Here is a 144179-nt window from a genome sequence, read left to right on the forward strand (position 1 = left end):
CCAGGACATTTCCACTAAATGACAGGAACAAGTAGGTTAAGGTTCTAAAATCAGCTGCTCACTATGCAGCTTTCACTGCTAAAGCTATACCTTTGCTTACCTTCCTTCTCTCCTTCAAATTGTTTTTTTGCTACCTCTATTTACATCTCCTTGGGTAAACGAATGAGAATTCTTTTGGCAATATGCTGTCAACATCGTTTTCTCAAGGTCAATGTGGAGGAGAAAATTCAAAACCCACATGGTCCATTTCTACAAAGTGCTTGGGATTAGAGGGGTTTGAAGGATGGCAAGGTTATTGTCAAAGCCTGAACTAGTAGAACTTTGAGGTTCAAACTTATTTACATAAGGAGTGAGAATAGATATAAATTTCCACGAGGTGTAGTTAGATGTTTTTGCCTGTCTCTCTGAAGCAGGAAATACAGCATCTGCCTTTCATTTTTCAAATGCTTAATACTGTGTCATATTTCTTAATTACTATTCCTCTGATAACTTTTACTACAGTAAGAATTATATACTGCACAGTATGTTGCTTTATTAACCTAGAATACTCTCTTATATATTAACCAGCAGAATGCATGATGCTTATTGCTGAAATGCATAACTTAGCATTTCAATAAGTAAATGTAAACACAGTTTTTACAGTAAACACAGTAAGATTATTACATTACAAACTACTGCTCATTGTCATGGTTTAGGAATGGTATTCCCCAATATATTGCTGATGCTGAGAGTCTCCAAACTATGCTCACTCGTTCCTTCTTCCCTTCCTCCTGTGGCAGGTTGAAGAGAAAAATTCAGCATTTGTTTCTTGGAAGAGTATTCAGGGCAATAAATCCAGTGATAAAACATGGAGGGTGACACATTCTTACAGAAGCAAACTAAATGGATTATGTGCACAAGATTTGACAGTGCTTAGTCATAATCTGAGTTTGTGCAGTCAGTTAATAAACTGATCTCTGAATTTCATTTCTGCAAATTACATATTTTTCCATGCTCCTCCACTAAATATATAAAAGTATAAATTGTATTATGTAGTGTTAGATATAGGGTTGTTTTGTAAGGTTGTACTTTAGGAATGGTACTCCCTGATTTATAGCCCCCTCTGTGACCTTCAAATCACTCTCACTTCCCACTATGGCTGGCTGGAGAGGAGAACTGGAGACACAAAAGGTCATGAGTTGAGATAAAACCAATTTACTGGAAACATGAAAGACCTGACTGACAAATGGTAAGGGAGTCGGGGATGACACACAAATCAGTCGCACTAACTGATGAGGAATGTTTATTTCAATACAATTATCTGATGAAAGGTCTTGTCAAGTGAGATAACAAGAAAAGGTGGAAAGCCATAAACAAAATATGGAGACACACACTTGACAGTCAAAGATAACAGTGACAGAGACAAGAAACAAACTGTCTCAATAAACTGCAGGCAAACTGGGACTTTGCACCTGATAAGATGCAAATGTGAGGGTCCATAATGTTGGAAATGAATCTGTGGAGCTATTCAAACTAATAAAGGAATGTGCAGGGGAAGCCCATCTGGAGGAACCGAGGAGAAAATAAAGAATGGACCATTAAATGGAGCAGTCAATGTAAAAAAGGGCAGTAGGTACACTTGTCTGTCTGAGCCCAATCTCACTCTCCCATGTGTATGTGTGTTGTAAGGATAAAGTAGCAACTACTGAGGGTCCTCCATGAGTGGATTTGCTACCAAGGTTACAGTTTGGGCATGTAAGAGGCCCACTGGTTCTGCTTGTATTGGGGTTGTCTCATTATCTGCTGCTGGAGTGGTTGGAGGTCTTAGCTGCCAGCTGCTGAGGTGGGTACAGTGAGTGCATGTCCTGAAAATCTTCTACTGGGAGGGGCTGCTGTGGGTGAGGTGAGTGAGTGGTTCAGCACCAGTGGAGCGTGACCACATCACAGCTTGCGTGTGTGGTGCTGGATGCTGAGGGTGCCATTATCTTCTCCATAGTGGGTGTGCGTTTCTCATTTCCTGGCAAACTTCAAGCTGGACTTGCCAATGAGTAGGAGACATCAGGTCATCAGACAGGCAGGGATCCATCCTGTCATCCATGGCAACCTATGAGTGTGGAGTGCCTGTGGGATATGTGAGTGCAATATGTTTGCAGTAAGCATCAAGCTGAACCAGCCTGGAAATAGACACTCCTGAGGCAGGTAAGGAGACTGGGGTCTGGCCAGGAGTACTGGGTGAATGTGCTTGGGCATGTGCTTGGGCGTCCAGGGATCTTGTGTGTGCCTGCACTAGTGACCTTTTGTGTCTGCCAGCCCAGGAGGAGGAGAGGACATGGCTGCCTGTGCTCTGTGCTGGAGTTGAGGGTGAGTCCTGCATGTAGGTGCTGTTGAAGACTGTGCACCACAAACAGGAAGGCAGCAGCGGCAGCTACGTCACTGTGCCTGGCAGGGACCCTGCATCCCCAGGCGCCAGCACGGGCTCCAATGGCAGGGCAGGACAGGAAAGGTCCTGGTGCTGCAAGAAATGATAGACCATTCTAACACCCTTAAACAATTTTCAGCCATAAAGGAACTTTTCCCTCTATGGTGGCCTATTTTATTTAAAACTTTTTTCATGAGGAGCCTTGTGGAATGTTTTCAGAAATCCAAATAACTTGAAAATCAACTGTATGCCCTCATTTTCATGTCTTCTGGCTCCTTGGGAAGTCTTCAGTAGTTCTCCAAGCCTTGACTTCTCTTTACAAAAATTATACTTCTCTAATATATCACAAAAATCTGTCTGCATTAAATCTGCATTATTGTAGTTTTCAGTATTTGCAACATTCAGAGGCAAGGTCAGCAGTTTTATGGATTTTCATCAGAAGTATTTTCAAGAAATTGTGAAAATGCTTATCACCTTTAAGTCTATATGTACATAGAAGACTTAAGGAAAATATCCTATTAACTCTACATATTCTTTTCCTCCTCTTGGCCTTTAAACAAAAGATTCTTTTTGGCATCCTTTTTTGCAAATTAATGGTCAAACTCTTTTTTGGCCTGCCTTACTGTTCTTTCACACTTAACATGCCAAATTTTGTGATCCTTTATAATTTACTCGCTTGAACACAATTGTTCCCTATTTTGATAAGTTATAGGAATATAGGAATATTACTCCTTGTTTGTAGCTATTTTCCTTTTCATTCTACCTAGTCTTGGTGACTTCCTTCTGCCATATCTCCGGCCCTTCAAAGAAACATGAATATACAAAGATGATCTGCTCTGTCTCAAAGTGGTCTCCTTACATAGCCTTCTATCTATGTGAATAGCTGTCTTGTAGTTTTTAGCACTATTATAACCATTTGAATGCTTTTTGGCAAGTTTTCTCTTTTATTTTAGAGTATTTTTAAGTTGTTCCTTGGTTCTGGTAGTCAGAACCAAGTAAAAAGTTACTTCTCCTGGAGGATATAAATACTATATTATATAACTGTATAGTATAGACACAATATAGAAATATAGACATTGTATAAGCTCTGTATTTTATATATATATATATATATATATATATATATATATATGCAATATATAATATGTGATACTTATATATCTTAGATATTTATTTGTAGAACAGGCTATACTACCTGTATTACCTATGTTTTTAATTGCTGAGATTCCAATATTCATTCTTGAAGGTAGGCTATTGCAGTGGTTTGACATGGCCCAAGGCCATGCCAAACCAATACAGCTATATATAGATACATTCCCCTGCAGAAGGGGAACAGAAGAACGCTGAAGAATAATAACTGAAGCTTCCTCAAGCATGTTACTTAAGCTCTGACTATCAAATCTGGTCATGCCCTGCTACCTTTAGGTTGCCATGCCTTATCAGAATGAGCCAGAAGACATTAATACACCTCCTTCCTTCTTAAAAAGCTGTCCTATGCCACATTTCTCCTGTTCAACTCAGTTTTTGACACAAGAAGATCTTTCTTCTGCAGGTGAGATTGTCTGAATTGTTTTCCTAGTCAACATCACTGAGATGAAATAAGACTTTCTTCTTAGCAAAGTACGTCAACCCTTTTCCACATCAGGTGTTTACTTGAGGTCCATTTCCTGGAACACAGACAGGCGTCTTGGGTAGCTAGGCTAGGTAAGTGGCCTAGTGAATAGGGAGACAAGGTTAAGAAGGAGCTCTAATTAAATTTGTAGACCACGAGCAGTGCACAGAATCATAAACCTCTGTCCAGGTTTATGATCGTAAATCAGAATCATAAACCTCTACCTAAAAGTATAAATTCTAACAATTCTATATATGGGGCGGGGGGGGCGGAGGGGAGGAGGAGTGACTCCCCCCAGTATTCCCACTACTAGCAGACAAAACTACATACGTGAAATTCACTAATTATTGGAGTGATTGGCCTGGACTGAGACCGCTAGGAGGATGGATAAGGTTGTAAATATGCCTGATTTAGTTTTCTTGAAACTAGCCAAGGCAGCTACCTCCATAAGACCTGATGATGCACAGACCATGAATGTAAGAGGCACATACCCTCACTAATGCACATATGATTGGTTAACATCTCCATTGAGGAGAGCAACAACTTCCATGATCTATGGACATTATTTACCCATCAATAAATGAGCCATGTGCTTTTGAGGTCTTAAGCCAATTTTTGAAAGGATACCTTTATTTGTGCGCCTTAGAAAGTAACTTTTCCTCCAAAGCTCATGTCTGAAAATAGAAGTAATGGCTGATAGGTGCACTTCTGTAATTTCAAAATGTTTTGTCTTATAAAACACTCTGTGTCTTGGACTTAGTGACAACAAATAACATCATGACATCTGCATATAGTGGCCTTTTGCTGTTGTGATGATTTGTGCTGTCACGACTGTAAAAGACTCTCAGCCATCAGACTAATTGCTGGTAAGTGGCCTTTGTCCCATTCAGATAAAACGCATGGAGGACAATGTCAGCTGAAAGAAAGTTTATGATCAGAAATGCGAATTTTTCAGTATTGAGGGTGTTTTTTGGCTGAATCATGAAAATGTCCCAACCCAGGACCAACACACTTCCCCCGCCGGAGACAGACGGACGGCTGTCGGTGCGCACACGTAAGAACGTTTCGCCCTCCTCCAGCCCCGGGAGCCCGTGCCGGCTGCTGGGCACGAGACTGCTGCCCGAGGGCGGCCCGGCCGGCCCGCCGCTCAGCACGGGCGGCACGGACAGCTCCGCCAAGGGAGGTGCTTCCCGGCGGGGCCCGGGCGGGCGGCGAACGGCTCCAGGGCTGGCCGGCCGCTTCCCACCAGCGGCAACACCCCCGGGCTCTGCGCAAGGGACGGGCACGGGCACGGGCACAGACACCCGGCTGCGGTCAGCAGTGGTTGGTGCGGGAGGATGGAAACCGCCCTGCCAGGTACGGCCCGCCGGGTCCGGCCCCGCTCTCCCCGGATGCCGAAGTTGCCGCCAGGCCCACGCGAAGTTGGCGACGCGCGACCTGTCCCGGCACCCCTCGCCGGCCCTCGGCGCGGCCGCTCCGCCCGCACCCCCCTCCTCGCGACCCGGGCACCGGCACCGGCACCGCCCCCGCGGGTCGGCGCAGGCGTCGCCGCGGAGCCGGCGGGACGGGAGGGTGGGCGGGCGTGGGGTGCGGGTGGTGCTGCGGGCGGCCGCGGCTGAGCGGAGCGGGAGGCTGCTCGGCCGCCGCCGCCTCCTCTCATGCCTTCACGGCAACAAAGAACGCGCTGAGCGGCGGGGGAAGGCGCCGGGCCCCTGGCTGTGCTCCGGCAGTGCCGGCGTGGAGGGCACCGAGAGACGATGGCGAGGAAGGGCGAAGCCTCCGCACATCTCTACGGTGAGCGCGGGGCACGGCGGGGCGAGCGCCGGTGATGGGGCGGGGGCGGTCGGCGCCTGTACTGCCCTCCGGCCTGTTTACAGCGTAGATCCGCCCGGCCGAACAGCGGCGGCCAGAGGCAGACGGAGTTTGTGTCCCTTGGCGAATGTGGGGGCGCAGTGGCCGCAGGGTCCCCCGTGTCGGCGGTGGACCCCGGGACGCCGGAGCGCCTGGCTCGGCCTGGAGCAAAGTAGGACGATCGGTTCAGGAAAAGAGCCGGTGGGCGCAGAGATGGGGGCGGGCAGACCTGGAGCTTCCGCCGCCGCCCTCGCCGCGGGAGCAGGTGCGTTGTGGCCGCTTTGTCCGCGTACTGGGGCAGAGAGGGGCCGGGCGGCAGGTGCACACGCCGGGCCGGGCCGAGTGTGCCCGGAGCCGACTGGAGTGTGGGATGCCCGGAGCGGTGTGCGGGGCCGTGGGATGCCCGGAGCGGTGTGCGGGGGCGGAGCCCGCTAAGCGCTGGTACCTGTGGGGTGCCGGTGTTCGCGGCGCGTGCAGCGGGAGCTTCCCGCTGGTCCTGCTAACCGGCGCCGCGGGAAGGTCACCGGGGGCAGGACTTCATCTGGGTGTTTGGGCTCTGCTTTAATTGCTCCTTGGAAGGCGATGTATTTGCGATAGGGGACACGGGGTTTGCGAAGCTGCTTAGCTGGTTTGAAGGTGTTGCTACAAAGCTGATTTCCTCTTCCAATGTGCGCGATATTTCCGTGGCAAAACAAACGTGCAGAATGAGCAAACCCCCTTAGGACTGGTCTGCTGCTCCAGGAGCCCCGAAGGCCTCCAGCAATGAGCTGAGTTACGCAAAAGCATAAACGTGGCTTGGTAAAGCAGCCTTTGCCTCGGTACCACAGGCATGCTGGTTTACACCTTGGAAAAATCTGGTTTTTAATTCACTGCCATGTTGTGAACCTTGACCTGACTAAATGAAAATCCATGGCTTGGCTTCCTTCGAAAAGGGAAATGGAAAAAAAAAGCCTTTAGGGAGGGAAGACAAGCCACAAAGCTAAGGTGAAATAAAAATTGGTGAGTCTGAAATAATTTAACTTCTGAGAGAACCTTTTTCTACTCCTATGGAATTCAAATGGTTTTGCAGATTACTGCAGAGAGAGTGTAGGCCTAGGATCATAGATACTCAGCATTGATGGCAGAAAGAGTGGAAGTATTATTCTGGAAGAAGAGCGGGAACACAGTATTCAGGAAGGGAAAAATAGCTTTTGAATAGAGTTCAATAAGTACTATGTATGCTTCCTCATTTGCTCCAAGTGTTTTACTGTCATAATACGGTAATCTTTTAAACTTCATTTTGAAAGCGTGTTACATGGGTAAGAAAGGGTGAATCTTTTTATTCACCTTTAGGGGAGAAGGCAGCTTTCTGAAGAAGTGTAGAATTTTTGCTATTTGAGCTGTTTCATCAGTGGGTTTACTTTCTTTTAGTTCATTTACCTGTATGGGTATTAATAGTGGTAATGTTTATTGTGTTACTACATTTGCAGAAATCCAGAAATTACTCTGCTCTTGTGTTGGAAAGCAAGGTTCTTTCCCTTATTAGATCCCATAATGTTCAGGACTTATAAAACAGAATGTGGAACCTTTTTAAAATTGAGCATATGTAATATAGTTTTCCTTTTAAATTAGATTGCTGTAATAGTTATTCTCTTGACTTTGTTGTCTTTGTCTGCCTCTAGTTATTTATTAGCCTGCAGGTATATTTTTCAGAGGAATAGATGTCCTAAACTTCTTTCCTTGGAATCTCAGGGATTCCTCACAGCATTTGTAAATGACAAAGGCAAATGCTTCTCAAAGTTTTTTAACTTGTGTCATCAGTCTGATTCTTTAGAAATGATTAGTCAAGTGCATGGTTTAGGAGTGGGGTTTTATATGTTAAGGGAAGCAGTACTTTTCTTTAATGTGACTGCAGTATTAAATGCTATCATGTGACTGTTGAAATGAATGTTGAAATTATTTTTTACTTCATTGTAGAATCAGTGATTGTCCCATAAACAATTTCCTGTAGCAGTGAACTGCAGTTCAGTTTTACCTTACAAATGGACACTGAAGGCCAAAGGGATGATGACATCTTTAAGAAAAACTTTTATCACTATTTTAAGAAACATTGAGAAGGCCCAATTTATTATTTCCAACTCAAATTCATCTAGCTTTTTTATATCTGTGTTTTTAGATCTTCTCTAGGAAGAACTACTTACCCATTTTTTTTTTTTTTGCTAGTAATGGATGCAACTAAAACTTGAGTTTATAATTGTGATTTCCTAGTTACTGCTGTGAAGTGATCATGTTAGGTTTCTCCTAGGAAGAATTATGTTTCCAAGCTGGGGAAGTTCTGTTTCACTTGGGACAGCTTTTGAGGAACTATGACACTATCAAGATGTTATTCTTGTCAGTTGGCCTGCATTTACCATTCTTAATTTCCTCCAGTTATGTATGTGTACTACCCAGGAAGAGCATCCTCAAACGGAGGAAAATTGGCTATTTAGCCACAGCAGTGTCGTACTATGTGGAAGCTATTGGCTGTGACACTACTGCAGGTAAAGCTTCCCTAGCTACTGCTGGTAAATCCTTGTGCATGTGTATGTAATTAAATTTGCCTTCCGAGGTTCAAATTTCATACCAGTGGGGTAGGTTCATATCAAAAATGAAACTCAATTTAACACTTTATTAATATTTTAGTATACTCAGAAGTGTTGGAATAGTGAAATGCAGATTCAGATGGCTTATAACTTTCTTCTCTGACATAAGTTTGGTCCACTTCATCTAGGCTTTGTTGTGCATGTTTTAGGTGGGATAAATAATTTACTCTTTGAGTAGATCTGCTGAACCTAGTTACAGAGCTTCAGACATACCTGATTTTGCCAGCATCCTAGTTTTACATAAAGTGATTCACTGTGGAATAAACTTGGGAGGCTGGGCAGAATTTTAAGGATTTTAAACACTTTGTAATATGTTCCCTGTTGTTTTTTACTGCAGGCAGGTCTTTCTGAGTGAAAACTTTCTCAGCATGCTGCTTAATTTTTTGTCTGTTTCTGTGGTAATATCCTCCACACCATCCTTGTCCCAAGAATTACAGTCACTAGTTCAGTATCCATGTGAGAACCAGTAATGAGTGGTGTTCCTATTGAAACCAGTGCTATTCAGTATGTACATCAGCAAAATAAATGAGGTCAAGTGCACCATCAGCACAACTGCAGATGACACCAAGGTGAGTGGTTCAGTTCATACACTAAAAGGAAGGGATACCATTTGGGGGGAGGCGGGGGGCGCATGACAAGCTTGAGAATCTGCAAGCTGCTTGAAGTCAAGCAAGGCCATGGTCCTATACCTGGGTCAGGTGATTCCCATTATCAGCACAAGTTGGGGGATGAATGATTTGAAAGCAATGCTGCAGAAGAAGGACTTGGAATACTTGTGGATGAAAAATTGGCTGTGGACTGGCAATGTACACCTGCAGCCCAGAAAGCCAGTTGTGTCCTGGGATGCATGAAGTGGTACACCAGATTGAGGGAGGTAATTCTGCCTCTCTACTCCATTCTGGTGAGACCCCACTTTCAGACCCTGAAGGTACTGCATCTGTCTCCAGCATTCTCAACACAAGCAAGGCAGGAATCTTGGAGCAGGTCCATAGGAGGGCCGCAAAGATGGTTAACAGGCTGGAGCACCTCTCCTATGAGGAAAGATAGAAGAGTTGATATTGTTCAACTTTTTGATATGCATAAAGGGGGTTTGTGAGAAAGATGGAGAAAGATTTTATTATATCTTTTTTTAACCCCTCGTTTTTTGGTTTGTTTTTTTTCCTTTTTGTTTCTCCCAAGATTTCTATTGACAGGACAAGGGGCAATGGTTCTTAACTGAACGAGGATTTTGGTTGGATGTCAGGAAGAAATTTTTTATTCCAAGGGTGATTAGGTGCTGAAACAGGTTGCTTAGAGAAGCTGTGGCTGCACGTCACTTGAAGTGTCCAAGACCAGATTGAAAGGGACTCTGACTAACCTAGTCAAGTGGAAGGTGTCCATTCCCATGACATAAGGTTGGAATGAGATGAGCTTTAAGGTCTCTTCCTACCCTAACCATTTTGTGGTTCTGTAAAAATATGAAAAGCACTCCATACCAGAGATGGTTTGGTCAGTAAGTGAATAGGCAATAAAATTGGTAGGATTTAGGTAATACAATTTTTCCTCATCTAGTGGTCTAGCACTTTTTTGTATTTCTTGAGCCAAATTAATTACTGCATTTTCAAGTCCAATTAAGATTCTAGAGTATCTGAAAGTATCCAGGTTCTATGTTTGTTATCCTTTAGCACTTGTGTGTTGTACATCTTTTAGCTTATTGACTTAAGCTGAGCCATTCTTGTTAGTAAGTTATTGGCTCAGCCGATGATACAATCAGAACACATATAATCAAGGAGATTAATGGAACTGTTATGCATAGTTATACTCTATTGAGTGGGTTATGTATAGCAGTCACTGGACATTATCTAGAAAGAGTTTAATAAGCTAGGTTTCTTGTTGACTAATTACACTTGGTTATATTTTTTAACAAGCAGGATACTAATACATAGTTGAGGGGAACTTCTCTCTACTACCATCCCAAGCCTGTATTGTGTATTATCATACACTAACATAGTGTTATGTTATAAGCAAAAATAAAAATAAATTGGCCATAATCATCTGGTCAGAAGAAAAAATGCTGTTAAACACACAGAAATGTGGAGATGCTTTAGTAAATTTGGTAACTGATCTTCACTTGGGTATAAGAAAATCTGTTTGCTCTGCATTCACTCCTGAAGTGCAAAGGCACGTCACATTCGCAGTTGCTTAACTGTGTTTATTTGAGTTTCCTGTTGCTAGTATCTGGCTCAGAGGCAGTCAGATTTACAAAATCTCCTAATGTGATTCCTTAGCATCTGGATATTATGTCAGGGAGGCTGACATAATATTATTGTCTAATAATCTAATAAAATAATACAGAAGCATCTAGGAATAGTGTAAATTACATTAACTTAGGGCTATTAAAGCACATAAACGTAAGAGCTTTCCTGTGAGGTTAGGAACAAGGTGTGTTTTATGGAATAATACTCCAATTCGTTTAATACAGGGAAGATAAATAGCCCATTTGTTAACAACCTTACTTTGTTACAGTGAAGGTAAGGAAAATGTGATGGCTGTGCACTGTACAACCTATAAGTGAACCTGGATGTTTAGATTTCCATATGTGGAACTTGTACTGAATAATTTGGGACTTTGAAGAAGGTGTTTCAGTCAGAGGTTGAGGAAAACAGTGAAGAAGTACCCAAGAAATCTTGGAAGGAGACTAACAGAAGAGTCTTTCAAAGTTCTTTTCAACTTTATTTTCTTTGAGCACTTACTTGGGAGGTGGTGTGATACACGGGACTCAAAGTCCAAGAACTTGGTGTGGGAAAGTGGTGACAAGTCTAATAAGTAACTGTGTGTGTGGGGGGGGGGAAAGTTTATGGTAAACATGTCTTTTATTTTTGCTAGGATGACAGGAAATAAACGCCTGGTGACTGTTTAAGTGGATGTCTTTGATATCAAAATATTCTTAGGAAACAGATCCGAACAGTGACTGAGTATAATTTTGGACAAAAGACTTGTGCAACTTAAACTTTATGTGAATGCTTCTGGTTTTTTTTTTTCTCCTTTTCATGTTGTCAGTCTAAATTTGTTGGTACCAATCTTTTATGATAGTGGAATTCCAGTCTCTGGAATTCACTTCTCTCCAGGTATAGATATAAATAGCTTCATACCTGCCATTCCGAATAATAGAGCTGCAATCCATATGAAGCATCAAGAGTTTTTATCACTTTAATCTGCTGCGGCACTTTGCAGCAGCTGGGATGCTATAAGCACGCAGAAGTAAAAGTAGCCAGGAGGGAATCTCTCTCTCTCGGGGCATAATCCCACACAGTCTACTGCTGATGTAGAAATTCAGTGCTGTCCACATGCCAATACAAATTATGGGCAACTTTTCATGGGCAGAGATGGAATACATCTGACTGTTATTTCTAACTAAGGGATATTTGCATTTTTCCAACCTTATTCCACATAAATGAAATCATCCTTTCCCTCCTTGATTGTGCTGAAGAGAGCTGCACAAGTGACTGTACTCTTTGAAGGTACTGTGTTGAGCAGTCACTTTGAAGTCAAAGGTCTTCTGTTTTACTAAAACCTGGAATGATGCCTTTGATTGACCTCTGACATCTGCCAAGAAAAATAAGTTTTGCCTAAAATGATCCTCTCCATAAAGAGGACCACTTAAGGTTCCCAAAAGATGTTTGGTGGGTTACTTCTTCAGCAGAAAGTCCCATGCTTGTACCTCCTTTAAACCAATAGATATCTGTTAAAATACATGATTTAGTGTGTACTTCTGATGCGGTAAGAGTGGGAACCCATTTGTAGTTTAGGAGTATGTTTCACCAGAAAGAGGAGCTCTAACATGAGTGGTCTGGGATACCACATAATTATCTCTTCTGTACAGCTGATTGTATATAGAAGAAAGTGAATATCTATTGCATGCAGATCATCTAGACTTGTACAAGCTGATGTGCTTGAAATTTGGTAGCTGAGTAAATGTCCTTTATAATCAGTGTACTTTGAAATAAATGAATATGTGGAATAATAACTCTGGTATTTATTAAATAAGATTATTTTAGTGGATATTACATTAAAATTAACTGGTGTTTTTCATCATTGATATTTTTCTATAAGAGTCATAATTTCTTGGATATGATCAGGTTGCTAAAAACCAGCTAAGTGTAGCAAAATACAGTATTTATTTTTAGATTCCCCGTACCCCCCCAGCAGAATGATTAATAATTCCTATGATGTGTTGCATTATTCTGTCAGACAAAAGGCAATAAGCTGTATCTGTGAATGCGCCTTTTGTTGATTTCACTACAATGCAATATCTGTGCTAGCATCTAAGCAACTGCTATAAACAGAGAAGTGATATGCCCCGTGACCAATACTCTTGAACTCCTTTAATATTTACCCCATAAGTAATTTAAAGGTTTGTGTAGGATTTGTGAGATAATACAGTTCTTTCACACACATATATATGTGTGTGTGTATTTAAGTAAATATGTATATAATATATACATATATATCACTAACAGATTTATTATAACTAGGAATACATAATTTCATTTGGAAAGCAAGTAGCATAATGTTACATTATATTGTATTTGTAGTTATGCTGTTCATGCCGAGCAGATCCTTTCTAATTTATGCTGTTAGACTTTTCACAAATGACTAAGTGCTATGGCAAGAGCCATGTAACACCAGTCCACAAGCTTGAGGTTAGCCACCATTTTGGTCTCCAGTCTGAGGGAAAACAACCATCTTGGCAGCTTATTCTGGAATTGTAGAGAGGATAATAAAGAGACCTCAGGTACTGGAAACTTGGCTTTTTCTTCCAATCCTTTTATAATGAAAGGTTTTCCTTTCAGCTAAGGGAATCAGAAATCTGTATGTAGTGAATGAGTGGTTTGGGATAATGACAAGCAGAATAGGAAGAGAAAGTTTCTTAACAAAGTGAAGGTAACTCCGAATCAAGTGAATTTGTAAGTGGAGACTGAAAACAAATTAACAAGTGCACTAGAATTCTGAGCCAATGACAATCAATGAAGTTGTATAGTGCACCTGGAAATGTAGCTCTGCAAGCAGAAAAAAATAAACCCCCCCACTGCCAAGAAATTTTTTCCAAGACTCTTCCCTGTTATGTACACTGTAACCACTGCCAAAATAAGATACATGAGAAATCCTACAAATGTTGTTTGTTTATATGCTGTCTCCCTCAAAAGTATAAGAAAAATATAGTAAGAAAGGATGGCACGGTAAAAGAACAGTGTGGGGAAGTGTTTCTTTTTTTTCCCCACAGAGTGATTCTTGGGTGATGTGGATGGTCAATTAATGTATTTTTGGTCCCCTGTTTTTTGACTTGTTTAAGCTGTTGGGCCAGTACAGTTAGTGGGATCAGTTAATGATAATACTGCAGTCAGTGTGGGAATTAAAGTTCATTAGATTTGACTAGTCCTAATAGGCTTGTGCTAAAATGTGTTGTCTCTAACCATTTTCTATCATACTTTGAGGCAAAGTATCATAGTTTTGTGTCTGTACCAAAGATTATCTTTAAAAGGCGTCCTGCAGTAAATTTGCTTTTAAAGTATTGAATTTGCATGTATTGATTTTGCCTTTAAAATAATAAGTTGTAGTTGCCCAACCAAACTAAGGCAGCTGAATGACCGTGGTCCTTAATACAGTCTGCTCTGCATTTGGAAAGATTCTCTTGTTTATGGGTAACATTCTGCTCGTAGCCTGCATAATAAATGAAACTGAAAGAGGAAGTAGCTTCTGTTGTCACTGTGTGACCCCAAGAGCCTTTCTGGAGCACTTGTGGAAGGGTAGGACTGTAGTCTGTATAGCTATGCCTTTTTTGACCTTTTAAACAGGCTTGCACTGTCTGCTCATCCTCTCACCCAGACCTGATGAGTGCTTGCAAACCCTTGGGAGAGTTGGGCACTGTCTTAAAACATGTTTTCCTGACACTAGGGCATTTTAACTTTGATATCAGTCATGCTTAGTGTAATAAAGGACTAAACCATATGTGTTTGCTTTCCCTTGCTATGGCTTTGTACATGATTTCCACTTACAGGGAAGTAAGTGGAGTAAGCTGGGATTGGTTTACTTTTCACCCTTGTCCCTACCTTTTCTTTTTCAAAAATAGATGAAAACTAAATATTTGATTAGAAGATTAAATTATGTGCTTATGTTTTTATGGGCTATGTTTATATTTGATGACAGCTAAGTATTATGTTGTCTTTCTCTGCTGCTTTGGCTGCACTACAGAAGCTGTGGTAAGTTATGTTGTGGTTATTCACAGCTTCCTCCTGACCATTTGATACAATCCCTCAACCAAATGCTGCTAATGTTACTAATGTAGATGGTTCTAAATAATTGTGAGGTTGCATCTCTCCAAGGGTAAAGAAAGTTTATGCAAACTATTAGTATAGATGTCAAGTTCTTGTGCTATAGTTGTTGTCATTACAGGTATCAATGCTATCAATGCTGACATCATCTGGCATCTGGAGTATCTGCTTTATCTTTCATTATTGTCTTTCTCTCTATTCTATCAATCTGTCTTCTTGTTACGAAATACAATTTAAGTTTATTGCATGCTTCTTCATTGTTGTCCTCTGTTTTAAAGGAATTTTATGGTTTTCCTATTCCCACTCTGTTGGTTTCAATTCTACATCAAAATAAATATGAGCAAAAAGCAAGGAATCTGAAGCTTTTTTCTATGTTATATTTGCAGTATATTTCACCATTGAAACTTCTTTTTTAAAGGTAATTGCAGATTGCCAAAATATAATCTTATTTAGAACACAAGATTTCTCTCAGGAGGAGTTTGTACTTGACTTGCAGCTGTGAATCCTCTGTAATGCGTAATGGACCCCTGAAGGAAACCTGCCATTTTCTTTAGCAACACCTCAGTAGTGATAAACATTGATCAAGAAGTTGTTGGAGGTGATTTTGTTCATTTGTTTTGCAGCTTTCATAGAACTAAGTAAAAAGTAGTTTGCAGCAGATTTTCTATACAGCTGAAAGTTGTTTGCAAATCTTTTCCAAATCTTCTACTGAGTTACATGCTGAATCTGTAATAAAAGAAATATTTTGGTCATAAGAAAATCTTCCATGGGAACTACTGAGTAAGAAGAATGTTGCCGTGTACTATCACATTAGAAAAAGATGAGGAAATGTTTATTTGGTAAAGGAAGCCTCTTATTTGTTTGGTTTAATACTTGTGTGTTGCTCAAGATGGGAGACTTGCAGAATGTGTGAGAAGTTGTTCATGCTTCAGGACCATTTCCCAGTAGCACTCAAAGCAATTGAAAATGGAATTGTATTGATATTGTGACAAACTGTCAGAGTATCCCAGAAATAATAGGTCTTAATACCTAATGCAATAATGTAAGCTCTGGTTGGCTTGATGTATTTATTCCTGGTGATGCACTGTGCCAAACAATTGAAACACTTCTATTCTAGGAATACCAGTAGGATGGAATGTGCACTGTGGAACAGTTTTTTTTTGTTTGAATTCTGTAGTGGGTGGGAAGTATTTGAAGAGTGGGGGGCCAATCCACTGCCATCTTTTTTTTTCCCTTAAGTCTGAATGATGGCTTTTATATGTTCTGTGAAGACACATAGCTGCTTCAGTGTTCCAGCACAAGTTGCTTAACAAAGTAGGGCTTGGCAGGGTAGGTATCCAAATCACAGTGAGGGAAACAGGGACTTATTTTATGTCTTGGCATGAAATAATCAGGAAACACATAGTTTAAAGTGTTTTGCAAGACTATAGAGTCACTGGCAAACTGATTTAATTTTCAGATTTTTAGGACAGTAATCCAGAAGTCAAGCATTTTCTTAGTTCTTTTCCTAGCCTGTAGTGAAGCAGGAAGAGAGACTGGGGATAATTATTGTGTATTGTATGTCAAAAAAAGCCTGGGATTGAAAAGCATTGGCTTCTATCCTTAGAATGGAATAGCAATGTGGAACAGCCTTCTGGCATGTGAGACTAGATGGTCAGTCTTCTGTGTCCTAGTATTCCCAACTTGTCCCATTTAATCTATATTAATTCTTTCAGTTTTTATGGAAGCTGTGATTAGGTTTAGTGATTGAGATCTCTCACAAAAGGTACTCCAAGAAGAAAACCATATGTTAATCTTCATTTTGTCTATTAATAATAGGAAAATACATGGTTGTGTTTCAGGTAATTTTCTGTCAGTCAAGTTCCTTATTGCATTTCTTAAAACATGCAGGATATATATGTGCTGTCACCCACCTCACTCTGCTTTTTACCAGTACATGCTCATTATCTTTAGGGTTCTGTCTTTGTTGTTAGCAATCAGGAATAATTTCATTAGTGTATTATCCAGAAATCAAGATCAAGTAATAACTTACTGTGACTATCTAATTCTCATTTATGCACAGTTTACTACATAGTTTACAGTTATTGTTTGACTTAAATGGATTCAATGGATGGGAGAGTACTGTTAACTAGAAAATGTTTAGGTGCATTAAATGAAATTATTGCTGATGTTTAAGATTCAAGAAACAATTCTTTGTAAGTCATAATATTAATTGTATCTTGAAAACGTGCTAGGATTTGAGCTTCTTTCAGTTCACACTTCTTAATTACAAAGTTGCTATGCTTTAGAGTCAACATTTTGATTCTGAAATTGATTTTTTTAATAGTTTATTCAATTTTGCAGCTGTCAGGATAACCAGAGTCCCATTTTAACTCAATGCCTTTAGATTGTCTACTAAATACAACTTGTGGTGGACCTGTTTTCAGTGAAGGACATATGGATAAGTTGCTGCTGTTCCTCAATACCTGATCAGTCTTATGAACTCTCCTGCACTTATGCTACAGATTGTTCTTCAGTTTACTCTTCTGCATCATCTTGTTCCTGTTTCCCTTGCTTACCTGATTGTTTCCATTTCCACTTGCTTTTTGTTCTATTTTTTTTCATTACTTCCTTTTTTTTCCCCTCCAGAGGATTTTTTATTCCACTTAATCATTAATCAAGCCCCATTAATCACAGTTTACATGGACAATCTGGTATTGTGCCTTTAAGCTGAAGAACAAATATTGCTATTGCTGCATTGACAGGGAAGGAAGTCTGGGAAGTCGAAAATATTAGCATTCTAAAACATTTGATCAGCCCTATTTTAATACCCGACCAACCAAAAAGCCAGCACCAAACAAAAAACCCCCACAATCCTGCCATCCTGGAAGTAGCACTCATAAAAAAAAGAAACACCAAGAAACACCACTATTGCACAGACCACATATTTTCTTAGCAATAACATGTCTTGTTTTGGTGATTGGGGAGTCAGAATAGGCAAACATTCAGAAGAGCTCTACTGCTGTAAAAATCTCAATAGAGGCGTTCCTGTATGAGGATGCTCTGGCTAAGAGACCAAGGAAAATCCTAAATAAGTTGGTTTTGTTTTTTTTGCTTTTGTTTGCTTGTTTGGGATTTTGTGTGGTGTTTTGTTTATTTGTTTGTTTTGGTTTTTTCTGAGAGCTCTTTAACATAAAATTAGTACTCTGAGACTGGAAACCAAGCTTCTCCCACCAGGCAAGTGTATGTGTCAACCAGTCGTGTTTTCCTCTTGGCTTGCTGACAGTGATCTTAACTTTTAAATTACTGTCCATGTGGTTTGCTTATAAGGATCCCAACTGTCTGCTTCTTTTCATTTTTTTTATGCCCCTAGTTCAGTTTATAGATCACTCTCTTCACTTTAGGCAAGCCCAAACTGGGTTACTAGAGTAAAGAAAACCTTCCAGAAAATAGTAAAAGGGCAGTCAAAAAAACTTCTGATACTTTGGCATCAATTTCTGCAACATGAGGTCTGCTGCTTAAAGCATGAGAAATTCAAAATTTCTTGCTATTTTTAATACATATGTTTGCAGCTTTTCTTGGAATTCTTTAGTAATTGGCACACAACTTAAGGTTGCTCTTTAAGAGCCCCATCTGTCTTTAAAAAAAAAAAAAAAGATACAATTTAGAAGCAGTAGAGAAATACGGAATTTCTGAACCATTGTTTCAGACTAGTTCAAGTCTCATTTGACTTACAGGAAAGACTTAACTGGGCCCTTTCCTGTGGAACCCATACAGATAACTGTCCTTAATTGAGCAAGTTTAAAAAGATTTGCAAGATTTAGAACTTCAACTTTCAAATTCTTTATGCTGAATTATACACAGGAAAGGAATGTATATTGAGTATTTTTCTTCTTGTAACATAAAGTTGTGGTTTTTTTTGACATTTCCTTTTATTAATCTCTCTGTCAACACAGGGTTGTTTCTACAAAACATCTCTTTTTTTTAAATTAGTTTCTAGTTACCTTATAATTTACAATATTGTTGGAATGTTGATGTCACTCTTCACAGTTATTTTCTGTGACAGGCTTCCAAACAGATTGATTCTTGGGCTGGCAGAATGTTTTAGGGGACATGAAGAGCTGATTTTGTTTTAATGGGTGATGATGCAGTGTAAATGACACCATTTCAGAGGAGACTAGACAAATGCTACTGCTCACTGAGATATTTAATTAGTGCTATGTATTCAGGTATAGAAAGCAGATTTAGTATGCAGCAGTCCTTTTATCTGATTGGTCTTTATGTACCTTCTAACATGGCCTTTTGATTTTGGACCAGTTCTTCACATTAAAAATGTATAAAACATTTTTATCTCTAAAGGTGAACAGAATGGAAGTGTCATTCGGGAGCAGTCTTGTTTCATATATGGCAGCACAATGGCAATAAAAATGTGGTTAGGAAAAGGGAGAATAATTTGCGATTCAGGATGGAGAATTACTTAAGAATGTGAACTAGGAAATGAGGGTTGAAGGACATTGACAGAACAGGAGGAAACAGATTACAGGACCTGGAACCTTGGAGGTTACAGATAATGGAAATAGCACTTAAGAATCCTTGAACATGTTGTACTTATTTTTTAGCCAGAAGAATTCTGTGAAGATGTCCCTATTATGAAGGGATTGCTCTCTTAGCAGAACAGTCACTTCTGCTCAACTGGAAAGGATGTATGTAGCCTGCTAGCTAAATATAGGTGACAAAAAGTGATTTTATGCAATAACATGTGGACACATGCCACCTTGGGTTGTTACAGTCTTGCATTTTAGAGTCACAGTGAAAAAAATCCTTCCAATTTAAATTTTAAATCTACGTATGTGTATGCTCACAGATCACACATGGAAATAAACAGTAGGTAAAATAAAATTGTTGCAAAATTGCTAGTTAATAGTTTGGGATGTTTTAGCTTCTCCAGAGATCTGGAATATTTAGTAAGTCCTGATAATAAATTCACATATTTCACATTTATGCATAATGTAGTACAGCTATAATATCTTTCTCCTCACTTTTGGTTCTTTAAAGAGATGGGTGGATTAACAGAACATAGGAAAAAGTAGGGTACGAGCATGCACTGTGAAATCTTCCCTCTACACACTGACACTTTGATTTTGCAATACCTTTTGTTTGCATCAACCAGAGGTTGATCAGAATGAATACTATGGTGTGGTGTCTCATTGGAGAAGGCAAATTCAGACTGCAGTCTCAAGAGATTAGATTGAGTGTCCTGTGGTAATGCCTTCTGTAGGCATTACCTACATAGTTTAAGCACAGTTCTGTGCTTTAGACACTAACTTGACACCTGCTTCTGCAAGAAATGGGCTGTTTCCTAGAAAGACTTTTCTCATAATGCACAGCGCTTGGTATAGTAGCACTGCAAGTCAGTCTGTGTACAGTTTTAGGAGTCACTGGGTATCAGTTTTTACAGATATCAAGCTAATTTGAAATTTTCCAGGCTTAGTCCTCTTACATGCAAAATTTTTCCAACAGTTTTCAGATCACCATTCAATTAATAATTTCGTTGCTGTAACACCTAATAATGAAATGTATGGAGACATTGTTTTCTGTATTAGTGTGTAACAATCTCTCATTAACTGTGTTTGTTGAAAATGCCAAGAAGTTCTTTGAGGAATAAAAACCTGTAACTAATAGTGGATTATTTATTTGCTAACAGTCCTAGGAACTGAACCTGGCTCAAAGGATGCACACCAACTTAGCATAATATGTTGTTCCTTTAGAAGCCTATAGAAACAGAAAACATCAGTAGTCACAGTCCTCTTCTTTTGTCTAAGAACACAGTAGGCTTTGTGTAAAGTCAAGCTTTTGATTTCAGAGTATTTTCTTTTATGAAGACAAAATAGAGAATACAGTAGAAGTCTGTTTTTATTAATAAGTGAAAAAATTTGGAATAAAGGGTGACTTATGACCCTTTCTAAGCAACTGTATTTGCTCAAATATATTATTAAATTGCATCTGCCTGTATTGTAATTTAGAGAATATATTCACTGTTCCAGACACAGAGCCACTGTTAACACTGCTAAGACTACAGAGCACATCCTACAGTGAGTGGCAGAAGTCTCAGAAATGAAGGCAAAATAAATGAAAATGTGCCTGCCTGTTAAAATACTGCATCTAGTTAACATAGCCTTACAAACTCTTAATTGTCACTGCATATCTAATGGTTCGGAAACAACCAGGGAGAGCTGGTGCTTTGTTCATTATACCAGACAGTGTGCTCTACAGAGACTGTACAGAAAGACAGGTGTTCATAATAATAATGCATTTTATGTACAATGTTAAACATAAATTTTAACCTGTTAAAGCAGCAATAGTCGTGACTCACCAAATCCCCATCTGAATGGTTTAATTTCTGTATTCTAATACCATACTGAATACTAGTAACCAAGTGCAAAAGTTGGTAACATATTTGGGCAGTGGGACTTTCATTGAAACTGTGGGTGCTTGCTTTAAAGAATGCCCTTTGTTAAGACAAAATAAGACATTTTCGAGCTTTGGAAATGCCTTGAACTATCAACATGTCGTATGTTAAATTGTGCAGCTTTATGTAGGGTAATTTACCAGATGCTGCTCTGCAGACATGATCTATTGGTGTCCAGTAATATTTGGGTGAAACAGTCCTTCAGCTGTTGTGGAGAATATTCTGTTGAGGGAAAATGTTTTACTAATGTTAAATATGCTTGGGCTTCTGTACATTGTTCTTTAATAAAAATTAATTAGTCACTCTCTATGTAACCATCCTGCTGCCAGATCAAGGTTTGCCTTGGGAGCTGGGCCACCAGTACCGGGATTGGGCTGGCAGGCTGGGCCTGTTGTACGGAGCTCAGCAACGCCAGCAGCTCCGAGCGAGCGCGGGGCTGCTCCAGCCTGCGACCGGCAGGCAGAGCTGACGCTGGGCCGGTGCTGCGGGCAGTGCAGTCGGGGGCCGCGTGGGCTGAGTAGGGCCAGACGGCTCCGTGGCGTCGGGTAGGAGCGCGAAGCGGCCTGGGCTGTGCATGGCGAGGGCACGGCCGAGCTGCGGCTCGGGGATCAGCCCTGGCTGAGGCCTCCTCGCGGCGCTGCTCCAGAGCTTCTCCAGAGACGGCTGATGTCCCGTGGCCGTGCTGAACCCAGGCCTGGGGCAGAACGGAGAGCTCATAGGGCTTGGCATTAGCGCTTCTCTCACTCAGATGTGCACCAAAAGGGGATGCCTGAGGCGTAGGCCTGAACTAGGGCAGAAAAAGTCTTGCTCTGCTTCCGTTTTTTCAATCTCTTTAAGCAAAAGAATGGTGTTATTTCAGATATGAAATGCAAGGAGAATGGTGGCGACACCCACAGAAAATGTGTTGCAACAGCTTGTCATACAATAATGGCATACAGGGTCTTGTTAAAGAAACTGATTAAAATTTTACTAATTCTCCAAGCTATATAGGGATATTTTCTGGGTGGTTTTCTGTCTTCTCTAGTAATCAGCTATCAAAGCTGTGTGCAGCTCCCATGCCAGATTCTCATAGACCATAGGGCTAAGAATTTCTGAAAGCTGTCCATTTAATTGTAAAGACCATTTTCCCAGAGACTTTGTGCTACTTTGTAAGACCATACGTCATAAATTTGTGGCCCCCTTTCCCTCAGAATAAATGACTGTAGGAGTGGATATTTGTATATTCTATTGAAAAACAAAGGGTGAGAGACAGCAGTTTGTCTTGAGGGAATCAGTATGTCTGGCTTACAATTAAAAAAAAATTGTAATTTCTTAATGTTATATTTAAAATCAGAACTTTATGTATATACTTCTTTTACAGAATACTCGCATTTAATTTTTCTGATTTTCAACTGGCCCATGCTACAAAGCTCTTATTCAAATGCTTCTACTTCAATAGAAGGAAAAACATAATTTGTAATGCCACTTCCAGTATTCTCTTTGCATCTAAAAGAAATTTTAAATTTGCAACATAAGTTTTAAATGGAAGATTCTATTTAGGTTGTAATAGTTGTTTTCTAGAAAATACTTCTTAGTAGAAAAATCATTAGGAAGTAAAAGACAATTTAAAATTGTTATTTGTTTTTAGTTCTTAATGGAAAATAGTGACAAATCTATTAATTGTCTGCATTTTGGAGTAATTAATCATGTAGGACCAAGAGTCCATCTTACAGAAAATTATAAAAATTATCAAAGGTCTGAGTCCACGGGATGTAAACTTTTTCTGGAATTTGATCCTTGTGCTAAAGGTTTAGTGGTATAAATTTTGTTAGTCCCAAAAATGAATTGTGAAAGGTTATTCATAGTCTACCCTTAACAATAAGTCATAACTTGTTCTGGAGCAAAAGGTTATCTTACTTATTTTACACCTTCCATTTGATTTCAGTTCTAGACTCATTTAATTTTGTAATAGTAGTGATGGGGCTTTTGTTGTTGTTTAATGAAAAACCTGACAACAAGCTAGAGGACTGGGCAATCACCAACCATATGAAGTTTGACAAGGGCAAGTGCCAGTTTCTGCACCTGGAATGGGCAACCCTGGATGTAGAGACAGACTGGGGAATGAGATGCTGGAAAGCAGTGCTGTGGAAAGCGTCCTGGGATGCTGGTTGACAGAAGGTTGGAGTGTGAGTCAGCAGTGCTCTGGAGCCGGGGGCGGGGGGGCGACTGTGCTTGCAGCACATCAGGCCCAGCATCACCAGCTGAGCAAGGGAAGGGAGTGTACCACTTTGCTCTGCGCCCCGTCGGCTTCACCTTGAGTATTGTATGTTTTGGTCACCACAATATGAGAAAGCTCTTAGAGAGCATCCAAAGAAGGGCATCAGAGATGGTGAAGGGCCTTGAGGTGAAGCTGTATGAAGGGCCGCTGAAGTCGCTTGGTCTGTTCAGCCTGGAGAAGAGGAGTGTGAGGGGGGATTTCATTGCAGTCCACAAGCTCTTCATGCAGGGAGGAGGAGGGGCAGACACCGATCTCTTCTCTCTGGTACGCAGTGACAGGACCTGAAGGAATGACCTGAAGTTGTGTTAGGGGAGGTTTAGGGTGGCTATTAGGAAAAGGTTCGCAGCACCAAGCCTGACAGAGTTCAAGAAATATTTGGACAATACTCTCGGGCACGTGATATGACTCTTGGGGATGGTGCTATGGGGGATGTTGGACTCGATGATCCTTGAGGGTCCCTTTCAACTCAGTACATTCTGTAGTTGTGTAAAAATTATGTTCAAATTCCTATGTTTACCTGCAGGAATACAGTTCCTCTTAAAAGTGGGGTCCTAATTGTAAAAGTGAATTTGCCAGTTTCTGAATGTGCTCAGCAGACACTTCCTGCTGAAGTGGAAGTACCATACATTCATACTACATCAGTAACAGGTTAGTGCACACCGGGCAGAGAATCCCCAAGACATGAAGAGCCATAAGGGGAAATAAAATAGAGGTAATTGTCTTTAAAATTTAGATGCCTGACAATTCATTGTCTTCAAGACACAAGCTGCATTTTTAAATGTTTAAAAAGGCTGGGCAGGAAGGAGGGGAGAGAAAGGATAGAACCTTATCTTAGCATTCTGAGAATTGTGTCAGTAATACTGACTGACAGATTTTAGAATTATGGAACAACATGTGATAGCTATGTTCATTTTATATTGGACATTTCACTAATATGTTGCATTAGGATTTTGATATCTAGCTTTCAAAAAAAACCTGCCGGCTCATTAAACAAATACAGGCAACCATTGACCATTCTTGGTTTAATACACAGCTATTAGAAAAGGCCTTGGTGTACAGAGAAAGACACATCTTCAAAATTATGCATTGCGGTCAGGGGTCTGATTACTGCAGTTTCAACGTGGCTTTTGTGAATTAGACACTAGTTTATTCATAAGGTTGTGAGTCTGACTGTTCTCATGCTTCCAAAGTAATTGAATGCATTTGTACAAATAAAATAGTGGCATATAGATGGTGTACACAAAGTCCAGAATAATCCAGCTCTTGTTTCATCCACCTGGCATTTTTATATCTAAAAAACCATGTATACTTGCACTTCTTTTCCCAGTAGCAACAGTGCTGTGTTGTGATTATAAATGGTAGATGCTGAAGTTAACGCCCTCCCTCTGAGATTATAAAAGTGCTATTTTAATGATTTATAGAAAAGGTCTTTGTACGGTATCTGTATGCAGCATTTTACTGCATAAGAATAACTAGAAAAGGTTACAATGATATGTCATGGTATAAAGCATTTGGGCTTGGAGACTCTGCTTGGAGAAAATATCATTAACTGTCATCTGTCATTCTAGATCAGCTGGAGTAAAGCAGACTAAAAACAGAAAAGTGACATTTTCTGATCCTTGATAGAAAGCATCTGATTATTTCAAAAAACACCTTTTTCTGGGTAAAGCATTGTCAAGGCTGTATTTTAGGTGCTGTTTTTTCTAAAGCATGAGAGTGCGTTCCAAGGTCAAGAGCCCTTTCTAGCTGGATTAATACATCAAAGCATGGGGAAAAGGAAATATTTAACAAAACAGTTGCATCAAACATAACTAACAGACAGAACTTGCTTTGTTCTAGAGTTCACCCAGTCTCCTGGGCCCAACCTCACTTTGAAAAAAATGTTCTGCAGAATAGTTGAATTTGCAGAGAAGTTTTCCCACACACCATACTATTTCACAAGTATCTTGGTAGCTGTGTCTTTGCTTGGATATTCCATGAAACTTGTTGCTGTGTTAGCCGCAGAACAAGAATAAGAAATGGAAATTGGGAAAAAAAAACCAGACAATTTCAGCTCCAAAGAAGAATTTGGGGGAACAGCTAATAAGCACATTGAAACAGCACTGTATATATATATGCTGGGAATATTTTGTTTGTTGTTCAGAGAACTGTAAAAGTTCCACTAGCTATTGGTGGTTTTGATCACATGTCAGAAATGCAGTTCATTGATAATTTGCTTGTAATACATTAACTGTATACATTTTCAGTCCCCTTTCTGAGGGTAATTGACAACTGGTATGCTTCAATACCAGCCTAATAACCTGTGCTGTCAGTAATATTAGGAGAATGTTAGATGTGGACCTTTGACATGAGATTATATCATACTGGTGATGTTTTTTCTAATGTTAAGTGAACATGGACAGCATAGTAATTGTACAGTCACCATCAGGAAAAAATATTGTGCAGTCTTTCAACTGAGTCATATGGGAGTATGATGTGTTGTCATTCACTTTGTCTTGTGGCTATGACATGGAATACATCATACTTTTTCAGCTACATGGCTAATTATGACACTTCGATAATAATTCTATTCTTAGAGTTTGATTTAGTGCTTGATTTTTGAACCACATTAGAAAAACGGTCAGCCTTCTCCACTGAACAGTCACTGACCTCAGCATTCCTGGCCAATTCTCTTTATGCTGTGCGCATGCCCTGGAATTCTCAGGAAATGAAGGAATCTGAATGATGAGTAAGACTGAATAGTACATAGTTTGGTCTGCTTGAAACCTTAAACCCTTGCCTTTCACTGTGTTGTGTTTTTTACCACCTCTTCCTTTATTCTGTTCTTTGATAAGAGTTGCAGCAGTGGCACTTGGCTTGTGAGCAATGCTGAATGCCCTCAGCTTCACTGTAAGTCAGCAACAGTCACTTTTGATATTTGGACTAAGGGTGGGTGGAAACTGACTTGCACATTGAGATCTCTGTCTTTGCAGCTTTTTAAAGAAAAGGGCACCTAAGTGATGAGGTGACTTGCTTATATCATCTACTACTCCTCTTCCCTCTTCCCCCTTCCATTTTTTGCAAGTTATGAGTCAGTATCAGTAGCATAATGGCAGTCCAGAAACTTGTACTGGCTCATAAAGGATATTTCAAAGGCAACTACCATTTAGTATGATTTATTACGCAGGAGAGGAATCATAAGTGTGTTTTTATTATAGTTGCAATTTATGTGTGCATGATTGTATGAAGCAAAGCAATGCAAAGTCCCCAGGCAGGTGCAAAGGAGAGTCTCTTTATTGCAAAAACCAGGCCTTTTTACGCAGGTAGCCCATTATCAGTTTCATAGTTTTCAAACGTAACAAGCATAATCCAACCCGCCACTATAAACCATGATTTGAACACGTAATGTTTATATAACTTGTTTTTCTACCTCCAATTCAGCTGAGTCACTTTCCCGTAGTCCTTTTTTTCTTAGCAAAAGTAGCAGGCCTGAGCCATGATTTTACAAAGGTAAGAAGGGCCCTTATTTTATAAGGTTTTTCCTATATGCAACACATGATATTATAAGAAATGTTATACCTGAATCTTTCAGAGAGGAAAAAAGCCCCAGTATGCCAGTAAACTAGGTACAAGACTTACTGAAAGAGTTGTTTTTTTATTAATGTCAACCTTTTGACTTATTAGACTGCTTCAACACATGTGTGTCTCAGAGTAATAATGTATTATTTTACATTACTAGGATTATTAGCCTGTGTCTGCATAAGGAATATTTCATGGGGCTTAAAATGTACCTTAAGTTCACCCTAAAAATTTTTCTAAGTATAATTAGACTACCACTGAACAGCACTACATTTCAAATATTTATTTGGATTCTTTGCAAAATTAAAACTATAAACTTTGAAAATTTTAGGCTTTTATATATGTTCAAGAAGTTTCTGCTTCTGAAAGGGATAGATCAGTTTTGCAGGGAAGTTGTGTTGGGATTTTTTAATAATCCTACTGAGAACAGATCGGCAGAATCATCAAAATCTTAATGTGATTTTTTTTAGAGAAACATAACTGGGATGAACCTCTTTCAATCCTACTACACCCCGTGCATTTGTTAGCAGCCTAATTTGTTGTCTTGTGCACTTGCATGTTTGAGCATTCAGTTAGCAGCTTGAGTATGCAGAGGCCTTTCTAGCAATATTTTGCATTCCTTGAACTGACTGATGTGCTCCAGTAGAGGGGAGCAGCGCCTGCACATGCAGATCCAACGGCTTGCTAATAAAAACACTATTCTCTCAGAAAGCTGTACCTCTTCTAGTCACTGGCACGTGTAATTATTGACCAAACACCAGGGAAGAAACCTGAAGAAATTAATAGTTATCAAACCAGAGACAGCATTTTATTGGAGTTGAATAATATATTGCTGACCAGATGCATGTTAGTTAGTGTCCATTTTTGCTTAGCACTGTCTGTTCAGTGCCTTCTGTTTCTTTACTATATTGAGATTTAGTGAAGCAGCCTTTCACAGAGGTGCAAACTTGAATGGGAGCACAGTAAAATTGGTCATTTGGCCTTACTGCATTTCTTTTTTTTTTTCCTATATGCCTAAGAGTGACAGGAGGTCTTGGGAGGTAGTTAAGTACCAGGGGTCAGTCAACAGTTAATATTTTGCAAGAGATTAGTCTACATCCTTAATGTGTTACTTTTACTTTGGTTGCCTGATACTAGTTATACTAAAGATCTGATTCAGTAAACATTAGAACATTGCTGCCAAGTTCTCTAATAACAAAATAGGCTTTGACTTCATATCACAGGCATCTTTGGTTAAACATCATATGAGATTATTATTCTTCTTTGTCATTGCGTACTATGCAGTGACAGGGCTGACTTAAAAGCGTTGTTTTTGTCATTCCAGCATGTAGTTCAGCTGTGTCTTGTACAGTATCATAGGAGTGCATATGAAAGTGTACACATTTCTCATTGCAAAATTCTACAATTGGTGTTTTAGTCATATTCCGCAGAGAATGGAAATTTCATTCTGGTCAGGATCACCACATATAGATTCTGTTCCTTTGTGGCTTCAAAGGAGAGATTGCCTCAGGCTTTCAGATTCACATACTGATTGTAATGCCTTTTACTTCTCGTTTCACTATAAAAACATTACAGTATCAATATAACAATGCTGAGACCTTCTAGCATTACCTCTTCTGTTCTGCACTTTTGCTGCGCTGTGCAGAAATACAAGAAGAACATTCTAGTAAGAAAAAATTTAGTAAATGATGACTACTTCTACAGATAGATTTCCACTTGACAAGATTGGAAATGCAGTATCTAGCAGACAGTTTATATTTTATACTTATATGACTTAAACTTTGGGGTGCTAGTCACATATATAGAAGAGGAAAGGTGCAGCCATCTGTTGCATGTAAAGACTATTTATTGTCACGGTAGCACAGGCTACAGAAATGTAGCCAAGAGTCTTTTACCTTTTTTTCAGTTATCAAATAATCAGGATTTTTTTTCACTTATATTGACTTCCGTGTGCAGGAAGGTGCAGCTGTTTCCCTTTCTGCATGTGCAGTGTAGGTTAATACAAGCTGATAAGAGTCATTCCTCTTTGTACAGACTGGCTTGGGTAGGGGGAAAAAGCACTGAGTGGTTACTTTCTATTCGCAGAAAGTCCTGCCTACTTTGTGAATTTCTCTTCTAGTTGGAGAAGTCTGTTACAATCAGCTTTATTTTAAAATCTATTTAAATAGCATTTTTGTGTATCTCTGCTTGCTGGGGTAAGTGTGCTAGCTCGCAACATAGAAGTACACAGTTGGTATCTCACACAGACAGCTTACTCAACTGATCCAGGTACAGTAACATGGATAGAGATGAAGAAAACTAGTATGGAAAACATGGTAATTTACTTGCTTTCTTAGAACATTTCAAAATCTCTGATCTAAATCTCACGTATTTCAACTCTGTTATTTCAATTGACTTAAATGGGCTTGAATGCAGACTCAAATGGTTTCCTGTAACTTCTTCAATTATTAGCAATATTCTAATTTTTTTCTGCATGTCATTTGCTAGTTTATTTAAATTGCACATCAAAGGTAAGTTTTACATGTGTATATTGTCAATTTTTACTTTAGGTAAGTAATTTACAGTTGCTCTTTAAAATTATTACAGTGATAAAATGTAACAATTAACTTCATATGCTGTTTGGAGTCAGAATTTGTAAATACCTTGTCAGTTATTTCTGATAATGGTATTTTACTTCAACATACATAAGTTTTGTATTATAAGGCAGCCTGTAAAATAGATCTGTCTCATCTGCTAAGAAAAAAATATAATCCCAGTTTTAAATCTTAGCGAAAGGTGTAAGTCTTCCCTCACCACTGCTTTCTTCCTTATGCCTACCAAACTCCTAAAGCTTGGAATTTGCTTTCTACATATATTTGGGCTTTTATAGCTGGGGAAGTGGTTTGCTTTTACCAGGAGCAATGTAGATAATAGAAACATAAATAATTCCCACCTCACCCCCCAAAAAAAAATCTTCTGAATTTTTAAAGAATAGTAGTAATAAAGTAGAGAATTTGAATTTAATTTAGAATTAAGTTAGAGAAATTAGATTAAACAAATGGCATTTTTCTTTTTTTTCTGTTGTTCCATGAAACTGATCACAGTTGTGATCAGCTGTAATGAGTGTTCCAGGGATCCTGACTACTTCTGACGTGAATTCTACTGTATTGTGAACTTCGAATGTTGTGACTGTTTCTACTAGATTCTGTAATGAATTTATACCAAGAGCTCAGTGACAGAAGAGGTAGTTTGAGCCACATTGCTCTATACCATGCCACCATAAGCATACAGACTGCTGGTGTGAGGAACAGTTCTTGGAAGGAGTTTGCAGTACTGCAGTAATTTTACACCTGTTAGTGGCTGTTACTTCTATTTCACAGCATTTGTCTTCTGGCTTATTGGAGATGAGAGTCTCCATTTGAATTGGAGCTCCCTTTCTGTAGTGCTTTGTTTTTATCCTCTTATTTATTAGATCCGTTTTGCTCTCTGTGTGCTGAGATGTTAGATTTTCCTGTTCTCTTCTCAAGTGATATTTGTATAATCCTTTCTTAAAAACTTAGTGTGATGAAAATTCCAGTGTGTGTTTCAGTATATGATTGTGTCCTGAAAGATTTCCTAATGCCTAATCGAAACCATCCTTGCTGCAAATGAGGTTAGCTTATCGAACTGGTAGAGGAAACAGCTACTGATCATTGTAAATTTTGCATGGTGATTGAAGGACTGTTATTTTGTGCTCCTTTGCTTAATCACAGGCATTGAAGTTGCATTAATTTACTGCTTTCTGTAAACCTCCTAGTATCTTCTTTCTAATAAGTCCCTCTACTCTCTCTAATCTTCTGAAATTCTAGTGCCATGGTCTAGAAATAGTTATTCACTTGAGGCCTCACATGTCCCCAAGCACAAGGAACAGTGACTTTTTCAATCATGCTCGTACATCTTGAAAAAGTGGTGCTTTTTTGCAGACATTGCTTGACTGACTCATTCTCTCTTTGTAGTGTGCTGTAATTCTTTAGGATTCTTCTCAACAATGTTTTTGAAATCAGTTGTTCCATAAGGATTGCTGAATAGTTTGTCTTTACAACTTTTGTTACTTTACAAAAATCACGTTGAATTGTTGTTTATAAAAATCCTTTTTGATAAATACCTCTGTCTCCAGAAGTATTTTAACACTTGTCACCTGCAAAGTTTTAAAGTGCTCATTCTACTTAATTGTTCTAATTTTTAAGAAGAACATTGAATAGCTTTGGAAATTAGGCTCCTCCAGTAGTGGGATTGAGCTAACTACTAAAATTCAAGAGTGAGAACTTGGAGTCTTAGTGGGTAACTCAGTAAAAATGTTTGCCCACAAAAGCAAGTAGACTGTTAGAATTGTTAGGAATGGACTGAAGTCAGAGAGAAACAGTCATTATGGAATTATATAAATCACGTCCAATGTTTGTGGTGAATATCCTCTGCCGTTCTGGCCTGGCCCCTCATTTTCTAGTGATCTGTAGTAGCACTGTAAAGGGTAAGAAAAGGAATACAAGCATGACCAAAACTATGAAATTGCTTATGTACAAGAAACATTTGAGCAAACCAGGACATTTGAGTATAATAATTTGTAACATTTTTGTTAGCATAACATGCTGCCATGTTACACAGTACAGTAATAAACTGATTGATTGCAAGCTTAAAACAGATAAAAGGAGGTAGTACTTCAATGTTTGATTGACTTGTAGTAGTACTCTGTGATGTAGAGCATTGCAGATTGTTTAAGTATGTACAAGGTAAATAGAGATTCCTTGAATCTCAATTTTTCAATGAATAAAAAAGAAATTCATTCACAGCTATTAAATGCAGAGTCAGTACTTTTAGTTAAGAAAAATGCAGTTGCAAATCTCTGTAATATCAGTATTGGGGAAATACTACAGTTTTGCCTTGGTGTTGCATTCCTTCTCAGATATGGCCCCCTATAACATTCAGGGCGTGGATTCAATGGATTTTTTTGTGTGATCTGTGTGGCTATTCTTATGTGTTCAACAGGTCCTGTAAGAGTAAAGAACAGAAGTTCAGCTTCAGTGTGCCTTAAAGCCACAGCTTGTCTGTAGAGCGTGATGTTACATATGGTTTTGTTCTGGTGGTAAATTATTTTGTAGTAGAAATAGTTGTTTTGTAAGAATTTCTGTTCAAAAGCGTTCATTCAATATACAGGTGTTGGCCCAACATTAGGTATTGTGTATGGTACATTTGCTTTCCTGACCGTGTATCACAGCATAGCTTCTTCCACTCCCCAGCATTTCTGTCGTACATCACTTCTCTAAAGTTTTAATTTTTCAGTCTCTTCTGTGTTAAGATGGTGGACCTCAGATGAAGGGCAAATAGGATTTTATTAACTACTGGGTTCATTGTACTGGTGTGTGTGTTTTTTGATAAGGTTTTTCTGATACAAACCAAGAACAAAGTCTGGCATGTAGTTAATAAGCAAATTCTGCTTTTGAGAAGTTGCTGAATTGTTCTCTAATTGACAAAAATAAGTATTTTTCTTTGGGGCCCAAGGGAGGAAATTTAGGCTGGTAGCACCATGTAATACCAGGGATATTCGGAGGAGGAGATCCTTAAGAAAGCAGTGGAAAAGCACTCTGAAGCAGTAAATTGTATTGTAGCTTTGACATTTGAATGAAGGAGTAATTTTTCATTGCACAGTGTTTTGTTCAGTAAATCTTCATAATCACTGAACTTTGTAAGGAAAAAGTCCCCTAAAACTGAATAGCTAGCTTCAAAAGGAAAAATCCAAATTCTGATCTGCTAAATGAAAAGCTGCTTGTTTCTCTTCATACAGTAGCCCAAACTTGAAAATTTTAATTTGGCTGTAATTTTTTATTACTCTTTACTAAGTGAGATCATACTTTATTTTGTCTTATTCAGGTCCCCATGGGAAGCACCAGTTGGGGGGTTAGTATTTGGTGGGTTTTTGATATAGGGGTTTTTTTATGTGTAGAGTGAATCAGTTGGAACTGTGCTAACCAGGATAGTCACACGAAAAACAGTTTGCCCATGGAGGCTGTGGATGCCCCAACCCTTACAGTGTTAAAGGGCAGGTTGTATGGGGCTCTGAACAACTTCGTCTAGGAGGAGGTGTCCCTGCTCATGGCAGGAGGTCTTGGGACTAGATTGTATTTAAGGTCCCTTGTAACCCTTTTAACATTCTATGATTCTGGAGAAAAATCAGAAGCACATAGCCTGTAACTGCAGAGAGGCAGGTTCATTTACTCGTTGTCAGACACAGTTAGCCTGTGACTGGGAGGCATAATCCTTTTCTCTCAAATACATCGTGAACCTGTGCATAGGCATAGTCATAGGATGTACATTAAAGGTAACTTAGTATGTGGTAAATGTGAGGCCCTCAATATTTTTAAGTTAGAAGAAAAAAAGCTTCAATCTCATATACAAAACCTAAGTAATTTTATTGGTGAATTACTGGTATTGCCCATATGAAATTATTTTAACAAAACTGATTAAATATGAATATATGGAAGATGCTCTTCAAAGGCTGGTTTTAACAGTCCCCTCTGGACAGATTTTATTTTAAATAACAACATGCTTTTATACTGTTTTATTTTAAATGCAGGTGAACCAAGGAAATTTGACCCGAAGTTCAGAGGACCTATTCATAACAGGTAAATATCATAACTCACTCTTTTAAATTCTTTTGGTGAACAGGGGTTAAAAATTATTGTTAGCAAAACTTGTGAATTTGATTCTGCAGGTCTTCTAAATCCAGACCACCATCTTTACTACCCTTGAGGATGGATGATTACTAGAGAGTATTAAGCTGTGTGCTCTTAAGTCCTTTTAGTTTGAATGCCAATTCTGTGTGCCTTGCATTGGCTAGTATCTGCTGTCTAACGTGTGTAGTGGTTCTGATACGCCTCTTTGTGACAGAGCCACCTAACAGAACAATCTGACTTGACTTCACTTAGTTCTATGCAATGCAGATGAAAGCATGTTACCACTTAGAAGTTTCATTAGTTTACAAGCAGAGTGTAATTGCTCAGAAAGCATCTAAGGAAATCATAGAATCATTAAGGTTGAAAAATACCTCCAAATCATCAAGTCTGACTTTTAATCATGGGCAATTTTTCAGTGTTTTTCCAGATGTAGAGAGCTAAGTTCTAAACTAGCATTTACTGCCGTTACTGAGAAGAACAGATTAGAGAACCACAAGTTATTTCAGTTTTACTATTCTCAGGTGAAAATTTGTGACGGAGAAGCATACTACAGACTTGTCATACTGTCATTTGAACACAAACACACTATCCTCGTATATGCAGGATGTAGTTCTTCCTCTCTGAAAGCTAATAATTTTAGAAATAAATAGAAATACTTGTGTAGGGAGTTTGTCCTAGTTTGTGAAGTATCTTTATGATATTGCCAGTGTATCAAGCCAAACTTGAGCGGTGTCAGAACTGCTTCTGAATGAAGGATGGGAAAATGAGAAGCATTGTTTTGGCATTACTTCTTCAATTTTGAGCAGTTGTCCTATCTTAGGTTACTGTCATATTGACCCTGGATCCTGAACTACCTCGGCCTTACCAAAAGTTTATTTCAGTGAGATGATAAAGCTGTTCCTCTCTAAAGAAGTGTCCACACTTGGAAACACATTTCAAGTTCTCCAGTTCTTTAAAAAATCTGCCCTTTATCTCTTTTATGTTAAAAATGTTTCTCTGTAAGAGGAAACATAGATTGGAAAACAGAAAGAATGGCAGATGCTAAAAATGAATTCTGAGGCATATGTCCTGTAGTATGTCTTGCTGCTTATATCATCACTTGTATGATAAGCAATCTCATGGGTTCCGTGTTGTAAGGTATTACTTGTTTCAACAGTATTTAAATCTGTTCCTCAGTATGTTCCGTTGTCTACAGCAAAAAAAGCATACACATTTATTTGCTGGTCTTGCTGCAAAAACAGGACCTTACACCTCAAACGTGAGTTTGTGACTAAAACTTCTGTGAAGTGCTGGTGCAGATATCTTATTCAGATGTTAAAATACCATATGACAATCAGTGGTTTTGAAGGTTCATATTAAATACCTTATTTTTAAAAAGTGTTTCTTCTTGCCTCTAGGCACTGCACAGACATTATTTGCTGTGTGATCTTCATAGTTGTCATTCTGGGTTACATTGCATTAGGAGTTGTGGGTAAGTAAATAGAGGTATAGTAATGCCTTTTCATATAGAGGGGAAGCAGCTTTCTGAATGTTAGAATTTTTTGTTGGAATGTCCCTTTTGCTTATATTAGTGCAAAGCTTTCCTATCAATAGGTAATGCCTTTCATAGAAGCAAGTAATGAATTAACATTCAGTATCTATTGTAATTCACAGAAACAGACTAGGTGAGGCTGGAAGGGACTGCAGTGGGTCATCTGGTCCAACATCCCTGCTCAGAAGGGTCATCTCAGAGCATATGGCACAGGATTATGTCCAGATGGTTCTGGAATATCCCCTGTGAAGGAGACTCCACACTCTGGGCAATCTGTTCAAGTGCGCAATCACTGCACAGGGAAGAAGTTCTTCCTCATGTTCAGGTGGAACTTCCTGGTCTCAGTCTCTGCTCATTGCCTCTTGTCCCACTGCTGGGTCCCCAGAGCAGAGCCTGGTTCATGCTCTGACCCTTCCTGTGCACAGGGTCACCAAGGCCTGAGGCCCCTCTCAGCTGGGGCTCCTCTCCAGGCTGAGCAGCCCCAGCTCCCTCTGCCTTTCCTGGGCACTGAGATGCTCCAGGCCCTTCCTCACCTCCGCAGCCTCCGCTGACCCCGCTCCAGGAGCTCCATGTTCCTCTTGTCCTGATGAGCCCAGAGCCAGCACTCCAGAGGTGCCTCACAGGACTAAGCAGAGGGCAAGATCCCTCCCTGACCTGCTGGAAATGCTCTTCCTGAAGCACCACAGGATCCCATCAGCCTCTTGGCCCCGAGGATAAACTGCTGGCTCAGAGAAAGCTTGTTGCCCCCCAGGTTCCCAAGGTCTTTCTCTGAAGAGCTGCTTTTCTGCAGGTAATCAGGGAGAAGTTCAAAGCCATGTTTTTACTGATTAAAAAAAACCCTCAAAATTAAGTGTGTTCAAAAAAAATGACATGGTTTGGAAAGTTTGCAGTCATAAAGTAACTGTGATGGAAAATTTCAGGTAGCAGAAGCTAGAGAAAAACAATTTGGGTTGAGAGGAGCCCTGAGGAGAAGGAATTGGCAATGCAGATTGATAAAGTTTGGGCATGAGCCAGCCATGTACACTTGCAGTCCAGAAAGCCAAATGTATCCTGGGCTGTGTTGAAAGAAGTGTGGTCAGCAGGTCAAAGGTGGGGATTCTGCCGCTCTGCTCCACTCTTGTCAGACCCCATCTGCACTCCTGCATCCTGCTCTGGGGCCCCCGGCACAGGAAGGACATTGACATATTGGAGCATTTGCTCCAGTATGTCTTCTTCTCCTCAGAGGAGAAGTGCTCTGAGGACTGGAGCGCCTCTGCTATGGAGGCAGGCTGACAAGTTGAGGTTGTTCAGTGTGGAGAAGGGAAGGCTCCGAGGGACCTTGGAGCTCCTTCCAGTGCTTAAATGGTCTCCAAGAGAGCTGGAGAGGGACTTTGCGCAAGGACAGGAGTGACAGGACACGGGGAAATGGTTTCTAAACTAACAGAGGGCAGAGTTAGGTTAGAGATTAGGAAGAAATTTTTCCCTGTGGGGGTGGTGAGGCCCTGGCCCTGATTGCCCAGAGAAGCTGTGGCTGCCCCATCCCAGGAAGTGTTCAAGGTCAGGCTGGAAGGGACTTAGAGCATTGGATTGCTTTCTTACAGTTTAATCCATATCTTAGTAGAACTTACTGTACTTTATATTTTAGTATTTCATTAGGAAATCTACTAATCAGTACTCTTCAGTGTTGATCTACAAAGTATAAGATGTTACTTTAGAAGTGATACATTTTCATGCTAGCTAATTTTAATCATTAACTGTGAACACTTGACTAATACCTTAAGAGGTATTGTGTATTTTGCAGCTTGGGTGCACGGGGACCCCAGGAAAGTGATTTATCCAACTGACAGCTATGGGCAGTTCTGTGGTCAGAGAGATACCCTCAATGAGTGAGTACTAAATCCATTCACATATCTTTATTACTCGTGCACTGTGAATAAGATGCAAGGTTTCAAATCTCTATCAAAGAGACAGTGACACTCTTACTGTATTTATTCCAAATAAAGCTCAGAAATTTATTAGTTTCCCACTGCAAATCCAGATCCCAATTATTACTGTAAGGCAGTTGTTTGTGTCATTTAGAGAATATTTTTTGTAAGGTATGAATACAGCTTAAAGATTGTGTCAGCAGTTGCATAGAAGGTGACTAGCTGGCACAGCTTCTAGCTGCCAAAGTTTGGATAATTCATAACCTGTTGAGTAATTCTTCATCCGCCTTGGGATAAGAGAAGGCTTAAGGCATTGTAGCCTGGGCTATAGTTTTTGTCAACATGCAGCAAATAACAGAAAAGTCTGTAGTGGAAGGCTCTTGTTTTTTATCCTGTGCCGATAGAGAGGAGACTGAGTAGTCTGGGAGACAGGCATCTGTAACTACGTCATTCTTGGATAAACAGGAGGTAAATAGAGCTAAATGGCTCTATTTACTTGTCTCTGTTTTTCAGTCATTTTAGATTTTGATTTTAAGAGTTAAATTAGTTAGTTGATACAAACAGAGTGCTTACACATGAAAATAGTTGCTCAGGGAAGAAAGATGTTGCATCTATGTTTTCTTTGAAAATCTAAATGGTTTATGAAACAGAATTTTAAAAAGGTTTGCTTTTTCACTCACTGTCTTCCTTTCAAAAGGTAAGTTTTAGGCATGCTTTATGCCCTTGTCACTGTCAAGAAGCTGGATGCTATGCTAGTGTTTGACAACAACTCTTTGCTGCTTCTTTCTTTCTCTATTTAGTTTTCTGTGGAAAAAATTTAGGAAGCCACTGTCCAGAGGGCAGTTCAGGTGGGGAGGAGCAGGAAATAGAGACTGGAACAGAAGTAGAGCTGGGGCTATATATCCTCTCAAGTTTTTTTACAGGGGAAACAGGCTAGTGAAAGAAAGCCTGTTCCACCCTCAGACTATTCTTCACAGCAATTTTTGGAGAGTCAAACTTCCTGAAGAGGAAAAACAAGGAGGAAAAAGTTGTAGTGGCATGTGTGTTCCCCTCACTGCACCACTTCTCTGTTCCCCACCTCGCTGCCAATTTGTCCTTGTCCCCTCTGTCACCAGTAGGAAGTAGTGGTCAAATGACTTTGGGAGTGTCAGACACAGCTTCGATATCTTGTGTGATTTGGAGCCAGGTGTTTCTCTGTGATTCTTACCATTCACTCCCATTCCATGTTTCTGTTTGTTACTTGAGTCTTCCCTTTAGTTATTTCTTACACTGATATTTTCAGTTTGTATTTACAAATGACCCTCCTTATATAGAATTGCTGGAAAATAATACTGCTACTGAGACTGCATTTTGGCATTTATTTGGCACATTGAGGAGATTCTTATAAAAATATAAATCAGAAAACACATAATAGAACCTACCAGAAAAGCTGGAGTGTTTATGGCAGTAGGCCAGGATACCCCACTGAAAGAGTCCTTCTAGTTCCTGGAATGGGGCTGAGGATGTGCTTGTGAGGCTTTTGTCAAAACCATTGTTTTTCAGATTCCCTGAAAGTAAGCAGTGTGAAAGACTAACCTAGAGCTGTGGTATTCTGAAGTCCCCAAGGGTTTAGTCTGAGACATTTTTTCTTGGAAAGTAATCACAATATTTTTGTTTTTTGAATCTTGTCCTTGTAACAAGTATTTTCAGCAATCTCACTGAGGAGTAGAAAAGACAAGTTAGAAACAAAGCCAACATTCACAGCTTGTACAAAAACCCATTTGAACTCCAGTGAATGCAGTGCAGTCAAATAAATTCTTTTTGTATCATCATGAAAGTCTCTGTTAGACCTTTTCATGTCTTGTTGTAATCTGTCCACTAGTTGACTTGTAATCTCTGAATTTGTTTTGCATTCTACAGAGCATAATGTACTAATGGAATACAACAGTTTCATTATACAGAATACAGACCTAATTCTCAGTGTGTGTTTTCATGTGTTATGTATATATTTAAACTTTCTTTTCTGTTGTCAATATCAGCAAGTGGACTAAGACAAAAAAAAAAAAAGAATTCATTAGTGGTTTTGAGCATAAATACCATCCAGAAACTATTGAAGAATGATGACATTTCAGTCCAAAATTGTATTCTACTAATTTAAAGAAAAAGCAACTAGTGGTGGTGAATTGGTTTTGCCAGGATGCATCTTTTCTTAAACAGTGCATAGTAGAATATACCTCAGTGAAAACAAGTTAACCTTGTAAAAAATGTCAGGCAGTTGAGTTAAATGGAGTTTGAATGTGCAGTGGTGCTATATAGTGTCTTTGATAGTATTCAGCAATTGGTGGGAGTCACGTGCTGGTGGGAGAACAGAGGATATGTCCCAGACTGGGGGATACAATTAGCTGTAGAAGCAGGATTGATGTTGAAGCAGGAAAGATAGAAGAGGGGCAGCCTTGTTAGCCCAAGCACCCTTCATTGTTAATATTGCCATCCTGCTCACAAGACAGAGCTCCCACTGTGCTGCAATGCCATGGTGAAGGTCAGTGGGGGCTCAAACACTGCTTTGTGGAGTCTCTTGCATATCACAGAAGCATAGAATAGCGTGAGTTGGAAGGGACTTTAAAGCTCATCTCATTCCAACCCTCATTCCATGGCCAGGGACACCTTCCACTGGACCAGCTTGCCCTGTTTAGCTTGGCCTTGAATACTTCCAGGGATGGGGCAGCCACAGCTGCTCTGGGCAACCTGTGTCAGGGCCTCACCACCCTCACAGCCAAGAATTTCTTCCCAATATTCTATGTGAACCTACTCTCTGTCAGTGGGAAGCATTCCCTGTTGCCCTGTCTCTCCAGGCCCTTGTAAGTAGCAACTCCATATTTTTTGTAGGCTCCCTTCAGGTTAAATGTTTTGCAGGCTCCCTTCAGGGAAAGCCACAGTTAGGACACCCCTGAAGCCTTCTCTTCTCCAGGCTGAACAATCCCAATTCTCTCAGCCATTCCTCATGGGAGAAGTGCTCCATTTCTCTGATCAACTTGGTAGCCCTTCATAGTCCATAGGGGGACATATGCACCATTTATTTCTTGGGGTGCATATGCAGGGGCACTGCATAACCTTGACTAGCTGGCTTTGAAGTTTTGTTTAAAAAGGGCAGGTCTACTGCCATATTATCTTCACTAGAGCTATCTGATAATTTTCTGCCATAGTGAAGACTAACATGGCATTTTGCTATCTTCAAAACCCAACTCTTCAAATCAAGAGATCTTGGGTCCTAAGTTTCCAGCAAATCCAGACTTAAGTGACAGCTGCCACAAGGCTCCAAGTTCCAGTAGATGTCAAATATGTGGGACTGACAGACTGACGCTTATTTATATCAAGGGGGATCTTGTCAGTGTTATTAGTAGATGCTATTATATTCTGTTTTCTGGACAACTACTTTTAGTTTCCAACCATGAAAAGCTTCTGATTGATTTTGGTGCCACCTTCTGATCAACAAAAATTAGGCAGCTTTTACAGTGAAGCATTTGCTGATGGTGAGTTTGCATGCACTGCATACACAGGATGTTGGTGGTGCAGAGAGTATGATGTTTTTGCAGGGTTATTCTACAAACATCACCCTCTCAAGGCAGGACTACAGCTACATGGATTGTTTCAGCTTAAAATCATGCTGCAGATAAAAATGTGTCAAAATTATCATTCTTTAGAGCAAATACTTCTGGTTTCATAGATGTCTTGATGTGAAACATTCAAGGTCTACTTGGGATATGTTTTTGTCTTGTATCTGCAGTAGGGATGTTCACAGTAATAGACCTTTAATATCAATGTATGCTACAAATTTTGGAATGGTAGGATGTATAAGCACCTATATTTATGATGATTATTATCTTATATCCATTTCCATAGGAACAAGACCATTTTGTTTTACTTCAACATTCTGAAATGTGCCAGCCCCGTAGTGTTAATAAACCTACAGTGCCCTACAACACAGGTGAGTTAAAATGTAGAGATAAAATATTTTCCCTGCATCTTAGCATGGTGCTTAAAAATGAGACATGTATTTGTTTGGATTTAAAAATTGTTGGTAATTTCCTTTAAAATACAACATGGTTGTTTTATAAATTACTTTCAGAAGCACACTCTCTGTAGTGTGTGACGGTCAGAAAAATGAAATGGAAATGCACGAGATTGTATATTTTGGATAAGAGTAGACAAAAAAAGTCCTCTGACTTGAACACAACAATTTTTTATTTATGAATTCATCACAGGCAGCTATCCAGTAGTATTCAGTGCATGCAGAAAATATTGATTCATACCTAAGGTTTTCAAAGCTGAACATGTTCAAAAAACTATGCGTATTGCTAGTGACAGGATTATCTGGGTGTGATTAGAGCCTATGGCTCTTTTAAAAGTGAAGATTTTGAAAGCTTATTCTTGCCTTATGTCACAATCTGTACTCTTTTGTTGTGCTGTGGCTCCTCATGAAATTGTGAAATAAACCCAGTCACTGCAGTTGTGTGGGTTAAGATTAATTTCCTGATCTTTCTTGCAAGACAATTTTCCTGATCATAAAACATGAAAATCTCCAAGAAGAAAGGGCAAGAACCCTCTTAACACTGGCAAGTTGCTGTCAGAATGAAAACTTGCTCCATCAGCTGCAGATTTGCTTCAGGAATCCCCATCTGTCCACATGCAGACATTGACACTGTTGCCCTGCGGTCTTTAGACTCTTTTACTAGAACAGTTCAGTCTGTACAGAAATATGAGGTCATTATGTGGGATTTGACTGGTGCTGTGGTCAAGTTGGCAATGGCCGTGAATCAAATAGAGTGAAATACTTGTTGAAGGAGAGTTTTTGGAAGCAGAGTAGTTGTTGTATTCATTTTCAAATATGCAACAACTCCAAAAATAAGAATGCTGGTTTTGAATGCTGTTTGTTACTGCAGATGGTTAAATGACTGTTCTTTTTGAAAAATGCCAAAGAATTTTTTTGATAATTCATCTTTTGAACTGCAAACAGTTTCCTTTATTCCTGACCTATATATATAAATATAAATATCAAGAGAGAGAACCCCCAAGAACTAAGATGAGAAGAGCTTCAGTTCTTGAATAAGACTGGATTTGGAAACTGTTATTACAGTCTATTGGATCCATAGACAGCACATTTCACTGCCTGTTTCATAGATAGCAAACAGTTTATAGTAAAGTGTGGACTTGTTAGTCACCTGTTGTCCCCGCAAGGACAAAACTCTTCTTTCTTTGTTCCTTGGCCTGGGGGTAGTCCATAGGACTGAAATACTCATAGAGAAAGACTTTCTTGCAGTATCTGCCATGTTGTAAGGATTAATACAAGAGCTCTTCCCAAAATTCTTTTTGGTGAATTACTTATGACGGATTGCCCTTTACATGAAAGACAGTTTTGGTGCATGATGTCTCTCTGGTACTTGGAAAGCAGAGCTTTGCAAAGGGTGTTTGGATAGCACAGCTTTGGAAACAAACTGCCTTCTAGAAAAGGCTGAAACTTGCTGTAAAGATGGAATTCAAACCACCTCACACTCTTAACACTGAGGAGTCAGAATGTCTGTCCTTAGTGTGATTCCAGGGACCAGCAGAACCTTCAGAGTCTGTTCATCAGGGCAGCCCCTTCTCAATATCCTAAATCTAAATCACAACTTCTCAATGGATGTATTTAATAAACCCCAGTCCTCACCAGATTTCTCACATACATCCAGCTTATAACAGCTATACCTTGAGTCATGTGGGCATCATTCTTGACGTAGGCAGGCATCCCCTGGCTTTGTAAGTCCATTCTTAGTTTACAGTTAAAAGTCACTTTTGAGTGATTTACACCTAACTTGACAATATTTGTATAGATGTAATTGACTGAAGAGGTTGTGTAGAAGGATGGAATAACAGTACCTGAGACTTTGGATTTTAGTGAGACTTTCTTTAAATAGAGTTCTCCTTATATATGTAGTAGAAAGAAATTGTACATATCCTGTGGAAGTAGCTGTCACACCACCTTGCTCATATATACTGCTGATGATAGCTACAGAGGAGGACCTGAGAGGTTTTTCTTGCTGCTCAAAAAAATAATACTCTTTTCAACAGACTGGAAACTCTTCTTGCCTATCAGAATGTGTAGAACCTAAGAAGGTATAGAGAGGGGCTTGATGTGCCAGGTATGAGGAGAACGCACTTTGAAAGTGTTTCCCATCAAAGAATTCTAGAAGTATTCATTTAGGGAATCAAAAGGAGAGCATATCTTTTCTGAATCCTGCCGTAAACATTAGTGAAGGCAGTGGCATTTTTCTTGCTGTTTCATTACACTGACTTCCCTTATCCTTCTCTGCCTAGAGTGTCTTTACTTACTTTTTTCTTTTCTTGCAGCTTTGTGTCTCAAAGTGCCCAGACAGGTTTGCAACCTACATTGATGTTCAGGCTTCCTACAGATATAGACCAGATCAGTGGAATTACTTCAGACAGTTCTGCAAACCTGGTTTTAACAATCCTCGCAAGGTGTGTATGTATCTGTAGATGATAAAGTACATTTTTTCTTCAAGCAGTATTTAATATGCATTATTTTACTGAGCTGCATCAAAGATCTGAATTATTCTAATTTCAACATATAAGGAGATGTCCCATTTATGTGATTTGACAGTTGTTTAATCCAGGCTGATGGTCTTGAATGCATGCTAAACCTCCACTCCTCAAATGATTGCTGTTAGCTTAAAAGACTACCTGCAGCTACCCATGCAGTTGCAGTACTGCGGCAAGTAGTAGTATCCTTTAGTACTTAAGTACCCCACAGCAGCAGAGTATCTCAAACCAATTCTTAAGGCTCCTAAATCATCTCTAGTGATTTGGAAAATTAGCTAAGAAAATTAATCTGTCCTTCATATAACTCATTTTGCACTCAAATGTACTGCATTACTTTTCCCATCTTTAAAACGTCTTGCAATTCAGCTATATTAATTGGATTAAATTCTTACTTTTCTTTAAGTGAAAAGATGAAGAGTAAGCAAGGAACAATTGTCCAGTCAGTTCTGGTTTAAATGCTGATCCAAAGGTCTTTTATATCGCTAGAAAAGAAAAGAATGGTCTTTTCCCAAGTCACAGTGACAGTTTGGATCCTTAGATATAAATGTATCTTGCAGCTCCACCAGTGAAATTTGGGGAGGAGGCTACAAAGCCCAGTTTGGGGCATTGCTTCAGACTGAGTGAAAAACAAACATACTGTTATACTGTTATTCAGCATTCCTATTTTTCCCCTTTTTAGTCTGTTGCTCAAGTCCTACGTGATGAAGATTGTCCTTCGATGATCATTCCAAGCAGGCCTTGTGAGTGATTCTACTTCTTACACACATCTTAGCAGATTGTGAGCATTCATATTAAAGCACAACTCCAGCCTGAAATGTGTTTTGCAGCAACATCACTAGGAGCTGTTTGTTACCTGACATTCACATTCATTCAGTTTTAAAGTATAAATCAATTCAATTTGAAATTATTTTTTCTAACAGTCATCTGGGAATATTCAGCATGTGATCAGGTCAAGCTGAGCTCTTTCTTGCACTTGAATGATCACTGATAGCAAAAGCTCTTCAACTGAAATTGTGCCTTCCAAAACAAGAGCAAGCGATGCCATCGGCATAAAGAAAATGCTACGAATGTTGGCCAGGTGTTGAAGTTCAAACAATACTTCAGCCCAGTTACAGTGCAGCTCTCGTTTCAGTGCAATGCTGGCTATGCAGGACAAATGGAGGAATTCAGGAGCAAAAAATGTCACTATGGTCAGCAAGTGTTTCTAAGTAGATAACCTCGTTTCTCAGAGCTCATCTCGGCTGCACAAGTGTAGTATTGACCCAGAATCCTACAGAAGAAGAAATTGCTCTTTATTTTTGCCGTACGTTAAAGTAGGGATCATGTAAACCAGGAGCACATAATTAAAAGGAGAATATATGGATTAAATGTTTAAAACATAGTCTGAATTTGTATGAAAACTGAAGTACTGACCCAAAAGACATAAAATAATTTGCAAAGAAGCTCATATATTCTTTTAGACTACATCAATGGGCAAAGATTATAGCGGGAGGAAAAGATATGTTAAGATATGTTGCTTAATCATTTAGTCACAATAATTGCTGGGGGAGATACATCAGACTGAATATTGACCCCTGGCATCAGTATTTGTTGGAATCTGGTAAGGAAAGCACTGAATGGTTATCTGAAGTACACTTCTGATGGAGGACTCACCTGCTCTTCTCTTTGAAATGAAACCAAGGATGTTTTGCAGCAAATAACAGGGCAGAGTAAATGAGTATGCAAACATCTCCTTTTCTCACTTTTTTATAATCTCCTCTTCCCTCTCTCTAACCAGTTGTTTCTGTCTTTTTTCCATTGCTTCATCTCCAAGAATATCTAGTGATAGTGGCTGGTACTGGAGCTCATCTGGCATATAAGGAGAATGACACTTACTGTTATTATATTGGTTTGGGGCTAATATGATTCATGATCAGTCAAGTTGAATCTGTCCTTGGGGGCTGGTCTGATTATTACCATAAAGTGGCGTGTTTGAGAAGTTGCAGTTTTCATGAGCTGCCCAGATACTGACAGAGAGTAAGTTCCACATTTATTACAAATTCTTAAACTCCTACCTATAGTACTGTTGTTATTTGGTAGGACCTAGAATCTCCAGTTGAAATCTATGATCCCACCCTGCCTGAGCTTAGACAAAAACCTCAGAGCATAAAAATCATAATCTTGAATGCAACAGCTCTTCCAAAATTTGTCAAAGTCAACATACTGCTAGATAGTCAGTTGAAACACAATTGACTGTGAATCTGAAATTATTTAAATATGTTGCAGAACACACATGATAAAAGCAGAGCTTGACATGAGATGTAATATGCAGGCTTTGTTTTGATATTTTGAATAGTTCTGAAGAGATGCTTCCCAGACTTCTCCACGAAGAATGGTGTGTTGACCGTGGCAAATCAGACTACATTCAAAGATGGAAGAGGGAAAACAAGAAATGTAACTGATCTCAGGGAAGCTGCAAAGTAGGTTTTACCCTTCTTCAGTGTTTGTTGGATTCTGAGATCGCACAATAATTCAGTAATTTAAAAAAATCAGAATCTGTTGTAGCAAATGACTGAGGGTACCCAAGCAAGGCTTGGTAGTAAATGGTCTCTCTGTGCTTGAGCACTTCCGAAGTTCCATTAAGGAAATCCGGTACTGTGGTGTGCAGAAAGGAGCAAAAAGTGCAAAAAACTCAAGTCTGATGGTCTCAGTCATTTTTTTTGAAATAATTTTCCTAGCAAAAATAAGTTTTGCAAGGAAAGTTACATGAGGTTCAAAATGTAATCCTCGTGCTGCAGGACTCAGGCCAGCCAGGAATGGCCTTGGCTATGCTGTTCTCTGTTGACCTTTCCACTACCATGAGTTGGCCTAGTACTCTGGGCATCTCACCTCATCTGAGTGCTCCTGCTTCTGGTAAAAAGTAATGTATTGGGCTATTCTTCAGAAAACTATTATATGGGCAAGCATTCCGCAGGATAGAAAAACAGTTCCATGAAGTTGCTTCACTGACCTGTTTTCTGGTTCTATGCTATTAGCAGTCCTAGAGCCACTACTGTTTGTCCCTTGGTACATTGCAGATATTGATAGTATACACTTGCCTTGTGACGTAATAAGCAATCCTGACAATAAAGCCTTTTTAATTAATTTTTTTCAGGACATGTATAAACATTCTTATGCAGATTCTTTCTTTGCTGTAACTGTGATTAATGTTGGCTTGGTGACAGAACTGGAGCTGAAAAATTGTAGTATACTCTTATCACTACCAAAGATATTTCAAATTCTTTCTCTGATCATATTTGTTGTTTAAATAAATTCTCCTTTTCTACCTGAAACAAGCTTTTGTTTGATTTTTCTTTTCTCAGTGGCATCAATAATGTCCTGGATGCAAGATCAGTTGGAATGAAAATTTTTGAAGACTATGCCATTTCGTGGTATTGGATTTTAATGTAAGGGGTTTTTTTGGTACTTTTAGTGTTTCCAGACTAATTTTGGAATGGACAGGAAATAAAAAAATAGATTGTGTATCTATTTGGTACATATTCTACTTTAAAACTCAAGGAGAAACTGTAATTTCCTTTCATCACAGATGATAATAAGATTGTTATTTTTCTGTGGATGAGGTAAGGATAGTACAGCATACATAGAGTGTCAGTTGATCTGGAATAGCTTTTTAGTGTCCTGCCAGTCAGAAAATCAGGAGGAGCAGTGTTCTGTTGCAGCACCCATGTTTGTAGCAATTCCAAAACTGAAAAATCTTAATTATTTTTCAAGCCAGTTGCAGTTGCCAAGTATCACTAGTACATATATAAAACAGATAGTTTCTAAATTTGTGCAAGCAATATTCAGTTAAACACGTTATAATCCCTAAGTTCAATATGAATCCATAAATCCAATGCGGCAGGCAAAGCAACATCAAGAACAAAAATTATTGAACAGTATTAACTTGATCTTGCAATTAATATTAATTAATCACAAATTAATTAAAATGGAGCACCAAAACAAGAGAAGTAGCTACTTTGCTGAAGCAAATATGGAAGTATTTGTGAACTCCTAGCCCATTAATATTGGTTTTGATGGACCAGTGTGTTGATCTATTTAAACAGGAACAGAATTCGTGGCCAGGTGAGAACCTTTAACATGCACATGTTAAGCATACATTATTTAATCCTGAATGCAAATCCACAGCATTTAATACATACTTTAGATAATAATGTGGAGATTTAGTCAGTTCAGAAACACAAGTTGTCAGCTTTTAAAGGTGTTCAGTCACTGGTGGAAAGACAGCTTTCTCATAGTCTGATACTCAGCTCACAATATTTAGTAGCAGGAAACTCAGATATTCAGCAAGCTTGGGTCTCTCTATCTCTTACTGAAATCAGGCTTGTGGTACAGATTCTTTCAAAGGAGATACCACTAAACACACTGGACAGAGAACTGACCATTGTTTTGAACAGAAATTCTAAATATTGAAACAAGTTTCCACATTTCAAATATGGTATTTTTTTGTAAGGAGTGTTGCCACTTCAAAGTAGTTGGATAGAATTTTCTTCACACTTTTCACCAAATGATAGCATAGATCAAATGATTTCTGGACAAATGTATTTAAGTGCCAGAGTTTGGGTGAAGTTTTTGGCAGTGAAGGCTTGACACTGAAGGGAGGCTGGATTAAAATTTAAATATGGAATTGTTGTAGTCTTTTAGCATACCTGAAAAGAACTACTGCTTCAAGCCTCAGTTGAAGGGAACTGGTGTGTTGAAGACAGTTGCTACTGTGTACTCAGTTTTAGTGTTACTAGGACTCATGTATAGCTAAAGATAACTTTAGATAAAGGTAATTTACTGCTTTCAAGATGGAGCTCCAAAACTACAACTTTTCTTGAGGAATACATTCTGAATATCAGTAAATCATTCAGAAAGAGAAAATACATCAGGCTAGGAAGCCATTAAAGAGGTGGGACTTAAGGCAAACTCAGAAAGGTTTAACTAAATAAGCTTATGGGATTTTTTTATTATCAGGCTGCCCCATTTTTTAGCTTTGGTTGTTGGCTAAATAAGCTGGGAACATTCAGAAGAAAAGTTACTGAACACAGTCAAGAAGGGGGTTTAAATTTTTTTGAGTCTGTACTAATACAAAATTTGCATGTAACACCTACTAAAAATAATAAGACATTAAATGTTCTTTGAAGCATCTGAGCTGGATATTTGTTTGATAGGAATAATATTCATATTGCTTTCTTCATAGTTGTTTAGAAAGCCATGCGGAGTGAAAAAGCCTTTTGCAATAATTTTTTCCTTTCTGACTTGCTTTCTATTAGTGAAATGAAAACAAATACTACATTACATTACATTATATTACATTATTATCTTAATGAAGAAAAGGGCACTGTAGATGGCTTTCTTAGGGACTCCATAGAAAGGCTCTTAACAGTTTCTTTCTATGCATCATAGTGCCCTGATAATTTCCTCTTCTGATTAGTAGAAGCAGTGATGAGTATAAATTATGTCCTCCTAACCTCCTGATGGTTTTTCTCCTAAATTTAATTCTTTTTTTTCCTAGGAAGCTTCTAGAATGTTGTTTACTAACATTGTTTCTTTGCAAGCAGGGATTTTCTGTGGAGGACATAAACCAGCAACTTCCCCACACATAGGTATTCCTCCAATTTAACTTTCTGTACTGTAGATTAAACTGTGGCCTGAAAAAGGCAGTGAGTTTTTCAGCTGGTGTAAGTGACAAAAAAGGCATTTTATTAATCCCATTCAACCAGCCTGAGAGCCTAGTACACATAAACATTTCAAGCTCTGCTCTGTGAGATCATCATATATAAGCTGTTTGTTTGTAATGGCAGATAACAGCCATGAGAATGTATTTCATAACGAAGATTTTGAAATGCTTTTTTACAAATCATGCTATTATGTGAGATGAAGTGACCCTCATTTGAAGTAACAGGAATGCAAGAAAGTGAATAGATTCTTACACTCATTTTCCATGTGTTTCTGTTTCTTCACTTTCTAGTGGACTGTTCATTGCAATGATGCTGAGTCTGCTGTTCCTTGTGTTATTGAGGTTCACAGCTGGGGTTCTCTTCTGGATTTTCATCTTTGGTGTGATTGGAATTATAGGTTATGGTAGGTGTAATTTTCTAGCCTCTGAGACTATTTTTTCTTACTGCTTAAGTCTGGAAAATCAGTAGTTATTTCAATTAAATGGTACAATTGGGTGAATTAATGCCTACTTTTAGACACAATTAAGTGAAAAGGACATAAATGGCAGCTAAATGCAGTAAGAATCCAGCTGTGCTGATACTTAGCAGCAGATGTAGTAACCTGCATTACCTATGCACAGTATGCTTAGTCTGCAATCACTGGTACTGATATTTCTTTCCCATATATATGATATCATAATTGGCTAGTCTCACAGTGATGCATTTTTGGGTTTTGCTTACCTGACAGGCTTATACAAAAGCAAAACATTTGGCTTGTAAGATTTTTTTTAATTTGTCTTTGCACTCTTCATACACTCTCCTATTTTATTGATTGTTTTTTGAAAGGCATCTGGCATTGTTACTGGGAGTATGATCATCTTAAAGGAATACCTGGATCTGACCTCACCGTTTATGATATTGGATTCCAGACAGACTTCAAAGTGTACCTGCAACTGAGACAAACATGGTTAGCATTTAGTAAGTGCCCTTTTACATTTGGTACCTGTTAATGGATATTCAGGAAAATCAGTCAGTGTCTTAATATACTTTCTGCCTTGTTAAATCTCCTCTTCTACACATTGCTCAGAGGAGAAAGCAGAATTCCCTTTCTGTGTATTGCGTAAAAATATGCTTTTTTAAAGGAAACTAGTGTATTTGTAAGGGGAGAGAATACAATCAAACTAGTGATAAGAATGAAAGAATCTTTTGTTATGAGCATTCTAATTCCTGTGTGTTCAGTCTTCACCATGGGGAAAGCAGAAGGCAATAATTAAGTTCATCATGATGAAGTTGTGCAAGGAAGCATACTTTTCTCTCTCAGATTATTTTTTCTCCCTCTTTCAGAGCCCCAGAAATGAGATTAATAACTCACATTTATAACTACCCTTCCTTTGTGTCTTAGAATCATAAAATATGCCAAGTTGGAAGGGGCCCATCAGGATGATCAAGTAAAGCTCCTGGCCCTGCACAGGACACTCCAACAATCCCACCCTGTGCCTGTCAGTATTGTCAAAATGTTCCTTGAGCTCTGGCAGCCTTGGGGCCATGACCATTCACTGGGGAGTCTGTTCAGTGCCTGACTCTTGGGGAAGAACCTTTTCCTGATCTCCCACCTAAATCCCCCGACCCAGCTCTAGCTGTTCCCTTGAGTCCTGTCACTCACTGGTCATGAGAATGAGAGGTCGGTACCTGCCCTTCTAGTTGCCCTTGTGAGGATATTGAAGACCACAATGAGGTCTCCTGTCAGTTAATACTGAATTTTCTTGGCATCTGATCTAAGACTCTGGAATGAACCATTTTAAACAAAATCCTACTGGAGCAAGACAACCTGCAGCATACACGTTCCCACCAAGAAAGGAGGAGCAGAAGAGGGAAGAAATAACTGTTGAATATTACTTGCACTCCTGTTACTGCTCTGTTAGAAGACACACAGACTTTTAACTGATGATCAGTGGATGATAACCAAAAACTCTGCCTCTCCCTATTGGTAGCTAAATTAATAGAACAGTAGCTTACTGCTTAAATCTCCTGTCTCTTCTTTATGTCGTCATTTACTTCTGTGTTGGATCATTGAGCTTATGAGGCATCTTCTATATATATTGTCAAGGCAAAGCTTTCTAGTGTGCTCTCACTAGAGAATATTAGGACTTTATTATGCTTTTTTTTTTCTGGTAACTCTTCAGGCTCTTCCCCTGCCTGATTCTTAGCATCCAGTGTGTAGTTTACCTAGAGTTTAGTGTCACTTTCACAAGAATAAATTGCGGTACTCAGGAATTAAATTGCTTTTCCAAAATCACCCAGCAAAGTAAATAGTTACATATCCTTGGAAAAAAACGTAGTTAGAGTCCTTAGTCAGAGTCCTTAGTCAGAGTTTAGAACTCATCATGTACTGACATTGCTTGCCTTTTTCACAATGTTTTGGACAAGTACATTAATCTAACAGAGCCAAATTGGAATGAGAGCAACTTCAAAGAAACCTGTTTATATATTCCTTCATGGGGAAATGGCATTGAAATGTATTTAGCAAAAAGTTTGTTCTGAACAAGGTCTGTGGCTCTTAGCACCACAGCAGTCCCTTGTCAGCTGCAGTTCTGTTGCCAGGGGTAATACTTGAGATTGCAATTCAACATCATCTGTGACTATTGGGTCTGGTATTCTGAGACTATGACTAAGCTGTGGGACCTGAAGCCAAATCTCATCTTCCTTTGCAAACCTTCATATAAGTTCTTGGATACTTAAGGGTACTGTCCCTTCTGTCTTCCTCTCCCTCCACAGAACTTTGTTTCAGCTGGAGGACACAGGTCCTGCTGCATACAATAACCTGCCCCTACTGGGCTGGTTTAAGTGTTGCCTAATGAACGGAAGCACCGAAAATAAATGGATATGTCTCAGAGTCGGAGGATGTGTGCTTCAGGCATTAACGACTCAGTCTTCTATAGATGAACTTCCCAGAATTTTCTTACATTCTACTGAAGAAGTAGGTTTTGAACCAACACGAATAGAAAGCAGACAGAAGCAGACTAGTGAAATCAGAGTTATGATTGAAATACTGCTTATAACTAAGAGCTCTCAGCTCTCTTATATCAGAGCATGATTCCAGCAACACAACTGGAAAGTGAAAGTAATCTGACCAGGATGGTCCTATCTTAATCTCTTTTTTTTTTTTAAACTCAAATTATGTGAAAGGAGCTCATGCCAGGTTAACACTCAAACAAACCTTTTGATTTTAGTACATCTACATTTTAGAACAATGTAGATCAGAAAAATGCACCCTCCATAAAAAATTTGACTCTTCATCTCCTGTTTTTTATTATCTAAATACTACAAATGAGCAACAGTCTAGCATGAACAAATGCTTGTATTATGAGCAAATTTCTTGTTTATGGAAAGTACAATTTGTAAAGGATGAACTGTATCTAAGGCTTGATACTGCAGTCACATTGAAGTTAATTTTTATCTTTTTCTGAGTTGTATGTTCCGTTTTTCTCTTAAAAATATAAATATCAGGGTCATATACATTCTGACTAATTCACTGCATATAGAATTTTTTTTCAATGGGACTTATAAACGTATGAAATGGAATTGAAGTTTGGCAGGTGCGCTTGGAGAAAGAACTGCTCCGGTAGAGAATTTTACGGAGTTCATGAACAATAGTTCAAATTACAAGAAAAAAATTACAGAAGCAGCATATTGGTTTGGTTCTTGATAAATCTAATATCTTTTTTTGCTTGTTTACAGTGATAATACTTTGTGGTGTTGAGGTCATAATCATTCTGATGCTGATCTTCCTAAGAAATCGGATTCGGATTGCTATTGCACTGTTGAAGGAAGGTAGTAGGTATGTTTGTCTGATTTTAGTATATGTTGAATTTTATTAAATGATCTTGAGAATACACTCTTCTTGAACTCCATCTTGCTCTACCAAGGGCAGAAAATTGGGGTTTAAAATACAGCACTGCATTTGTTGAATGAAGCAGGTTCAGCAAGGAATTCACAGGAGGCTTTCAAGGAATATCAGTTACCTTTTAATGAGGTTGTGCTTAATAGAGCTTTCTCTTTTAAAGTAAGGTATTTCTTATGTTTCCGCTTCTTGCCGTAAGAATATATACACTGTTAATGTTACCACATACCCTTAGTGCAAAGAAGGCATCTTAGCAAAAAATCTAAGTGTGGTATACTGTTTATAGGAGCCTGGGACCTGTAAGCGCCAACTTTTCTCTGTCATTGGATTGTCCCTCGAGTCTTATACTAGTGGTAGAGGATTGGTGTTGTTTTGGCTGTGGCTTCAATTTAGGAAAGACTAGGAGATTCTACTGGGTCCAGTCAAACTTCTGTGTGGACATAAGTAAATCTGCAGAGAGAAAAAGAGACTTCTGTGACCAGGCATTATAAGAGGATCCAGTCTAAGATATGTCTTTTTAGCTTTTAGAGTAAAGAAGAAGGCAAACCAGGATATGAGAGTTCAGGGCCTAAGAGACCTCTTTGTTGTGTGTTTTCTGAAATCTGCATAGGCTTTGTTCAGAGTAGTTCATATTTTACACAGTTTTACACAGAACACTTAGTGGGGTTTTTTTGTTTTATTTGGTTTTTTTGTTGGTTTTTTTGTTTGTTTTTGGTTTGGTTTGGAGTTTGGATTTTTTTAACTGGGAGTATTACAAAGGATAAATGGACTTGAAACTGACTGACTTAAAATGTCAGGCCCTTGGTTTCACTGCAAATAGGCTATGGTCTCATAGGTACTGAAAGCAAGCCTGTGTTCTCAGAGCACATAGCGTTAGTTCTGAGTTCATCTATGAACAATTGCTTGTGGTTTTCTTCCATCTTTATTGCCACTGTGGTTCCCAGGAATCACAATTTGGGATTTTTGTCATGGGATTAAGAAATACTAAAGTTCTGCATTTAGCGAGATATCTGTTTCCTGTCTTATGCTGTTGTGCAATTAGAGCATAGCAATTAATTTAGGCAGCACTAAATTATACTCTTTAATTCCCATTCATTAAAATCCAGGAACACTTTTAGCATTCTTCAAAACCTTTGTTCACAACCTTGACAGGTGGAAGGATTTTAGAAAGTTCATAAACTTCTTGCTGATTAGTGATAACATTCTGTGGTTTTCCAGCAGCATGGAAAGGTCACTTGAAGGTGAACTTTTTGCTGTCATGCATAATGGATGAGGTGAATCTCTGTATGTAATTACTGTAAACCTAACAGACGAGGTCATGTATTTAGGAAAACAATAAGGTGCTAATGAATGGAAATCAAATTGTGTTTTTCAATACCTTTTAGCTATATTTTCAGAAATATTACAGTTGTAATGCCAATAATTGACTAAAAACAAGAGTTGTTAATCAGTGTTTTGGAATAATAGGGCATGGTCTTAAACGTAACTAAGATGTCGCCCTGTTCTAAGTTCTTCTAAGCCTCTGATGTTTACATTTTTGTAATGGAGTTCTCATGCACTTTTGTGTAAATAATGATTGTTTTTGCATTCCTTTCTGGAGGAGGAGAAATTTGATGGACTTTGATTTGACCAGTGTTGTTGGAGAGGTGGCAGTTTCATCCTCCAATCCAGGGTCACTTTTCCAATTCTATAAATATCAATGTCGAGAAGTAAACTTCCCTTTTTTTTACCTTGGAGGTTCCAGCGTGCGTGTCGTTTTATTTCATGTCCTATTGCGACACTAAGAGGCCTACCAATAACTGCTGACCGCAGCTAATTTGTTGTGATTATTTCTCAAACAGCATAAGTCTGTGTCCTCCTGTGTGACTTGTCTCTGTGCTCAGACAGCAATTGATGTTTGGCTCAAAACCTCTGGATTGCACATGACAGTTTCCTTGCACTCCCCCCAGCATTAACTATTTTACCTTTAGAAACTGAGTAAATTTTTCTCCTTTTGCTGTCTGGAAACTGCATCCTATAAAACAAATAGCATCAGAGGTGCCCTAAGGTATAGGAGAAATACTGTATGATATCACACTAGACAAAAAGGCTTGTGATAAAGAGAGCCAGCCTGTAAGTTTCAGTAAACAAAGCACATGCTTTCTGAATTTATATCCTGTGAGATACCCAGTTGGAGATGTTCACTTCTGGGATAGCAGCTAGCAGGTTTACCAAGAGGGCTGGTATCATCTCCCACTTCCAGAGAATGAGTCCCTGGCACAGTGGGAACTAGCCCTGCCACTAGTCACATTCTAGCCACAGGAATTAGCAGCAGAATATCAGTCTACATATGCCTTGTTATTAAAAGAAGCTTTCTAAGCTGTCAACAGGAAAAGGGAATTATTCATTTTGCCTTCCATTAGTCATAGGTGAGCACCACTTATCTACAGCACGTGCAAGGAAAGTCACATAGGTACAGGAAGGTGCAGTCTGTCCTGGCATTGCAAAGACAAGTTGACTGTCTCTGCCCCTACATAGGCACTTAAGGCAGGAAAGTTGCTGGGAACAGAGTTGTCAAATACAAAATAGAATAAGGTAGTTTCAGGTCTGTAGGAGTGAAGGAAGAACACAGTATGAGCAGAGTGGGATAAGGATGTAAAGGGTCTGCAGCAGTTGGCAAGAAGATGTCATGGAAATCAATTAATGGCCTGGAAAGAGATAGATCTCTGAAGCAATCATGAAGAAGGAGAAAGTAGAAGACAGACTGGAACATGGCACATGAAAAAAGTTCACTCTAGTACCATTGATAAAAGTGGAGTGGTAGAAATGACAGAGTCAAGGTTTGAAGACATAAGAAAAAAATTCCTGCAGTATTCTGAGATCCCAGCACTAGGTTGTGCTTGCTATGAGTGTCAACAAGGTTCTCAAAGTAAAATTGCTAGAAGATGACTGAAAAAAGCTAGTTTCTGGAATTGTTACAGCTTATTGATATGTTTTGTTTCTTTTATAGGGCAATTGGCTATATAATGTCTACACTGTTCTACCCAATCGTCACCTTCTTACTCATTGCAATTTGTATTTCCTACTGGGCTGTGACAGCTGTGTATCCTTCTGTCTGTGTACCTATCTGAAGCAAGTTTTCTGCAAGACTGGATAATTTTCTGCTATTTCACATTAATTAAACCAATATTAAGAGGGCTATTTGGTCACTTAGCACTTACTCTTCTGATGCAGTCTTCTGCACTGCACATCTACATGTGATGCACAAACCAGACAGTGATTTTGTTAGAATTAAAAAAAAACTGGACTAAAAGTCAGGCCAAGGCAGTGGGATTGTACAAAGCCTTGTGTACTGCATAAGGTTGACTCCTGGGGGTGAAAAGGGCCCTCAGTGAAGAGTGAATATGTTCTTTAATGTGCTGTGTGCTCCACAGGCCTGATGTTAATGGTTTCTCAGTTAACTGGAGATGGAATGGGTTATGTACGTCTTGTTCAGAAAAATATGAGAAAGGAGCAAGTGAATATACAGTGTGCTATCTCCTCTGAATTGTCTGACAGCAATCACTGATTGTTTCTCAACAAGGGTTTGGTAGGGATTAAAAAAGGGGAAAACGACTGATTAAAATCCAGCTGTTATTTCATATGCAAAGAGGGTCAGTTGTTGCTGTTCAGGGCAGTGTTAATTCATCCTTATGCTCTGTATCTACTTCTGCCAAAACACAAGAACTAGTGCATAATCTGCCTTGTCAAAGATAGATGTGGAGGAGAGAGGGGGATGGTTTTCAATGTTATGCCCCCCGCCCATTCTGGTCAGGGGTTATTACAGCTCCAGGTATGAGTTTGCAGTCGTTCTTTAAGTAATGAGAGTACTTGGTCTTCTTTGTCAACCCTTCAGCTAGATCTCTGCAGAGCAAGAGCAGTTTTTGTTGCTCAAGAACCACAGTTTTGTGATTCCTCCTTAAAATATTTCATTCAGTTTTCTGGCCACATCAGGAGAACCTGTGTATAAAGTAATGGCTAATCAAACACTGTGCAAGTATGCAAACCTAACTTGTGACCCAGAGGTAAGTGTAACAAATATTTACCTACAGGGAAAGCTATACTAACTGCATTTCTTAATCACTATTAAATGCACTTCTAGTAAAAAATGTGCATGTTTTAAGTAATGAGTCCCCATGTTAAATCTGAAATTATTACCTGATGTTTAGGTAACACTTTTTTATTTTACAGACATAAACTAGTTTTTCTGCTAAACTCTCTTGTAAATGTTAACATTCTAATTTACAGGGTGAGAAAGGAAGAGACAAAAATAAAATTTTATAGGAAAGATGTTCTTGAATTTATGAGGAGTCTGTTTTTGGTCTTCCAAAGGCAGTGCTAAACTTTGAAAGCTGCACCTCAAAGTTGCTCTGGACTAGCCATGATTTGAAGCAGAAGCTTAACTTCTTCTGGCAGAGTAATTACCTTTATGAAGCTCCGAAAATATTTGTCTTGTTTTTTTTTAATTTTGCCTTCAGTCAATTTTTTTTTACTTGGCTGTGCGTTTGAATTTAAGGATTCTTTAAAAACTAGAAATATTTATTAAATGTTGTGCACCAGGGGAAGAATAACCCTATACACCACCAGCACAGGCTGCAGGTCACCTGCTGGAGGGCAGCTTTGTGGAGAAGGGCCTAGGGATCTTGGTGGGCAACAAGCTGTCCCTGAGCCAGCAGTTTGTCCTGGGGGCCAAGAGGTGCTTTGGGAAGAGCATTCCCAGCAGGTCAGGGGGATCCTGTCCCTGTGCCCAGCCCTGGAGGCACCTCTGGCTGCTGTGTCCAGCTCTGTCCCTCAGCACAGCAGGGACAGGAGCTCCTGGAGCTGAGCAAGGGCCTGGAGCATCTCGGTGCCCAGGAAAGGCAGAGGGAGCTGGGGCTGCTCAGCCTGGAGAGGAGCCCCAGCTGAGAGGGGCCTCAGCCCTTGGTGACCCTGTGCACAGGAAGGGTCAGAGCATGAACCAGGCTCTGCTCTGGGGACCCAGCAGTGGGACAAGAGGCAATGAGCAGAGACTGATGCATTAAATTTCATTGTATTGCAGTGGTGATGCACACCCTGCTGATGTCTAAACACTACAAAATAAAGGAATTAGAATTGATCTGGTTTCATTTCATGTCCAAACCAAGCAAATACATGAAATGAACACTAGAAATAGGGAAAAATAATTCAATGTTAAGATTACTCCTTTTTTACATAGTCTGAGATACAGAAACTAAATTGTGACCACATCCGCAGTTTCTATTAAATTGTTTAGCTCCATTTTTCATTTAAATCACAGCAATTTACCTGAACATCCAATTTGGCCTCTAGTTTTCGAGTAATTCCAATTTTGTTTTAATTGAGCAGATTTTCTTTAACAAAGCATTTATATACCTTACAGACAGATTCCTGAAATTCAAATATCATTTATTCAAAATTCAGGGATGTGGTGAACAGCCCTGTTTTCCAATACCTAGTTTGAAATTAAGTCTTTGCAGAAGACTGCATAAATCCTTGATATGAATCCTTAAATATGTAAAGTTACATAGTGTTGCAGTTTTGAATGATGTAATGAAACATCAAGCAGAGTTATGTTATTTGTATTAGCATGCTAAATTTCAGAGGCTATGTATATAGAATTCATTGCTTATGATTGGTTTTTTTTCTTTCTGTTTAGACTTTTAACACAACCAATGTGACTAAATTGTGCCCAGGTGCTCAGTGTACTTTTGCTTTTTATGGAGGAGAAAGTCTGTACCATAAGTACATCTTCATCTTCCAGTTAGCCAATGCCTTTGTCTTTCTCTGGCTGGTGAATTTTGCAATTGCCCTGGGTCAGTGTACCCTTGCTGGTGCCTTTGCCTCTTATTACTGGGCCTATCGAAAACCAGCTGATATTCCACTGTGGCCACTCTTCTCTTCATTTGGACGAGCAATACGGTAAGACTGTGGAGCTGGAAGTGAGCCTTGTCATGTATCTGACAAATACTCTTTTTCCATCTAGGGAAGCCAATCTTAGAATATCAGAAGAAAATAATTAGTCAGCATTATGGTTTAATCTTGGTGGCAGTCAAGACCCCCACAGCCGCCCGCTTGCTCCCCCACAGTGGAGTGGGGGAGAGAATCTGAAGGGTGAAAATGCGAAAGCACATGGGTTGAGATGAAGACAGGTTAATAGGTAAAAGAAAGCTGCATGCACAAGCAAAGCAAAGTAAGGAATTCATTCCCCATTTCCCACAGCCTGGCACGTCCCCAGTACATCAGGGCTTCTTCATGTGTAGCAGTGTCTTGGAATGACAAACTCCATAACTTCAAATGCTCCACTCTTACCTCTCCTTCCACCAGCTGTTACTGCTGAGCACAGCACAGTATGGAGTCATTTGGGGTCAGGTGTCCTGGCCATGTTCCCTCCCAGCTCCTCATGCACCCCCAACCTGCTTATCAGTGGGACAGCGTGAGGAGCAGAGCAGTTCTTGGTGCTGTGCAAGTACTGCTCAACAATGGCTAAAACATGGGTGTGTTGTCATAATTATCATGGTCCGAAATCCAAAGCATAGTGTAGCACAAGCTACTATGAAAAAAACTAACTCTAGTCCATCCAAACAGCACAATTGGGAAGATGTATTTATTAGGTGAAGGCTGTATCCTCTAGCCCTACAGCACCGAGGCTGCTGCAGCTCCCTGCCCCTAGATCCAACCAATTGTAATGCTGAGCAAGTTCTCCCAATAGACACACACACGAAATGCATGTACACAACACTTGTGCGCCAACTGAGACAGACACAGCACTCACAAACACCAACAGCACCAATGGCTTCATCCTGTTTCTCTGTGGTGGATCGGGATGAAGGTCCATTCGTTTTATGTAATTCCCACTAAAGGAACTTCCTTCACTTCTGATTTTATTTGTATATACATACATATATGCATACATATATCCATGTACATAGGCACATGTGTGACATAACAGTCAAATATTTTGTTTCCAGATACCATACAGGTTCGCTGGCATTTGGAGCCTTAATTCTTGCAATTGTCCAGCTTATTAGAGTAATACTGGAATACCTGGATCACAAACTGAAAGGTGAGATTTATTAATCTGCCCTAAGTTGTTAAGACCTTCCTTGCTAAATTGCTTCCTTACTTTCCCAAGCTGTTTTTTAGCAAGGAAAAGAGACTAATGCCACATTATCCATTGTAGTTTCTTTTGAAGCCAGTAAATGTGTGTTCATTTACTCAAGCTGAGTCTATATTTTTGGGAATGTAATGCAAAGTTCAGATGGGATATGAGTCTGATCTCATTGAAAGCTAGTGAGTTAAATTTGGTTGAGAGAGAGTCCATACCTAGAAATTAAAAAATAATGTCAAAATTTAAGGTCTTCTCCTGAATAGCTTTCTACATTCTGAAGACTATTAATGAGTTCTGTGTATGATGTACTCTCTCCTGCTCTTTTCAGGTACTCAGAACTCCTTCACTAGATTCCTACTCTGCTGCCTCCAGTGCTGTTTCTGGTGTTTGGAAAAATTCTTAAAATTTATAAACAGAAATGCCTACATCATGGTATGTGCTGTGTCTGCATATTGTCTCCCCTATCTAGAACATTAAAATATCCCCAAAGCAGTGCTATTTCTCTCAAATAAGCCTTCTTAGCTTACAGATAAGAGAAGTTTGAAATCTTCACATAAATTAACATGCACAGATTTCAGCCTAGGATGTTCTGACTGGAAGGAATTTCGGTGATTGAATGGTACAGTCACAGACTTCTTGTCTCAAAGAAGGTGGCTGTAGTGGGTCCATTACAACCTGTGTTGATCCAATTGATGTTTCAAATTTTTTGCCATCTTGAAGAGGAGGCGTTTTTGACAATCTTCTTTACAGTTCATAAACTGTCTGAGCTGAGAGCTCTTCTAGTATATCTTACCCTGGTGAACACTATTACAGGAAGAAGTAGTTTTGTTCCTAAATAACTTTAGCTGCTTTATTTTATGCAGATTTCTTCTTCAGGGAAAGCAGCATCAGGTCCAAGGAGATAACTACAGGGGTCAGCTCACTTCAGCTCTACAAGTGCCTATTCTTTTCCACTGACTATAAATCTAGTTTAGGTAACTAGCAAAGGGAGAAGAAGCCCTTAAAAAGTACCTTTTTGGCTCTGCTTAGCAAACTAAGTACTTAGTCTATTGCCTGTGAGATCACAAGGAGTGGCATGCTGATTGCCAGGAGATTTGAAGGGGAAAGATGGATAATATTCTGTCCCAGTCTGATGGGAAACATTGAGAAGTAACAGGTGACTAAGGAAAGTGTTTTATGTTCATCTGGGTTTCAAGGCCACATATTAGGGAGAACTGTGCATTATGTGCAGAAAAATCCTGGCATATGAGAAGGTATCCTAATTATTTAAATTACTTAACAGCCACTGTTATTTTACAGATTGCCATATATGGTAAAAACTTCTGCACCTCGGCAAAGGAAGCGTTCTTTTTGCTCATGCGGAATGTGGTGAGGTAAGGGACTACCTCCCCGTCCTTGGAAACGTCAGGAGTTCCTACTCTTGCACTCTGTGGGCACACGTCTTTCCTCTCCCATATCTCCAAATACTAAGATCTGCAGATGGATGGGAGTGGGGTGCTCATCATCTGTCATATGTTTGTTTTTTGAGCTTTGGTCCATTTGGTCTGAGAAAGGGAAAGCAGAAAAACCTGAGTCTTCAGATTCATTCAGAAATCTTATGAGGTGTCAGAGAGTGGAAATAAAGAGGACAGAATACTTTCCTTTCAAAAAGATTGTCTTTAACATAACCAGATACCCTCTGATGCTTGCAAATTTCATGGCCCTTTTTTCCACTACTAAGCATGTTGCCAAACTCCTTGTTCTCATCAGTACTTTCCTTCAGTGCTCCTGGCTCCTCCTTTGCTACTGTAAGATCAAAATGTAATAGGAGAATAACTTAGGAGCAGGCCATATTGATGCAATACAACACAATCTAATTACCAAGCAAGAGACTCAGTAAAACTGGTTAGGTAGTTTAAAAGCATTAAGTGAAGGACTGGAGGAGGAGGGAAATGAAGGCGAAGGCTGAAAGAAGAAAGTGGAAATGAGGCTTAAGAAGGGGAAAGGACTGGAGCTGGGAGATGGAATATATATATATATATATATATATATATATATTCATTGTGTTACCCTGCACTAGTATCAGGACAGTGATGTCCATACTGAGTAATGCCTGTGCAATAGAAGAGAGAAGCTGCCTTCATTTCCTTACAAAATACCACCTCTCTGCCCTTTATGATTTTGCTCTTAATCAGTAAGAACAATAGTTAAATGCTAGACATATAATTCTGGTTTTTCAATAAAGATGTTTTTATCTTGTGTATTTTGCTAAATCTGAAGTCTGACAGGTTAATGATGATTTGTCTTTTCAGTAGTTCTTAATGTTTATTTTTCGCAGTAGTCAGTACTGTGTATTACCTCATCCATAACTGTGATATGGCCTTCAGTGCTGTCAAGAGGTTGATGATACAAAGTTAATTTTTCATCCCATTATTTATCTGCAGTTTAGGATAAGACAGGCTGGCAGAACATTGAGCAGAAACTCCCTGCTGTGCTTCAATAAGAGCTGCAGATTTATTGTCAGCTTTTCTGTCTACCTTCATTCATCTGTTATTATCTTCCTGCTTTGAAGTTTCCTGCTTTCTATGTTGTACCATGATATCTTAAAATAGTAGATTTGGCATATTATGAGGTCATGAAAGATGGCCAGATAGGACCAAGTGAAAAGGAGGCCTACCAGCAACCTGCATAAATATGGCTTTTTGTTTTGATGTGTACTTTTCCTATTCTGGCCTGGCTTATTTGTGCCCCTAGAAGTAAGGCTGAAATAATAATATTTTGAAGTTTTGGGTTGGTTGATTTTTTTTTAAACCAACTTGAGGAAAAAATAGTCTTCACATCAGTCCTGTAGAAGCATTGCTACATTAAGGTCGTGCCCAACAAAGGCTCAGTGCTTTTTTGCCTCCTGAGATTCTGCTGTGGCAACACCTGTCTCAGCACTGCCTGTCTGTGGTGCTGTGTTGTCAGCCTGTAAAACCAGCAGAAGACAGCTTCTGGTCATGTTTTGCAATTATCCATAGATTTAAGGAGAAACAATACAAATGTCTGGTTTGTGATGATTATGTCTCATTTGTCCTTTGCTAAACAGGGTTGCAGTTCTGGACAAAGTTACAGACTTCCTTCTATTTCTGGGGAAAATCCTTGTTGCAGGTGGTGTAGGTAAGCTGGTTATTTGTTTTCTAAATGGTATGCTTTATTTTCTGGTACCGACAAGCAAGTCTGCCACATTCATATGTGCTTAGTTAGCCGCTGGAGGTTCTCATTGGTCTGACTGTTTGGAAATCTGTTTCTGTGTTTCTAGGATTTGCTAGATTGATCTAAAACCATTTTTTCCCTTTTTCCCCCCTGTCCAGCACTTGGTTTGCCTTGACAGTGTCTTTTCCATAATTGCTTTTACAGCTTTTGAATGTGTGGCTGGTGCAAGGACTTCTGCAGCCACAGCATCATAGTTGAATCAAAATTGCAAATGAGATTCACCTGCTAACAGACAATTGCCTGTAAATGTGGTGGCAAAGGTCTGCAGGAATGGACCTGAAGCTTTGCTGTATTTGAGCCTCTTATATCTATAAGCTATAGTAAAAGAAATAGGGTATTTCTAGCATCCTTGTAGGGTTTTCCTTTTTATCAGTAGATATCAAGTAGATTATTCAATTGAGTAGTTATCAAGTAGACTATTCATAGTTTTCTGTGACAGAAAAGTGTTTTTCTATTTTTTAAATGGAGCGCTTTCAGAAATTTGGGTTCGCAGTGTTCTGTTGTGGTTTTTCCAAATAGTCACAGCAGTTTCAAGAACCTATTTTACAAATAGCCATATTTTGCATTCTGTATGCTTTCAAAGTTAACTAATTAATTATATTTTAATCAAAAGTAAAACTAGTACCAAGAGCTGATATAAAGTATTTTGTCATCACTGTAGAATTACAGTATTTATTAATTTTGCTGTTAAATTCAGTAGAATGGTGAAACAAAGCAACTCATTAAAGTCTTTCTGGGCCCATTAATATCTTTATGGTAATTGATTAATTTACATATCTCTTCTGTTAAATAATTAGTATTGAAGAATGTATTGTTTACAAACTTCTACTGAAACCAGCCTTGGATCTGTTGTCTGTCTTATTCATTGTTTACATCCTGGGAAATCAGAGCTAGCATGGGAATAACTAATTGCCTGTGTTTCTTGCAGGTGTTCTTGCATTCTTTTTCTTCACACAGAGAATACCAGTCTTTGCACAGGAAGTGCCAATGCTAAATTACTACTGGGTACCATTGTTGGTAAGGCAACCATTTAATTTCCTGAATGCTTGGGGCAGTTTGAGGTGCTCAGACTACTCAGGGCATGGTCTGGTAACAGCTCCTTTGAGCAGCATCTCAGTGGCAGGGTATCCACTCAAGAGGGCTGAACTGCTGCACTCCAGTCCTTGGGATCCTTCAGGCAGAAGTGGCACTGCAGGGCTCTGAATCTTCAGAAAAATTATGTTTCACGTCTCCTCAGACTTCCCAGACAGCAAGACACTGATGACAGTATGGCTTCTAATGGAAGGGATTTGTAGTGCATCTCTCTACTTTTGTAGGCCTCCCCTTAAACTTCAGAACATCTCTAGGCTGAGTGGTTCTTGGAGGAGTTCAGGATAATCTTGGCATGTATTCTCCTCAGATGTTGAAATAATTTCAGTTTGGAGCTATTTCCAGCTGGAAAACTAGAAGCTACTACATGTTAGGATGCAGTGTCTTGAACCTGTCATCCTTGTCCACAGCAGTAGTAACCTTTGGTAGAAATACAGAGCTGACATTAAATTCCTCTAAATTTGCGTAGCAGACTAGGCTTCTAACTTGTGCTAATACTTCCACAGTGGTGCTGAAAGAAATTTGGGGGTTTATTGTGGTTTGTTTTTTGTAGACAGTCATCATTGGCTCCTACCTAGTTGCACATGGGTTCTTCAGCGTCTATGCAATGTGTGTTGACACGCTTTTCCTCTGCTTTTGTAAGTACTACATTTTCTTTCAGTAATACCTGCAAGTCATGGAAGGAGGAGTAAAAAATCACCTTATCCATCCTTCTAGACACAGAAGTCTGGTGACATACTAGCAAACTGTATGAAAAATTAGCAGCTTCTTCTTTTCATATTGGCTCTGTGATATGGTCTTCCATGCTTTAGTGTTCAAATTTAATTACTTTAAGAAGTGTAAGGTAGCTTTATGGTTTATGGAAATATCTGGCTTTTGTTTTTCAGATCTTCCTTAAATTTCATTAAGTTTGCTTCTGGGTGCTTTGTGAAGAGCCCTGTACAGTATTGATTTGCTTAAGCGTCTTGACAGTAAAAATATATTCTTTGGTATATAGGTGGTACTTTGTTTTTAGTTTAATAACCCTGAACAAAGTACTATGCTGAATTATCTCAAAGATTCTGTTAAATCCCATGTGAAGCTAACTGTCCCTTGGACTCCCAATGGCAAACAATCATAGGTCCTGTCAAAGAATACTAAAATCACAAAAGAAATCTCTTGTTCTTGAATTAGGATATTATTATAAGAAGCAGGTGTCCTTAGCATGTAGTACCTTCCATGTGCTGTGTATTTCTATAATGAAAGCCATTCTGGTACGTCCAAGTGTATTGCCACGTGGCAGGACACAGGGAGAAGTTAGTTACATGGTAATGATTGTTCTTGCAATTTGCAAATTATTTGATAATACTAAGGGAAATAGTCATAGGCTTCATCTTTCATAAATATACACTATGGATTACTGAAGTGAGGTAAATATGATAATACTGATTCTTTAAACACTCACTTTAACTTCACTTCCACAGAAACTAAGTTTAGCAGGGGTTCTGCAAAACTGGGTTGCCAAAGAATCACGGGAACAAGATCAGTTAGAAAACTCAAAATTGGTATTTAGTTGAGAGCTACATCCTATTTATCTCTTTTTATGGACTTTGGTTCTAAGCAAACATGATCATAGCAGACATAGCACTAATGACACTCAACTTCTACTTTCTGTAGGGAAAAAAGTAATGTCTGCCTTGTTGTTTTAAATCAGATAGAATATTATTAATTCACGGCAGCAAGTTCTCAAATGAACTTTATCTTAGGCAGTGAAAAGTGGTCCAATCTTAGAAAGTGTTTAAATCCATGGCTGTCTTTGTGACGTATTTTCTAGCAAGAGATTTCCAAAATAGCAGAGTTCAGTGAAGGAATGAGAGGAAGGAATTTCTGAAAATTTCTACCTATACTGCGAAACCAAAGATCTGGAGAATAAAAGGGATATATTGCTATCATTAAAAAAGGGCAAGATGTTTGTGTCTCTGCATCATGTAAAACCTCTTGTGGTCTAAGAAGATAGAAATTTTATAACGTCATTCATCAACTTAATAATATAGCTAAATTACCTTGACTGAGTTTCTTTTAATGTTGGGTCTATTGCTCTCTCTTTTTTCAATTCTTTTTGTGTCTCGGTGTGTGTGGTTGTACCACTGTTTCCTTCTTTGACCGGTTTTGCTGTGTAAATTCAGGTGAAGACCTGGAAAGAAATGATGGATCTACAGCAAAACCCTACTTCATGTCAGCTAGCCTCCACCGAATCCTAGGGAAGAAGAAACTAAGCCCTAAGAAGGCAGCGGGATAATGAACACTAAACCTCAACATCAAAAAGTGTCACTTTTAAGCAAAATGTGTATAAAGTAGGCAAAAGTAAAAACTGTAAATGATGCTTCTGGTTAATGGGTGATTCTTTTTTCCTTTTTGCTTATAAAAAAAAAAAGAGCGACATTGGTAACATTTAAGTAGTTTAAATGCTTAAACTAACAGCTGTGAAAACAAGGCCACATTTTAGTTTATAGAGTGCCTATGAAAAGGAAAATGTAAATTTGAAACTTTTATAAGTGTATAATGATGTTTTAATAACTTTTGTAATACAAGTTGCTGCCTTAGATGACAGCAGTTTTGATAATGTTTCTTATAAGTGTATATTTGTAAAAGAAATTCAGGCAGTTTTTTGAAAGCACTAACGTATAACCTAATTAGCCATAAAAAATGATAGTTTGAGACTCCAGTTAACAAGGAGATGGTACTAAATTTGTAAATATGGTGCTATGATTGTATTTTTTTGTACAAGCTGGTTCGCAGCTATTTAAACTGTGATTATACATGCATTAATGATTCCCTACACTGAAAAATGTAGTGATATTTTAATCACATTCACAACTGCATCTTTTAAGACATGATGGTACCCTGCAGATCCCAAAGAAGGTAGTCAGAAAATACTTAAGTTGATACTGCTTAAAGTGAAGTTTTCTGGGAGTTGTGCTTAAAAGATTATATAACTGAGAGAAGGTCCCACTGCAGCTTAAGTGATTTGTGGTTTACACAAATGAGGTTTCATCTGGTACAAGATGGTGAATGTATAATTTTTAGCTGATGTCTAAGAGAGATGCACATGTGTTAATATCCCCCTATCCCTGACGAGTCTCTGATTGCATTCTCTGTTACAAGGAAGTTGAGCTTCACTGAAAGGAAAACTAAATGCAGTTCCTTTTTTTCATTGAATGAAAGTCTTTGCTCTGTGTGTGTGCACAAGGACTTCCATTGCATCTGCCTAGCTTAAAAGGGCTCCTACCAAGCCATTGGAATGACTATGCAGGTGCAGAGGGCCGGGGCTGCACTTCCTGCACGTCTCCATACAGTAAGGTACTAGGACATTGAATTCAAATTTTCTCATGGTACAGAATGAATTATTCAACAACTGAGGGGTGCTCTGAAAGATTTAGTTTGCTTTTTGATTGTTAAATTTGCCCAGTCATTAGTACACCTGTTGGTAGGAAGCACATTAGCATTTGTTGTGGTTTATGACCCTCCCAGTAGTGGAACTTCCACTACCATTAAGTAACAGCTCTGCTGATGGAAAAAGTCTTAACACTGGAGAGTTTATCAAGTCTGTTACTGCCAAGATGGAGCTAAATAGATTTTAATTTATTAGTCTTCTCGGGGAGCCAAGGAGCCACTAGTTTTCATGGATTCCAGTGCATTGAAGAAGTTATTCCAGCACTTTCCAGGAGTGCCATGTGCCACACATTTGCCAGTTCTGTGACAGGAGTTAAGCCCCTGGAAATACCTTTCTAACCTTAGATGTCCATTGGTGTCACAAAAAGGAGTGCAAATTCTTTTCCAGATGATTTGAAGGCAAGTTTTTGGGGAAAGTTTACTGACCATCTCTATCCCAATGAGATTTTGCTCTCTAACTTACACCTCTGGTTTGTGATGTCTGTGATCACTGCAAAGGCAGTAAATACTGTCCTTCATGCCATGGGTCTGGGGTCATGTTGATGCACAAGCGACCACCATCCACACTCTTGCAGTCGTGGGCATGGTAAGATCTTGAAATTCAGTCACCTGAGGTGCAGGTGGGAGTATCCTTGTAAACTTTCTCTTTGGTCCAATGTATGCTGGAGCCCTTTTCCCTGAATCAAAAATGAGGGGTTGAGTTTAGGACTTCAATAATGTAAAATAAAGGCGTATGGTTTCAAGTGTAGCTACTGATTATAGGCACCTTTAGATTTTGGTAACCCCTCTTGAGATACCCTAGAGGATACTTGACTTTTAGAAAGGACTGGGAATTCCCCCTTTGGGAAAAAAAAAGGACTTCTGAGAGATTAAGTTTTTCATTATCATTATCATCATCATCATCATAATTCCTTTCTCATTATGTGCATGGTATGGATTACCCCCCCACCCCGTCCTCCATGATTCTAATATTTTTTGAGAATGAAGTCAGTAACTTTTGGGGGTATGTGTAACCAGTCTGTGATTAAAGAAGCTGTTGGTCTTGTTACAATCCATGTTCTAAAGCTTTTTTTTTTTTTTTTAATACTACTGATTAATTTTCAGCTAAAGAAACTGCATTACATAATCTATATTTCTACTGGACTTGAGTGTCTTACTGAGAGCTCAATTGAAAAAGCATATTTCTGAATATAGCTTGCTTTTTTATCATATGAATGTAACCACAGAGTTTACTAGGAATAAAACATAATAGGAAATAGTATACAGTTATTTGATTAGAAAACTTTTGTAACAAACCTATGCATTTACTAAAGGAATTTCTAAAAGTGAAAGTTTTAAATTGTATTATTATTTATATATGGTAAAAATTATATATATGTATAAATTTGCTCCTCTCACTATTTTGTGAAAGTATTTAGAATGTTACTGATCATCATTTCTGAGAAGAAAATTTAAAAGCCATTTTCTTACAGTGTAATTATGAGAACTGTGACAATACAAAGCAATACTATGTAGATTTTGTAATCAATAAATTCAGTAAGTAGTAATTACTTAATATTGAAATTGGCTTTTTAGAAATAAATTGCTAATAATTAGTCAAAATTATTGCAAATATTTACTTGGGAAAGGTTCACCTAAGATGTTTCAAGACTATCTTATTATAATGGTTCCTAATTAATCCTGTGAGCCAGAGTCAGCGGATGCGCACCACAGAGGAGGTACTAATATTGACATTTTTGGATTTGGACTTTTATTTTGTTGCTTGCTTTAGTATGAAATTAAAAATTCCCTTTTTTACTGTAGAGAGTGGAACACGGTGAACTATGCCATGTGCTTTGCTGCTGAGCTTGCCAGGGCTGGTGCCGCAGTGCCCACAGTGCCACCAGTTGCGCTGGGGCTGCGCTTGCGGTGCTGATGGATGCAGGCGTGGGAGACCCCAGAACCAGCAGGCTCCTGAGCTGCCCAGGGCATGGCAGGGTCAGGGCCATGACTCAGGGTCATGCCAGGCACCTTCTCCCTGGGAGGAGCTGTGGAAAAGCAGGTGGATCTGAAGAAAGACCCTTTTACATGAGTAGGAAAAAAAACATTCTCAAGATCACAAACAAGCAGAATGTAGAAACCAAGACAGTAGAAAACACCTGCTATCACATCCATGTGATCACGTTTGTTTAATTTGGTTTGGATTCATTGTATCTCCCTAAAACACATTGCTGAATGGCTTTCATTTACATGTTTTATACCAAAGTTTTAATGTCAAACCTTCGAATTTTTTAAGAAAAAAAAAACCCCCACAAAAAAAAAAAAAAAAAAAAACAACAACAACAAAACACCACACACACACACACACACACAAAAAACCATCAAAACAAAACAAACAAAAAAACCCCCATGGAAACAAAACACAGAAACAAGAAGATAGGATCATTTCTTCTGATGAGGATTTTTTTTCGTAACAGTATTCAGCAGATTATTCTTGGGTGATCCAAGGATGCTGAATATTCTTTTAAATGTTAGTATTTTATGAAATATTTTACTATTGCATGTTCTGATGTAGAACAGGAAAAATATTTTGGTGGATGCAATGTCAGGCTGATTCTTCAATTGTCAGTAAGCGTTCTTCCACAAGTGGGCTGTCGGAGAAGTGGTTATAAAGAATAAACTGAGTGGTTTTCAGTAACCCAGAATGTCTCCCTTTGACCAGTTGCTCAGCCTGGACAGCTGTATCCTTGCAGACAAAAAGTGCCTTACTGGCTGTTACTTTCCCTGGCTTACATTTTGAAATTCATTTATACTGTGTAGACTACAAAACAGAAAAGGCTAGAGAGGAAAACCAACACTTTATTCCGAATTGATTAACAAAAAATCAACTGTAGTAAGGATGTCAGATGTGTTTGCACTGTGTGATGTAGCACACTGCTGCTGTTGAGAGTTTATGAAAATTGATGGTGTAGTCTGGGAGAAAACAATAGTGCTGCAAATAAATTAAAACAATGCAAGACTGTTCCATTTTTATACAGTAGATTTTAAAAATAGCTTTAATTTGTGGTATAGTGGACATCTGAGTAGGGCCTATTCTGCTTTCTGTTTACAATGATCATGTGTATTGTATCTGTGTAACTGTGGGTAGAACTGGGTTCTTGCTACTTACAACAGAAGGAATAAAGCTAAAAATTACATATAGATTACTGTAATACATCTATTTGTGTGTTTATAAGCATAAGGTTCCTTCTCCATTTCAAGACTGATAACTTCCTATTCTGGAACCATTTTATAAATTGTTCCAAATTTTTAAACTTTTGATACAGGCAATGATTTTTGGGGTAATTTGTACTGCACTGTAAACAATTAGAAAATGAGTGTTTCTTCATGTCCAGGTAGCACTAGTGCTATTAGTATTAAAATTGTCTGTTACTCTATGCTACAAAAGGTCCACATGCATTTGTCCCAAATAATGAGTTTTAAAGCCATAAAAATGGCTCTTAGAGGTTTAAGAAATGAAAGGTAGGTTTCATTAATATGATTCTTGAGATTGTATTGTTTTGTCAAAACCGAATTAACACGAGCATGATGATTTGAGCTCTAAATCCTGTTGCTTCTGCTATGCAGAAATGGAATCCTGTTATTTAAATATCTTTGATAACGGAAGTGCTTAATTCTGTTGTTACTTCACCGTTTCGCAGTTCTTGGGGATTGTTCTAATAAAGATTTCGATATAAGCCGGAGTGCGTCTGCACCGCGCCGGGCGGTACGCGGGGCTGTGCGGGGCGGGCCGGGGCTCTGCCGAGCGGAGCGGGGACGGGGCGGCTCCGGCCGCGCTGGGGCGGAGCGGGACGCGGGGCGCGCTTGGTGCCGAGGGCATGCGGGGCGAGCGCTGCCGCGGAGGAGCAGAGCAGAGGAGGCCCCGGGAGGGGCCGCCGCTCCTGACTGGAGGGGAATTCTGGGGTTTATTTATAACGGACGGAAAATTGTTTGTTACATTTTTTTTTCATTTAAATTTAAATTTTTTAAACAATGTAATAATAAACCATACTGGGTTTTGTCTGAGTCTGAATTGAGATCTTATATGAAGCAAGGTGTATGGCTGAAATGATACCACAGAACTCAGTAGAAATCTTTTTTGGAGTTTCGGACGCTCACAGTCGTCTTTCTGAGAAGTGAAGAAACCATTACTGTACGCCATGAGTTCGCTGAGCATCACGGGCAGATGACCTGTGGCAGATGACTCCCAGTCTGGCCAGGGCCCTGTTGCATAAGTTTATTTCTGGAGGACAAGAAAGGGAAAAGGCCACCACCAAGCCCCATGCAAAAGCTTTTTGGGGATGGGGATGGATTTAAGCAGACATAGCAGCGGAGCACTTATTTCGAGTGGGGAAAAAGGAAGAATTTGGACTCAAGGTTAACGTATGCCTTGTAAGTCATTCCATATGTGGGGAGCCTTGTCTGAAGGTGCTTCTGGCATTCAGCATTCCCTGCAATGAGACCTTGAATTAGCAAAGCAAGTTTTTGAGTTTGCAAAGAAAGCTGGTATGGCTGTGTGTTTGGGGTTCAGTGGCTGAAGAGTGAATACATGCAGACATAGACTCGGTGTATGCCTGGTTGCAGCATATATCATTGAAGGGAAAATGAGTGTGTATGAGGCTTATACTATATGATGCTATTTTTTTCAAGGGTTAAATGCTATCAGTGTTGGTGGGGAGACTGGTTGGTTTGTGCTGTCAAGTCGCTGGCCATGAGTAGCAGTACTTGTTCAGCCCAGGTTCTGTGCCACAAGGGGTGATAGGCAGCTGCTGGAAAGGGAACTTATGACAAAGTTGTGGGTCTGATCCCTGTATGGCCTCTTCGCCTAAGAGCTGGATTTGATGATCTTTGAAGATCCCTTCCAGCTCAGAATATGCTGTGATTCTGTGAAAGCAAATGCTTATGGAGAGGAGAATGACACAGCCTAGGAGGTTTAGATGTGGGCCAGTTCAGTCCAAATTAGACAGTGAAAGGTGAACAAGCACAAGTGATCTTTAGAGGAATGTTGGTGTTCCCTGAGCCCAGGTTAGCAGCTAGACTGACCGAGTCCATGCCACATGGGAAGAGGTACATTACAGTTGCTTGGAAGAGATAAAAGACACTACTGTTCTATGGTAAATATCCATGAAAGTGTATTTACTTTTGTTTCCCTTTTATTTGTCTTGGTTTTTTTTTTTTTCTTTTTTTTAACATTTAATCCAATGCAAATTTGGCAAAACCTGCGTGCATTTTGTTCTGTAAAGCATTGCTGTGAGGCTCAATTTTTTTTCATGCCAGAAAGTAACAATAGCAGTAAAGCATTTTGTAGGTTAAAGAATATTGAGTTCAAGTGATCATGTATAGACTTGAAGAATCTAACATAGTGTCCCCAGACACTGGAAGGTAAATTGTAATATTAAAGTTAATTTAAGGGGATTCTGGAGCATAGAGGACCTTTACTATGTGTCTCATATGTATGTTGTTATTTTGATTAAAATCTGGACATTTAGATTTTTTGAACTGACATCAGTATCTCCTGTTAACACATTCAGCCTGTTGGAACTGACTGCAGCTATTAGTTATGTTGTCCTCCTTCAGAAAATGTCAGGTTTACTAGCAAAATTGCTTTCTTGCCTCTTTAAAAATTTGTTTTCAGACTGATGGGGTTTTTTATCTGACATGGTTTTCTTATTATTCACACTACATTTAAATCTAATGTTGGCTGTATGCCATAGAAACTTTAATCCACATCCAGATTAGTTCAAAGCCTACATGGAGCTTTTTCTCATGTACAAACAATCTGCTCTCCAGTCTTTTCTAGGGATCCTACTTTTGCACAGTTTGTTCTTTTTGGTTAGCCAAGAGGAATGTCATACGGTGCAAGTCTCCCTGGCAGCCCTGGAACATGGACCAGTGACCCATGCCACCACTTGATGGAACGCAGCATGGCTACTCCTTTTCAGTCAGTAGGCTTGTTTTGGGAAACATCTATGTTCTGAGCACCCTGCTCAGGGAAGTGCCCTCTCCGGCACTGGTGCCAGCTGCTCAGGGAGAGGGGAAAAGAGGATGCCTCACTCTGCTCTGGCACCATGACTTGTCATTGTGCTGCAGTTACTCTGGGCCACAGTAACAGTGCAGCGGTGGTATGGTCTGACTGAAATTTCTGCTGAAGAAGGAAATGGTAACGTAACCAACTTGCTACAGTCAAACAGACCCTGGTGATAAATACAGAATGAAAATATTTCTGGTTTTGTCTCAATCAGCATCTGATGTGTACCGTCTTTGCAGTTTGACTTTGCAGAGGAATATTGCTTTTGGTGCATTTTCTGCAATAACCTGGCATGTTCCTTTGCAAATCCACACATCTGCAGATGGCTTAAAGAAGGAAAGGATTGTTTTATGCGGAGCTTCATAATGTAGTTTCTGGTTGCCATCATTTTCAACACATCTGACCAACTCAATTTCCTGTCTTGAATCAACTTTCATTTCATTAAGTCCCAGGTTCTCATTTCTGTTGGTTTGGCTGGGATCTCTGGGCAATCTGTTTTAATTTTAGAGTCTGAAAGAGGCTAAGTTTGGAAAAGCCTCAGTCCTCCCAGGAGAAGGGTCTGTACTTATTTTGGTCCAAATGATAATGTCATAAGGGTTTAGTAGTTATTATTTTACTTTTTGTTTGTTTGCTTTAGTTTACAAAGTTCCACATTTCTTACAGAAATACTGACAATTTGAACAGTCATGACATTGGTATGTTTAAACGCACAAGTGGGCTGCTTTTTGGAGAACACTTTAACAATGGTCCAAAACAGAAAACGAATCAAAGTATAACAGTCAGCTGTAGTGGTTCTGGGTCACCAGAGCTTAAAAAATTGTTGTTAAACTCTTTGTGAGTTTCATATTAGTGGCTCTTGTATTGCGGTGTCAACTTTCTGAACTGATGTAGTGATAAACCTGCACTGGCGTGTTTGAATGTATGAGTGGAGCATGTCTGAGCATCCCAGCCCACCCAGTCACCTGTACAAATTCCTGCAGAGACACTGAAGATCAAAGTGCACATTGAAAGGTAACATTTTTTTGCATTTAACTATGCATAACACAGTTATACACTGCTTTGATCTTAAAATCATATTTTGGCTAAATGCCTGTATCCATATTACCGGAATGCTAGTATTTCTGCTGATTGTTTCTGAAAATAGTAAAAAAAAAGTGGCTGCTGGTGATTCCCACGTTCAGCATATTGCAGCTCACATAGTATTTAAATTATGTTTTTATGATTAATTTACCTGAATGACCTGCTAACATATATTAAAGAAAAGAACTCTTCCCTGTGTAACCTTCTATTAACGGAGTAGCTATCTTAAACATGCAATGGCCTAATTTTAAAATAAGGAAATGTGTATTTTTTTATATACTTGTATACTGTTACTTGTCCTATGTTTCCCCTATTTTGGTAATAGCCTTTGGTTTTGGGAGACTTGCAGCAGAAGACATCTTTCTTCCATGAGATTAACTTGGGAAATAATATTGGTGCAGTTTGTGATAGCAGCTGTTACATCATTCAGAAAGGGGATTGGTTTCTGTTGCAGTATGGCAGAGTTTTTTAAAACTCTGTCAGCCCAACACCAGCTCCTGATGGCTCTGGCACGGGCAAAGGAAGACTCAAAGCTCAGATTCTCTGCTGCAGTCTCCTATTTTTCATGCAGTCTGCGTTTTCCCAGCCCCACCCACAAATATCTCACATAGCTTTTAATAAAAAAAATATCTGCTCATGCACTCAACAGTAGCAAAAGATCGATGCCCCCACTCCCCAATTTCATGGGGAAATAGGAAAATTTCTCCCCCATGTACTTTAATCCTGTTCTGACTTTGGAACTGAACAGAAGGAGGTGTTTCATAAATAAGCTTAAACTTACTTTTGTTTCAGGCAACCCAAAGCTACTCAGTTCTTCAAATAAGACTGAATAATTACTTTTCCTTAAAGGGGCTCAGTGCAAGTGCCCATGTTGCATTTCAAATTTCCATTATTTAGCATTTAACTGGTAAAACTTCAGCATATCAGACAAATGAACAAAAAGTAGTTTGTCTACTGCTACACATGTACTTTAGTAGCGTGCAGATATCTGGAGCTAGCTTAGGTACTGAAAATGGCATCTGGAATTCAGTATCCTACCCAGGGCATTTAACGTAGAAGTTATGTATGCTCAAATAAAATATAAGGCCATTCAAGTTCCACTACAGCCCCAATCTTGAGTGTTTTGTATAAAAAAAATTTTTTAAAAGACAGGATAATAAAAGCCTTAAACCTCTGGAGATTGTTTTGGCTACTCAGATTAGCTCAGACATCTATGAGCAGTACTTAAAACAGTGCCAGCATGTAACTTACGGAGCTTAATTAATTCGGAACTTGCCATCAAAGTTCTACTCACAAGAGCCATCAACAGAGAACACTACCTTTTCCAAATTGAAATAGTTTCACAGAGTAGAGACTAATGCATAGCTGAGAGAGGAAAAAAAAAGGATATGGACACATACACCCTTCCTTCCGATGCAAATAAAGTTTAAGTGAGCAAGGGGAATCTAACTGTTTTAAGTCATTTAAGGAAACTAGTCTTTGAAGACAAAAACCTGTTGAATTTGTAGTAAATTTTATGCATCAAATTAGTATATCAAAACATGCTTTACTAGTAAGTCTTAACATATTAACAGCTCCAAACACCATGGTCTGTAGTACATTTGACTGAATTCCATTCATTCTTCATATACAGTTTGATATTGGTTGGTTAAAATGCCAAACTAGATTTTACTTTTAAAAAGCAGACTATTCAAGTATTGCCTCTTATTTATTGCCCTGCTTAACATAATCACAAGATAAAAACAAGGAGGAAAACAAAAGCTGAAGTAAGAAAGATTCGAAATGTTAAAGCAGATGTGACTTCAGGTTCCTCCACTTGCCAAGTCACAGTTTAAAATCTGTCCTACATGCCCCCAGTTTCACTCCCCCTCCAGGTGTGCATCCTCAGAAGCAGCACTGCTTTGCATGTACCCCGTGTATAGCACATATTTGGAGCATTTCAAGATCCATATAAGTCCATTAAATGATTTTTACTATCAATGGAAATAGAGAGGAGCCTTCCTGAAGGACTTCAGTGTAACGTTCCTCAGTATACCAGGAACCTTCTCGTAAAACTGAAGATTCAATTTAAGCACTTGACAAATGATCACAGTTCAGCCATAGACACGGCAACGTTTTTGCTTGGCATGCTACAGCAGAAACTTTATTCAGTTCTTCTCGAAAATATTCGCAACCAAAATTAATTTTTGTAAACTCACAGAAATAAGCTTTAACATATAGGCTGTACACAACTCAAATACAGGTAATAATTTTAGCAATAACTTACAAATACAAACCTAATGATAAACTACAATTTCACAAAGAATTGTAAACATTTTGCACAATTGTCAGTCCTTTCTTTTAGGCAAAGTGCTCTTTTGATGACAAATAAATTAACACACACATAACTAGAGCAGACTACTTCCAGACAATACAAAAAGGTGTTTAATAAGGCTTGTAAACAATGTAATAGTTACTTATGCAGAATCCATAAAAGTGTCTTGCAGGCTAAATAGACATACATACCTGGGCAAAAATTTCCTTGAAAATGCTCTGGGTGTCAAATAAAAAGTTAACATTAATATCTTTCCAATTATATTTTCAATACACTGTGACTTAAGGTTACATCTTTAATAGTTTAGGTCCCTGATGAAAAGGAATTAGGTGTGACTTAGTGGCAGTTGTGTCATTGAATGGGGTAGCAAAGGCTGAAGTCCAAGAGCTGTAGGTGAATGAGCTACAAAAACAGAGACATTTACCAGTCAACTTCATTGAAAATAGCAAAAGATTAAAAGTCAGAAAATCCACTGGATAATGACAGTTCACTGTCCCAACCCTGCAGCATGTTGTGTTTTTCCTAACCCCGCATCTGCACTCCTTCACCCACTGGCCAGCCCTTAACCCCACTGCTCTGGAGGAAAACAAGCTTAGGCCACAAATACAGCTCAGCCTGGTCCTCACAAAACCTTTACAGTCCTAATCACAAATAGGAGCCAAAGCTGTTGACTTGCTGGGTCACAAGACAAAAAAAGATTAAAGCACTTTTGACCACCAGCCTCTCCCACTCCCTTCCATTGTGTGTTACTGAGAGGAAAGCTGAAGATCTCAGGGAATTTACTGGATTGAGCATACTCACAGTCCATGGGACAAAAGCCAGGGAGCAGATGGCAAACAGTTTTCATTAAAATTAAGTATTATTAAAATATGTGAAGTAGATGTTTAAATAAGTATTTAATTTCTTATTCTTGTTTTAATAGACTAGAAGAAGCACAAATAGTGATCTTCATACTCAGATCTTCAGCCATGCTGTTGCAGTGAAGAGCTACTGCTTTCTTAATGAGGTGTAGATACCAAGTACAGTATTAATATATCCATTAGGTTTCTTTAATCAGAAAGGTAAACTGATAAACTGGTCTTGCTACAGCTGATAATGTTTTTATGAGGAGAAAAATAGCAAAGCTGTTATACCTACCATCCATGTAGCTGTGCAGAGCAGTGAGCATAGTCCCATCCTGGGGTACATATGCAGAGTATGCCATTTCTTCTAACATGGGTGGAGACAACCTGGAGGGCTGAACTGCTGTGACAGGAGCAGTGGATGAATGATTAGGACTAACATGTTTCTTATGGCGTGCTCTGCAATTCTGAAACCACACCTGAAAAAGAGGGAAACATACATGGCATTGATAGATCACATTCAATACTAGCACAACAACAGCCTTGGAGCTTATCTTAAGCTGAGTTTGTATAGTTCATTTGGTTCAAGTCAAGAATGCGTCTTCAGTACCCAGCAGCCCACCAAGGACAGGGACAGGCACAGTGAGGGGTGGGCATCTCCCAGGGCCGGTGTCCCCCAGGCCAAACAGCATCACCTGCAGCCCCACTCTACTTGGACCACACCACCCAGCACGTCCCAGACACAGTCTCCTCCCTGCCTGGAACTACTGACAGCAAAGCCTCTTTTACATACTATATCCACTTGGCCTTTTCACATGGAAAAGACTTCCTTTTTTTTTAAAGATTGATTGCAGCAGCCAGATGCCTCATTTCTGTAGAAACGCGCTGTCAATCTTCCAGGCTAGAATGAGCCAAAGCAGCTCAAAATTTATTTTTATTTATATTAACATATAAATACATAATTTGTATATTTTAAATCACATTTATGTATGTGATTTTAAAAAAAAAATGCATCCAAATTTTTTTTCTGAGAGATGTCTTCAAGCAAGGATTCCAAGTTTGTGTTTCAGTTTTGGCTGGCATGGGTATATATTTTAACTCTGCTCTCTAGAACAAATGACTAGATATTCACTCACTCCTAATGTCATACCACAGATGCTTTCAAAAAGAGTGCAGAACAGATTACTACAGCCAAATATATATTTGGAATAAATTAATATCCATTTCTATACTGTTTAGGCTGAGAAGTTTCTTCCTAGAAGACATAATCCCCTCACACAAAGTGAAAGAGGACTACAGCAAGTTTTCCAAATTACGATGCTTACTCTAGACCTATTCCTGACTAAGGAGATTGTCCAAAGTTAAAAGAGATTAGGATCTTTTTCCATGTTAGAATAACCTCAGAAAAAAATTGTGGTTGAGCATTTCCAATGGATAAATACCAGACTGTGAGTCAAGTAACTTCACACTGTTACCTGTATAACACGCCTGCTCAAGCCTGTTCTTTCTGCCAGTTTCTGAAGTGTTTGTGCATCTGGATTGTTGTCCTGAGCAAACTGTGCTTGCATAACCTGTAAAGGCAAAGATATGAGCTTGTAGGAGCATTTGTGTTGAATGCCACATTAGACAGTATTTTCAGACTATGGTACTACTCCTTGCCTGTCTTCAGAATACTTTTTTTTGTGATCACTAGTCTCTAGAGAGTACCCAAAACATTAAAAAAAAAAAAAACAAAAAAAAACCCCAAAACTCCCAAAGCCAAAGTACAAGTCCTTGCTATGCTTGAGTGAGCTGTGACATTTACCAGAAATTAGAGAAATACATTCTGCTTGGCAGAACTATAAACTGGAAGAAGGCCTCTGTAAGACTGCATTAAAAGAACTATAGGAGAAAATTTACTGCAAAGCAACTCAAATATGCTCAATAAACACCTATAGCAGCAGACCACAGCGCAAAAAAAAGGCATGAGCCATGATCCACCACTCTGAACTTGTCAATCACTATCTGCATCCTATGTTATATGGAGTAATTGATCTTCTTTTCATCTCCATGGAGGATGCAGGAATGCTCTGTGTTTCCTTTGTCTTTCACCAACCCAAGAAACAGGCTCCATTGTGGCTGACCTGACCTTTCTGATGGTTTGGCTACTCATCTTTTGACAGAAAATTAAAGTCAGCACTTGTCTTAAGAATATAAATTACACCTTTTTTCTGAGGAAGTAAATGTCCATTTGGCCTGCATCCTGAAGAGTTTCACAGGCTTTAAGGATCTGGCCTGTTTATGAAAGTAGGGCTTCGTGGATTTCTACAGGGTATCCTCCGCAATTTCAAAGCATTATTTTGTTTTTTGGATTTTTGACCCATCAAACTTTGTCTGGCTTCATCTTTGAAGATTCAGACTATTACTTTCCACATTAAGAAACTATTTACTTGTGCATATTTTCATAGAATCACAGACTGGTTTGGGTTGGAAGGTACCTTAAAAGCTCACCTTGTTCCTATCTTATGCCATGGCAGGGGCACCTCCCCTGTCCCAGGCTGCTCCAGCCCCAGTGTCCAGCCTGGCCTTGGACACTGCCAGGGATCCAGGGGCAGCCACAGCTGCTCTGGGCACCTGTGCCAGGGAACAATTCCTGCCCAATATCCCATCCATCCCTGCCCTCTGGCAGTGGGAGCCATCCCTCCTTGTCCTGTCACTCCAGGCCCTTGTCCATACTGCCTCTCCGGCTCTCTTGGAGCCTTTTTAGGTCCTGGGATGTGCTAAAGAACAAAACCATCAAAGAAGTGTGGACATTCTTTTGTACAAGTACTTTGTGAGGCAATTACATACTGCCACCCTGACAGTGCACCTATCCCAGTATTTCTCTTATCGGAAGTAAAGTCTTATAGCAGCCTCGAGAATAGGTACAGAGGTGCAGCAAGCAGATAGAAAGTATCAATAAATAACAAGATGCCATAACACATCAAACGCCTGCTGAAGTATGTTACAATCTACTTTAAACAGGAAAAGAAGGGAACACAAGTTTCAATGACAGCAGCTGGGAAGAACCCCTAAATACAGTTCTCATCCTAACGGCTGGTCTTATCTCCCTTTCAGCTTCCTCTGGGGAAAAAAGTTCCCTTTTGCTGAAGTTCAAGCTCAATGTCCGGAGCCCTTGCCCTGTGCATCCAGTTGGATAATTGCTTACATGCTTGTTTTGTGTTAACACCACCTCCTGTCTCCAGTCATCACTGTCACAGGAACCCAAGCTTTGAACAACTCCATGCCCTTTTTTATAGCGCTACTTTAACACCTCACATGTTATTACACCTCAAGATGAGTTTCTCAACTGCTTTCACTCTTAGAGGACAGGCCAACAAAATAACTCACATTGTGACCAGAAATTTAAAGACCTGTTAAACTGAAGAAAAGGATGTACAGCCAGTATTGGGTAGAAAGTCACAGCTTCCTTCTCACTACAGGTTAAAATCTCTAAATCTTGTCTCACCATCCCCTCTTTCGTTGGAAGCTGGCCCTATCTTGGAGTTTTCCCCTAGAAAGATAATTTAAGTGGTTATCTAGAGTTTGAAGTGGCTCTGGACTGTCTCAATAGAAGTCAACTCTTGTCAAGGCAACAAAAAGACAAGAGACCTAGAAAGTGGAGGAGCTGCAGGCACTACAACAATTCAAAATTCCATGCTATTAATGTCTTGAAGTCACATACAGTACACATCTTCAGTACAACTTTTCACATTACATAATCTAAAAAATATTTTGTTTTTATTATGCTTAGTGATATAAATGGCTGATTAAATAGATGTCATCGAGCAATCAAATAGAACCACCTTTTCTGTTTCCACTCTTTGGAATTCCAACCTTCCCCCAGGGAAATAAAGAGCTTGAAGAATACTATTTCATGTTAAGCTTCCAGAAACATGCTGTGTCTGGATAGCTTATGAAATAGTTTAAAGCATTCAAGCTTTTCTTTCCCCCTGTATGCACAAAACTTTCTATTGGTTCAGCACCCATGTCCTGCATTAGCCTGAGCTACACAAGTTTTTAGCACCGTCTCTACCTGGAGCTGATCTGCTGTGAAGCTGGTCCGAGCTCTTTTTGCTGGTTTTGGATGATTAACATCTTGTTCTGTTAGTAATGCTCCTTCCACACTAATCCCATTACCTGAAACATTAAAAAGAAAACAACACTGCCTTCTAAACATTCACAATGTTGTTGTGAGTCAGACTGTTCTCCAACAATAACCAACAGGAGTTGGTCAGCTGAATTTCAGCTTTAAAAAACCACAATCTTTTCAAAATTCAATTGATCTAGCATCATAACACATTATGCCCTAAACAACTCCCTTGCAAGTGAGGGAAGAAATGAATCTAACATGATATTTTATCAACAGGATATGCCGATACTTTATTTTCCTTAGGATACAAAACAAGTTCTGCAGACTAAAAAAAATAAACAACCAAAAAACCCAAAGCACTAAAATAAAACAAACAAAAAACTCCCCAAACCCAAAAAAACTACAACCAAAAAACCAACCAAACGAAAAATCTAACCCAAACCAAAACAGCAGAAAAAAAAAAAGGAAAAAAAAACCAAACAAAATCCCCTGAATGTGAAATAATTTACCATTACTTTGATTCAAGTACCTGTGTTTCCAGTCTTAGTAAAACCAGTCAATTATCTCCCAGTATGGAAAATGGAGCAAACCCTAACAATTTAATTGAATCTGAACCACAAACATAGTTCTTAAGCCGTATGTTACCGTTTTCAACTTCTCTTTTCAAATTGTCCAACATGCAGTCGTAATGTACTCTGCAAAGGACTTTCTCCTCGACCAGAGCAAACTCCTCTCCAGTGGAGAGCTGTCTCTTGCAGGAGAAGCAGGCGAAGCACGCCAGGTGGTACACGTTCCCTTTAGCCCGCCGGACCCAGTCGGTGGAGTGGATGTGCCGCCCGCAGCGGGAGCAGCGAGTGCCGTAGCGCCTGCAATGAGAACGCAACCGGGCACACTTAGAGCCCGACTCCGGGGCACACTTAGAGCCCGACTCGGGCAAAGCCGAGCTCCGGCGGGATTAGAGGTGACCGGGCTGTGGCAGCGCAGCTGAAGCCCGCGGCATGACTGCGTTGGCATTGCAAAAAAAAAAGAAAATCAGCAAGTTTCTGTATGATGGCTTAAGGCAAGACACTACTGAAATACAGAGGTTAGTATTTTCAGAAGGCCAAGAGCAAAACCAAAGCATTTTAACTGCTACACGAATTCATAGTTCCTTATCATTCCTTTTATGATTACTCTTAAAAGCTGAAAGATGGAAAGAGCAGACTCTTCAAAATTCTTCCAATTTTTCAAATGCATTTCAGATTACTGTAGTGGTAGTCTGAACTAATATATTTAGCTAGATTACCCCTTTACTAATCTTTAACATCTTCAGCAGATGGGGGAAAACCTGTATCTTCATAGTTATTTCCTCAATTCACATCACATTATAATTTTTAAATAAACTAAAAAATCTGCATTATTACACCAGAAAATTTCTCTTTGAAGAGGAAAGTAGCTGCCAAAATATGCTGATTATTTAGATAAGAATTTGTCCTGAAGATCTTTGCAGACCCAAATTTTTTTCAAGTCCCACAAAATTCAGTTTTTTCAGAAGTATACAGCACCCAGCTCACCCCCTCCCACTATGCCTCAGACTTGGCTAGCTGGATGCAATCTATTCACTGCACAGCTGAGAATCCCAGAAATAGTTTGGTATAGCACTCAAACTAGAGAAGTACTAGCAATCATATCAAAATTAACAGCAGCAATTTTTGCTGCATTCTGGATCAAAGACTTTGCATCCTCAATACTGCATTGCCAACAAATAATATTCTTCCTTGCAATATTGGCCTGTAATTTTGAAAGAATCACATTCTAAATCAATCTGATCACAGAAAGGTATAACTGCTGAAAGCTTCTTTTAAATACAATGGGATTTGTTCTGGGTTGATTTTACAGCTCCTTGCGATGCCTTAAGCCCTACACCGGTGAAGCACTGCTCCAAACCGATCATCTCAATTTTACATTGCATTCTCAGCCAGCATTATCCAAGGATGATTCTTTGCACACACAATGGCTTTACAACCATACTGTGGCAGGGACTCTGACATTTTTTCCCCTCAGTGCATACACGAGTAAGTGATGGTATAAATACAGCAGCTATGTGCAACAGGGGAAGGGCAGATTGGAGACTTAGCAGGAGGTCACATTACACAGACTTAGGGTTCCCCAAGTCCCTCCTCAAGAAAAGTCATAGTTTAAACTGCTAAAAATAAACCTAGCAAATGAAATAGTCTCAAGTGAATTCCAGTTGTGGCTGAAGTGAAAAGCAACAAACAAGTATAATAAGTTATCTGATAAATTATATTCCTGTATGATATACCTGAAATAATCAAGTTTGCAGAAGATATCTTTATCTTTGATGTAGCAGCTGGTGTGCCTTCCCAGGGACGTTCTGCAAACGCTGCATGAGAGGCAGCGCACATGCCAGCAGAGGTCATTCACCTGCAAAAACCCAACAAAAAAACCACTCCTCAGTACCTGTACTACCGATATTGCATTTTATATTTACAAACCCTGGGTTTTTTCCAGAAATTATCAACAGTTATATGCACCATGATTCGCAGAAAAATTATCTTGAATGCAAAATGTTTTCCCTATAGAACTGCATGTATATTGAAAGTAAGCTAATTTGATTCAAGCCTTCAGAATAAGCTTTCATAAGGGTTTGTAGTTAAAAGCAGTAGAAGAGGAAGCAAGAGATACAAGTTCCATGCAGGTGTTTTGTGCCCAGTTCTGTTCTCGTAGCATTAGAGTAAGAGAGCAAGTTTTGGCCTTATGTGACCTTGGAAAGGCAAGTAACTTACACACTTCTATTTCCTAGTCTGCATAAATTCCTGCCTAACAAAAAATTAACATTGCAAAGTTATTTAAAGTTTTAAAACATGAGTATTGAATGGGAAAAAGGTCTGTCAAACAGAAATACGCTCATCCATTTGCCATGTTTCTGTTAAAGCAAAATTGGTGGATGGCATCTGAGTTTCAAAACAGCAGCAGGTGTTTTAAATAGCAAGTTCGATATTTCTTTAGTATGTCCATAGCAAAACTAAACATAGTCATGGAATGTGGTAGAAATCAGCATTTTTGGAAAGTCACATATCATTTTGGGGCATATAAAATAAATAAAATGAGAGCAATTATTTTAATTTCTACTTTCCTATAAAAGGAACTCAATTGTGCAGACATTGCGCATCACCTAAATAAATCATTTGACAACCCAAGACTCCCAGTGACCACAAGAATTAAGTAATAACCCTCTGGATAATCACATACTATATAGGAGGAATTCTGAAAACCAGAGAATGATTATGCTTCCATTTTTTTTCCCCCACTAAGCCAATTTCTCATCTCATACCAAACAGCCCATATATTCCCTATGGAAAAGCAGATTTGAGGTAATCTGGAATGTGCCTTTCACCAGAGTGTGGCCAGACAAACCTCAAAGAAGGCAAGGCATGCACTCCAACACCCATGCTGGGATCACCCATTTCAGTCATTCTTCAGGCTGTAATATTGCAGTTTGCCCAATGCTTTCCTAACCCTTATCCTTGTTGGCAGCCACCTTCCCATATGCTGACAAGTTTACACCACAATAGATGAAACTGTTGATAGCAGTTGTTGGCTGTCACCAAACTCACCCTCCTAACCATCTCTCAGAAAGGCCCCAGAGTGGGGTGGCAGTGCTGAGCCAGACTGAACCTGCCCTGCAGCCAGACCTGCCGTGCCAAGGCTCCCTGGGCCTGCCTCGGTCTGCCCCGAGCCCCGGCACGCAGCTCTGTGCAACGTGAGCTGACATCCCAGCCACTCAGAGCCAACTACCTCTTCTTCAAGATCAACGCCCTTCCAAAAAGCGGGACACCAGCGGCTTCCGTGGTTGTCCCATTTAATGTCGTTTGTCTCTGTCGTTTGTCAGTTGACAGGGATGAAGTTGAAAGGTGTGCCGCTGCTGGACAGTAGCATACCAGCATCGATTCCTCTCTGCCTACACAAGAAGCAGTAACAGCTGATTTAAACACAAGGCTAAATAATTTAGAGGTCTTTTGCTCCAAGTCCCGTTATCCTGGTTGCTGAGATATGAGACAGCAGTGATCAGTAAACCATAAACGAGCTGCCAAAGCGTCACGGGAGTTAAAAGAACTGAAACTGAGTTCAAGTCAGTTTTGTTCTTTGTCCACCCGCCTGTTCTGTGCCAGCCCAAGCTACTGCAAGGGAGATGGGGTCACCCGAACCAGCGATGCGTGGCAGCTCCTGCGCCAGCCCCATTTTAGGTGAACACTAGCCCCCGCAGGCATTTTCCTTGGACCTCCCCCTCAACCAAGACCTAACTGGATGATTTAACAACACCACAGATGTGCTTCCAGGGGTGTCACCCGCTATTACTTTGCAACTGTAAAACAACTTTGTTTAAGATTGATGGAATCAACTGACTTCTACCATGATCATAGCTCTTAATTTTGAGAGGAAAGACGGCAAAACTCTGACCCAGAATAATTTTAACGGCTATAATACGAAAAGTAGATAAACTTCCCCCTCACACCTCCCCCCGCAGTAACACTTCATATTTAAAGCCACTTAGTTTTGTTTATTTGTTTTTAAATTATCTTAATCGGTTCTGATTGCTAAGACAAGAAAACTGCCCTGCACGCACACAGCTCGTTTCCTTCAAATATGTTCGTTAACCACCTCTTGCAGGAATAACTTATTCCATTTCTCAAGAGGCATTTTTGGGCTTTGAGACTCACGACGTTCCCCCCCCCGACCTATGGCAGCAAAATGCAGGTCGCTTCGCCGCCATCTGACCGAGAGAGCGCGGGAATTGCCGCAGTCGGGACCCCCGTTCCCATTCGCTTCCCCGCTTCTCCCGGTGCGTGAGGAACACGCAGCCCAGCTCAAGCAGCGTCGCCCGAAACACCGACAGCAGCTAGGGTCCCTTTTCTGGCCCGAGCACCGCGAACAAACGCGCTGGGACTCCGCGCTCCCGTGTCCGCGGCAGCTCCGCGTCGTCCGGGGAGGGGAGGACTGAGCCGTAGGGATAGGGCGACCTAGAGGACTGTACCCCCAGATGCCACCGGGCCTGGTTCCCCGAGGCTCTCCGGGCACTACCGGCGACCCGGGTAGGCTCTGCCTAAGCGGGCCGCTCTCTGCCTTCAGAGGTGGGGAAGTCGCCAGACGAAGGGGGCTTCGCGTCGGGCGCCCTTACCTTGAGCAGGTACTTGTCCACAATCTCCAGGCCGCAGCTGCTGCACACGCACTTGCCGTGGGCGCAGCCTGAGCCTGAGGCCATGGACCGCGGCGATGAGGAGGGCGACAGGGCAGCGGAGGAAGAGCAGGAGTCCTCGTCAGCTGCTGCGGGGCTGGCCTGCGGGAGCGCGGGGAGACCACGGTCAGCGCCTCGCCACGCCCAGGAGCCCCCGCCGGCCCGGTCTGGCCCACCAACCCTGTGGGTCCCGCCAGGACTCTGGTGGCGGCCGCGGTATCCGCAGGACCCAGCGGGAGCGCCACGGTCGAGGCCACAGACCCGCCGAGCGAGCCGCGCCGACCCCCCGACCCGCGCACCTTCTCCGCCGGGCCCCCGAGCGCGGGCAAGTCCTTGTCCTCCAGCCTGCAGACGAACATCGCGTCACTCTTCCAATACATGGCCCTACCCTACCACATACCAGCCCCTGGCGGGCCGCGAGCCGGCTCCGGGGACCCCGCGCCGGTCTCTGCTCTCAGCGTCTGCAAGAAAAAAGTTTTGTTTTCAAGTGGGTGGACCTGCCCCGCTGGCCTCACCTCCTGCACAGAACCCGCCTTCCAGCGCGGCGGGGCCGTTATCTCCGCTACCAGCCCGTACGGATTTAGTGAGGGGAGGAGGCACGGAACCCCCCCCCCCCCCAACATAAACAACAACAAAAAACAATCCCTCAGAGAACCCCCTCACTTGTCTTAGTCTTTTGCCACGACTTCCCCCGAAGACCCCAGTCTAAGCACACGTTCTAGTTACATCTCCCTATTAGTGAAAAAACAGACACGGAGGAAAGCGAGAGCTAGGGTGAGCGATTTTCCCACACTCCTAAATCCCCAAGTCCAAGTGAATCCTGTAGCTCAAACTCACAGTTCCTCCATTTGGCTCACTACCTCACCTCCTGCTTGCACCTCCCATAATAAAACCTTTCTCATTTAGCTAAAATAGAAGGACCTGAGCTGTGGAAGCGCTCCTCCGGCTCTAAACTCCCACAGGTGCTGCTGATTAACACCGGTGTCCCGGTGGTACCCAGAACAGCGGGTGCGGAGGCCGACTGTCCCTCACTACCTGCAGAACCAGATGGAGCCTCTCCGTGGAGAGGCTGTGGGTTACGGGCACCCCTTCTCCACGATCACAAATTTTGTTCGCAGAGTTCCCTCACATTAAGCACTATCGGTGTGCTCTCGGAACATTAGACGAGAATAAAGCAGTAGCTTGTTCTTCGCAGGTGAGATGAATAACTGGGTACCTACTTCTAGGCGCGTGCTTAACTAGTCAGCTGCTTTTAATTAAACTTGTCGTTTAGTTTCCATCTTTCCCCTCGCCTCTGTGGTTCAGCCTCGCCTCACTACGGATGCAGGACGTGCTGTTGAGCCTCAGTAAAGCGACCTGAGAGAATTGCCCCTACGTTTATAAACATGATACATTTGATAAAAGGGAATTCTGCGTTTGAGGAGCTATGTGGAAGGAGAAGCCCCGTACAGCTCTCTCTCTAAAAAAGATGATCGTTGTTTCAAATCCCGAGACCCGATCTTGGGGAACCGTAAGTCGGCTGTGCCGAATTCCGGTAGAGCCGAGGTGTCCCGTCAATTACTCGTTTGTCCAGCGGTTTTAACCGATCTAACCGTGGGCAGAATCTTGCTGACATCCAGTCTCGGTGTCCCTGAAACCGCTGCCTCGGGGAGGCAAGCACGGCTTTGTGGTTTGTGATGGCCGTGACGTGGCTCGGCGCAGCGCGACTGGCGACCGGCCCGGCGTCCAGAGCACCGAGCGCCGGCAGGGAACACGGACAACGCTGGCCCCTGGGAGTACCGGCCCGGGCCTGACCAACACCTGTGCTGACCCGGAGATGGCTTTCTTTCGTCTCTCCCAAGGGGCCGTGGTGTGCTCGCTCAATCTCCGACCCAAATGCCGCCCCCGATCCGGGCCGAGCACCAGCCCCGCAGGCGACTGGTTGCGGCCCGGTAGAGCGTCCGGTAACCGCACCTCGCCGCCGCGCTCTAAGGCCCCCCCACAGCAGGGTTCCCCCCTTGAGCTCTGCTCCCTGTCCACAGCAGTGCGGGTTGGGGCGCCAGCGGCCGAGTGCTCGGGCAGCCCCGCGGGTCGCGGCGTAGCGGAGCGTTCGGCTCGGAGCAGAACCAGCGCGGATCCTGCCGAGCCCCCATCCTGCCCCCCACGCGGATCTCCCCATCCGTGACTGACAGAGGCACGACAGCACTACTGTTGTCTGTCGCAGGTAGCACGACAGAAAATGAGCACCTGGCGGGGGGCTCCGAGGGATGCGTTGCGGCGGGGCCGGGCCACCGTGATGAGAGCCCGCGGTGAGCCCGGTCGCGGCGGATCGGGCACGGCCGGGAGCAGTGTCAAGGCTGTCGATCGTCTTTGCTTTTCATGCGCCTTCAACGAGATAATTAATGAGGTTGGTGCGCGCTCCGAGAAGGGCTGCGAGTTAGATTTCTATGAAATAACCCCCTTCCTATGCGCCTTTTCGCTCTGAAAATACAGCGGTAGGAATCAACAAAGTAAATCTGCGCGTTGTTTCCCGCGGCGAACGTGAGATTACGAGCAGCGGTAATTCATACTGCGGTGCTGGAGAAAAACCAGCGTGCGGGAGATCTCCATGTTTCGTACCGCGTCCGGAGCCGGCTCCGCTAGGTGACGAGCGGGGCGGCTGCACTGGCCGCACGGTCTCTCCTCCTGCCCCGAGGCTCCGGAGCAGCTCCGCGCAGTGCGAGGGTCTCAGCGGAGGCGGGGCAGGGGACGCGCTGCGGGGGTGCGGGGCTTGGCGGGGCTCACCCAGGGCCTCTCCGATGGCTGCGCGGAGTCGCAGGCTAGGTCGGCCGCCCCGGGGCGCGGGAGGTTCGGAGAGTCAGGAGGAAAACGCGCCCAGAGAACAGTCCGTCAGCAGATCCGGGTTATTGTTGTGGCCGGAGGGGCTTCGCAAGAGGTGAGCGGTTTTGCCGAGCTAGTTGGAGAGAGGCGTTATTTCTGAGAAGCGGTCAGAAACGCGATAACGTGTACGGGGTGGACGTGGGAAGTATATGGGCTTGGCTATCCGGGATACACTTTGGGCCGTCCACCTTTATCACCCATCTCTCCGAAGCCCAGTTTAAACTTCATTGCTTAAATTACGCGCCCTCGATATTTTAGTGAATATTTCCTGCATCGTTTTCTAAAGAGACAGAAACGGGCAGACACGCAGGCTCTAGAGAATTCCCGACTCTTGCGGACCCTGCTTTCCCACTGCTGTCTCTGCGCACATCGGAAGGATGTGTCCACTTTTGGGGCGCCGGGTAGGACCCCTCGGCGGGTCGTCGCGGTCTCGGCAGAGACGGGAAGGAAGGGGAGCCTGTCGGCGGCGGGCAGGGTGGCCCTGGCCTGATCCTGCTGAGGCTGAGAGAGGAGAAAAGCTGGTGACTCCAGCGGGACCCTCCGACGGGGTCTGTATCTGGTTCTGCTTCCCCTCTCTCAAGAGTTATGCCAGGATATTTGTAGGTGGGAGCGTTGGCCAGTTGCACATAGGGAAGATTTCTTAAATATTTGACGATACGATACAGCACGAAGAAAATACAGAACGCGGAGAATTAGGGCTGTTTTAACGGAAGGGTGTTGCCACAGGGACTCCATCAGAGACTGCACCGTACTGCAAGTGCATGCGGCTGGGTGCTTCTCTCTGGAGTCTTCTTCAGCGACACCGGTTCTCCCGTTAAAACAAGTTCTGTAAGAAATTAATACCGCCACTGTGGTCAGTTTACGGGCACCCACACCAGGGCCACGGTAAAGCGGGTGCCCACGCCCGGCCGGTCCCGCTGGGCACGGCGCCGTCGGTGCCCGAGCCGCGCTTCCCAGCGCCCGTCCGGGGGTGCCTCCGCGCTGCCGGCGGGACGGGCGCGTCGCAGGGCTGGGGGGACCGCGGGGAAGCACCGTCCCCTCAGCGGAGCGCCACTCCATGTCCCCCCAGCAACTGCTGGCAGGAGAGCTCGGAGAGGCGGGACGGCTCAGAGAGGGAAGCCCGACACCCTCGGGACAAGGTTCACTTCCCCGGAAGCTCCCCTCTTTAGTCTCAACCATCTCTTTGCACTACTTGGGTGTTTGTACATCGGCAAGTGTCCAGAGGTTTTTCATCAGTAGATCGTCATGTCTTGGGCTGTGGAGCCTCTATGAGCTGTGGAAGAAAGAACCGAGCCAGCGCCGTCAGGCTTGCTCTCTGTGAGTTTGCACCTCTACTGATCCCAGGCAGTGGCATAAGATGCAGGGTATGGACTAGCCTTGAATAATTGACTCTGGGCTGATTTAACAGGAAGGAAACGAACCCAGTCTCTTACCAGTGACTCGTTTTCCAAATCAGTGCAATGCACTTTCCTTGGGTCGGGCTGTCTGTCTCTGGTTTGCGGGTCTACGGTCTTTCAGGGCTGCAGATATGTAGCTTTTGTTCACGGCTCTTCTAGTGTAGAGCTCTGTGTTGCTCTTAGTTGTGAGTGGCAAGATCAGTCAAACGGAAAAATTCCTATTCCCTAACTGGATTCCTGAGTCTGTGGTTCCCCTACCAAGACCAAGAATTTGATGCACTTTCCATTTTTTTTTTTTTTTTTTTTAGCATTTTTTTTTTCCTTCCCTTCAACAGGGAGCTGGGGCAGGGAGGCAGATGGCAAGAAAGGAATCAGCAAGATGCAGCCCTGCATACTTTTAGAGCGCTGGCCCTTGCACTGCGACCAGAAGTGCAGGGAGTAATTTCAACATGCCAGTGTGGAACTTCTTCATTTAATTCAACTCTTGGTCCCCACACTCTGAACATACTACCTGGATGTTGCATCTCTGCGTTCCTGAAATCGCTGTGAACACTTGATGTAGAAGTTGACTTTTTAAGCATCTATGCTAATTGCGTCACGGTGTCACTCAGGGAAAGTGCTGGGGACAGAGGAAATTAGAGCAGCGATCAGATTATGTAAAATTGCATTTTGCCCCTAAAGTGATGGAAGGCAAAGACAAACTGGAAACCATGGTGGGTTGTTTATACATACACATGCACAACATTGTAAGGATGTCCTGGTTTCAGTAAGCACGGTAACTCCGCGCTGGAGGGCCCAAAAGATATCGGGTCTGCTGCCTTATTCCTTTAGCTTCTATTCATGAGATGAATAATCACTCTTTGGAGGAGACCCGGGGCCTCAGGCGGAATAGCCTGTGAGGGCGAGGCCGGGGCCCGGGGCCCGCAGTAGGCTCGGAAGGTTTTCGGGCGCTTTGGCCGTCGTTCATACGGACAGGGCACAGCGGGAAGCCCCTCCCTGGACGGCCCCTGCGGCAGTAGGAGAGCTTCCCTAGGAGTTATCTCTGCTCCCCGCACGCTGTCCAGCTGCTCCAAAGCCCCCTCCACCGGAGCCTCGCCCGGCCGGGGTCAGTGCCACCGACGGCCGTGCGCACCCATCCTCTCGTCCTGCAGCTTGCGGCCCGGGAAAGGGGGGAGGCTGCGCCGGCACCCGCGCAAGTATTGTGGAAACCCTGTACTGTCCCAGCTGCCCCGCGGAGCCCTTCCCGGTGGGTCCGGGGTCGCGCCCGACGGCGGCGCGGTCAGCGTGTCCAGCTGAGCGCGTTCTCCGCGGCGGGCGGTCTGCCCGGCACCGTGAGCAGCCCGGGCCGCTACGCACTCACAGGGCCCTCGTCCCGCGGCGCCCACGCCCCGGGTCTCGTACAAGCCCTCTCCGGCCCGTGGGCTGCGATCGCTGTCGGGGCTGCGGAGGTGGAAGGACGGAGATGAAGGGGAAGGACGTGTGAAAAGGGGGCGGCGGAGGCGAGAGTCAGCGGCCGGCAACGGAGAACGCCCGGCGAGCAGTGCCGGGCGGGGTGGGCTAGGTCGGTCCTGGAGCCGCCGCGGCTGCGGAAGCGTCTCGATGGACACCTGGGCTGTGCCGGGCAAAGCCGGCGGTAGCCGCGGGGCCCGGGAGGACGAACCTGGCCGCAGCCTGCTCCTGGCCCCACTGGCGATTGTCCCCGAGAGGAGGGACTCGAGCCGGCCCGGGATTTGGAAAAGGACGAGGGGCAGCCGGGCAGCGCCGCCGGCTCCAGGTCCCCTCGGAGGAGGCTGCCTTGGGCCCCGAGGGACCCGGGTGGGTGTCAGCCCCCGTCGAGGGGGCACAGGCAGCTACCGCTGTGAGGAAAGACAGCTCCCTTCCCCCACAGAACAGCAAATGCTTTTCAGAGAAATAACAGAGTTTCAGGGCAGATTCATCTTTCAAATTCTTCCCCATCCAATTTGTGACTGTGTGTTTATACAGTGTTAAGTGTCTGTATTAAAGTGAAAGTATCTGTTAAAAATCGAGCACATTTGGGACTAGCGAGCTAAGCTGTTTTCTTTAGTAAGTGGGCAAACTGGGAAGGGAGCTAATGAAAGAAAGCTGATTCATTCGTACCGGGTCTGAAAAACACAGAGAGCCTCCAGAAAAGAGATTCTGGTTTGCTGGCCACGGCTTACAATTGACGAAATGTTTGCTTATGTCTACAAGTAAATCAAGATTTACAGTTATGTAACTGGTGTTTACAAAGTGCTACTGTAATACTCTGACATAAAATACATTTATTTGGAAAGTGCAGAGGCTGCAGGCTTTAAGTAGCAAGAAGTGCTGTGTTCTAAGTAGAAATGAAAAATCTTACTAATCTTGGTGCTTATAATCTTTAAACTGGCATGACAGCATTAACTCTTGACTGACACAGAACTGAGTGGGGAAATTTTAGCTGGTGCCAGAGGGATGTTGATCTGGAGGAGAATGAAGTGCCTGAACAGTGTATGTTTTTGCTCAGATATCTTTTATTGAGTTTAGTTCCTGGAAGTGTTCCTGTGCTTTTGGGCAGGTGACAAAAGGGGGAAAATGTCATGTTAAGTTTAACACAACTACATCTGTCCACCTGCTTGTTTTGAGCTGTTTTCTGAGTTTAACTAACCTGTTCACAAAGGAAAAGACACTGGTCAGTGTTTAAAATATATCTTTCATCTATGAGTACATGGTGGCTGTAGAAAAAATTATTTCGTGGTACCTTGGTTATAATTATGGAAATCTGGATCCAGCCCTATTCCCGCTGCAGTCAGCAGCACCCCAGCTATCGTGTCTTTGCTTTTGAAGGACATTAAGGATAAGTTTCACTGAGCATATGTTAAAAAAAAAAAAGTGTAACTGAAGTGATTACTTAAGCAGCATGTTAACAACACAGTCTTGTTCACCCCACCACTCTACATAAAACTACTCATCACATTTTTGGGGCCCAGGAGATGCTGTGCTCTCATTGTGCACTCTAGGTACTCTTTGTACTCCACAAGAAAAGCTAACAGAAAATGACCTTTTTTACTGGTCATCTAAGATAAGCTGCTGTTTGTTGCTTAACTTGAGATTGCAGAAGGACAAGAGGTGACAGAACCAGTAATTTTAAAAGCACCTGTTTGTTTACTATATATAAGGAACACTTGTTGAGATGAGTCACCTCTGGCTGATTACCTGAAAAAAGGTTTGCATACAACAGCACTTCATTGTTTAATGTTTCCCTGTTCCTTGGTACCAATCTGAATGCTGGTGCTTGAGCAGAACAATTTCATCAACTCTCAGGGAAAGAAAGTTTGATGGATGAAAGAAAACTTAGAATTCAGTGAAACAGTGACTTGCCACCTGGGTTATACAGACTATCACATAGAGTCTACTGCTCTATTATAAATAGACACTTACAATCCCCTTCAATCAGCTCTTGGTGACACTGAGAGGCAGATTTACAAAACAAAGTATGCAGTGGGTCCATGCTCAGCATTTTGTGTCACTTCCACAAAAGTGAAGCCCTTACATCGCCATGCTCCTGCCCACTGAAAGTCTCCCAGTGTGTAAAGCCCAGTCGGACTGGAGCCCGGGGTTTTGGCAAGTGGAACACACACACACAACTCTGTGAATGCCTGTCGGCTTTGTGCTTGTCACAGCAGCAGCTGTGAGGTCATCAGGATCTGTCTGGTTTTGCCTCCTAGGTGACTGCAAGCAGAGTGGGAGACATGGTCCCTCTCTGCCTTGTTTACTGGTTATGTTCTGCAATGTTTTTTGCTATATTTCTACTTTTACTGTGGAAATCTGCACTTTCTGGTGAGACAAAATCATAGAGCGTTCAGAAATGGAAATTACATTTATCCTCTCTTCACTGTAGCTCATACCAGTCTTTTGGGGGGTTCTCATACTGATGTTTGATTGTTCCCCACATTCTCATGATGCTGCTTTATGTCTGAATGTTGGTCTAAAATGGGATATGAATGATCCCATAGGAAGTATTTCAGACTGCTAAATCTCTGCAGGGGTACAAGAGGAGAACATATGGATTCTATTCAGTGCTAGAGGCTATGAATGTGCTATTCACCTATGATATGTGTGACTAGATGATATATACAAGAAGAATGGAGTCCAACCAGACAGCAATTACATCTAAAGACCAAAGAAGGTGTTGGTATAGTGAAGGACTCCTTCCATATTGAATGAATAGTGAATGTAGGTTAAGATTGTTGGTTGGTGAAGCAGAGAAATGCAAAGGTCAAACGTGCAAAGCCCGTCTAACCACAAACACATCTACCGGAGCAGACAGAGGCACTAGTTAGGACTCATCCCTGCAGTAAGAGGGTGATTGGTGTGGTCCATGATGACACTTCTTGAGGGGACACAGTTCACTGATCTGCTTGCCAAACTGACAGATGAGTTACCTTCCTCATTGCCTGATGCCCTGGGAATAGTTAAGAGCTCTCTCTGAGATGTATAATTTATGCTGGTTTTTGCCATGTGGAGAATTTGCGGTTAGCATTGGTTGTATCTTTGGTGCATTCCAAGGGAACAACATTTTCTCTCTGGTGCTCAGGCTGCCTGAAAATCAACAGCTATGTTGACTCCCTTTCTTGACCTTCTCATTTGTGCAGCACACAGTTGCAAGATCTGGCTCTCATCAAGCTTTTGGAGAAGCCCAACAGTGCAGGGTCACATTTGCCATCTTCAGGGGAGAGGTCCACCCATGCAGGGGAGAAGTCTGGGCACCAGATGAGAAAATGAGACGGGGAACCCACAAACTGCATCAGGGTGATGGGAGAGCAGCTGGACCATCCAACAAATAATCTGCTTCATATTTCTTTTCTGATTTATGCTGGGGTTACCAACTTCTGTGCCAGGACTTACCCCATGAGTGTCAATGGGCATTAGTGGGACACGTGTACATCTGTGGGCAGGTGGTTAGTGTCTCTGTGTGTGCACAGGTGGGCTAATTTAGAACACCCAAAACAGCTCAATAACTCTTGGACCTCTACTAGTCACATGCATATGATATGGTATATGGGGTGGGAAGAAATGTGAGGCTCTGTCCTCCTCCAGTGCTGTCACATTGCCAGCAGCTGAGGTGTCGCCACTGCACTGGGGACGTGCACAGCTTTCTTGTGTTTCTGCTGGTGCTGCAGCCCTGTGGCAGAGCCTGTGCCAGTGCTGCTCCGGCAGTGCTGGGCACCGTGCCCCAGCCCTGCTGCACAGCCTCTGCTCGTGTCAGTGCTCACTTCTGTCTGCGCCTGCTGTCAGCTGAGGGAGGGCTTTGACCCTCAAATGGGGTCTGTGGGCCACGTGTCTGAACCTTACCTGGGCGTGTGCAATGCCTCAGCTAGAGACATAAGTCTGGGTTCTATCTGCGTGCTTAAAAAAGAACAGAGCAGGCTGGCTGGGGGTGAGGTGCGTGCAGAAATTCAGTACAGAACAAGAGGGAGATATCAGTGCAAATCTACAAACCATTCCTCTACTTTAGCAAGTGTCAGACCTTCCCCATCTTCAGGCTAATGTCTGTCGGTATATTGTACACTGTAGTTAAAGCTTTCTTGCGCTAATTATTCCAAGTAGTAGATTCTGTGTAATCATCTTTGCACAGTCCTGAAATTGTTGAGCAACCTTTTAGCCAGAAATACTAAGAAGCAGTAGAAGTATTTATCTTGGAGTCGGTGGGGACTGTGCACTTTACACGCCTCTCAGTTCATAACAAATGAAAATCTTTGTTTCGGTTCGGCTTTATCTAGATGTGGCAATTTCTGATTAGGATTTAAAGAGAAGACTTAAAATTACTTAATTGTGTTTTGTGTAGCTCTTGTTTAACACACTGCAAGCAAAATAAATCAGAATGGGATTAATTCATTTTAATTTGTTGTTGTTACTAATTATATAATTAAAACCTCAAATACAGAAACAATTTTATTTAAGTAGAAAAAAACCCCATGTTTTAAAATAGGTATGTAAGAGAAATAGATTTTATTTTCAGGGTCAATTTAAATAAATCCTATTAAGTATATTCCTGGGTCCTCCTTTCTCAGAAGTTTATATCACTAAAGAGTTCTGCTTGGTGTAGCTGAAGCATTCCTTCATTCTAGCTCTTCTGTCTTTCAGGGTTTGTAGAAACTCTGATTTTACTGCAAGAGAAAATTAAGAACCAAGTATGTTTTCACCAGTCTCATTCAGCAAATGAACTTTTACTCACTCTGGGTAAGCACCAGCTGCATTTTGATACCAAGAGTAGTTAAGATAGGGCAGCCTGCTCTCCAAGTGCATCTTTGTGGTTTCAATGGCCACATCTCTCATTTTCTCACGGGACGAGGCAAGGTATTCTTCCTGCCTCACTTTCAGGGAACAATTAAACATCTTCTGCCAACAAAAAGTTCATAATTTTGAAGCTCAGTTGAGATCATCTGCTCCCACAAAATGCATTATTCAGGGTTTGTGTCAGTCTTTAACCAGGTGCACATCATGGTGTGCCAGGAGGCTCCTTCCAGCTTGGTCCAGCAGAGCCAACAGCTCTTTCCTCCTTCAGCATCATCTGAAGGACTGTCCTTCTATACTGAGTGCCCATGGGTCACATTGGTGCAGGATTTGTCTGTTTACAACCCTCTTTCTCTCATTTTAGATGTGAGGTAATATCTGGGCAAAAGCGCAAGCTCATGGATCTGATGCAAATGGATTAAAGTCCATCATCAGGAATGAAGAAGAAAACAGAATCAGACCAGGTTAGTGCATAGAAGTGATGGTTCGAATATATTCTGCACTACATATGTATGCCTCCTTCTATTTAGGTTCCCAAATAAAAACAATTTTAGGAAAGCATTGGAAGAATCATGGATGCTGTTAGCGGTGTAATATCTTCCTCTGCAAATGGGATACTGGAGGAAGCTTAACATTCTGCAAAAGTGACATATTGTTTCTCTAAATTGTTTTACTTGTGGCAAGCTGATTTTTAAAGTACCTGTCCATCAGAAACTTTCTGACTGGTGCTGGTGAAAGTCACAATTGTTTTGTTGTGTTGAGATTAAGCTGAAGTTCTCTAACCAGTTAACTGAATTTTGTCTGTGTCAAGTCCCATGTTTCTCAAGAGGTGTGGAAACCAGCTGTGCTGTGGAGGAAGGGGTGGGATGGCTGTGCTGAGGCAGGAGAGGATTGTGAGCAGGACACTGTCCCCAGGCCTTGGCAGATGGCCAGGTCAGAGCTGAATGCCAGCTGGGCTGTGCCTGCACTGCCGCAGCAGAGACACACTGAACAAATTTTATCAGATACTTCACGGTAATTGTTTCTGGAGGGATTATCAGATTAAGTGCCAGTCATCCTAGCTAATTTCATCTGTTACACTGTCAAGATATTTTCCTACAAAAGATCAGGGATCAGGCTGCCTTGCTTCTGAAATCAAGGACATTTTTCTGTTGAGCTGAGTAGATAAGTTGTCCCACTGTGCTTCTCGAAAGAGGAGGAAATTCACATTTTCTCAAATCTGCTGCCAATGCGCAGGTCAACACCTCAAGGTCAGAGACCAGGTGTGGGGCAAAGTGTAGAACACCCAGTGTGTGCACTCTATTGGGGTGAAAAGAGGTGGTGGTTGCGGGGCTGGCAGGGCTGCCCGTAGGATGGGTGCTCACCCCATGGCAGCCCTGTGTCGTGGTGCCCCCTCCTGCCTGTGCCACGAGGGCCTCACTCCAGACCTGAGGAAGCACAGAGGAGGGGAGAGCTAGGTGCTAAATCCTGTGTGTACCTCAGGGGCCTTGCAGAGATAATAGTGCTTGTTTTGGGCAGAGGATGCTGCCCTTCAGCAACTCAAGGCATTATCAGTCGTGATTCAAAGCCTTAAGGCCTCTGGAACAAGCACTTACATCAATGTAGCGTCTTATTTATTTGCTTGCTTGATATAAGAGTGCAAATGAATGACAGTTGCTCAAATGCCTCTAAATGACGGGCTCTTGAGCACCAATCTACCGTCTCCCTTTGGTATTTTTGTTTTCCCTTGGGGGGCTGCATTTTGGAAGGAAGGATGCATTTTGACTTCGAAGTGAAAACTTGGACTTTAAGGCTGACATAGGCCAAGGAAGGGTATTTGAAATCCCTGAGTGCTTTCCAACCCTACGCCAAAAGAGATGCTCTCCCACTCAGACAAGCCCAGCCTACAGTCCTTCTTCCTGCAGAAAGAGCCCCTCACAGTGCTCCCCTCAGACTTTAATGAGTTTAGTCTGCAGGATTTCCTCTTCCAGTGACATTATCAGGAGAAATTACCCTATACCATTACCTGTGGCCAATGAAGGCTGACAGGCCTCTCCCAGACTGTGTCTGATGCCCCCAGGACAGGAAAGTATTGTCTGGATTTAACCCTTTGAGGCTGCTCTCACCTCCACCTTCCAGCTTTCTGCAGCAGCAGTGCTGGGCTCCCAGGCCCGTGCTCCTGGGGGCCGTGGGTGCTGCCATTGCTTTACCCTTGGGTAAAAAGGGGTGCCTTTGGGGGGCCTTCTCCATGGGAGCCCAGGGGAGAGGCTGCAGGGAATTTGTGTTGTTGTGTGACGTCCAGGTACACAGGATTATAACCAAGCACTCCTTTTTATCGAGTCTTTTCCTTCCCCTCTGATGTTACTTTGCAACATTTATTGCATGGATATATCAGCCATTATGACAATCTGGGAAGGGTGCATGCACCTCAGGAGTGTCCAGGACTCTGATGGCTTCACTTTACATCTTTTGGCTATGAACACAACGAGATGCCGTCCAGACTATGTTATGTGACTCAGAACACTGTTGGTTTACATCCACTGTTTCATTCCATATCTACTACAAAATTACTACTGACAGAAATTCAGGCCTCTCTGTCTATACTACTAGAGTAAGCAATGATCCTCTCTACACGACCTGCAAGGGTACTGTAAGTGCCAAACCCTTGATTAAAAACACCTACCTAGCAAAAGACAGGGAAACATTTTTGCAAGGTGGCTTTCCTCAGTTCTTGTCTGATAATTTTGGGTAGCAAAAGGTGATGTCCTGAGGTATCAACCTGGGAAGGATGAAACAAGTTTCAGGAAAGTGTTCATATTCTGTGCCTTGGGTTCACAAGACAGCAGGGAGAACTCCTGGGAAAAAGGCAGTGTTGGCCTGCTTGGAGGGTAGCCAGGAGAAACATCCTTTTTCCCAATCCTAACTAAGCCCACTTTGGGGGCTGACCCTCTGAGGAGATACAGTCTGCAGGGAAGGATTTGTCACGGGTATTAGCAGCAGGAATTCTGTCTAGTGTCACTTTCCTCTCTGGCCCAAGTGCTGGATTGCTGGAGAGCTCTCTGTGCCCACGTCCACTCAGTGCTGAGCTGTCCTGCAGGGAGGTAGCCTGGCACAGAGCTGCAACTTGGACACGGAGGATGGAAGGGGGATTAGTGCTTCTTGAGGATCCTTTAGGTTTGTGACTGCTTTCTTTCTTGAGGAACAGAGGGTCTTTCCTGCTCCTGTGAGGCAGCAAGTGTTAAACCCTGCCTGGGGGCCCTGCTAAGGATTTGCATTTTTATCTCTGCTTCTGATTCTTCAGCTTTTCAGGGGCTTCATTAGCCCAATCACTAGTTTCACTGCTTGGAGAATTAATCTGTTTTTTGTTAATGGCAGACCTTCAAGGCTTGAAGGCTTGAACTTGGCTTCTCAGTCAGTTTGGTAATTTTAATTTGGCCTCAAAAGTATTCCATGGCTAGAGAACATGCTCTGTGTAAAACTCACAGCTTCATCTGGTAGCGATTTGTCATTTACCAGGCTTTAGGCTTGCTGCCAGCTCAGCTATTGCCAAACAAAATGAAAGCAGGGGAATAAAATGATTATCAGAAAAGGGCTTAGAAATGTTGCAAATGAAATAAACTAAGAAGAGCTTAAAACTAAGATAAGGATGTATATAATCAGTCACAAAAATCATGGGGACAGACAGCAAAGGAGTTCAGGTTTCCACTAGACTAGAGTCCTCTTCACACTGAAAACATTTCAGCATTGTCCCACTAAATTGGGATTTAGTGGACCACCAAGACAATATTTCCTGTGAGCCTGGAAAAATGGACTTGTCTTTGTTTTGTATCCCCTGCCTACAGGACAGGTGGAAGTCCATTTTCAAATGGACTGCCTAAATCCATAGAAACTTGGAAAAAACTTCAGTTTATGAAATTTTTGGGTTGAAGGACAGAGCACAACAGCTGAAAATTTTTGTAACGTGCATCAACTTCAAATGATCATATTTAGTATAAGGCTTTGTTGTTCCTTTACCCTACCACTAATGGGTTTTTGTTTAATATGCACATTTAGGCAGAAGTTGTAACTTGATGTTACAAATTATTAGAAAAGATAATGTTCATTCAACAAATAATTTGTTCAAATAACAGGCACTAGTTGTAGGCTTGTAAATTGTTTAGGATACAGTTCCATGGCTCTGGCAGCAGACAGCGGTGAAGGGAATTCTCCACAACTTTTAATATGCTAATTTAATAATTTTTCTTCTCAGCTGTGTAAAGGAAGTCAGTAAAATTTAATGGAGGCAGAAACAGAGGTGTAGGGAGATTAATGACTTGCGTGGGATCTTAGAGGATTGGGGTCTGCTAGCATGGTGCCACCTCAGCAGCACGTGGTGCTGTGGATACAGGAGTGGTGTGGTGTGAGCCTGCTCTTGTTAGCTGGGCACCACCATGCAGAATTCTGCCTAGGCAAGAAAGAGGTGGCCCTGTGTAGAAGAGGTTGTGCCAAACACGGGTCAGAAGGGTGGATGGACAACCAGGGAGACAGCCTCATCTGGGCTGGGTTTGGGGGCAAACATGCTTGGCCAGGAGCAGCTCCTGTTTATTCACCCTAGCAAGGCATTCAGCGTTGAGTGATGAAGTCAGAACTCAGTGAGAGCCACAGCTCTGCAAGCCTGCTGCAAGATACCTGACATGCAGGTATTGGCTTCTTAAAGGTTTTTTACCTTTTGGTAGAAAGCAGCCAAACAAAGAAACAGCTGTTCTTGTAAACTTGCACTTGTCTAGGCTCCAGCCCTAGTTTTCTCCCGGTTTTCTCAGTCCAGATATCCTATACACTAAAAAACTGCGAGGACTAAATTTTCTCCACTTTATCCACTGCCCTTGTCATGGTTATGCTTCCCACGATTAGTGCTACTGCTCTCATCCCTTACTCTCCTTTCCAAAGCCAGTCTTCCTCTTCCAGCCTTAAATTTTTCTTCTGCTTTGAGATGCATATTGCCTGAGCTACTTTTCTCCTGCTGTGCTAAATTGGTCCTTGAGGAAGGCAATGCCTTCCATCATCACATATCATTGCTGATTTTCCCTTACAGAGAGGAATGACTGCTGTCGAGGGTGTCCTGGCCTTGATGATAGGTGGCTTGATGTCTGTTATGGTTGTAGTCTTCAAATACATGAGCAGCAAAAATTTCCTTCTCTTATGGCCTTTTTATTCTTGCTTGAATGTGCACTGAGAATAAGGAACTTAAAATGAGCTGGCAGTGGCTGAATAGCAGCACAGTGGAATACATTGCTGTCAGATTTTGAGAGGCAGAATACTGCTGCTCTTGGTATGAGATGCACTCCTACCTCCCATGTGCCCCCACCCAGAGCCTCCACTGATGTTCAGGACTTGTATGATTTTAAAGGTGGTGAAAAAATGAGTGTCTATCTCCTTGATATAGTTAACAAATTAAATAGAGAGCTGAATGGAAAACTAAGATCAAAGAAATGTTTTATTTCAACCTTTTGGATTGATTACCTTGGTAGTGCTATAAGCTGTGCTATATACAAACCTAAATTCACAAGTGTTAATGTGAACTGATACCTGTAGGGACAGCACACTCAAACAAGCGTCTGTTTATTGTGCCTGAACCATTGCTTAGTGAAAGACAGAATCCATTTAGAGAAGAAGATGGGTAAAGGAAGGCAGCTGAGATGCTAAATAGACATAGGAAGGCAATGATAATTTAGAAATTGTTTTACATTCTGTATCTGTAGAACAGTGACATATGTACTTTTTGATATTTGGGAAATGTCAATTGCTTTTCCATGCTGTGTTCTAATAAAAGCATGGATCTAGTTTTCTTAACCATGAAAATATAGATGGTGACCACACAGAAAACTTATCCTATTATCCTATTTCAAATTATTTGGGGTCATTTGAATTAAGCAAAGTAAATGTGATAGACTTATGGCAACTGTTTGAGCAATTTGGAAGATAGGTTGATTCTGAACTCTGAAAAGATTTTTGGTATGTCTTGATGCATTGTTTGAGGGTGTGTAAGAAGTAAAAAGGTGACATGGCTCATCCTGGTTTGTTCTACAGCGGGGTCCAGCATGATTGCTGTGGTTTGATCTTGGTGGCAGCCAACCAAGCCCCCGCAGGCACTTGCTGAGAGGCTGAGGTGTCCTCAGTGCACCCCACTGGTTCCTTCCCACAGGGGCTGGCTGGTCAGCAGCTTATGCCAGTTGTTAATGAGTATGTGTGTTTACCTCTTGTTTGGTTTATTGCTGACATTTCATGCAGCTGTGGGTCACAGAGGTTCACACAGATGCTTTGTTGGAAAGACTGAGCAGCACAGGTGAATAATGTGGTGGCTGCTGCCATCTTTGGAGACATTAAAACCTGATCTGCTTTCAAAGAGTCCCTGCATTGAGTACAGGTCCCGAGATCATCTTCCAAGGTCCCTTCCAATCAAAATTATTTAATGACTTGTGATATGAGGAATTTACAAAATAATCTGACTCGCTCGTTTATCATGTCTAGGCATTTCTTCAGCATATCCTTGTTTCCTACTGCACTTCTCTGAGAATACTTCATTTTGATTAACTCTCTGGACATATTTTTGATCATTTAATGACATGTTTATTACTTATTCATGCTTCCCCCAGATTAGAGAGTCAAAATCCAGGCTAGGTGTCTGGGTATGAGTTACACACCCAATCTGAAAATGAATAATCATTCATTTTCCTAATCTGAACCATGAGATGTATCTAATACTTTTGTCCTCTCAAAACAAATGACAATTAATGTCTTCACAGTCTCTCTGGGCAGCCTACCCCAATGCCAAATATTCAACAAACTTACTCCCCTAAGATGACTTCCAACTTTACCCCAGATGTGCTGACCTCATTAAAATTTGGTTTGTGAAGCCCCCGGGAGGTTTTGGAGGGCCCAGTGTGTCCAGCTGGCCATGCTCACTGCCAGCAGCTCCTGGTGACCTGAGCTCTGGACTGCAGAGCAGAGGATGAGGGCTCTGTCACAGCCCTGGCAGGGCTGAGTGGCTGCAGGGATCTCCACTTTGGGGTGTTTCTGGACAGACCTCCATGCCAACCTCACTCCTGGGCTGGTTTCTCCTCTGCTGCCAGCCAGAAGAATTGCCCAACTATCTTGGACACGTTTAGGACACAGGAGGTTTAAAACCTCAGATTCCAAAGTTTCACCTGAAAGTTTCACAGTCAGAGGGAAGCTGATCCAGACTGCAGCTGAGGATGTGATCCAGCTGGTTTTGTAGTGTAGTGAGCTGGGAGGCGGGTGAGCTGAGATGAATCAGCACATGGAGCGTCTGTGGGCATAGAGGTGATCTCTTCATGGATAAAACCAGTTGTGAATTAAAACTGATTAGAAAAAATAGATTAGAAAAAATAGAGAGCCACAAAATGATCATCTGATGACAGGATCAGCTTCTATTAAGCTATCCGCAGTTTAGAGTTCACCGACTTAAGATGCAAAAAGAAATCATGATTTAAAACAAACAAATCTCAATTTTTTTCTGGTTTTCCCATGCTGTTATTCCCACTGTGTAATGTGAGCATAAAGGAAAGACCGCTGCTGAACTTTTTGAAGCCTTCATTTATCATCTGTATGAAGAACATTAAAAGAAATAATACAAACAAGTTGAATTATACAAGTTGGTATATAAGGAGTCTTAGAAGATTGTATCACAGATAAGGAAAATGCTTAGAATTTTCTTTTTTGTATGTGTAATGCCTTTGCAACCTACTCACAACATTGTTCCCTGCATGAGGGCCCCCTAATTATTTCATCATGTAGCAGGAAATTCTGGTAGGTTATATATAAACAGCCCGAGGCAGAGACCTCTTCATCAGATAGAGCGTGACATCTGACATCTGTGCAGCCTGCTGCTCGCATGACACAATCACCCGGGCAGCCGAGCAGCGCAGGAGCTTTGGGAGCACGGGGCTAACGAGGTGGCAAAGGGCTGCTCTAATCCAAAGCTAAAACTTCATCCCTTCCCTGTCGGATAGCCACCCTCTGCAGCAGGCAGGGTGTGATCCCAGCTGGAGCAAGGGAAGATTCCCGGCCCTGTGGTCCCCAGAGCACGGGGGGATGCAGCTGCCCCCTGTCCCGTGGGGAGGAACCTCAGTGGCAGGGCCACCACCAGGCTGTAGGTCCCAACCTCAGCTCAGAGCACCTCCTGGCATGGGTGGCATTCTCAGAGCTCCTCCTGACACCCTGCAGAAAGGCACCAGCTCCCCAGGCTGCCTGTGGGAGCCTGACAGGCCACAGTGAGGAGTGGCTGCAGGTCGGAGACAGCCAAACCCCAAGGGATGGTGATGGATTAAGGCTTTGTGTCACACATGATTGTGACTGCCTTATTTTTTCTCATTGCACTTATTTTTATGGTTCCCAACAAAAAGGCACATTATTTTCCCCTGAATGGATAAGTGGTGTTTCTACTTGGTCAGTAGTGTTTCCTTGCTACAGAAAATGGCTTCTCAGGGAAGTTGTTGGAAGTAGCAGGCTAGGAGGATTTTGAAAGCAGGTGCCAGCAGCCCCCACTTCTGTCCTCCAGCATTTCCAGCCTGAAGTTCCCAGCACTCCCACACTCCCTTCCTGTGGTGGATTACCCAGGCCGTGCTGTGTGTCCAGAACAGCACTGCTTGCTCTGACACTCTGCGAGCTTGTCTCGTTCTTGCATGAAAGAAGCAGACTGCCTGAAGAGCAAGGGGGAATTCTCTGAAGGAGTGCTTTAGGGAAGCAGCAGCTTCCTATTGCGACATGTATTTTTCCCTCTAGTGTATATTTTCACTGTCTTCAAATATACAACTCTGTTTCATTAATAATGTTGTTTCTTGGACTACTGCTTTCTGCTATCACGTGTCATGGCTGTTTTGAATTAAACAAGGAAGTTTTTTCATACATTTTTTGACTTTGGCTTTAACCTTAAGCCCAGTCACAGAAAAACCTGTGTTTGGCAGTTTTCTGAACTCTGCCCAAATATGTTTACACAGAAAAATATTCTTTCTATTGATACATCTAAGGCCACGATAAATTCCACCAGTTTTAGGAAACTGAGGATAGTAACAATATTTGGAGGCAGAATTTTGATCTTAATTCCAGACTACTGAGGCTTGAACTTTGCTGAATCTCCCACCACAACATCTTTTTCAAATGTTCCATTATCAGTCCTTTGTCAAATTTAAGTAAATCAGTAATGCTAAGGATTTCCTGAAAAGACAATTTATTTTTTCTCCTTTGGTAAGTAACTGAATCGGGTTGAGTTTGCTTGCTGAAATCAGCTGTTTTTAAATCACAATGTGTCACAGACTGGAATTGTTTTCTATTTTCTTTTGATGTACTCTTTATACTAGTTACATTTGTAATCAGATAATTCCTTATTAACCTTTTCTCTAATCTACCATTCCTTTATTGCATCCTGATAAACATCAGTATGTACCCATTCAGTTTAAATTTGAAGACCAACATGCAACATCTTTTTTTCTTAGTAGAAGCTTAGAATTTAGTCTCTGAAGGGGTCTGTCTCCAAGCTCCATCCGCATTTTTAAGATTCTAAGATGATCCTGACTTTGTGTACTTGTGTTTATTCCTGACTTGGGTGGCACTTCTTATCATCCCTTTGTTTCAGGGTGAATAAAATGAAATGTCTATCCTTCAGGGTAAACTTAAGGCTTTTAGTATTTCTGACAAATGTAGGTAGTGTTTAAAACTGTCCTTGTCCTTATAAGGGATTTGAATTTCCCAGATGTTTAGCCTGATTTGTTAAAAAACAGAGCTGAAATCTGGGTCCACTTTTTCCTGACCAACTTTGCAGAGAGAACATTTTCCATTTCCTGTGTGGGTGAAATTCAGGAGATGGCCAGTGCTAAAAATATTTTTTATTTGCTTGCTGTTTGAGGTTCTACCAGGTGCCTTTTGAAAAACACACACTTGGTCATATATTTGTACCTGCTTGATACCTGAGGCACTTTCCCACAAAATGGAACAGGCTTTTGGGGATCTTGAGGAAGAATCAGGGCTCTGGCTATACAAAGAAAACCATGCAACTTCAGGTAAGGGAAATGCAGACCCAGGCTGGATGTGAACACAGCAGACTTGCTCCCAGAAATAGGGTGGGGCTGTTGCTGATGTACGGTGTCACCCTTTCTGGTTCCAGTCTGGAAAGCCTCTATGGAAAGGTTACCAAGATACACACTTGGTAACATTGAGCTCCTTGAATCCAAGCGCCCAGCAAATTTTGGCCCAATTACTGCTGGAGTTCACAGCACACTGCGAGGATTTCAGGGCTGGCAGTTTGGCCACATGTTTTATACACTTGTATTTATTAGGACAGGCTCTACTCTGAGCTTCTGCTTACTCTAGGTTCAGAGGACTTTTCTTCTCCCCAAGGCAGCATGAAATTTTAATTAGATTTTACTAGTTCTTTAAAGTACATAGGCAATTAGCTGTGTCTGAGGCCAAATTCTGAGTAAACTGGCCTGGGTTTCTGGGGAAAAAAAAGGTATTACCCTCGGATATTTGGCTAGCAGGTCTTGCTACAGATTGGTGTCTCTCACAGTCAGCAGTTGAGTGATCTTTTCTAAAACAGAACTTTTTGTGTAGTTTTTCATCAACTTTTACATCCCTTGATCAGCTTGGTGTCTGAAATCTGCTGTGTAAGTCTCTTGTATCAGTGTCCAGCAAATGTCAATATGTCAGGCTCAGGTGGCTTGGTGTCCTTGACTCTCTCTTAGTAGCATGTGGTTCTGTTTGTGAAAAAATAGAGAAACACATGGCTTAAAAGAAGCCTTGATTGATGTAGCTCGCATAGATGGTATGTTTTCCAGCAAGCATATGATGGAGTAAACGGATGATTATTTATCACCCTGTCTCTGGTCTCTAGGAACCTCTGAAATCCAGCAACCTATGAAATCTATGACACCAGTGTGAAAACAGTGGAGTGGGTGGGAGTGAAATTTGGTGTCATGGCATCTGGGCAGTCCTGGTGAAGATTTCACTCTGGGCTTGATGCTGCTAACCTGTACCTTTTAAGATCCTTCACTAATAAATGTTAAAATGTAATAACTAGTAATTACGTCGTCAGCTCCATCTATTGGAAATAGCTGAGACTTAAGACGCTGAAGATTTTTAAGTAATTTTGACCTTCTGCACTAGAACGTATGTGCAATAAATACCTCTGGTTGTCATAAAGATCTTTATTTTCTCTTAGTATTTCTTCATCTCTGCATCGAATTCTATAGTTACTTCTACAGAGGAATGAGAATTTTCTGCTCTTTAATAGACATTACAAAGACATGACATAAAAGAGAATGGTAGAGGAAGAGACTGTAATCCTGTTTAAAAGGTCTAAAGATGCGTAAGTTGGAAGTAAATCCTGAAATAAAAGACTTTGATATGGATGGAAATTTCATGAATGAATTTCTTTTCCTTTTTCCCTCTGCCTAATGAAGAACACAAGTAAAATTGCAGATTCAAACACTTGAGTACTGAGGCAGGCAGGGGGTTGATTAGAGTTCTCTAATTATAACTAATGACAGAAATAACATGGGCTCCTGTTTTGCCTGGATGGCATAGGAATTGAGCCACTCATATAAATACAGCATGGTTCCCCTTATTTTCTTTATGGAGGATGGTACAAAACTGACTCAGTAAACCAAAGTGCTGTTTGAGGTTGTCAAGAACAGGACCCTCAGTCTGCTCCCAGCTCTGTTCACCAGGTTCCTGGTGAACATGGGGTGGCACTGACGGGAAAGGAGCGGCGAGCACAGAGGATCACAGTGGTCCTGCTGTACCTGCTCTCGTTTTGGCTGCAGCCAGTTATGGGCCAAGACTGACATCTGCTTAGGGCTCCAGTTACTCTGACTTGGGCACTGTGCTTCTTCCATAGGTTGTACTGTTAGCAGTGAAATTCCTCTGGCTGGATTGGGAATGGTGCTGCTCTGGTGCTATGCTGAGAATCCCAGTGTGCATTTCAATATTTACTCATAGTCCAGCCTGTGTGGAATCTCCTAGGAAGGACAGGCCAGGCAAAATGGCTTTTTGCTTACATATAGTCAGAATAAGATACTTAGGAATGCATTTATTGCCCTGCATCTGCCCCAATAAGCTCCCACCAAAGTCCATTCAATCAGCAGAGTTGTCAGCTCCTCTGTGCAGGGCTGCCCAGAGCAGGGAGCCAGGCACTGCCTGCTCCCCCACAGCAGGGACTGTGTTCTGTTAAAGGACTCCTCGGGCCTCGGTGTCAGTGGGACAGTTTCTAAATCAGGGCGTGCATCACTGATCCTGTTTAAAAAAACAGATCTTCTAATCCTGTTTGTTTTGTCTACTAATGAGCAGATTCACTGAAACAGGCACCTCATGTCCTGAAGCAAAATTTCAGTGCTGAGTGAAACAGAAATGATAAATATTTTTGTTATGTATATTCCTGTGTCAATATTTATACAACCTGATTCCCCAGGGTAGCTGTGGGTGAAATTACAGAGGGGAAAAAAGAAGCCTGGAGCTTCTACCTGACTCCAAGGGAACCGGCCGTGCGCACTTGTATCAAAGCGAAGCAGGTGAGGAGAGCTGGGAGCACGCAAGGCTCGGGGGTCTGTCTGTGGCAGCTGCCCCCATGCTGCTGTCAAGCCCTGTCTGGTGAGCAGGGGCCGGGGGGCAGAGCCCACCCTGGCTCTCAGCGCCCTGCTGAGCCTGGCAGGGCCAGCTGCCCGAGCTGGCATTGGGCAGTGCCAGCGCTCGCTCCTCTGCGCGCCCTTGGCTGCGCTGGCTCGGCGTGGGGCAGCCCATGGGCAGCCCCTCGGGCTCAGCTGGCCCTGCCAAGCAGCACCTGGCGTTCTCCCCAGGTGATCCTCTGGCTGCTGCCCCTGCGGGAGCTGCTGAAGCCAGCAGGAGACATGGTGTTCATCTGCAGAGAGGTGCAGAAGAACTGCCCATTTATTCCAGTAAACACAGCGGGAGCAGCAAGAACAGGGCAGAAACACAGAAACAATCTGGCATGCAGACCACAATGGCACCTCTCTATTTTAAATTTTTTATTTCTCCAGGGAATCACATGTTTATTAAAGTGGTAAAATTTATTGTCTCACACTTCCTTTAGGCTAATCCCAGAATTTGCTAGAAAAATCCCTTCTTGTAGAGCATACATTGTAAATCTGTTTTGTTTAAATAGGGTTCACCGTAGAACTTTGTGAATGTCAGCATTTAAGCTTAGCATTTTTGGGTCTGTATGAATAAATTGGTTTTGCTCAAAGTGAGAGTATACACACACACACGCTGTGTACTTCCTTAAAGCTCAGGAGAAAATGAGTATGTGCAATATATGTGATTAAGTGTGACTGTGGAAGTGTAGCCTGATAGCTGGCTAAAGTGACATCCTCTAATAAGCTGCAGTTACCTGAGTGGTCTCCTTTCCTGTGATTACAGAGTAGATTTAATACATTAAAGCAAATAGTGAGGCAGTCCAGGTAGAGGAGATACTGACAAGGGAAAGAGCTACTCATTTTTAGCAGAGTCTGACTCTTGCAAGAAGCTTAGAACATGAAATGTACCTTTAATTTAATTCTTCAATCTCTTTCACATTAAGAAAATCCAGAATCAGCTCACTCATTATGGTCAAAGTGTTTGAGCTCCTTACCCTTCCTGGGTCCCTCGCTTATGCTGTAAATCCATATGATTTAGATAATAAGAGCCATGAAATGGCTCTGGTATTCAGTGAAATAGTTGTTTTTTTAAAGGTTTGTGATTAGACTATCAAGATGGGATAAATTACATTTCTGCTTCATTGGTCAGAGGAATTTCAGAGGCATGCATCTTCATTAAAAATATGTATTTATCACCTTTCTATCAAAGAGATATATTTATTTACAATTTCTATTTATAATTTGTATTCATTTTTATTATCTTTATAACTTTTTTAATAATAGACCAGTCTATCAAATAAAATAGTCTGGTTTTGGGTCTTCTTGGAGTATAAAATATCACATCACTGACTCTGAGGCTGTGACACATTACTCCTGTAATCCCTACAATTTAAATAAATCATGCATCGGATACATCTGGTCCAAAATATTTCAGTTTGCTGCCAATGAAACATACATATCTCCAGTGTTTTCACCCACAGCATCTTCCATTTCCATATTATGATTTCAGGGCTCCTGTCTGCAACAAACCAAAATATTTTCATTATAGGGGAACTTTGTAAGTAGAGATAAGACAGGCAGATAACCTCAGCTAGACACTGAAGAGATCCCAACCCCGTTCACAGGTCCCATAAATGGGGACCTCAGGTGTTTTGCACAGGTGTGATTTGGCCAGCGCTGGTGTTTCAGTGCCGGCTGCTGGGAAGTTCCGTCTGGGGCAGGGGTTCCCTCCTGTTCACCCACTCCTTGTGTTCTCTCCTGGAGTCTGCTCTGGAAGTCTGCAGTTTCCAGTGGCCCCAAGAGCAGAGGATGACTCCCACAGAAGGTGAGAGCAGCCTGCAGGGGCCGTGGCAGGAGGCATGGCAGGTTCCTTGCCCTGGGAGTGAGTGTGTGTCTTTAAGGGGACAGGCTGCAAACAGGGGCCTGGCCACAATGGCTCATGTGTAAGAGTTAGTCTGAGCTGAAATGATTTTGAGAAAGGATGGTACAAGGGGCTTTAATGGGTTAGTGGCAAGTATCTACTGTAGTCACTCCGTGATGGGTTTGGAAGTGAAGAGAGATCAAAATTATTTTGGGAGGGAAATTTCTTTCTTACATTTTTTTTCTCTGTTGAAGTGCAAGTTTGCACAGGGGCAGTCACTTACAATTAAGTTCTGGGGAGGTTACCACTGAGTGTAAAATTATTTCTCAAATGATTGAAAGATGCAATGCCTTCTCTTTGCACATCTCACAGAGAACCACAAAACTGTTGAAGAAAAATGCTCAAAACCAATAAAAACATTGTCGCTTTTGTTATTTCCCCCTACCTGGGATTGCAAACAGCACCTGGGCAGCTATGGGTCCCTGCTCTGGTCCAAAACTGCCAGGTCTTCCCAGGAGCATAGCCTTGAGCAGCACCATTACAGAATTGTCCAAAACCAGATGGTGACATTGGAGCCGAAATTGCTCGCAACTGAAATACTTTAGTCCTAAATTCCTCCCTGATGTTGCTCCATCAAAGCCAATTACTTTGGCCTCCTCAGCCAGCATCCTTCTGAACTTTGCCAAACCTTTTTGGCTTGTTCCTGTTGCTTGCAAATGGTTTCAGAGCAAGTCCTCTTCCCATCCCACAGTCAGAGAGCATGGTCAGTGGGCAAAGGCATGTTACAAGAAAAAGAGCTGTCCCTGCCTATGGATTTGCACTTGGCCTGAAGAGATTATGTAAGATGTATTAACAGTGGGTCTAATAAAGCTGGAATGTTTTTTAGAATTTGTTATTTATTGCTTGCATCAAATTCTGCCAGCTCTTATAAATGCTCTCTTCTCCAGAGAATGTAAAGTAATACAAGGTAAAAACTAATAATCTCACTCATTGGAGTCTACAAACACTTGGCAGCTGAGCTGCTGCTCAGCTTCAGGAGCACTGGGTTGGCTCAACAGACAAAATCTTGACAAGGTCCCTTCTTTTCTGGTCACTAGTTCGGATCCAGAGCAGGTTGATAACTTCCCTGCTCTCCCTAGGGGATGTGATGGAGCTGCCCAGTGTAAGCCAAGGGCTGCTGGAGAATGAGTAGTCCTTCCTCCTTCTGCCTCCCCTGCCGCTGCACTGGTCTTCAGCCACAAAGGTGAGGTGGTGGGTTGGAAAGCAAATGGACTGAGAAAAATGTGGGGAGGGCAAGATATATCAGGGTAGGGCTGGAAACTCTCCCTCCTAGTGTCACAATCTAAGTTTATTATTTCCTTGTAGATGCTTTGGTGTGCACCAGTTTCCACACATAGTCAGTGTGATGTGCAGTGCTCTCTTACAGGCAGAGGCAGGAACACAGAAACTGTTTTTCCCCTGTTTCTTGTTTCCCACCCAGATGTAACTAGAGTGAATTTCCTGGAGTTATTCCAGTTAAAAAAATGGAGAAATGGGGGAATGCATGCTTAACACAGTTCTTCAGAAATGATGTTTCCTGTGGTTTATGTCGTCTCACAGCGCCCCGTGGATCATGGCACAATGCTGTAGTACTGTGTTGGTTGGGAATGTTTCCAACACTGCAGTGCTAATCATGGTGAAGGGGAAGAGGACACAAATGTCTGGACTCTCAGTTTGTCTTTGGCCAGGCATGGTGAAGGGGAAGAGGACACAAATGTCTGGACTCTCAGTTTGTCTTTGGCCAGGCATGTACGGAATGGGAGTGTTTGTCTTTGAGCCGAATGCTTCTTTCTACAGGCTTCAGTTTGATTGTATTTATGATTTAAGGGGCTTCAGTTCCCTGCCAGGCATTTCAGGTGCTTTTCCCTGTATTCCAGGAAGGAATGTAAACCCACAGCATTGGTGATGAATAAATGGTGGACCAAAATGTTTTGTCAAGGAGTCATCCTTCCACTGGGAGAGGCAGGGTTCGTGGTGGGGGGTCAGGTCTCTGCTGACCATGGTGCTCCTCATGCTGATCTGTAATGCAATGCTGCATTTTCCTTGTGGAGGGGGAAATACAACTACATCTGGTAATGATGTTATTCTTATTGCATTCGTGTGTTGCACTGCTGGACCGACCTTGGAAACATACAGCCAGCCATCTGATCCAGCTTTTTCTTGACTCCACACATTCACTTACTCATCAGCTCTGAGGCATATTGACTTAATTCTCTCTGTTTTCTAATGCTGTGTGTGGTTTAATCACATCCCCAGGAAGAGGTGTAATTATTAAACCACAGGAAAGTTAATGACTGGTATTTGCTTTTCAGCATAACCCATTTTGGTGTCTGGGGTTTGGCATGTCATCCAATGGGAAAACCAGCTCCAAGACATAATCCTCAAAGCACACATGATTTTCCAGTGATTTATTCATCTTTTTTTTCACATCTCAGTTTTAACAATAGGTTTGCTGGTTGTTTAAGAAAACTGTGTTTTCTTGATCAAGCTTACTGTGCTGAAAATTCTTCCTTGAAATTATACCATGTTTTATTTGGGGGATGGGTATTACACATATGCAAATAATATTTTACATAAAATTTGCATACTTGTGAAATGTTGCCTACAATACTTGTCCTTACACAAATGCATAATTCAGGGATCTTTGTTGAATCAAGAGCTCGTAATGTACTTTGCTTATTATGTATAAAATCCCTAGGAAACTGGCCAAAAAATGCTCAACATTTTCTTTACTGAAGGGAGCTCCTGGTAGTCTCCCCATAGCAGTTGTATATAAGTAGCTCTTTGTACATCTTATGAATTCTGTTTGACTAATGATCCATGAAGCTATAGCAAAATTTATTTTGGTCAGAAGGAAGGGAACAGAACCCATCAGAAAATAGCATTTCTGCATTTGGTTGGTACTTTATTTAGGAAATTATGATCTGAAATCAAATTTCTGCTTTTTTGTCCATGAGATTAATAAAAAGATGATAAAAATAATAAAAGCTTAGAAACAGGGCTAGTTTAATCATCTTTGTTAGTCTCCAGACAAAGTTTGCATACCAAACAAGTAATTTGTCAGCCATGGGCAGTTTTGGAGTCCCCATTCTCAGAGGAATTTAAAAGCCATGTGGATATGGCATTTGGGGACATGGGTTAGTGGCCTTGGCAGTGCCTGGGAACACTTGGACTCAGTGGTCTTGGTAAGCTTTTCCAACCCAAATGATTCTGTGACTACCTGCAGAATTGCTGCATGCATCCCTTGCTGTTTGCTGCCCCTGCCTTTGCTTTTACCTAGACATCCCTAAATCAGGCACCAGGGAGACTTCATTATGGACTTCATCAGGAAACTGTTTGGTCTAGTGGTGAAGGAGACTGGTGCGGGGATTGTGCTTTGTTTTTTATGTTTGAAGTCCTAAGGTGGAATAGACTACCAGTGATAGATAGTTCAGGAAAAAATTGTGTGATATCAGGGAAAACACCCACGGAATAGGGTGCTGTTTTATGTGAGCAAAGGCATCAGAACTGCAATGAGTAAACTTGAAATAACCATGTCTGTTTAAATTAACTGGTTAATATCTCTGGAAATTGAGGGTTAGCAATATTTTCTGGAGCGGAGATGACAATGGTTTGCTTTGAGGTTAATAAATCAGAAATGAATATTACTCAGTTGCCCTTTGATAGTTTTTCTCCCCAAAAATTTGTGTCTTACCATGCAGGAAATCAACTTTTTCCCCTTTTCAGATGTTTAGTCTGAACTTTATTTGGGGCTGCTCTTAAAAACGACATAAATCATAATGGGTTAGTTCTGGTTTTATGCTCAAGCTCAACACTGGTGGTGTTTTACTACATTCACTTTAAAGACTGTTTCTGATTTTATATATTTCAGTTCAAGAATGTCAGGATTCCTAATTTAAACTGGCCTTGAGGTAAAAAACAGACTTTAAGCTTTTGTTTAGGAATTCACAGTGATTTGCACATCAAACTGGATATAAAGGCCTCCCAGAGCACTGCAACCCACTCCACCTGGGTCTAAGGATTATACATGGTCTGGTCCTGGAGAATCAAGCTTTGGGATAGAAATTCATCATCCCTCATCTGAAATGCCTTGGCTAACTCCTCAACCTGGCAGCTTAGTGAAGACAGGAAAAGTGTCCCCATCACCAACAAAATTTCCCAACTCTGTAGGTACAGGTGAGCTGCACCAGTGACCCTCAAAGAAGGTCCTTTCTGCACGTCCCCTTTGGCACTGGCAGGCTGAAAGGGGTGGCACACAGGGGAGTTGGCTGCCTGCTGTCATAGCTGTGTGGCTATGCAGAATCTTAACTGGAGAAAATGATTTCTCAATGAAAATGTCCATGGCATGGGAATTGTTTCAAGAAATATGAAATCTAGGAAAGTGCTTTTGTTTTTGTGCTAGTGCAGGTCAAAAAGCAGAATGTCACTAGGGAGAAGGGAGGCAGTTGTTCACTTAGAAAGTTTGAAACTTGTTTTTGAAGCAGGAGAACATATTGCTATTTTTTTCCCCTACTCTATAAATAACTCTTGGCAGGCAGAAACAACCTTGATTGCATGAGATGAAGTAGAGCAACCAGCAGGCTCTACAGCAGAATAAATGGCACAGTGCCAAGAGCTTCATCAAATGAATAATAGCTTCCACTTGACAATCAGTAAAGTGCCTCTTCTCCTGTGGATTTAGTTTTTAATGATGATTAGAGAGGATGGGCCCCTAAAATTTCTCTGGTAGGAATGACCTCCTATTAATTTCTGTTACTTGAAATGCTGAATTCAAAGCTATTTTACAGCTGCAAAACCAAAGGCACTGACATAAAGGAACTATTATCTTTGTAATTGTAGCAACAAGTACTAAATTTGTCATTGATTAAGAGAGACTTTTAAACTTTATGATTCTTCTGTTGTCGATGTCCCTTACGTAACGTTCTGGGCTACCCAGATTGCTGTCCTTTGGAAGTAAAATGTTTGCTAAAATGTGAAAGCTAATCTCGTGTATTAGGGACCCTTTCTATAGTACCGCCTTTGTTTAATTTAATTCCTTCTCGTGTTTTTTCTCTGACATTTGGTAGTGGTGGTTGTGGGAAGCCAAGGGCATGTTTCCCTACGTGGAGCGTGGGAGAGCCCTTTCCAGGTGCGTGGTCAGGGTGGGAGGAGTGCTTTGGCAGTGGGGTGCCTCACAATGAGAACAAATAAGTAAATCCCAGTTGTCACTTTCCCCATCAACAGAGAGATTTTCTCTGCTATGCTGAGTAAAAAACCTGGGGATTTTAAAGCAGAAGGATTTAATTGCCTTGAAAACCGAGACCTGCAACACATATCCCACGCAACTTTCATCTTTTGTTTTGTTTGAAATAAAATTTTAGAAAGAAACTTTGGAGAATACTGTTAGACCCTCCATGGTGTTTTAATTGGGACTTACAGGAAAGGCTGATTAGGAATTAATTTTTGATTAAAACGTAGAAGCAAATTGTAGTCTAGTCCAGGCTTCTGTCCTTGGGTTGCTGCTGCTGCTGGCTCAGGACAGCGCACACCCCGCAGTGTTTAACATCTCGGTGTAATTTCACGGAGGTATAAATGACTTTGTGGGATCAGCTCTGGAGGTCCCAGAGGTGCCTGTGTCCCTGCCCCGAAGGGCAGCACGGAGCTGTGCTGATGGGGAGGCTCACAGGGGCTGGCTGCCCTCCGCCCTGGCTCCGGGACCACCGCGGTACAAGGAGCCTCTCTCAGCCCTGCTGCGGCTCTCAGTGAGCGCTGCAGGGGCCACCCCAAGACAGAGGGGCTCCCCGGGAGCCTGGCTGGCACTCCCCTCTGCCTGCAGAAAGGAGAGAAATGGTAGAGGAAAGAGAGGAGACCGTATTCCCTAATCACCGCGGGCACGCGGCTGTGACTAAATGGACAAAATGAGCACTTGGGGTAAGTAAAATGGGCTCCTAAATGAATTTTAGAGCCAAAGGAGGTTTCAGAGGGCTGCCCCAGCATGCCACGCTGTGATGGAGCGGTGGGTGGGTGAGGAATGCTGTAATGAGAAATGTTTGTCAGAGCTGGTCTTCAGACTTGTTATTCGTGGGGCTGCAGTTGCCACAGTGTGTTGGACTTGACTCCCTGCAAAGGGAGCCCTCTGCATCAGTCTGAATCGTGCTGATAGGAAGCTCTGGCATCTATGGATAGTACTTAGAGGGATGCTGAAGAGAAAAAATAATGAGAAAACACTTAAAGCCACTATTCATAGTATATACCATTCAAATGTGAGGAAGAACTGAAAATACAGGAATTAAGGCAGTCACTTGTAACTGCTTGCTTAAAATATTTTAAAATATTATGTTCTCAATTTCCTTTTTTTGTTTCATATTATATTTTTTAAATTTGTGAAAAAAGGATTAGTTTTTCATCGTAAAAGAATGACTTTGAATAAAAACTTGGAACTGTTAATTTGGACTTCTAAAATTGGATTTTGGATTGGATATTGAAACTGTCAGTTTCTCATAACTGACCTTTTTCCCTACATACAAAATTACTGTTGATGAATCAGCACATTTTTTTATATAAACGTTTCTCTAAAACCACTTGGCAGGCAATGTAAGTACAGACAGCATGTGCGCAGAGGTAGAAATTTATTTCTGGGCCTGGTATGTGTATTGTGGGAGTTGGGATTTTCTTCAGCTTTGCCATGAGTGAAAATCATCTTGCAAATCTTTTCTGTAGATATCTCCTTTGGCTTCCTTAGTGCGCTGCACTGTACTGCGGTTTTTTGCCATGCCAACGAAGCCCGAGATGAGCATTTTGGAGATGAGCATTTTGGAGATGAGCATTTTGGAGAGAGGCTGTGTGTGAGCAGGGTCAGCTGCTGGGGCTGTGCCCGGCCCAGCGCTGGCCCAGGAGTGCTGCCTGTGCTGAACGCTGGCTGGAGAGCAGGGCCAGAGGAGCCCCAGCTGCTGCTGCCCTGCACGGGGACTCTGGGGGGATTCTGGCCCTTTCAGCTACTGGGATCTGCGCTAAACAATTTCACAAATACTTTATGGCAATTGGCAGAAGTTGGCTTTCATTTAGCAAGGAGTGACCTGTCACTTCGGATTCTCACAAATGATGTGTGATCAGTTAACAGGGTTTAAACCACTTTTCTCTGCCATCAGATGTGTACTTCAGGGAATTTTCACTGAAACTATTGGAGCTCTTTTCAAGGTTTGGAGAATACAATAGAATATCCAATGCTGACAACAATTAATTGCTTTTGTGAAAAGTCACAGCACTTCAAAAGTCATAATCTGCTTTAAATTCAGGGAACTGTGGGACTGTTTTGGACATTGCTGCTAGTGAGCACTTCTGTGACAGTGACCTGTGTGTGACCAAGGTAACACTGAGCCAGGAGTGCAATCCTGGCTTGTGGTTTAGGGACTGGAGAGCCACAGGAGTGTCCAGAACATCAGGTTACACTGTGAGGATTAATTTTCTCCCCTGGCAGAGGCTGTGCAGAATACCCTGTATACCTTCAAAGTTCATACTCAAACTACATGGTGGTGAGAACGGTGCTTTTGCAAAGTCCCTCCTACTGACAAATGGCCTTTGCACAGTCACGCACCTTCAAGAAAATCCAGCATCTTATTTAGTAATTGATGACCCATTTATCCTTTCTTTTTGTACCTTCCTTCCTCACAGAAGAACATCCTAATGTTTACCCCAGGTTTTCAGTGTAAATGCTGGCAATTTGGACATCCTTTGTAAGGCTGTGGCAGCCTAGTGTTTGTGTTTTAATGTAAATTTAAATATATCTGGACTATTTCAGAGGCACCAGCATTGTCTATGGAGCTGGAAGTTGTTGTACATCTGTGAAAGCAAAATAAGGTACTGTGTAACACCTCCCCAGGAATGCTGCCAGGACATTGAGTAAAATTCAACTCACAAGGGTTAAAAGTTTGAGTATATTGTTTCAAGTTAATGAGAATAGCTTTAACTCAAGACAAAAACAAAAGCTCAAACCAGGTGAATATGGCTTTGAACCACACAAGAATTTCCCTCTTTTTTTTTTATCTTTAAGTTCAATTGAATAATGCAATCAAAATATTTCATAAGAATGGTAAGCTTTAAAGTGTTTTATTCCAGTAGTATGGCTTGGTAATTTTGTGGCAGCCTGTAACTCAGAATGCGGTAAAAAAAATTTATTACAGGTATTAGGAATAAAAATGGTTTAGAAACCAAGCCCTTGAGACATTCTGTGATTTTATCTTGTAGAAACTAATTGGACTCCTTTGGAAGGCTTTGTCACAGGGATGTATTTTGTAGGGAATGAAGTTTTAGAGAGAATTCTAATTAGAGATTAGAATTTTCCATATGAAATCTAACTCTTCTGTATATCTTCATATTTTTAAAATAATTAGGAACATCTATAATTGTTTTTTTTTTCCTGAAAGATTCTGTCCCATTTCAGTTTCCATTTTGTAACTACATGAAAGAAAAAAAAAAACAATTGGCCAAGTGTTTCAAGGACTTGTTAAGCCCTGAAACTTTCCGACATGTTAACATGCAAGACAGAAGAACTAAGACTGAAGCTTCCCTCAACAATCCTCTGACAGCTGCCTCAGCTGGGAACAGAGATGTTCACAAGTCCTGTACTGATATAAGCTGCAAGCTGTTACCTGTGCTGCAAAACAGAATAATGGTCCTGAGGGTCATTCTTGTCTTAGCTACAGCTGATTTTCCCATCATGGAGTAGATTCTTCTCACAGGGATGCTCATGGTCCTCTTTTATCAGCTGGAGATCTGACCACAGAAATTTCTGAAAATCTGGATGGAAGTGGAATCAAAACTACTGCTTTATTATTTTGGGTTTAGTGTATTTTGTACAGATTTTATAGGTCTGAGCTATATTTAGCAACCAAAAGAGAGTCCTTCTCGGGGAATGCAATATTAACAGATCACAAGAAAATGCTTCAGCACAACCTCTGAGGCTCTGAAAGTCTGCTTAATAATTTCTGATGCCTAACCCTTTTTTATTCTTAATAGGCAGATTTTTACCTTTGCAATAGGCACAAGACCTTGAAATTAATAGAAATTCCACCAAGTCAAAATTGACTTTTGGGCAACGCTTGACGGGAGGGGGTGAACTCTAGTTATGTCTACAGTCACGTGCCCATTTTTGCCTGGGAATTAGCCAGCAGTCGTAACAGAAAAGAAAGCCAAGTAATTTATGCAACATCTTTGGCATAACGCCTCTACATCACTGTGGCAGAATCATTTCTGATGTGAACTAGAACCCTGGGGCACTGCCTTTGTGTATGAGGTGGATGTGCCCTAAAATCACAGTGTCTGATCCCCCTGCGTGGCCAGAGGCAAATACTGCTCCCACTGCTGCACAGGTGATGAAGATTTGGCTCCATTGACTAAATGACAACAAAATCTTGGTTCACTTCCAAAGGCTTTTACCGGTGATGCAAAATCCTTTACAAGACTGACTATGAATCTTGGCTTCTCCAAAGTGGTGTTCCTGAGAAAGTGCCTAAAAAAACTGCTTAGACCCCATTGAAGATGGAGTTTAATCCTTTCTGTTCCCAAGTGATTACTTCTTGCTAGAGAAAAATTGGCTGAAATATTCTAATAGTTTTCTGAAGTCAGTATGAATTTGGCTTGAGCTGGTAAACTGCAGAGCTGTAGTATCGAAGAATGGGATGGAACAATAACTATTCCAATATTCCCAAGGAGCACGGGCAAAAAATGAACATGTTCAGGGCTCTGCTTTGTTAATATGGGGGTAGTAATAGATGTGCATTGTGAAATTTAAGATCAGAACTTGTTTACCTTGCTCTTGCTGTTGTAATCAAAATTATTATATTTTCCCAGTATCATCATACTGATCATCCAAAATGCAAAGGCAGAACATGATTCAGTTCAGTGACTCACACCAAAGCAAACAATGCTTAATTATCTTTAATAAAAGCTGCATTTTTCAAGAAACTTAAGTCCCAGAACAGCCATGTTGAGGCAATCTGGTATTTATCAGTGAACACAGCCCCTTCGTGGGATATGTAAGTGTTTGCCACAACATATGGGGAAGAACTGATTGATCCTGAGCATCCACAGCAGTGTGGGGGTTTGTCTCTGGAGGGTGCTCAGCCCTGGCCCACCCCGGTGCTGTAGGTCCTTGGCTTATTCCCTTTCTTCACCCATGTTTCATTATGCACGTCAGTGAGAGGACAGGAACGAGCTGTTAGAAACTCTCATTCACCTCAAAAAGCTGCAACCACTCAAAGACCAAATTTAGGCTAATTATTTGATAAGCAATTAGATGGGATAGGTACATTTCAGGAAAAAATGTGTATCCAGAACCATTAGAGTATAATGAGCTGAATTCTGCTGGTTGTGTCTGTGATGTGCAAGCACCTCTGTGAAAGGCTGACTGTTACTGTCCTATGGCTGCTCAGACCTCTCCGAGAACCTGCTGCCCCGTCACACCTGTGATTTTTTCGGTAGCAGCAATACTTCACCTCCTTCTTCTACGGACGAAGCTGATTGTCTCCTTCTCACCAGACACAGCCTGCCCTCTTGCTCCTGGAACTGCCTTTTGCCCCTCCCTGTGTGACACCATCATGACAGTCTGTAGGGAGCTGCCCGAGTGAAAAATAGAGTGAAAACAGGGTTTTTCCAAATAACAGAGAAGAAACTCCAAGCACAGAATTATAGAATTGTTTAGGTTGGAAAAAACCTCTCTGATCATCAAGTCGAGTTATGAACCCAGCATCAGCCTGATGTTCACCATCAAACCGTGTCCTTACGTAATACAGCCACATGCTTTTTTTGACATTTACAGGAATGGTGGCTCCACCATTGCCCTGGGCAGCTGTGCTAGGGGTTTACAACTCTTTCCATGAAGACTTTTTTCCTAATAGCTAATCTAAACCTGCTGTGGTGCAACTTGGGGTCATCTCCTCTCATCCTGTCAATGGTTCTTGCAAGTTAGATTCATTGGGAATAATATGGCCCCAATCTGCAAGCAGTATGTGGGCCTTACCCCTGAGCACTTTTGAGCATCACTCAAGGCTTCCTGGGCAGATGTACTTTGTGAGAAAAGCACAGTGAAGCACTGAAGTGACGCCTGTGGTGCTGCTCATGAAGGATTGTGAGGTGGGTTTTGGTGCCACGTTCTTCTGGCAGCAGCACATAGCCTTGCTAGCCCAGGGGGTGGCCAGGTGATGGGATGAGAACAGACAGCTCGGAGCAAGGGAGGGAAGAGCAAAACCACAGCTTTGTTTCCCAAACCACTGAAATACTTCTCCTTGTTTTGGCACTGATTCCTAAGCATCTCTCTTTGCTTCCACGGGACTTCAGTATGTTTTTAAGCACATGTTTCATTCCTCTCCTGGATTAGGAACCATTGAAAACAGATAAAGTGTCTTGTATAAGGGTATGCAAGCCAAAAGAATGGTTGGCACAGCAACAGCTGAAAGATTTCCCTGTTGCAAGAAGTTAGAATACTCCGAGCAGAAGAATGCTTGTCCTTCCTTATCTGTCCATCTGATAACTGCCAGGAAGCCCAGCCAGCATCTGGATCCTCCCAGCCACTCAAAGGTGCTCAGCCCTTGCTCAGAGCTGGGTGACTGGGTAGACACATCTTATTTTTTGGTAACTTTGCCCACCACTACATTGTAGTTATGAATCTCCAAGTGGACCAAATTTAGCCTTCACTCAGGAAGTTTTTGTGTAATTGTTCCTGCCTCTTAATTGAAATCTGTGTGTTTGATCATGGCTTTTTCTTCAGACACAGACATATCCAGTGCAGCCCACACAGGCTCTCAAGAAGACCTCTGTAAACTGACACATTTACATGACTCTTGAACATATTATCATGGGTACTTTGGTCTTGGCCCAACAATGTGCATAGAATTATGGAATATCCTGAGCTGAAAGGGACCCGTGAGAACCCTTGAGTCCAACTCCTGACTCCACACAGAGCAACTGGAAAGTTAAAGCATGTATCAGAGAGCTTTTTCCAACTAGTAAAGTTATTATTGTTTGTTACTATAAGTAGCAAGTATGCAATGTTGCATGCTGGTACGTAGGCAACTATATTACTGGTAAGGTTCCAGCACTCAGGAGTGTATACCCTAATTTCTGAGTTCGAGAACCTTTAGAAATAATCAGTAATGGTGAAGACGACTCTTTTGTTCAGCTGTTAACTTTTAACACTGAAGAGCAAATATGATCTTGACTGCCAGAAATGCTGAATAAGTTGAATTTTACAGGAGATGCCATGATGAACAATGCTACTGTGACCTTGCTGTTTATTAGGCTGGGCTTGTAATACCACAGTGTTTTGAAAAAATCATTTCCATATGAGCACTGGTGTGAGATTTTCCTTTTTGAGCATATCTTCCTCAGCTTGTCATGGTTTTCACTGCCATGGAGCTGTGAACAGGAACATATCTGCTTTCAATTGGTTGCCAGAACACTCACATATTTAGACTGTGCAGTTAAAACTGATTTATATTGTGGGTATGAAGTTGAAGTTACAAACTTTTATTGAATAATCATCATTGGTTAAGAAAAAGCTGAGACATGCTGCAGAGAGATGAAATACCTCTGAACCCATGGGTTTTCATCTGAGTGGTGAAGTACAGAGCCATCTGCTATCATCCTGAGGGCTGAGAAGGGCCTGGAATGTTCCATCATCAGTCTGCTAGGAGATCTCAATTGGATACTGAGTGCTATGGTGTATGTGGTAATGGATGTTGGAAGGAAAATCCCGAAAAAAGTCAAACCTCCCTTTGCTTTTCTTGCCATTGTCCTGCTTCAGAGGGAATTCTGTTCACTGACCATGATACCATGCTGGGCAAGAGGGCAGTCCGTGCTGAACCATGTGTGTTTACAGCTAGAAGGTGACTTTTGACACCCCAGGCCTCTGCTATTCTGTTGGCTCTTGCTGGACTGCACATGCCTTTGGGCATGGATTGGGTGTGGAGAGCGAATTGTGTTTGGCAAAGGAGCCAAAGACTCTGGACATTAAATGTCAGTCCCCCGCTGTGGCATGACATCTGTGTGCCCTTGGTTAAATCACTCAGTCCCTTGGTATGCCTCCACTAATTTTCTGCAAAGTGGCTGACAACTGCATTTCTTAGGGGGTTTACAAAGGAAAATGTACCAGAGATGGGGAGCTGTGCAGTTTCTACCTGAGCCTTGCAACCACACCAGTCCTCCCTGGGCTCCTTGAGTGTTTCACTCCTGCCAGTCGCGGTCGGAGTCCGCGGTCCCCCAGCGCAGAGGAAAGGTTTAGATTAACAACTGCGTATTCCTTATCCTCACATTCACCTGTCAGCTTTGCTCAGTCTCCCAGCATGATTAAGTCATCCAGGAACGAGTTGAAAGGGTTGTATTTATAATTAAAACAGGAACACATGGCTTAGTTTCCTCTTACCTGTTGCAGAATGTGGAGCGTGGGGCACGTAAGATATGAAGCTGGAGGCAAACTTCCAAGAGGAACTCAGTAATCATCTTGGCAATACTGCCCGTGGCTCACTGGCTGCTTTTGATGCAGCTATAGGGTTACCAGAGGATTGCTCACATCTCTGTGACTGTTGGAATCCTGGGATTTTGATGACATTTCCTTTCTCTGTCTGTATCTCTTCTATTCATTTGTAAGAGGGCATAAATTTCTAATTAGGTTAAAGGTGTCCTAGCCCTGTTGTTCCCTCAGATTCTTTCTCAAGGAAGGAAAACTTAAAAGAACAGAGTCTTGACAGAATTTTGGCTCTGGTCTTTGGCTGGTATTGAATCAAAATGGGGTGTGAAAAGTGTAGGCTTACACTGTTTCCATCTGCAGTGAGTAATAACGGATTGCAGTGTTTGGTTTGAGTATCAGCTGCCTTTGCAGCTCAAGCCCAGCATTTGTGTGTCTGTCTGGGGGTGTCTCTGGGGTTGGCTCTGCACACAGGTGCTCAGGTCTGTTTCCAGAGGCACAGCTGGCACCCACAGGGCTCCATCACACTGCTGGTACCAGGGACCCACAGCACAGGCTGAGCCACGCTCAAACAAGGCTGATATTTGGGTCGGCTTTGTAACAGCTCAGCCTGCCTCAAAGACCCCCTTGACAAATTTCAGTGGCTGATGCTGGCAGAGAGCTGCCTGAGGCTCTGCTCTGGATGTGCCTCCACAGACGGCTGGGCAGTGCAAGAGAAATGAGTGAGGAAAGGTGTTCGGTACTGTGAGTTACCAGCAGGTGCTTTACCTGGTGCTTTGGGCATGCTACAGCCACAGTCTGAGGCTAAATTTCATGTTCAAAGGTAAACTCTTATTTGCTTATGGAAAGACAGGTAAAATGGGGCATATATTTAAGAGAATACACACAGAGAATCTACTGGAAAGCAAAAGGCAGAGATCAATTCTCTCAAGCTGGGGGCCTCAACTACAATTACAAACCTGTTTTACTCTATCTTACTTGCACTTTCATCAGGGGCTTGTTTTGTTAAATTGCTAGAGGTGTCAGTGCTCCCTATGGCAGGAATGAGGCAGCGCGATGGTTCATTGCCTGCCACTCATGCCGTGATAAAACTGCACATGCTAGTATGTATGTTTATTTATATACACAGGAAACTCTTCTTGCAGTTTACTTTTGCTTGGCCCAATTGCAGTTTACTTTTGCTTGGTACATTCTCCATCATTTTACTAAACCTTGGTGTCCCACTGGAAACCATCCTCTATCCTCAATTTGCTCAAAGACTGACCCAAGCAGGGGTGTTTTGACATCAGTTCCAGACTGATTCATTGGAAGCATATCTTGCTTCAGATTTAAAACTGTAACTTGGTAACTTGGACATGTGTGTCATGTTTGTGTGTTGATTGTTTGCGGCACATGTATGTAAGCTGCTAATGCAGCAGAAGAATTCAGGACCGTCCTTGTTACTGTCAGACAAAAGATCACTAAGGTTTGGAACAGAAAGAAATACTTGTTTGTGAAATTTCCTCCTTTGGTTTTGCCCTTAATAATTTTCCTGACCCAGGTCCAGGGTTGGTACCAGCTGGTGCCAGGAGATCCTGGGTCCCCAGGCCTCCTCACCAGCTGTGGTGGGTTCTCTGCCTGTGTTGCAGCTGGAGAAGGATGTAAAACTCCCTGGGACACCCTGGGCCCTAGCTGGGTGACACCATTGTCACCTTGTCCGCAGCTGACAGTGAGGTAGCAGGAAGGGAACAGAGGGGCTTGTGTTCTGAAACAGAACTGAAATTATTTGGCTGAGCACTTTTCACCCAGTTCTAATTTTAATATTTTAAGGTTGTATTAAAATGTATACTGATGAACAATCTTCTGGAGTGCTTCATCCACAGCTGTGAAGATCCACATCTTTTCCACAGAGAGGTAGTGTTGTTGTGCCTGTCATTTTAGATTTGAATTCTGGTCTTTTAAAATGCATTTTTCCTTTTGATTTGTGTGCTACTTTAATTTTCTATTCTCTGCATGCATAATAGTAATGATAATGCCAAACAATTATTATGATAATAGTACGAAGAACTGATGGGTACTATGAGCTGTAGGAAGAATCTGAGGCATGTCTGATATGAAACTCACTGAAAATAACACGACTTTATGTGATAACCAAATAAAATACGTTGTGAAATCCCTTTTGGGTGACAAGAGCAAGAACAAAAAAAGCAGATTCTGTGTTTGTAGGAGACATACATCATGTTTAACTGGTGAAAACAAACAGAGCAGGCAGTGCATTTGAGTGGGGCTGTACTTGTATACAATGAGCTCATCCAGGTCCGGTGCAGCCATCAAGGAAACATTTGACACTGTGAAGTTCCTTAAACTTCAAATGCTGGTATTTCTAGAAAGTGAGTTATTTAATCTAAGTGTAAATACCAGGCAAGAAAGGGAGCTGCTTTTCATAGCTTGGGAAGTCATGAGCATGCTCAATATAAATAAATTAACCATTTCATACCTTTGCACACCAGGAAAAGGTTTGATGATGTAGAAACTGTGACACTCGCCCTCTGTACTCTGTTGATACTTGAGCATTGCCTGCACATTTGCCAAAAACTAGATGTGACCTGTCTTCTGCCTGCAAAACAGCCCTCACACCTCCTGCCCCAAACTGGGGCCGTTCCCAGCTGCTCTTTGCAGACTCAGCTGGTGATTTTCCCGTCTTCACACTCTGGGCTCTGTCCTAGAGCCAGCCTAGAAGGGTGTCCAGACCGTGGTGTGTCAGAGGGGAACCGTGGCTGCCGTCCTGCCCAGGATGGAGGGGCTGTGCCTGGGCAGGACCGGCCACTGCAGGGGCTGGGAGCAGCAGATTCCATCGGCTCCTGGGGGTCTGTGTGCACCCAGTGTAAGAAAAGGCTGATGGTTTGTGTTCATGGATGTGCTGACAATTGCACTTGGGTAAGGAAATTGCATTAGGCTAAGCAAAACATTAAGTTAATATTAGTAAGGAAGACAGCCTCCAACTGCATTCCAAATTTTTTTTATTCTGCATCAGAGAGTAGGAATTAGTATTTTTTCATTCTTTGCCTCCTTTTTAAAATGAAGTATTTTTTCGTTCTTTGCCTCCTTTTTAAAATGATTTTTAAGCACTCTATCAAGTGGGTAAAGAAAAAAGACAGTAAATGGTCCCTTTGTAATGTTGTTAAGTGGGGGGACATCAATGTAGTTTAACACATTAGGGAGGGAATTAAATAAAACTTGGTTAGCAAAACTCTAGGCCAAGCTCTACTGTCTGCAGATGTTTATTCTCCTAAATACAGATAACAAATCTCTTCAGATTCTGAGGGCTGTTTTACACTTTTTTCTCATTTTCTAGAGAAAACTCCTCATGAATATTGTTTAAAATTCTTATGTTTTGGCCTTCACCGGCATATTTAGATCCTGAAATGTATTGGTCATACCTTTGTGCAGGACTGGAAATAAATTACCCTGGGTCAAGTTCTGTTTATACAGTGGACTGCTCTTGCAGAATTACCTCCTTGACTTAATAACTTCCTTTTGGATGACATTTCTGCCAGAAAGAAGACAAATTGGCTAAGGTCAGCGTGCGGATCAGCTCAGCGTGTAGGAGGAAATTGTAGCGGATCAGCCAAATTGCGACGGCTCTGGCTGGTGGCAGCGCGGCTCGGCCCGTGCCGGCGCTCAGCCCCACAGCCGGGGTCTGCAGCAGGGTCGTGCTGCAGCGTGGCCAATTCCAGCCTTGCTGGAGCAGTGCCTGTGAATTAGATCAGCACAGGGATCCTTTGGATCTACCCTGGGTGTGCAGCTGCCTTTCAGAGCGCCTGTGTTAAACGCAGCGTCACCCGGCTGTACCCAAAGTGCTCCTGGGTCTCTGCAGATGTCACGCTGTGACATTTTCCAGCATGTTCCTCTCACTCATTCCTGCAACCTTCTTTGAAACTGTTGTCTTACAAGTAGCTGGGAGCTGAAAGCTTGCAGCTGAGCCTGTTCTCATCATCCACAACGGCAGGGGGGAGGCTGCTGAATTTGCTTCCTGATGAGTAACATTGAGGCACAGGACTGAAGGGTTGGATCCCATAATCCCATTCTTGATGAGTACCTCGGTGTGCTCTTTGTAGATCTGTGTGTTATAATAGACCACATTATGTTAAATAGAACATGTTACGTTATACAGAACATATTATGTATTTGTTATATATTTAACATTATTTATTTTACTTATACATGTGAAGCCAAACAAATCTCAGTTGTGAGGAGCAGTTCTGCTGAAGTCAGTGGCTTTATATTGTATGGAATTGGTTGTAAGAGAGCAGTAGAAGCTGAAGGTATTGGTCAGAGTGGAGCCAAAACCTTTGCAGAGCCTTGGCAGAAAATTCTTGAGAAGTGGAGCTGCCCCTTGGCCTCCTGCCCATCTCACAACCTGCCCTGGCAATGTTCCCTGGGGCAGGGGCAGTGTAAGCCACTCTTGCAAGCGCTGTTACTGAACCTCAGCCCCCTCCAAAGTGCACTCCCATAGCCCCAGCACAGAGCGGAAAAGCCAACAGCCAAACTGCAAAACATTTAAAATGGTGGCGTTACATTTTCCCTTCGCAAATTCTTCTGTTTCTTCTGTGTTCTACAACAAAAGAAATGCAAAGGCCTCCTTTTAATTAAGCTCTTTATCCTTTGAAGTTATTTTGGACTTTTTTTTTTCACATTGGTGATGTAATTTATGTAAATAATCATCTATCTATGAAAGGAGTGTGTCTGTCAAAAGCTGAAATAAAAAACATCCGTCATTTTGAAGAGATTAACATTCTCCAGATGTTTAAATCATCGGATTTCAGGAGTTTCCCTTTGTTGTGATAATGATATAGTATCCAGAACAAGAATGTTTACTTTTTTGTAGGGGTCAAACATAGATTTTTCACAATCCTATTAAAGCAAGCAGTTTATTGTAATTGTATGTGCAGATGAAAGCATATGCAGTTATTATTATTTCCCTTAATTGTAAACTGCTGCTGGTAATTTTACTGTAAAGCTGAAGCAAAAGGAACATACTTGAAAGGACCACCACTGCCCACTTATGTAAGCAATTTATAGATGTCAAGTTTGTAGCAAGATGGTTATCCCTCTCCCTCGGAGCCCGGTGACAGGCTACCACCCTGCAGCGCAGTCTCTGCTTTGGGGCTGCAGGGAGCCCAGGAGATGTGGCTGATAATGATTAGTGACAGCTCTGAACCACTGCACTCCGAACGTGCTCAGCTTCAGGCTGCAGGGAGGAAGTGAGACGCACATTCCTTCCTGGTGCTGGACCTCGTGGAGGACCAAGAGGATTTTGCCTGTCCTGTGCCAGCCAGCCCCCCGTGGTGAGTGGAACAGCAGCAGCTTGATGTAAGGAAAAGGAGGGGTATAATCTTGGAAAAAGGGTATGTGTGAAAAATGGAGCATTTTCTTTTCCTCCCATAGTCCTTGCAGAGCACCACCCTTCAATTCATAAAACTGGCCAACACGCGAGACGTGTGGATCTGACAAGTCACCCCAATGGCAAACTCCTCAGAGCTGACAAAATACAACTGGAGAAATCTCTGAGTGGGCTGATGAGCAACAGCAACTGGCCAACCTCCTTCAATGTTTGTTTTTAACAGAACCTCTCCTGAAATATAAATTTAGGGAAAAAAACTCTCCTGGAAAAATAGTTGATAGTTTTTCCACACAAATAACCACAGCATCTACCCCAAGATTTCAACTGGGCTGAAACTTTAACTAAGGATTGTTCAAAATATACATCTTTTCAGTCGATGGAAGGTTTTTGTCAGATGAACAGATACACCCTGGGGGAATGTTACAAAGACAGAGGCAAGCTGGCCCTGTGACCACTGCTGCTCTCTGCCCTGTTTCCCCTCAGGGATGGTTTTGGTACCCATCTCTTCTCTGGCTCCAAATGGGCTGTCCTTAGAAAGAGACACAACCTATTGGAGCAATTTCATCTGTGTTCCACCCAGATGAGCTGCTGGCTGGTGGCTGATGGCTGATGTTAGTGATGCACTAGATCCCCCAAGCTGACATTTTGAAAAACTTGTCTGAGGAATAGGTGAGTTACAGACATGCACTAAATACCTGTTCTCCTGCATTCGCAGTTTCCAGTCCCAGAAAATATTAGTTCTGTTATTTTTCCACTGCCTGTTTTGTGCACACAATCAACAGGACTAGCCTTCTAATGCAGCATCACATCACATCTCATTGCATGGCATCACACGGTAAATGTTGCATCAATTTAGGTGGCATTTCATGGCACAGCCTGGCCCGTCTGTTCCAAGGGCCTATCACACCACTGTAGTTGGGGATTTGGTGCATTTCCATTCACCATGGTTGTAGGGATGTGCCAGTGGCCCGTGGAAGTGTGTTTTACTAGGTTAGCTGACATAGTTCCTGCCTGCAAATGGACTATGGGGCAAAACAGCTATTTCAGAGCAGTAGCAAATAAAGGAAAGAGGTCTCTGCCTGTTGCTTCCTGCAGAATGTGCTGATGTGTTTTGAGTCCAAAGTGCTGGAAGGCTCTGTGGCTGGACTGGAGCAGGGTGGCCCTGGTGCTGCTCTGCTGCCTTTTCTGTGCAGGCTTCACTGGCTACCACCAGGCTGGGGGACCAGGGTGAACCCTAAGGTCTGACAGGCACCAGCCCTCTCAGCTGTGCTTCACACCTCCAGAGATAGCTTGGGAGGAGCTCTAAAATACAGTACGCTAGCAAAACAGATAACTTCTGGAATTAAATGGTATAAATACAAATTCTTGGCTAAACTCTTAGTTTCAGGCAAACTAAACTCAACTCCAGAACCCAAACACCCATCAGTGCTTCTGGCTCACTTCAGCCCTTAAGCAAATTACTTCAATCCTATATTTCATGTAGCTTCATCTGCCTTCTTTCAACTTCATAACTTCATACTTGTAACTAAAGTTCACACAACACACAATATTTTCAGAGACATCCATCCCCCTCCCAAAAAAAAAAAAAAAAAAAAAAAAAAAAAAAAAGGATGAGGAAGGCAAGGCAATGGGAGGATAAAAGACAAACACAAAATGCAGCTCACTTAAAAATATCTCCGCTTGATGGAGGCTAAAAGGTGGCAGCTGTGCCAAAGTAGTGGACCCTAAATCGCTGAGCAAAAAAGAGCAGGGAAGACTCTGATTGCTCCCAGTACTGTGGTGAATGTGTGCTCTCAGCCACAAATCAAGCAAGCTTAAAAAAAAAAAAAAAAACAACCTGGAAAAAAAAGACTCAATCAAGGCAATAATGGCCTCCACTTCACAATCAGACAAGTGCTTCTACTTCAGAAATCCTACCATTTATGGCTGATTGCTAACCCTGGCCTCATTTCTAATCTAAAGGGTGAGTAATAATTTGGAAAAGGAATTATAACAACTTCCCAACCATTTGGTAAATCGTCATTACTTTAAAGGGGTGTTGGGGAGCTGTTGCTGTTTGTCAGATATTTTTTCCTGCTAGGGCTCTCCTACTTCCACCACTCCTTTTCTCCTTTATCTCATACTGGAAGGGAAGTAACGTACAGTGGAAATATGAAAGAAAGAAAAGTCTGGAGGGATCCTCTGACAGCGGGACTCTGACATGTAGAAGCTGACATGAAGCACAGAAAGGTGCAATGGCTCTTCCCGCTGTACAGCGCCCAGAGATTCACGCAGGGATCAGTGGGGTGCTGAGCATTGTTCCCAGCTCAGGGGCTTCTGCACGAGTTCTCTAGAGTGGGAAACCATCTGCATTAGGAACTTTCCAAAGGAAAGCATGAGGACCACCCGTGCAGGTGGATGGGTGATGCTGGAGTGCTGCTGCCCTCCTGACTCCTCAAGGGAGCCACCCTGGCCTTTGGCCTCCCCTGGTCAGGGGCCGCCCAGTTGGATGGCGCTGGTGCTTTGCTGTCCCAATCCTGCCTGGACTGTCTGGAGTAGGCAAAGAGACATTAACCATTTGACTCATAGGTTATCCTGATGGGAAGTACCAAGTCTGGAACCCTGAGCTGCATTCGTTGCATTTATTTCCTGGTTCAAGCAGGGAGAATTGCATCTGCAAATATTTCAGTATTTATGTGAATATTTTTTTCCATCTTCTGCAAGTCTATTGTGACTTTCACATGCACATCAGAGTTGATTGTAGAGGTTATTCCAAACAAAGCAATTCTGTCATTCTAGGGTTTTCTACGGAGAAAATATCAAAACACTGGACTTGGACAATGTTCTTTCTGGCCATCACCTGTGAGGGGCCACAGCTGCCCTGGGCAGAACTAAGGACTTTGCCTAGTGCTGCTGTTCTCAATGACAGTGTTTAAAAACAGATATAACTTGATGCAGAAAAAAAGAATCAGGGGGCACCTGTGCTGGGGGAGACCTGTGCACAGCTTGGGTTATCTATTCTAATCCTGTGGAAATCATGATGATGTTTTGATAATAGCAGACATTTGTGATCAAAATACCTCTTATTTCAATGATTCAAGGACAAAATGGGATGCTATTGTCTCCCTGGATGAATGTGAGATGTTTTATGAAAGGTACGATCAGTGTGTTCAGAGAATGACAAAATTTCCTTCCTGTCTTGGGAGGTAACTGCAGCACCGGCTGTGCAGCACTGAGTCCCTTACTCCTGCTTTGTGCTGTGAAGGGATCTGTGTTACAGTTATTTATGTCTGTATTTTAAATATGATTTGAAAAGAGACTGATTCAAAAATTTTCAATGACACAGTGAAATCTGAACTACTTAGAGCAAGACAAGAAGTATAATGCTTCAATCAAAATAGCAACTTGGAATGTGTTTTATTAAACAGAGTTCATTTAATACTACCCCAGAGTGCTGTGGATGTGAAAACACATTCTCGAATTGGAACTTTCATATTTAGGTAATAGGAATGAAGGGAAAATGGTCATTTTTAATATTGTACATATTGGGACAAATTCTGGTCTCATATAGAACTACCCACAGCATTCCTGAGTATTTTCCAAAACCGGTGTGTCCCTGGATCCTGTAAGTCACTACGAGATGAATACATTACAGAAAAAACAATAGACCCTGCATAGAGCTCTAAGTGAAGTCCTGGCAGATTTAGCTTTCCCATCATTCTCTCTGCAGTATTTTCAAGGTGTTTCAAGTGAGAGAAAACAAAACAAGTCTCAGGCTAAGTGCGATTGAAGAAAACTGAAATAAGGCATCAAGGGATACAAAATAACAGAAAAAAAAGTGGATTATTTGTATAAACTCTGGATGCATCTCCCTTGTAAATATTTCTTGATTTTTGCTAGCAATATTATGCAAAAATATTTAAATGAGCAGATTATAAAAGAGCAGTGCTGTCTGTGTAACGTGGATGCCGAATCTATCGGGGACGAGCAGTTGGGAAACGATGGGACCATTTATATCTCCATTAGTGGAGAACTGCTGATCATCCCAAGGAAAACAGGTTTTTCCTTGCCAGCTGTTCGGTATTTCGGGAGTTTAAATGACTTCTGCTGTCAGCCGGAGCGTGAGCGGCGAGAGGCACAAGGGCTGATTTTTCCCGGACGCCTGGCGAGCTCACCGGCCCCGAGCTCACCGGCTTCGGGAGCGGGACCGGCAGCTGCGGGGGCTCAGCGCTCGTTCGGTGCCCACGCTGGGCCTCGACCCCGCGCCGGGTCCCGCTCCCCCTCGGTCCCGCCGCCGCCGCCAGGCACCCACTGGGACATGAAGCCAAGGAGGGACTGGCGGACCAGGGCAGGCGCGGAGAGCTACGCTCCCTGTGCTGTGTCAAAATACGATAAAAAAAGAACTTACTAGGTCCTTATTTAGAGAAACGAAAAATCCTGTTCCGTACCCACGGAGGAACTCCAGCGCCTGTACGAATGAATTCTCACCCGCCGTTAGTGCTGGTCGCGCCGGCACCTTCCACTCCTGCCCGAATCCCCGAGACAGGGAGGGTGTCAGCTGAGCACCGAGGGGACGAGCCGAGCATCGGGTTCTGCCCCCGCGGCATCGCGCTCACCGCCCGGTGCGGGACGGGGCAGAGCCGGGCGGCTCGGAATGGAGAGGAGCCGGGCGGTGCGGGACGGGGCAGAACCGGGCAGTTCGGAATGGAGAGGAGCCGGGCGGTGCGGGACGGGGCAGAACCGGGCAGTTCGGAATGGAGCGGAGCCGGGCAGTGCAGGACGGGGCAGAACCGGGCAGTTCGGAATGGAGCGGAGCCGGGCGGTTCGGAATGGAGAGGAGCCGGGCAGTGCGGGACGGGGCAGAGCCGGGCGGTGAGGGACGGGGCAGAGCCGGGCGGCTCGGAATGGAGCAGAGCCGGGCAGTGCGGGACGGGGCAGAGCCGGGCGGCTCGGAATGGAGCAGAGCCGGGCAGTTCGGAATGGAGCGGAGCCGGGCGGTTCGGGACGGGGCAGAGCCGGGCGGTTCGGAATGGAGCGGAGCCGGGCGGTTCGGAATGGAAAGGAGCCGGGCAGTGCGGGACGGGGCAGAGCCGGGCGGTTCGGGACGGGGCAGAGCCGGGCGGTTCGGGACGGGGCAGAGCCGGGCGGTTCGGGACGGGGCAGAGCCGGGCGGTGCGGGCTGGGGCAGAGCCGGGCGGTGCGGGATGGAGCAGAGCCGGGCGGTTCGGAATGGGGCGGAGCGGGTGTCCCCTGCCAGCTGGGCCAAGCACCCAACAACCAGGCTCTGAGCTGTCAGAACTACTCTAGAAAAATCACAATTACAACTATAAAACCTGATTCTGAGAAAAATATTTTTCTTTTCACAGGATCCTGCAGAAAATAAACACAAGCTTTTTCCCTCCAGTATAAAATTCACCAAAATAGCATATCTGTTTAGGCACTATAAATAAACTGCATTCAGAAAGCAGAACAAGATCTTTCATGTAATCTCTATATGGAATTTGGGTGTCATTCTCTGATTAAAAAAAAAAAAGCTGAGAATTCTCTGACCTTCATCCCAGGTAGCTGCCTGCTGTCGCACCACTGCCAGCACAGCAGGTTTGACAGCAATTCTTGCCAACTTTATTTTCTCCTGGTGTGAAGAAATGAACAGCTCAGGAAATGTAGGTATTTATATCATTTTTAAAGACACAAATTTTTTAAAGACACATCTTTAAAAAAAAAAAAAAAAACCAAAACCACCCAGCATGTTCCCCTGGGGTACTTTCAACTATGGGTAGATCAGAAGTGAAATATTTCCCATAACATCCCACTATGTAAAATCAAATTCACAAGATATTACAAAGTAATAGTGTATTTTCAGTAACCAAAAGTACTGAAGAGCTGCTAAGCCTCCAGTGCATTTTACATATAAAATGATAAATTCAAGACTGATTAAGTTAAACTGAGACTTGGTTAAACTCAAGTGAAGCCCTGGCAGGAGTGGAAGCTGAGAGGTGCAAAGCCACCCTGGTCTGGAGATGTTTAACCCCATGTGAAAACACTGACACTGATTTCACTGCACTCTGCAGCTGTTATTGTCATGCTCTTGTAAACCATTTTAAGTATCTGAATTTCAGAGGAAGCTGTTCCAAGCGAACACTTGTGCTCCTGACATCTGTGATTTGCATGTACAGAATTATCCCAGCAAATGGGTCAAGTGACTTTGTGCCCAAGCGCATGGATGCGCTGGGGAGCACAACCAGCTCAGAACCTGTGGCACAGCCACAGGGAAGGCTGTGGCGCTGATTTGAGTAGTTTCCTGGTGTGGATGTGAAATGCTATGGGGTGAGAAATGACAATCAGTTCCTGGCGTGAATGAACCCATCTGCCTCCCCTGAAAAAACTGAGTGCACAGGGAGTGAAATTGTAATTTAAAAAATTTTAACACAGTAAGAGCAAGTATAAAAATACCTTTTAGATTAATTAAGTGGCTAAGCACACTTACAAATGATAAAGATTTGACAGTTTTAGGAGTCTTGTTGCTTATTAGTAAATTTCCCTGCAGCCATAACCCCCAGAATCTCCTTTTCAAGGGTGCTGCCTCCAGCTGCCTCTGGATGCTCTTCCCAATTGCTGCCTGTATCCTGCACATTGACAGCCCAACAGAATCCCCTACAGCAGCTGGAGATAAAACACAGCTTGACAAAATTAACCTCAAAATGAGCTGGTGGAAATTGGGTGAGCATGGGGCAAGGTATAAGGGCAGCAGTGCATGGAGGAAGGTGTTGCTGGTCCCAGAACATTGTCAGGGTGGTGAAACCTCCTCAGCATCACCCTCTGCAACCTTGGATGAATGCAAACAGTTAGGGTAACATTTTTGCGTTAAGATGCCAAAAAGCCTTCCGGAATTTTTTATAATTTTTCAGAGGAATGTGGGATCAGTTTCTGACAAACAGAATTTCTCAGAATGTAAATACTGTAGTGCTGTTACACAGGGTGAGGGTTTGGGATGTTACAGGGTCTGTGGGCACTGCTTGTGGTGTTGTCAGTCCCTCGAGCCAAGTCCAACAGACCAGTGCTAGACATTTTAAGGAATGTGACATGCAGAGGAGGGTTCAGACTATTCTGAACAAACTCCCTGAAATCCACAAGCAACAACTACCTCCTCTGTGTGCAAGACGTGCCCCCCAGGTGGTGAAGAGGGATCTAGAGGAATAGTGGGACTCCCAACAGTGGGGATGGCAACAGGGGTTCCCCAGGGCTTGCTAAGGGAACAGCTTGGGGAGGACCCTCTGCATGGAGGCAGATGCTGCTTTTTGTTGATGGAAGCCCTGGAGGTTCAGTTCAGCCCAGACAGGCAGTTGACCCTCAGAGTGGAGAGGCAGGTCTGTGGAAAATGGTCACTGCAAAGGTCTGACACAAGCCTGCATCCTGACAATGCTGTAGTAACACCTGCAACAGAAGCCATGTCCCCACACCTGAGGAGCTGCTGTGCTTTGCCCCACTGTGGGCTGCTCCCACCACCTGCCTGCTGCCCCATGGGCTGTGGGACTCCAGTTTGGTTCACACAGCTCCTGGCCAGCAGCTCTGCACTGTTAGAAATTATGGCCCTGGGTTGAGTCATACTTTAACCAGTCCGCCCAAACGCACATCAGGTCTGAGACTGGTGCACACACATGGCGCTACTTTGGAAGGCTTCTGTGGAATTTCCACTGCATGTATTGGATGGTCTTCAGTCTTCAGTGCTTGTCTTCCCCTTCCTGAAGGAGAAACCTGCAGAGCCAGCTGGCTCTGCAAAACCCAGAAGCTGGAAGTGAAATGCTGTCACAGAGAACACAGAGAAAAGCTGCAGCAAACCAGTTATTTCTGGGATAACTGATGGAGTATCACTTTGTTAATTTAACAGTACGCTTTCAAAACTCCCAAAACATTCTATGGCTTTGTTCTCTGTGTCCTGTAGCTACACCTGCTCACTATTCTGCTAATTACCTTTTTTTCTGGTCAATGTCCATGAGAATATTACTACTTGGAGCACAGGAGTATATAAATCTCTTAAAAAGAGCATTACAATAACTTTTTCAGTTCGCCATTTGCTTTCAAACGTCTTGTCTACATCATGATTTCAGCAAACAGACCAAGACTGCTTTCAGTATCATCCTCGGGTTCCAGCTCTCTGCTGGGATCAGCCTGTTGATGAGCAGTCCGTCTCTTTCTTCTACGCACGTACACAGAGTGGCTCTTTTCTGGCCCCTCGGGAAACAAGGTATCTGCAGGGACAGCAGCTTCCAGAGCCAGCTCCAAGCCTTTGTGGAATCTAGACAGAAACAATTCTGTAGTTACTGTTTTTATAGATTTGCTCAGGATCTGAAAATTACTCTGAGAATCTAATGCTTTTAGAATGTAATCAAAACATGCAAGGGGAGAAAAGTGGTTACTAACATTTTACTTAGTACTGAAGAAAAATTAGATGTCATGAACAGAACTGGTGTTTTCTTACAAACCTGTCAATCCTCCTTATGTTTTCTTCCATTTTCTGATTGGCTACATGTACCAGAAATTCAATATATTCTTCAGAGACCATCAATCTCCCTTCGTGGCTCAATGGAACTTCTAAGCAGTGAGTACTCCGCACGGCCTGAAAACACACACATGATTTACCTGGAATAAAGTTTTTTATTTATGAAGGTTATTTAAATAATGTAGGGAGTTCATTAGAGTAAAACACCTGCTTATCCATATGATTATTTAGGTTGCTGTCACCTAAAGCAGCACGCTATTTCCTTGCTATAGCATGCCCTGTGACAGCTCCTAAGCACCAGTCAGGTCTTGGCTCATACAAAAAATCAAGGTTAATGTAACAACACGATTTCATCATATCCCTTACAGCAGCAGAGTCCTTACCATTGTAATTTTTCCTCCTCTGCCAACTGTAATACCAGAGTTCCTGAACCCAGAGTCAATAGCCACTGAATGCTGCAGAAAAAATAAATACTTAAACAGGTCTTGTACACTTTCACAGCAAAAAATATTTATGGACGCGTTGCAATGCAACGTACAATCTCAATTTTGCAAAAAACATACTCAAATAATCTACCCAGACTTATTAAAAAATAGTTACTAGTAAATATGTAAATAGTAAATATGAAAATACTTTTATTATTTTCAATAGTAAATATGAAAATACTTTTAAGATCAAACCCACCCAACGGTGGGTGGTTTTCAGAGGCCCACGGTGGATCCTGATAGAATCCATCAGTGCAGAAGGGATGTAACGTCTCTCTGGGCACTGCACTGTTTTATCCCAATGAGCTGGAACTCCACAGACAGTTGTACCACATGCTGACAATGACGAGTGCAGCTGCACTCTACATGAGCCCCTCAGCTCTTCTGCACTAACGCCAAAACAAGCCCAGCGCAGCACACATTGCTCTCCACAAGAAAAGCAGAAGGCAAAGGCATCATTCAAGGCACTGAAAATGGAGCCAAATGGCCTGGCTGGTAGCAACGTACCATCTAAAATCCAGCCCCTCAGCCAGTGAGAGCAGCCCAGGCCACTCCCGTAGTGCTTCATGCAGCAGTCTGCTTCAGCTTGAAGGCTGAATTGCAGGTGAGTCTTTTTTCTTTCTAAGTACAGGAAAACCCTCAACAAGTTCAAACCTATGTTTTTCCATCAGCTTACTTTACTACTCTAATTATTAAACACACAGCACACCTGGGACTGTTTCTAAGTGCAACTGCTTACCCAGGAGCCAATACTTTTATTTTTGCAGGCAAGAATGCAACAGAACAATGCACATTGTACTTGACAGGGCTTTACCAGCAGCTGCGCATCCTGCAGCTCCCGACACAGCACATGAAGAACAAATGGTTCAAACTTGAACACAACATCGCCAGTGGCTTTCTTGAGTGCTGTCATCTGGAAAATATACCAAAATATTTCTATATAAATCAGAGTACTTCTTCTCGTAAGAATTAACAACACCCTACTGCATACTCCTTGGCCTGAAACTTTAGCAAGCTTTGCTGAAACAAATACTAATGAAAACAAATATTCTGGAGGACCCTACTGTGTGAGAATGTACATATATGGTAAAGTGAACTACAAATTGAATGAGAAAATGCTGATCTTGCAACTGCCTCTTTTGTGGGACAAAGCAATATATGCAAAGAGTAGATTATTTTGAAAGCATACTAAAAATGAAAAACCCTGTATTATAGATGTTTTTAATTTCAGGGTATTTAATGATACTAAATTAACAATGCAATATAAGAGATTCCCTGTTACACCACTTTCAGGTGTCTGTCTGGTAGCACAGCAAGCTAGCCTCCAGAGATTTTTTCAATTCAAGAGTTTTAAATATGACACCAGACAGCAAGAAATTATATAAGTTTCTGGAATATCAGCTACCTTTAAAACTATGCAGAGAATTTGATACTGAGTTTAAAAGCATTCTCTTAAAATAGGTCTGAAGAATTTATTAAGCAACACATCTAAGGAAAAGTTAATTTTGAGAGTAGAGTACTAATTCATCTCAGTAGCAGGAATAAAAACCCTTTGACACAATGTGTTTTCTATGACACCTAGAGCATTGTCTTGGATAAATAATAAAGTCTATATCTCACTGTGCCCTTACCACATCGCCTTTGACACATGGCTCATGCGTTACCAGGAGCCACGTGCAGTTCTTCTTCTGGATCCCTGTGCCATCTGTGTCCTAGCGATGGACAGAAACCATTAAAATGGCTCGGCAGCTCGGTGAGGTATAATCTCATGCTGCTACAAAAGCACTCCTTAGAAATAAAGAAGCATCTCCTTGAAGCAAGAGCCCATTGACACTGCGACCAGACCCACCGTCACCATCACCCTGCCGCTCCCTCACCCGCCGTCACCATCACCCTGCCGCTCCGCTCCCTCACGCACCGTCACCATCACCATCACCCTGCCGCTCCGCTCCCTCACCCGCCGTCACCATCACCCTGCCGCTCCCGTCCCTCACGCACCGTCACCATCACCCTGCCGCTCCCTCACGCACCGTCACCATCACCCTGCCGCTCCCGTCCCTCACCCGCCGTCACCATCACCCTGCCGATCCCTCACGCACCATCACCATCACCCTGCCGATCCCGTCCCTCACCCGCCGTCACCATCACCCTGCCGCTCCCTCACGCACCGTCACCATCACCCTGCCGCTCCCTCACGCACCGTAACCATCACCCTGCCGGTCCGGTCCCTCACGCACCATCACCATCACCCTGCCGCTCCCTCACGCACCGTCACCATCACCCTGCCGAGCCCTCACGCACCGTCACCATCACCCTGCCGCTCCCGTCCCTGACCCACCGTCACCATCACCCTGCCGCTCCCGTCCCTGACCCACCGTCACCATCACCCTGCCGCTCCCGAGCCCTCACGCACCGTCACCATCACCCTGCCGCTCCCTCACGCACCGTAACCATCACCCTGCCGGTCCGGTCCCTCACGCACCATCACCATCACCCTACCGCTCCCTCACGCACCGTCACCATCACCCTGCCGAGCCCTCACGCACCGTCACCATCACCCTGCCGCTCCCGTCCCTCACGCACCGTCACCATCACCCTGCCGAGCCCTCACGCACCGTCACCATCACTCTCCCGTCGCACGAGCTCGTGGTGCAGAAGCGCTCGCGCGCGTTCAGGAGCCGCGCGATCTCCGCGGCTCGCGCGTCCAGCGCGCGCTTCCGGCTGGAGTCGGGCCGCGCGAGCCGCTGCGCCTTGCGCCGCGCGAACGCCGCCATCGCGGGGCGACGGCGGCCCACGGCAGACAAACCTCGGCGCGCGACCGAGCGGCGGGGCCGGGCCGGTAGTGGTACGCCCCGCCCTCCTCCGCGCTCCGCTGTGCGGCAGCGGCGCTCCGCAGGTAGGCGGTGAGCGCGGGGGCTCCCCGGTGCTCGTCCGAGGGGACGGGACGAGAAGACAGCAGCTCTGCGCTAGCCGTGCCAGACTCCACAGCCACGCCGACACGGCTAGGCTTATGGGGGCGACGGCTGTACGGGGGTGGCTCGAAGGGGCGGGGCGTGATCGCAAGGAGCGCTTCCGGGGCACGGCCTGACCGCGAGGCGGCTCAAAGGGCGGGGCCTAACGGCGGAGGTGTGTTTGTGGGCGGGGCCTAACGGCGGAGGTGTGTTTGTGGGCGGGGCCCGACGGTGGGAGCGAGTTGTGTGGCCGGGGCCGCGTCGTGCCGGGGCCGGCCCCGAACCCTCTCAGCCGCCAGCGGCAGCCCCGCCGGCCCCGGGGCCGGCCCCGAACCCTCTCAGCCGCCAGCGGCAGCCCCGCTGCCCCCGGGGCCGGCCCCGAACCCTCTCAGCCGCTAGCGGCAGCCCCGCTGCCCCCGGGGCCGGCCCCGAACCCTCTCAGCCGCTAGCGGCAGCCCCGCTGCCCCCGGGGCCCGGCTGTGCTTGCCGTCCTCCCTGTGCCCCGGATCCCGGAAGGTGCTCCCAGCGGGGAAGCCCAGAGCAGCTCGGGGC

At 42.2% G+C, this 144179-nt stretch overlaps 4 protein-coding genes across 9 annotated transcripts in view; 2 read left to right on the forward strand and 2 right to left on the reverse strand.

Moving 5' to 3' along the window:
* Positions 1-5767: 5767 nt before the first annotated feature.
* SLC44A5 (solute carrier family 44 member 5) lies at positions 5768-67071 on the forward strand (the record flags this gene model as incomplete). The annotated part of the gene is made up of 22 exons (XM_084210999.1): positions 5768-5804; positions 33643-33691; positions 35140-35213; positions 37054-37138; positions 41057-41141; positions 43541-43669; positions 44430-44490; positions 46086-46209; positions 47092-47175; positions 49743-49855; positions 50278-50409; positions 53170-53269; positions 56322-56414; positions 57288-57375; positions 59004-59266; positions 60316-60410; positions 60784-60887; positions 61755-61828; positions 63523-63593; positions 64618-64706; positions 65332-65416; positions 66944-67071. The coding sequence occupies 22 exons, from the start codon at positions 5768-5770 to the stop codon at positions 67054-67056; spliced, it is 2148 nt and encodes a 715-aa protein (XP_084067125.1). The 3' UTR covers positions 67057-67071.
* A 10904-nt stretch (positions 67072-77975) lies between these two features.
* On the reverse strand, positions 77976-88219 carry LHX8 (LIM homeobox 8; the record flags this gene model as incomplete). Its single annotated transcript, XM_084211568.1, has 8 exons — positions 77976-78052; positions 78788-78971; positions 79968-80063; positions 82547-82650; positions 83249-83469; positions 84906-85027; positions 87783-87941; positions 88139-88219. The coding sequence occupies 8 exons, from the start codon at positions 88217-88219 to the stop codon at positions 77976-77978; spliced, it is 1044 nt and encodes a 347-aa protein (XP_084067694.1).
* Positions 88220-137365: 49146 nt separating this feature from the next.
* On the reverse strand, positions 137366-143695 carry TYW3 (tRNA-yW synthesizing protein 3 homolog). Of its 2 annotated transcripts, XM_084211198.1 has the most exons (6): positions 143292-143695; positions 142308-142388; positions 141491-141589; positions 140575-140646; positions 140175-140308; positions 137366-139987 (listed from the first exon to the last, which is right to left on the reverse strand). In XM_084211198.1, exons 1-6 carry the CDS (start codon positions 143448-143450, stop codon positions 139783-139785), a joined length of 750 nt encoding a protein of 249 aa, XP_084067324.1. In that variant the 5' UTR covers positions 143451-143695; the 3' UTR covers positions 137366-139782. The 2 variants fall into 2 exon arrangements, with proteins under 2 accessions (XP_084067324.1, XP_084067325.1); XM_084211199.1 differs by lacking the exon at positions 140575-140646.
* Positions 143484-144179, forward strand: part of CRYZ (crystallin zeta) — a 6326-nt gene continuing 5630 nt past the window's right edge. For 3 of the 5 annotated variants that reach the window (XM_084211193.1, XM_084211196.1, XM_084211197.1), the window contains exon 1: positions 143520-143572. The gene's annotated coding sequence lies outside the window, so the exon portion shown is untranslated. Of the gene's footprint in view, positions 143573-143776; positions 143803-144179 lie in introns of those variants that run through there. The other 2 variants (XM_084211195.1, XM_084211194.1) reach the window with 2 other exon arrangements.

Source organism: Fringilla coelebs (assembly GCF_963513975.1).
Source record: "Fringilla coelebs genome assembly, chromosome: 9".
NCBI lineage: Eukaryota > Metazoa > Chordata > Aves > Passeriformes > Fringillidae > Fringilla > Fringilla coelebs.

What these genes read in the sequence shown, in the direction of transcription:
- TYW3 (XM_084211198.1), bottom strand. Translation starts at nt 143,450, where the DNA reads ATGGCGGCGTTCGCGCGGCGCAAGGCGCAGCGGCTCGCGCGGCCCGAC. An exon ending in CATGTGTCAAAGGCGATGTG is followed by an intron (nt 141,590 to 142,307) that starts GTAAGGGCACAG and finishes TATATTTTCCAG; the next exon opens with ATGACAGCACTCAAGAAAGC. An exon ending in AACATAAGGAGGATTGACAG is followed by an intron (nt 139,988 to 140,174) that starts GTTTGTAAGAAA and finishes GTTTCTGTCTAG; the next exon opens with ATTCCACAAAGGCTTGGAGC.